Source organism: Pocillopora verrucosa, chromosome 13 (assembly GCF_036669915.1).
Source record: "Pocillopora verrucosa isolate sample1 chromosome 13, ASM3666991v2, whole genome shotgun sequence".
Classification (NCBI taxonomy): Eukaryota; Metazoa; Cnidaria; class Anthozoa; order Scleractinia; family Pocilloporidae; genus Pocillopora; species Pocillopora verrucosa.
The window spans coordinates 16,105,662-16,247,691 of record NC_089324.1 but is presented as its reverse complement, the minus strand read 5'-3'; the positions used below and the strand labels follow the sequence as shown (position 1 = coordinate 16,247,691).

Sequence of the window (142,030 nt, the reverse complement as noted above, 5' to 3'; positions counted from 1 at the left end):
TTGTGTTTTTTTTCCTCTTGCAGAATCAAAAAGGAAACTCCGAAATCAGTACGTATCTAGTTATGATTTCACAATGATTCAGAGTTGTTCGTGTGTACGTGCGTTCATTGTTCATGTGTTTTACACGCGTGCTCTAAGCTTATCAGAGATTTTACCTGCTTCGTTCACGACTCACTTAAAGAGTTCTTTTTGTTTTCATTTTTATTTTAGTTGAGCAAGATCTGCACGAATCACAAACCACATTGCATGCCCAAGATAATCTCTAACAACAGTTAACCTTAAGCACTTTTCGTCACTTGATCCCTGTCAACTCTTTGTCTTTATCGTAAGAAAATTTAAGACTAAAAGCTACAGTTTAAATTAAAGTTTAATTGGGAGAAGATTTAAGGTCTTAAACTTAAGTCACCAAAACTTAACTTACAAGGGGAAAAAAGCACATAGTTGCACGTTTTTATAAGTAAGGTTGAGGCGAGTAAAAAGCACTGATAAAATATTGCAGTGCGTGCATTGCGCCATGGTCAGCTGTACATATTTGTTTACAATTTCGTCCTTCCGTTGGTATGTTAACTACGAAGGCGATATCATTAAATTATTTTTCTGAAAAAGAGAGATGTCACTAAACCCACTTAGGTGACTTCGTAATCGTCGCAAAGAATATATTTTTTAAATTCATGTTTAAGACTTAAATTATGTTGAATTAATCAGAAACTTGATCGAAGTCAAAATCAAGGCTTGTGAAAGTGATCTCTTGTCAAGAAATGGAACATACCTTTGAGGTTTTGATGAAAACTTTGGGAAAGCGATCGGCGGCTAAATCCCTCCTTCGAAGCATTGTTGTAATTTTTCCTATGTAGTTGTCGGAGGGGTTATTGCTTGTAGAAAGAACGCAAAAATAATAATGGATTGATTGTAAGCGCTCGACAACAGCAGGCACATTGCATTGTACTCCGCCTTAGTCGTCGTTGAATGAGATAAAGCAAAGAGCTGGCAACGGTAATGTAATGCTTATTTAGTAAAACTAATTCCTAACGTTTTATTTTATATAATTTTTTTCCGTTGCTAACCCAATTAACAATGCACAACGTACTTACTTTCACGCCGTCAGCTTTCATCGAAGTTCTTCGTGACGTCACTGTTAAAAGCGGCCACCATTTACGGCTTCAGTGCAAATTATCATCGCTCCCCACCCACCCCCTCACGGTGACCTGGACTAAGAACCAGCATGCCATAGAAAATTACGACAATATCAGGCTAGTTAAAGACGGAGTCACATATGCGTTGGACATCACGCAAACGGAGACTGCTGATACAGGTCACTACAGGTGTTCTGTCACGTGCGGGTCACGCCGCATCACTTGCTCCGCTAACGTTGCCGTGTTAGGTAAAAGCAAAAGCTGTCAAATCAGGTACCCCTTGCTGCTGAATGTCAAGTGGCATAAATTGCTCCAAAATGTTTGGGATAGGACTACCAGCGAGATGCGGAAAGAACATTCTTCATTTTTATGTCCTCGGCGATTGAATTTCGATCTCCGACGGGTGAATCTCGAACACTCACGAGTACATTTCGATCTCTCTTCAGTGAATTTCGGTCTCCCACGATTGTGTCACGGTCACGCCTTATATTTTACTTCCAACTAATTAAAAGGCTGTTGTGGGTTGATCACAGAAACGTCGAACCCAAGTTGGGACCAAATAGTTTTGGTGTGAAGTATGTCCTACGACTTACAGTAGCAAAGGGGAAGAGGGGTCCCTAAAACAATCAGCAATTAAATGTCAGAGTTATCTCCAGGGTAAATCACTGTTGTCTATTTTTCAAACTTGCGGTATTTTTAAATATTAAACACTAAATTATGGCAAACTTTGGGAAATCTTTCGTCGTGTCAGGTTTCCGTCAAGTGACATAACTTCTCAAGCGACCTCACTGAATTTTCGGTGACGGAAATGTGCCGACCGAGGTCGAGTTTTTCCGTCCCGAGAATCCTAAACACTATCATTGTTATGTCATTCCTCAGTTGATTTCATTTTCATGTGTTACAATTGTCGTTCATATCCTAACTTTGCTTGTTACATCATTAAGGTGTTCCTGAACCTCCTTCGAAACCTTGCGTCAGAGAAATGACCTCATCATCGCTCGTGTTGCACTGGGAACCACCTAAGTTGGACGGGGGTAAAGAAATCACCGCGTACACTGTGGAGTATAAGGAGACTGGGGTGAGTGTGTGGCAGGCGGCGGTGCCATTTGTGGCGGGAAACAGCACGCTAATTGATGATCTTACGCCGGGCGCCACGTACCAGTTCCGAGTCAGTGCTAATAACGAGATTGGTATCAGTCGACCCAGTCCTATCTCGGATTCTATAACACTGGACGTCGAAAGCGGTGAGTGTTTCAGTAGGCGCAAGTCATATGCGAGCGTGACGTTTGTTTTAAAGGTGGTCACGCACAAAAAAGCGTAACTTTTTCATCAAATTAGTTGTCGCGCACTTTTGATGGTTTCTACAAAGAGCGCAGAAACATGACAATTGGACTTGTATGCACAGAGATTTAGAAGCTGTATTAAAACCTATTTTTCTATTAAACCTAAAGAGACTCAAAGAAGTTTGCGTTAGTATACTTTTGTGGTAATTTCTACTCATTAAAGGATCCCTTTACCATATAATTTAAAACTTCTACTCAATTAAATCTCTAATCTGAACTGTGTTGCTTTTTTCAGAAGAATCGTCTTAAACATCGAGCTAAATGAACATCAGTTATCTTCGTACTTCAAAGAATTAAACTATTCAAGCCACTTTAGAGATCTTCTAATTATTCTAGTCCAACCGTAAAACAAATGACAAGCGTTGTAAAATAAAACTAATTTGTACTCTTAATTGGTATATTGTTGTATAAACTTGTAAAACTTCCCTAGGACGTACGCTTTACTAGAAATAAATGATTAATTGTTAGGTAGTAGAAAATTTAACTGATCATCCTAACCGTCGGTTGTAGTATTTGAAGAATTGCTTTGTGGATAGCTGCCAAAATGAAACTATTGCCTCCCGGGAATAACAATAAAACGTATGTTCTTTACGTGATCTGCTGGTCAGCTGATAATCACGTGTTGTCACTGAGTAATCGGGCCAATTACTATCCTTGTTGAATGACAGGTCGTGCGGGCACAACTTGTCATTCAGATATAAGATCAATCACTCAAACTTTTTTGCGGGAGAGTTACTTGAAATAAACAGCGTTTTAATCAAAGCAGCCAAGAATAGTTACAGGAATACTGTTAGCTTTCAGATCAGATGGATTGATACCGCAAAGCTTGCAGAAACTTATAAATTTACGACTTGATTATTCTGACATCTACCTAAAATCTTCTGGACGCGTTTTTGTCGGCTTACCTATTGCTAAGCCAATCAGTGAATCAGTTTTTTTTTTTAGCCACTTGACAGAAGCTTGCATCGCGATTTTTAGGTATTTTTATTACTTTTTAAGTGTTAAAACCAGGTTAAGATGCGTAAATGGTCGTAGTTGTATTAAACTATCAAATCTCTTTAAGGTATTCTAACCTCGGATTATTTCATCAAATCAACTTTGCTTTACTTATCTCTGTTTTACTGTAGTAATTTCCCTCGTAATTCAATAACTTTAATCAACCTTTAAATTGTAAAACGGTTTGTTCAGAAACAACTCGTATGGTTCATGAAACAGAGAGGATAAATTTCCCTCGGTACGATGAATAAACAGTTAAGGATAACAAATAAAATAGAAATAAAATTGAGCTCCGTTACAGAGCAATCTGTGTTCTGCTTGGCGAGGATTTTATTTTAATAATTATTTATTTTAATTTATTGACTAAATTGCAATGTACTTGTCAAGCAGACATGGATTTGCTCTTTTGGGCAGGGTCTGTAGTGATTTATAACATCATTTTTAACCTTAGTCTATGAGAAGACCCTCATTACAAACGCTGCAGGACGCGCGTTTCCCGCCCGGGGGAAGACTTGAGCCCAGATCCCATGCAGGGTTCTTGCTGGCTCGCGTTGCCCAAGGCCTCACACGTTCCGCGGGCGAAAAAACGCTGGGGCGAAAAACTCAGGTGCCAAAGCGTTATTAATGAGGAGCTGTTCATAGTCTATTTTAACTTATGAGTTATGGGGACAACACGGTTACATTGAATGATGCTTAAATCAATTTAGTTGTGCTTAATTATCTGAGTAGCTGCTAATTAGAAATAAAAACCGACTGAAATGTTTGACGATGAATTAGTTGTCCTTTTCCAACCTTCGCTTTGCCTTACCTTGTTGCGAAGAACGTTGTGAAACCGTTAACAGAATTTTGAATGAGACTGAAGTTAACGAAGCAATGATTTATTTGAAAGTGAGTGACTAGTGGTAAAAATTTTAAGAATGGATTTTCCTTTTCACACCTAAATATCGTTCCTAGCCCAACTGTTGTGAGAGCGGACTAAACATGCTTCATCTTAGAGCGTCGTTGCGCGAGGCAAATTGCGACGGAGGAGGCGCGCGTGGGTGTAGATGCTGTTAGGAAGAACCGCGCGAGGAATAAATGCCCTGTGATAGAAGATAGGCGAGGATGAGGGTAAGTGAAGAAAGTGAAGGTGGAGATTCGTGAGAAAAGAACCGCACGAAAGTCGAGAAGCTTTGAGGAGAAGTAATGTGAAAGATGAGTTTGATGCGCGAGGAAAGAAACGCTCGAGGAAGGAGATGCGCAGGGATGTATGCGCGTGAGAGAGGAAGAGCACGAGGAAGAAGACAGAGTGCTGAATATTTAGCGTCCTTTTTCCGTTCTTTGCAATTGTCTTCACCTCCCTACCTTTTGCTTACGGCACATAAAACATTATTTGTTTCTTCCTCTCAGACGATGAAAAAAAGAAAAAAAACAAGAGGAAAGTGCGCTCCAACTCGCGAAGTGATCCTATTGTTTGGAAAAAAGATATCGAAGATTATTATAACATTTACGCCGAGCTTGGAAGGTGAGTTGCAGATTTCTCCGATGAATAATGAGTCAGTGGCTCTCTTGTTTTTCTTTTCTGTACTAATGTGTCAGTCAGTCAACCGCATTCCACTTTTCGGTTGTTAAACCCTCTTAACTCCCAAACCAAATTTGTAATTCTCCTTACTGTCAACCATACAGTTCTTACAATGTTAGTTCAGAGAATTTTGTATTGGATCAACAAATTGTCCTCAAATTGATATATTTCTTTATTCTCGTCACTTATCTGGTTGATATTGTATTGATATTGTAAGGAGAAACTCTATCTTGGTCACTCATGGGAGTTAAAGGGTTAACGCTCTGATCAGCCGCAGAGGTTGCAGTTATATTCTTGCCACTTCATAGAGTGGTCATCCTAGCTTCATGTAACGAGGAAATTTCGAATGCCATGCAGTGAGCATTGTGCACTTAAAAGTCCTACAATGTTGCTCTCCACAAGTAACTTCCGCAAGGGAACAATCGTTATCTATCGTATCGCTATCTATCGTATCGTTATCTATCTTTGCGTCGCAAAACTTAACCGATTTCCTTACCCGCCTCACCCCCGCCTCATTGGCAGTCAAATTTCTGTATTCCCCCCCCCCCCCCCGACGACTGAGCCCCTTTCCGTTCTTCCTTAAAGCCACGTGATTCCTCTAAAATCCACCGACTCCTCCCCTCCCTCCCTGAGTGGTCGCAACGATCTACGTTTCCTTTTACGTCCAACTCTGATGAATGGATTGCACCTTTTTCAGGGGCCGTTTTTCTGTTGTCAAGAAGAGCGTAGAAAAAGTAACAGGGCAGGAATACGCCGCTAAACTGGTCAAGAAACGAATGGTCGGAAAAGAGGAAGTAGAAGACGAGATTTATCTCCTTCGAAGGCTCAAACATCCTAATTTGAGTGGATTTATCGACGCTTTCGATACAACGAAGAACTTTGTAGTAATTGTTGAACTTCTTGCCGGTGGTCGGTTGTTCGATCATCTGGTCGTTATGGACAATTTAACGGAGAAAGTTGCTATAGGTCATGTGAGGGAAATACTCGAAGGAGTTCAGCATCTTCGAGATCTTTCTATCGTGCACCTCGACCTAAAGGTGAGGCTATGAACGTAAACAAGTGTGACGCAAGTCGTGGTCATTGCGTGTCCAACAAAGTATTGTTTGTAAAAAGAGGGGTCAAATGTAATCTCTCCAAATTCTTATCTTCTTTTTTTTCCCTTTAGCCGCAAAACCTTCTCCTGGATGGTGGGCCGTTACCAAAAGTGAAAATAATCGATTTTGGTTGTGCAACGGAGATTTCCGACTCAGAATCTGTAGTTAAGCAAGTGTTTGGAAATCCTGAGTGTGCTGGTATGTTTCCATTTACTTCTGCACGTATAATAAACAGTTCCACATGAATGTTCCTCTCTGTAGCTTTAACTCAAAGGGATTCATCCACAGACTTGAAAGTTAGAACCAACTTTTGCAGTTTGATCAACAGAACCACTTGATAGTATTTCTCAGTAGCTTTTATTTGAATGACCACAACACGAGACTTGTAATGTACAGCCCTTTTAACTCGCAAAATACCGATCATCTTTTCTTTCTTCAGCTCCAGAATTAGTGAACAGACAACCTGTAGACTTCACAACAGATACATGGTATGTGTCAAGCTAAAGACTTTCTTAGTTAACTTTCTGTTCTGAACTTCTCTGGGTTGTTTATGTTATTAACGAAAATATTTCTCTCCTTTGACTGCAGGAGTATAGGCGTTATTACATACATCATGTAAGTATCACCAATTCATTTCTATGTACGAGTAGATAACTGAGCTCTAGGGTAATTTTTGGGGGAGTAGGGATGGGTTAGTCACGAGAGCGCTCTTGTCCTATTTTTGTGGCCTGGGTTCGATTGTTTGTAGTTAGTTCTCTTCCTTGCTCCGAGATTTTAATTCAAGGTAACTGGTCGCTGTGATTGGTCAAGAAAACTCCCGCCAGTCTCTCAACCAATTAGCTTCTCAACCTCTTGACTAGTCAACTTCCATCAATCGTGATTTGGTCACCCGCGTTTTCCCGCACCTCAGACAGTTTACTTGTCCATATTTTTAGTTCTCGTTGGCGCCTTGTGATATTTACCTTCTCACTGACTGGCTGTTTTACGACAATAGAGCGAGAAACGCCTTTTGACGCTCCACCCCGCAGAATATTCACTGATAGCTTGTTTGGTTTAAATGACTCTCTCCAACTTGACTTTTATCCCCCTGCTTTGCAGATTGAGCGGAGTTTCACCGTTTCATGGGGAATCAATCGAAGAAACTTGTCGAAATATCACAGAAGTGAAATACGAATTCAATCCGAAGCATTTTGAACCAATTTCACAGCAAGGAAAGGATTTCATCTCCTCGTTACTTGTTAAAAATCCGAAGTAAGTGAAGAAGCAGCATTTAGAACTCTTCTTTGGAAAGATTTCCTATTTGCAAAGTGCGTTTTGCGCAACTTACTCTCTTCCGTAGCATTTTACTGATTAGTTCTTATTAAAATTGTACAGTAGTAAACTGAACTGATGGTGCATGTCTGAAACCTCATCGGAAGGGGTCGGAAGCCGTCGGAGAGACCGAAGTCTTCCGACACTGTCACCGTTGACTTCCTTTCTTACATCTAACTAAAAAAGTCTCGAAAATGGCTCGAATTCTCAATATAATTTCGATTTTATATCAACTTTTATTTTGTTCCCATCCTAATTCTGAACTTTTTTTTACTTCAATTACGTTTAGAAAAAGAGCCGACTGTCAAAATTGTCTAAATTCTCAATGGATTAAGGTAAGACAAAGTTTTCCTTACAACAATTGGTGATATTATTTCGCACTCTTCGTACCTCCTTTTGCCAAATTTCCCACGTTTATTACGAGAGGTAAATTTTCGTGCGCATGGCGCTGATTCCAGACTGGTTGTTGAGCGCTACTCGAGTTCACTTATTACGCCCCGCCCTTCCCCTGTGAGTTTTCCCGCGTTTACTGCTGCCGCCACTGTCACCTGATTTTCATAAGCTCAGGTAACAGTCATAAATGTACCCAGCTCTTTTCACCATTAGCAAATAGTTTCCCAGTTTTGCCATGCTTCAAAGTTTTTGCCTACCTGTCTTGAGCCTCGTGTTTTTACCGTTTGTAAACCCGATTTGCCTTATTTTTTATCCACAAAACTTATGTAAGAACTTTTTTTTAACCGTCGCCATTAATCGTTTTTCGTTGCGTTTCACAGATGATTAGTCCCAGGCCCCCTAGTCCAGTTAGACAAGTTAAACTCAACATATCACGGTTAGCGGCCTTCAACGCAAGGAGAAGAAATCAGGTAAGAGAAGTCAGTGTTAGACGAAAGATTGATTCGCTTCTCATTTCTCTTTACCTTTTTGGTTGAGAATGCATCACAGTTGTAAGGAGAAGACAGAGATTAATTGCTAATTGAAATAACCGAGTGGTGGAGTATTTTGGAATTAGTTAATGTCGCATTTGGTTGTAAGACTGTTTTTTTCACATTTAAGCTTTAAACTTCTAAGAGTGACCAGCATCTAATTTCTCTTTACAATATCATCCGGAAATCAAACATAAAGGTCAGGAGAATGAAGGAAATGATCACCAACTAAAGAAGCCCTTGATTGTGAAACAAATTCTCCTTGGTAGCTCCTTATGAAATGTATAGAGAACAGTATGGAGAATATGCATACTTATGTTAGGTTATGAATGGTTAACCCTCCGCGGTGGAGAAACGCGTGTCCTGCAGCGTTGCTAATGATGGCCTGCACACGGGCGAGTACTCCTCGCCAGGTCGCTAAAGTTCTAAGGAGCAGTTGTTGAGTAAGGAAAATTGTCAGCCAGTGGGTGTTGGATTTTTATAATACTACAAACGAATATGTCGTAGCTAGTGTGGAGAATTGCCTACTACATCTTCCTTGATTTTCTTTCCACCTCAGCACGACCTTACGCCATTACCAATGAATAAGAACGTCAAGAACACCACGACTGTATAGCATTAAGGTGAGGGAAAAAAATAAAAAATAAATAAATAAATAAATAGAACACTTAACCATCTATAAAGAAATGACACTTACAGTAGCTTTTTCAAATTTTGAAATTTTTTTTTTTTGATTTTCAGAAAGGATTTATGCTGGTCTATTCCAGAGAAAAACTTAAATGTTGTTTTTCCTCTTTTTTTTGCAGTTTCAAGAATTTTACTTACGGATAGAAAGTTAGCCCTCTGTTTCGTCACTTTTGTAAAAAACTATTCATGTAATGAGGAAATTGTGCACATTTTCAAGTTGTACAGCTGTAATATATTTTGAGCGGTCTTGTATGTAAAAGAATAGGTTATTTTTTAATGAAAATTTATGAAACCTTTTCAAAACAATATGTAAATTGTAGATTCGCATCCAGTCGACCAGTGAGAGGTCGCTGGGACTAGAAATGTTTAAAAGAGAAGAGAAATTTATTGCTTTGTTTTTAGTTATCTGCAGAATGGTGTAGGTTTCCACCATTTTCCTTAATAGCTTTTTAAGGGAAATAATTTTTGTTTTCGTGGACAACCAATTCTTTGCGAACGTTTTAGTTCGATTTGCTAGTTCGATTTGCTTGTTTGATTTCGTGCGACGGTTGTCGTTCAGTTGCAGCGGCGTCGCTTCTGATGGATCGGTGCGTTGTGTAACATTGAATATTGTGTATTGGACGGTTGAGTATGTAAAGATGTCGTGGATTTATTTTCTGTTATTCAACGCAAGTCCAAAGATGCAAGTTTGTTTTCAGTGGTTTTTTAGTTTTTGTAGTACTTCTCTTTTCCCCTCTGTCAGTTTCCTTCACAAACCAAATAAAAAGAAGCATTCGTTGGATTATTTTTGCGCTAAATTCCCCTTTATTACCAGCAAAGATACTATTTTCCAGCATTTGCCAAATTGCTGGCTTATTTATTAACTTAATGACGAAGTTAATGACAGAAATTATGCATAGCATTCAGAAATTGTTTGAGAAATAAAACGTGAAGAATTTATTGAATTTGTGTAGTAACTTCACAATCCTTACATGAATTTCTACTTATCTCCATTTTACCTGTGGAAACTTTTGCAGTTTTTCTCTTCTTTCAATCCACTGTTTTTTAAAACTGAACCGAGCTCGTTTGCTGTATTTAGGAGTGACTTAGAGAACTTACAATAAATTAACATGCATGTTAATCTACAAGACTTTTACATCAACATTGAACTTGCAAAGCAAGCCGCGAAGTGCTTGGATCTTTCGTGACAATTGTAACCCTTGAAAAATGATAGCTTTCTCTTAAAAGGTAAAACTTAAAATGTTTTGTTTCGTTGACATATTCATCAGTCAACTTTGAAGAACTCATTACGCAAGAGGAAAACCTATCTTGAATAACTGTTAAAAACACGTAACTTTTAACTTCTTGATTCGGCGAAACGCTTTCATTTTGTTGAGTTCGCTGTTATTAGGGTTCTTCTGTATGATTGTGCACCGTTAAGTTTTGCAAACGGATACACAACCGGTGTAACTCACGTATTTCTTGTGTTCTCCGATTTCCGGGTCATGTTTCTGGTGACGTGAACCACTGTTAATCTCTGTTTTGTTCCATTTTTTGCACGTACACCTAATCAACGGATCTTCTCTTGAATGAAATCTTCTTTGCGAAGTTTTGATGTTTTCCGACATTCGAGTCGTGGTTGCAATCACGCGAACGAATCGTTCCTCTCTTGTTTCCTTTCAATTTTTGCACATCATACTGCGTCTATTCCGTCAGCCGTTTTTGCCACGTTCTTGTTCACACGCATCGTATGACTGTCCACTCCGTAAGAGGCGGAATGTTTTTGCGTTTTCTCAATTTGAGTGGAAGGGAAAATAACGTAGGCTATTACTAAACATAGAAAAAAATCTAAAATTCGACTCACTGTCTGATAACCCCACCATGGCCAGTGATCCACAACATTCTCTCCTTCGAAATCATACAGTTTGTACAACGAGAACAGTGAATAAAGTTCTGCTCCGAAGTTTAGCAATGCAAGAAGCGAGACAAAGCCAGAAATTCGAGCAATTTTTTGCGCTCCTTTTGAAGGTTTGTTTTGATCACCGCTCAAAGTTTTTGCCTGCTCGACCGTGACACTGTAGCTCTGCGGGTCGAGCGAGGCAGAAGAAAGCGTTGAAGCGGTTCGATCCTTCACCACTGTAGAGCTGAAGAACTTGGCTGTGATTTGCGATTCCCAGTTTACTTTCCAACCACTGTACAAGAAGCACGCTGCCAGAATGAACCACCAGGAAATTAACACCGTTTGGCATAAAATAAGCAAACGAGCGAGCTTCGGTGCCAGTGTTATGACCAAATACACAACTAACACGATCACAAAATGCGACGCTATCACCGACACCAGAAACTTGACATTTTGAAGACGCCGTGAGATCAGTCGAAGTTTGTTTACTTCGAGGAAGGCGAAGTGAATCAGTGATAAGGCTGATGTTAAGCAAGGATATCCAATGGCAAAGATGATTCTGCTCAACAACACTGGAAGATCCAAGACCGTGTGCGATTCGTAAGGATCGAGGAACAGGTACAGTGTTCTTGAGACACTAAACGTCATTAACATCAGACAGACAGCAAGAAAGTAATTCGCCAACGTCATGCCTCTGGCTCTGTGTTTGATTTTCACGACACAAACACAAGAGAACACTGCCACGCCGAAGAACAGGACTCCAAAACCGATGTAGTGAAGTTCCCAAAGATATTTCCAATCTCTCAGCGCAAGATCCCAGTCGGGAAGAGGTTCGGGGTTTGGAGGAGCAGACATCTCTGGCCAAGGTTCTGCTCCAGCTTTTGCTCTCGTCACTGTTTCAGGCTCTGTGGATGGCATAGTATGATCTTGACCTCGTGAAATTCTATGCAAATTCTCAAATCGTTCCAGAACCCAGCGACCCTCTCCAAGTAACAAGCACAGTTCAATTATTGAACGATGACCGATTAAATCGAGTTTCTGTTAATTCGATGATATTGTAACGCAAGACTGATCTCTGAATGTTTTTTTAGCCTTGAACAAGTCGTTTGTGAATATCTTCTCCTTCCAACTTATCTGTCTTTGTATGCATTAGTTATTCCCTTATTGTCACGATTAGTTTCGTATCCTTTGTGATGCAAAACAGCTCAATTTGATTCAGCTGATTAGAACAGTGACGAAGCGCCGTTTACAAACAACCTCTCCTTATCACATCCGACAATGACCTCAGCATTATTCAAATTCGCGAGGCAATATAATTCCTATTTTGGTGTTGAGTGTCTCTCTAAGAAGTGGTTTGTCGTTTACGTATCTCCGTTTCTTATATTAACAAACTTAGAATATTCAACTTCAGGAAAAAGGCGTATATTTTTTGACGTATTCACTCAAAGCTTTTTTGTTCCCGTGACAAGCGCACGCGCCCCAACACATGGAAATCAATGTAAAATTTCCTGAGCGTAAACAGTATTAGAAAAAGTGGGGGAGTATTACGGTATTAACAGATTATTCACCTGACATAAGCAAATATGTAAGCAAATATTGATATTTTCAGATGATTACGTCTATTTCCTTAAAGCAAAGACGAATTTTCAATTTCTTTAAAACGGAAATAGACGTGACTCATTCCGTTGTTATGGCGTTCTAGAGAGTGCAACTAATGGCTTATTCCCCCTACAGAGAAGACAAACTTCCGGCAAACCTTTTTACGAGAAAAACTTACCATGAAAATTCAAGCTAGCATTATACGCTGGGTAAATATTGAAAGTGGTTTGAAAATATTCAGCTGTGGTTCACCTGGCTCTATTATGACGCGTGAGTTTCACGACAGAATTGCGTGTTTTTTGCCACAAGCATGGAGTCGATTGGTGACCATAGATATAAAATTTTAATTCCTAACAGTATCTTCTAGAATCCCAATGGAAGCTTACGATACAATGGACGAACAAAGAAAGTATGACGAGTACGGAACGCGTTAGTGAAAAACAATTTCGATAGGGAAATCACTTAGGATATTTTGGTCAAGTTGTTAAAAAAATCCATCTGAGTCGTTCCGACCGTTTCTGTTTTCATTTCAATTCAGTTCCTGGTTACAGCGCTTAGGGTTGGCTAATATTAAAGGGTGTATTTTCAGCCAGTTTCTCTTTCTTGATGATCATCGTCATGCTTACTGCATACATCAGAAAAGAGCTTTTTGTTCTTGGTAAAGATGATAATTCAATTAAGGCTTCTTTTCAGAAGAAACACAATGACTCCACCTTAGGCTCTGATTAGTTTTGAAATCAGCCCTTCCTCTTTAAACCTTTTTACATCCTAGCATCAGTATGCAAACTCTATAAGATAGTAACAATTTTCACGCATATGTGAAGTGTGTTATAGAATTTGATTGCCTCTCAAGGGAGTTGATATTCATTGAACTCAACCAAAACTGTTCGTACAAACAGACTCTATGCCCTAAATCTTTTACACGCCAACATCAGTATGTATATTCTCCATACTGTTCTCTATACATTTCCTAAGGTGCTGACGAAGAGAATTTGTTTAACAATCAAGAGTCTCTTCAATTGTTGACCATTTCCTTTATTCTCATAACCTTGATGTTTGATTCAAGTCTGATATCGCAGGGAGAAATTAGATGCTCATCACTCTAAAGGGAAAACGCATTAAAGAATTACTTCAGCTACCATTTAGAAGGAAGAAGAGTCGTCAGCTCCACCCAAGTCGAAAAGTCGCTTCGTTGTTATGCAGTTATCTTCGATAATAGCTTCGGGATAAAACTAAAATACGTAAAGGAATAAATTTTAGTTTTTGAAATAATACTTACAAGTGTTTGTTGTAGCAAACCTCTACTGCTTTACTCCTGAAACCCTAGGAGTGATTGATGTCTTAACTCTCCTTACAATATCACTTCTACATCACACAGAATGATTGTTGAATCAAACATTATGGTCGTGAGAATAAGGGAAATGATCACTCATCAGACAAGCTCTTGATTGTTGTACAAATTTTCTCTGTCAGTATCATTGGAAATGTATGGAAAACAGTTTGGAAAATAAGCATTATCGATCTTCGGGGTTGAAGGGATAAACTGATATAAACCAAAACGTCATAAATGATTATTTGCAAATCCGGAATGAACCAGAGCACTTTACGATCTAGATTGGTGCTTTGATTTCAACATACAGCCCTGATATCGAACAACCATTTTAGGTAAAATACAAATATCTGTTAATACTGCAAGTTACAATATTTAAAATAAGCGAAATCATCTTGGATTGATATTAATTACGAAACACGATTTTCTAAAAATAAAGACAAACTTAAACTTTAATTTCTTTGAGACTAAAGTATTTTTGTTACACAGCAACCGTTCAAAATGTTTTATTTCGCTTTCCAGAACTCCGACGTTGTTTTCCGATGCTTTCGAAACATCGTTTCGATTCCAAATACTAATCAACTACCGAAGGGTTTGTCCAAGGTAAACGAACATTTTTGAAAACATTTCCTTGAGATTGTGTTTTGTTTCTATGTTTTTTACGTCTCCAGGACAATGCATTTTCAAGATATTTTTCACGGATGAGATGTTAGGAGATATTTTTGTGGTCTTAAAACTTATATGTCTTGAGAACGAGGATCCGGTACAAATTGTAAATTTGTTTACTTTTTAAAGCTGCTTTCATGTCAGTGCAAATAGGCCTGGTGTAAAAGAAAGTATAAATTTGGATTATTCTATCAAAATACGGTATAAATGCAAACTTAATATACAGTTACGAGTGTTTATTAAATTAACACGCCTTCAAAACTCATTTACCCAATTTGATGGTTGTGGTATAAGTACTGTCGTAGTAAACGACCTTGAATTCATTAAGCACTTGCAGATAGAGACATTATCCGTATTAGTCCTTGAATTCAGAGGAATATTTTTATGTATAATGAGGTTTTCTTCAGGGGTTTTAGAGCGAAAAATTCTCATAGTCAACCGCATATTAACAACAATGTACGGCCAATCTAGTTTCTAGAGTTGTCGTTACCCTATTTCAGCGGAATACCCAAGAAAATGAGGATTCTAGTAACGAGATAATAACTTGGCCTACCTGAGAACTAGTTATTGATCAATAACTTCAATTTATTTTTATCTGTAAAGAGAAAGCTAAGACTGTATCATGAGAAGGTCTCGCGTACGAGTTATCACTGTTCAGAATTTGGATAAAAATTATATCAACATCTAAACTTTGCTATGGGCGACAGTGACGAACCTGGGACGTGTGTTTTAAAGAGACCTGTAAGGAGCGTGGGAAGGGACGAAAATGGACGATGAAGGAATATCTCTATTTATATTTTCTGTCTTAAGACTTTTGTTTCATGTACGTCAACCATTGCAGAACGTGCTCTTCTGTCAATCACCTCATGAGTAAAAGAAGCGAATTTTCCAACAAACTGTCTGTTGTTAGTGATCTTATATAAACATTAGTGCTCGCCGTCTGAGAGTTCATCAGTTAAAAGTAAAATGAAACTCATCCTCCTCTTCATCAATGTCGTTGATCCGAGCCTTTACACTCCTTTTTATTGGGCTTTGTTAGCAAGTTGTAAAAAAAAAAATGACCAAGGCCACCCTTGGATTTTGAATAGGGTCTCATGCGATTTGCAGATTACAAGTAGTCCCTCCTTCGCGTGAAAGTCCGTTACAAGATTCAAAAAACTTAGCGTAAAACAAAACTGGTCTCAGCGCGCTGCGCAAGACTCTGAGAGGGTAGCGCACGAAAAGTTCCGCGTGGCGCGCTAACATCAATTTTTTTTGGCTAATTTGTTTTTGACTGGCACGAAGGAGATGAGAATCTGCTCTTAGTCTATGCGATTTGAAATTTCCGTAGTATTTGTAGCTTGCTTAGCTGGCGGTTTTGACGTGCGCTTTTGGCTGCGTGCGTTTATTGTTGCTGTTATGCGTCCTAAACCTCTCGTAGCTTCTCCGCTTGTATCAACTGCTCCATTACTTGACGCTTCTAAGAGCGCATGAAACAGTCAATTATTTTTCTGACCAAGGTAATCAACTGTCTGAATTTCGTAAAATTTCATTTTCGACTCGTGGATACTGCGATTATTCGAGAGGATGCCAATTTACAAAAGGTGTATATTCCAATTTTTTTATATGTTGAAAAAAAAGGCATCGTGCCATTCAGTAATATTTCTGGGTTTTTTTTCGTTTTGTTGTAAGACGACATCAAGAAGATACGTCTTTGAACATAGTAACAGACGCGAGATCAAAATCACAATGACAACGAACCCAGTCTCTTAAAAGTGAAAACAGAAATCTAGTACTCGTCTAGATTGTCTGCTAATGTTCTCTCCACGACCGTATTAAATCTGCAAGCAGGCTTTCATTGGGGCTGCTACAAGAGCGGAAAAGCCTACGCGTTTCTCCTCCTGGAGAGATACGAGTGCGCGAGAAGTCCGAGAAGGTCCAGGCACAAAACGCCAGACCTCGCACGCTCGATTCTCGCGTGCTTCAACTTCACTGCCACGTCGCAGCACTAATTATAGCCTGTGCGCAATCTAGTCTGAGGAAGACACAATTCTTCGTTTACTTGGATAACTAAGCCAAAATACATTGAAAGCCATTTCTTTTGCGCATTCGAGAAACTTAGAGAAAAATATTTGCTTCGGTTCTTGTAAAATACCATATGAGACCACTTCTAAACTATTGCGCATAAGTTCCCTGAATAAAAATATTCAGATAGATAGTGAAATCACGAGTCCGATAATAGAAATAATCTCTGTGTTTTTTTAGATCTTTAAATAAGTTCCATCAAAATCAGTTTGTATTTTGATCTCTTTATCACAGCTGCGGTAAAAATAGCTTTACTCAGTCAAATATCGTTCCATTTAATTCAAGACAAGAGGGAAACTTGTATTGAACAAATAATTTAATTCAATCTCAAAAACATGATTATTTACGTATGTCGATATATTTTGTCAATTGACGGGTCATTTGCTGAACAATACTATTTATATTTTTTGTGTAAAACCTTGACGCGTTCAAAGTATACTTAACGTAATATATTTTTCTTTGAATTAAGTATTGATATGTATTGATTATCTGAGCCAAAGTTACCAAGACGATCACTAAAAACAAAAGATTATAACAGTAGTGATCCAATTTAACTTGAAAAAATTTGACCAAATTGTGCGCCATTTTTTACCGCGCGAAAACGTGAGCTACCCAATTCCTATTGAATTAAGTTTTGGTTAACAAGATGGCGCAAGTTTTCTGGACCAATCACAGAGCAAAGTAAAGCAAAACCAGAGCAATTCTGAATTATTTTGACACTCAACTAAAAAATTGCTCCGTGACTCGTATGTACAAATCTGCCTTACAATACTAATGTATTACTTGTATTGAATGACTTTAAGCTCTACATTTTATAAATAGTTAATTGGCACCCTGATATAAACTAAGCGGTCGAACAAGGTAAGTATTCTTTTGCTCAATTATTGAACTTTATGGAGATGGTGAGAAACGTGAGAGATGGTGAGTGTCATTAATTTAAAAGAGAGGTGTCCCATACGTCCTCCCTCTTCCAAATGGCTAATACCTTGAGCTATTTTTTGGGGGGAGGGGAGGGGCATTTGTAGGGGAGAATGTCGAGGGATGTGAATAGTTTCGTACCCATACCTTGCATGGCCAAGCGAATGTAATTTATAATTACACTGTAGGATCTGGGTACGAGATTAGGATGTGAGAAGATAATCCCTTAAAAAGGATCTCAAAACAAACCCAAGTTTACAACGTCGACTTTTCTTGACTCTAACATCTTTTTCTTCAGTCTTTTTCTCCGTTCATCGTCAGGGGTTTCTGTACTGAACACAGAGCTTATGACCGTTTCGTCTGTAGGCGAATTTGGTAACGAGCTTCTTATTTTCCTCGCGTCGATCCCCGAAGCTGCATTAGTGCTTTTTTCAAACTGTTCCTGAATCTGCGCCGCTGCCTCCTCGCTGGTCAATCTTATGTACCGTCGCGGGAATCGTTTCAAATCAAACACCGGTCTTCTAAGAGGGGATTCCTGTGACTTATAGCTACCCCTGGTAAAGCTTGGTGACCTTGTGGCCCCAACTGCCTTTCCTGTGTCACTGTCCGGACTTTTGAATGGTCTATGAAGAAGTCTGTTTCGTTGCCTGGCAGCGGCCTTCTTAGGAAATTCTTCGTCCAAAACTTCCGGATATATCTCGGCGGCAGATTTCACCAGTAGCTGGAACTGTTTGTTGAGTGAAAGAAGCTGAGCTTTTAGGGAGCTTTCCTCGTCTTTGAGATAATTCTAATTGGAACAAAAACAAAAAAGCTTTTCAAACCAGGTGCGAACTTACGTAGTATTGTGTTACTACCTAATAAAAAATCTTTCTCTTTACCCACTCTATATCATTTCCTCTGTTTCTGATCCGTGATTCTTTTTTTAACATTTTTCCAAATTCCCTGCTTTTAATTTGGCAGCGCCATTCGAATTTCAACGGTAATTGAGGCAAGGAATTTAAAAACAAATAAATCATTTCCTTGGACAAAGTTATTCCAAGGACATAAATTTTGGTCCCAGTATTAAAAGCTTCCCATGACCCTGGTACATATTCTTTTACTGAAGCAACGCCTTCATTAAGAGGACACTTTTTCCCATCTCTTATCGTACCCAACGATTGAAATGTCCTATAGTTAAAACATCAAGTTTTAAAATTTATTTCGGTACCACATTATCGGCCAAAGTCAAACGGAAGTTATCTACAAATTTCCTTCATAGACTACAATTTTGCAAGACAACTCAGCTCTAATCAAAAACAGACTGCAAGTGAACAATAATAAATGTTTAGATTTTTAGGTAAAGATAAATCTTAGAGAAACAGAAAACACTTCCAACTCTTGGCTAATGAGTCAATGGGGCAACCTTGTAAAATGTATTCAATTCATTGTGAATCCTTGAACCGTGTTAATGTTGTTTTTATTTTTTAGTTGGATAATTTATTACAGTTTCTTCTAAGCTTCAGAACAAGCTGTTACGTCGACAGATTTTTTGCTCCTGACTGATCAAAATTTGATCAATATATAATTTCCCAACTATTTAAACGACTTCCTCTTTCCTTCGAGGAGGTAAAAAACTGATTCGCTGGTTCAGTCCTCTTAATGTTCTTTCTATGACAGACTTCACTTGCGGTCAAGAAAGGTTTTGTTCCCGAAAAAAACCATTTAGCATAATGAGGTAAATTTCGTAAGAGTAAAATTTTTGTCACGAATGTCCATAGACAGTTTATAGATTTCATAACACCTCGTGGATCTTACGAAATTTAGGCTCCAAATTTTCCTTTAGAACTCGAAAGTTCTCTATATAGAGCGTGTTTCAGTATTGTGTGTGCGCATTAATGCAAATCTCGTTTGCTTTCAAAAAAAATAACATCAGTTCGATAAGAGAGAACAGAGAATTTCCGCCATAACACTATGACCTTAAAATGAACGCTTAAAAAAGATTTTTGTCGAAATAACACAATTTTCCCTCTGAATTTTCTTGTTAGGGATATTTAGCCAGGGACTTACCGAATTTACAGTCAGTCAATTTAACGCTGCGTAATTAACATTACTGAATTTGATTTCGTTAGATTTATTTTTTCCTCAACCTAATTATCCTACATTTTAATTACTTTCAAACGATCACAGCAAAGCTATTGTAACTATTAAAGAGTAATTTGATACTTTTGTAGTGGGGAAAGTTCAAGAAAGGCCAGAAAAACTGTTTCACTTTGGCTCGGTAACGTTAAAATTGTAGTCTCGATTCATTCAACTCAAAATAACGTATATCACGTACCATTTCTTTCTTCAAGGTCAATAATATCTCTTGCGGAGTTTCGTCTCTTTCCTCTGCTTGTGCTGTCATCTTAATCAGCGTGAATAATCTTTTAGTCCCAATAGTACGTCGACCTGAAAGCTTCGTTGGCGAGATTTCACTCAGCTTTTTGTTCCCAATCTACATTTTAAGTCGTGATTCAACACATTCTCGTAGAACAACCGAATCTCGAGGGTAATGTCAAGAGTGCTAAGTATTGAGCGGCCAGTATCCGACGGTAAATTAAAAGAAAAAGACCAGAGATTAAATAGGTTTTGTCCTGTCTTTGGACTCGACGTTACAAGCTTTATGCGGCCCAGTAGGAAATTATATACACAACCGTTGGATTAACAAAAGATTTGAATGAAGCTAAGACGATGAATCCACAAAAAATATTGTAAACAGATTCAAGACAGAGGCAAGCCATTCAAAGTCAATGATGCTTTCAAAGACTGTCACTTGTTTTGATTGACAACTCACAGTTGCGCAGGTAAACTTGTGAGCGCTGATTCCCAAATATGTTCAATGTTTTGTTTAACTCGTGACTACAAGATTTATTTATGCAAAACAGTTTCTAATTTAACACTTCTCAATACAAAATGAAGTCAGCCCTAAAATTACCGAGAGACTGCGTCAAACATCATGAATTTTTTTGTGTCGAAATTAGTAAGTGCCAAAGAGGTGCAAAATAACTCGAAGTCAGAAACTGAAAATGTACATCCAGGACGATCACTGTGATGAAGGCGCGACTCATCGATAATTAACTTTAAAACAATTATAAGACCAGAGCTTGTTGCAGGCATTGTTGCCGTAAGTTCCCCTCCCCTCCCCCATTGGGAGTTTTCAGTTCTCAGGCCTCCACACGAGCCAATCATTGGAGAAGAAGGCTTCTCATGATAAGATACGATAAAAGATAAAAGATACGATGGAGAGAGGTGTGTTAAAAAATGAGGTAAGCAGTATGCATTTCTTTGGTTGACAATCTACAATAACCGAGACAGAAACTTGCACAAGCTTACCAAAACAAGAATATTTTGAAATGGAAGGTTACTTTACCCATATGATTACACAGGATTAACAACATGATTTATGTTTTTATTTTGGAATTGTTGTTTGGGGGAAAAAGGAGTTTGAACGGAACAGACGCAAGTACTTGTGCTTATCTCGGGTCAGTTCTATTTTTTCCTGTTTATTTCCCTCTTAACTGATAGTGCAAATTGGCCGTAAGGAGTTTCTAAAGCTAACTTTTCAAGCGTTAGCCCTTCGTCAAAGCGAATCGAGGAATTGTGGGTTGGGTGTGTTTTATATAAAGAAAGGTGGAGCTACGCTTTTGATCGGGGCACGGTAACGAGAAAAACAAACGGAAAAAAAAAACCAATAATAAGTCAGTTGACTGAGAAGCATCCGTTGATGCCGCGAGCAATAGGAAGTTGATTTGAAAGATAAATTTTTGTTTTAGAGTTTTACAGCTCTAAAAACTAAATTATCTTGTGATAACCCAAGTGACGCAGCATCACAGTTTCTTTAGAAACTTACCTCCTTTATTCATGTGACCTGGTAGATCAACTAAATAAAACGTGTGTTATTATGTCTATGATATTATAATCATATATCTTTTAATCAATCTACAGCCGGTTGTAACGGATCAAATCCCGCAGATTATGTTATTGAGAATATCATTAGAGAGAGTGGGCGTTTGATTAAATGAATGAGAATTTTCCGTGGGGAAATAAGTTCCTCTTAATTTTTTGAGCATGTTTTATCAGTGGCTGTACTGATAAGATAATTTGCTCACCATACTTAGTGATATTACACGGTGTATTTTGTTTATTGTTTATGTCGCCAACATGAAGCTTTAGAACGAGAACCGCTGCTGATTCATCTGAACACCGCTGGCTCTCGGTTACCCATTCGAAGAGGAAAATCATTTTTTTGCGGTTTTCCTCCTTTAATCTCATTCTGAACGGCAAGGAAAAACTGTCTTTCACGACGAAATCCTTAATGTTTGGTTTCTTGAAAACTCTCAGCCGTAATCCATCATTCTGTCGAGATTTATTTTTATAACTCCGCTGAGGAAAACAACAATATGGCTTCCGTTAGTAATCACGGAAACTCCATAGTCATTGAAGACGACAGCCAATTTCAGCAACAACTCAATCAAGCTGGGAACAGACTGGTCGTGGTAGATTTTAATGCATCTTGGTAAGATTATGGATCGCTGATTTACTACATCAGTTGTCACAATAGACTCAAATTACTTTATTTAAATACGTAAAGTTGTAGTTTGTACTTGTCTGATTCCTGGATCGAAGGTTCTGTCTTGCACAGGAAGTTTTTATTTTCATGGAAGATTCTCGATCGTCTTTCACCTATGCGCGATTAAAATTTTAAGCGCATTGTTTAGTTTTGCTTCAGTTTTTTTGTAATCAGTTTTCTGGTTTTCCGCTGTAACACTGAAATATGAAACAGACGAGCTAGTGGCTACGCACGAGTAACCTAAATTGATTTGTTTATGAGAACTGAATCACTAATGATTAGAATTCTAGTGATCGTGTTTGAAAGTACACCTTAGACAAAGAAATTTGTCATCTTTACTGAAATTGTTTCTCTTTAAGTGTGTTTAAAAACTTGAGATTTGAGTTTCTGAGACCCACCAGATCATTCACAGTTCAAGTTATCTATAAATTTCTAAGTTACTTTGGGTTGAAAACCACAAGTACAGGGCTCTCGATACAAGGCGGGGCCGGGTGATCGATCACTGCCAATAGCCGCCCATGTCTTGTTATTTGTGCTTTTGAAACTGTTCATTTCTTTTTCATTATTTTAAGCCTTTACTTTTGTTTGGGAGACGCCTTCCTCAGATCATAATGAGAAAACTAGTGACAAAAAATCCTAATGTATGATATGATCTCTTTTTGAAATTAATACTTATAAATTGTAAACAATGTATGGATATGCTTTGATATCTGTAGACATGCTCTGAGCAAATAAACCTGAAGGCAAACTTCCCTATCAAATTTTATCTGTCCATATTCAAAAGATTCAGAATATCATAAATGAAACAGCACATGGTTAGACTTGAACTATTGTTGAGTGTCTATTGGCTGTTTGTGCAATTATTTGAAAATATGTGTATGTGTTTTCTTTTATTGAAGCCTTCTTTTCCATTTTTTTGCTTGATCTTTTCAAGAAACCAAAGAAAAGCAACAAAGATGAAAAATGAATTTTTCAGTTTCCATCTTTATCTAAGGATGTTCCTGATTCATTAAATCTTGATGAAATTAGAAGATCCTCGCAGCTAAGAACACTACTGAAACTAGTAGTTGTAAGTAGGACCTGAAAAAAATTTCAGGCCCGTACGGGATTTGAACCCATGACCTCTGCGATACCGGTGCAGCGCTCTACCAATTGAGCTAACAAGCCAACTGGGAGCTGGTCAATGAACTGGGTACAAATAAACATCCGAGTGAATGAAGATTTAGATATATGAAAATTCACATATTTGCACTGCGGTGGAAAGATGAAATTAGAAGATCCTCGCAGCTAAGAACACTACTGAAACTAGTAGTTGTAAGTAGGACCTGAAAAAAATTTTTCAGGCCCGTACGGGATTTGAACCCATGACCTCTGCGATACCGGTGCAGCACTCTACCAATTGAGCTAACAAGCCAACTGGGAGCTGGTCAATGAACTGGGTACAAATAAACATCCGAGTGAATGAAGATTTAGATATATGAAAATTCACATATTTGCACTGCGGTGGAAAGATGAAATTAGAAGATCCTCGCAGCTAAGAACACTACTGAAACTAGTAGTTGTAAGTAGGACCTGAAAAAAATTTCAGGCCCGTACGGGATTTGAACCCATGACCTCTGCGATACCGGTGCAGCGCTCTACCAATTGAGCTAACAAGCCAACTGGGAGCTGGTCAATGAACTGGGTACAAATAAACATCCGAGTGAATGAAGATTTAGATATATGAAAATTCACATATTTGCACTGCGGTGGAAAGATGAAATTAGAAGATCCTCGCAGCTAAGAACACTACTGAAACTAGTAGTTGTAAGTAGGACCTGAAAAAAATTTCAGGCCCGTACGGGATTTGAACCCATGACCTCTGCGATACCGGTGCAGCGCTCTACCAATTGAGCTAACAAGCCAACTGGGAGCTGGTCACCTCTTGTTATATTTATTAGATCTTAGACTCTGGCAAGTTCTGTGATGATTAATTTTGTGATCTGTTCTGATTTGTTCATGTAGGTGTGGCCCATGCCGTATGATGGCCCCTGTGTTTTCAAATTTGAGTGTGAAATATTCAGCAGCTGTTTTTCTGACTGTTGATGTTGAGAAATGTCAGGTGAGCAATAAATGGAGTGTCATTCACTGTCTGATAATTTTTTTGCAGCATGCAAAGAGAAACAGATAATGAAGAAGGTTTGTCTATACAATCTCTGTACAGGCTTGCTAGTCACACATGCAGAAACCTTGTATATGGTTTACCTCTGCTGTGGATCTATTGACAGAGGATCAGACAGTAAAGTTACAATGTGTGTGATCATCATGCACAGGAGACTGAGTCCATTTCACACATTTTTCTTCAGGCAAAATACAAATTCCATTTGTGCCCCTTGAGTGATATGCTTTGGACTGTAAATGTCAACTTAAACCTTTTTACAGCCAAGACCTTATAGTTAATTCTCCCCTCTAGCTGCTACATATTTCCTCATAAATTAGTTACAAGAATTTGTTGTTAGATCAAGATAACAACCACCTGATAAGTTTGAGTATTCTCATTACCTGTTTGCTGAATAATCTATGGATATGATTGGGAGAAGTTACCTGTTAACCCTTTAACTACCCTGAGTGACCAAAACAGAATTTCTCCTTACAATGTCAATACAAAATCAAGAAGACAAGTGATGAGAACCAAGAAAAGTATCAATTAGGGGATTATAAGTTGATCCAATACCAAATTCTCAGAAGTAACTTCAGAATAATTGTATAGGAGACAGTAAGAAGAATTACTAATGAGATCTTGGGAGTTAAAGGTTTAGTCATGTCTAGGAGTTAAACAGGTCAAGCAAATGTCTTCTCCCTTGAGTTAAGAGGTACTGAAAGTAGGTATTACCTTTTTATTGGTGTTAATTGTCTTTTTGTTTATTTATTTTTTCTCTAGCGGACTGTTGTACAGCAGGGAATCAGTGCCATGCCAACATTCTTCTTCTTCAAGAACAGAAAGAAAGTGGATGAAATGCAGGGAGCGAACCCCAAAGGCCTGGAAGACAAAATCAATCAGTGGATTGGAGGCGCTGTGGAGACAATGGTACTTATGTCTTTATTAATTGTTTATTGCCAATTTTATTTGAAAGTCAGCAGGTAAAACACTAGTTTGTTTCTCAGCTGATACACAGGGCTGGGACAAGTCCAGGAGTGAGACAGGAGGGGGGGGGGGGGGTGGGGGGGGGTGAAGTAACCTTCTTTTGAACACAACAGGCTGGAACAAGTTGAAGGGAACAAGGGGGAGTAATAGTCTTGTATGCTGTGCTTTCCATCTTTCCTCAATTTTGATGCCAGCTGCTTACTCTTAAATTGAAAAACACTGCAAATTAATTCTGAAGCATTCTTGCAATTGTACATTTATTTTCCCTTTCTGCACTCTCCTCACCAGTCACCTTAACCCAACCTGCCCCCCCCCCCAACTTTTCTCCTGGGCTCTTGTTCCCTGCCCTCTCCTCTGTCCTCTAACTAGTTTTTACAGGTTTTTACATCAGAGACTGAGCTTCCGAAGATTTGTTGCAATCTGAAGTAAAACCTTCTTCTGATAGATTTGCAGGAACACATCTGGAGATCGCTAGGGTCCCACCTTATACTATTAACCCTGAACTTTTGGACTAGAAAAACTTGATGAATTCTGGAGAAGGGTAGTCACCCCCACCTAGAAGCTGTGATACCAACTTTCACATCATGCCATAGAGACTGGGATGAGCTACAGCACTGTAGCCTGCTTTGAATTTGTGTAATATTTGTCAGTGGTCTTCATCATTTTTTTGCTTGTACTTTATGTTATTAATGTGACTTTCCATGTTTTATTTCAGTCTGTGGATCCTAAGAGAGTTGCAACAGGTCGTAGCTGGGACTGTTTTGAACAGCTCCTGGACAACCCGCGGGAAGTCTTCATGGATGTGTCACAGCTTCTGCTTAGGTTTGCATCCAACATCATCAACAATCCTGATAATCCAAAGTACCGAGCCATTAAAGTCAGCAACAAGATTTTCCAGTCACGGCTTCTTCCAGTAAATGGAGCTGTGGAATGCCTCTTCACCATGGGATTCAAAGAGGTAGTACTGATCAAAACACTTGAGTTTCATCAGGGCTGTTGATATGTTTAAAGTAGGTGGCCATGTTATTGTGAGGCCATGTTGTTTCATAAGGTTATACCTTCTAGTTTCAAAGGCTACAATAAGTTTGGAAGGAGACCACAAAACCCAAAATCCTTGTTGTTTGGAAACTACTCAGTTAAAATTTCCCAGGCATTCCATAAAGTTTGGACCTGCCTTTGAAGAAATTCTAAATATTGAATTAAAAAAAAAGAGGTTACTGGTGAATTATGCATTCAGTTCCACTAAAAACTGGAAATTGGTTGTTGTGCTGATTTTGTGTATGGTATTTTGATAATTGTATGATTATTTTTAATAGCAATAATGGTAAGATTAGGCAAAAATAACTTGCTTAAGATGGCAATTAACAATTTGTATCTAATTTTGCAGAGAGGTGATCAACTAGTGTGCCCACAAGGTGAATCCTTAGAAAAGATGTTGATTCTTCAGGATGCGTTGAATGAAGAGAGAAGTCGTCATAGCAATGCACAGGAACTTGATCCTACTCCAACTCCAGCACCAGTCAACCAACCTCAAAGCAATGGTCCTTCCTGCGCACAACCAACTATTGTTTCCAGTCCAGCTGCTAATCCGTCGGTAATGATTTTGTCTTCTCTTCAAATAACCCCTTGTTAACAATAAGAAGAGGAAGGAGGCATGATGCCCCAGTTGTCCTTAAGATCAGGGGCACAGAACCAATCCCTGAATGATCATTTTGTTAGTGTTCCTTGATAAGATGCTTAATTCTTGCAGTGCTTTGTTAGCCTAGGATTATAAACAAGTTGCGTTGTCAAATGAATTGTCAAAGAAACCTGAATTCCATCCAGGAGAATCAGAAGTAGTCCAGAGTGCTCCATAATTAAAAGAATGTGATTCTAAGCAGTGGTAGATTCAGATAGTGGGTAGAGGTCATTCAGAGCACACCAACCCCCCACTCCTGTCATATCTTTGGGTTTTTACACTACTTTTCTGACACCAAAATTCTTGCAATAGAAAGAAGGCTTCTTACTTCTCAATTGGCTGATTTTATAGTAAAATTGAGACTAAAAATGGGGGACTGGGAGGGGAGTGTTGGTCGAGTAGTCTTGGACCCCTCCCCCATCAAAATTTCCCGTCCCTATTATGGTCCTGATTTCACTCTGTTTGAGTGAAGAGGGTTTAACATCAGCATGGTGTCCTAGGGTTCTTTACTTTCAAGAACAATCCTAATGAATAACTCTTTTCATTTTTTGTTATTATAGGACAAGGAAAGGGACTTTCTTTTGAGACTACATAGCTCGTTACAACATGTGCTTCTTTACGAAGATAAAGATTTGCAACGAAGAGCGCGGGAAATGATTCCCCTGGCTGAGTTAGAGAGGAGAGCTAAAGAAGCCAGCGAGAGAACTAAGCAGGGAGGGGATGGTGGGGTAGATGAAAGAGATTGCCTTGTGTTAGAACTTCTAAATTGGTTTAAAGGTAAATGTACAGAAATAACAAATTGTCAGCGGTCTAGCGTGGTCTGTACTCTTATCGACAGCTATATTCGTGATCACAGTGGTCAAAATGATGTGGAATTACGAGGCACAATCACAATCTTAACATCAAATGAAACGATTCTTTCAGTGCGTGACCATTGCGTGACACGTTGACGCGAGAAGCGTTGTTTGTACTCTTATTGACAACGCAAAATTGGCCAGTCAGATTGCGACTAATTTGCCAATCAGATTACAACCAATTGTGGTAGAATATGAATTTGCTTCATGTTCTATGTATCCGAGGTGGCATAGATCAGCTACAATGTAAATTGACAGCGTTTTCTTTCTTATGTTCCAGGTACTTTTTTCAAGTGGGTGGACAAACCTTCCTGCCCGTCATGTGGTTCTCTGACGTTCGCTATTGGTGTGGTTCCCCCGACACCTGAGGAAATGGCCTGGGGGGCTGGGAACGTGGAGAGTTATAAATGTGTTTACTGTGGAAAGGTTACAAGATTCCCGAGATACAATCACCCTGCAAAACTTTTAGGTGAGAATGTGCGACAACATCTTTCAGTCAACAATTCATTTTTATTGAACAAATAGATTCCCTGTTGTCGTATGTCTGTACAGCAATAGATCACAGATGGCGTCAAAATGCGGTACGAAAAAAAAAAAAGGCTTGCAAGGCGCAGCCGAGTGTGTCACTGAAATTCTTGTCATTGACTTTATGTTTTTATTCATTCATTTGTAGAAACACGCAGAGGCCGATGCGGTGAATGGGCCAATTGTTTCACATTATGCTGTCGAGCTATAGGATTTGAGGCGCGACACATTTTGGATTGGACAGATCACGTATGGACAGAAGTGTATTCTGAAGCTCAGCAGAGATGGCTGCATTGTGACTCCTGTGAAAACGCCTGCGATAAACCGCTGCTTTATGAGGCTGGCTGGGGAAAGAGACTCAGTTATATCATAGCGTTCTCTCATGAGCAGGTTAGTATGATAGCTGCAGTTGTAGATCATTCAACAATAGGAGTACTCGACATTTATTTTTCATGCTGTGCGTGTTTTAATTTGGATATAGGTTTTGGATGTGACATGGCGATACTCTGCCAAGCATGAGGAGGTGAAAAAGGCGAGAAATTTAGTGTCAGAAGCCTGGTTAGTGGAGACGTTAAACAGAATGACTGAAGAGGTGAGATTCAGCGTGGGTAAACATGCGACTGTGAAAGGAAGGAAAACGAGAGAAAATAAGTCATTCGCAAAAAGCGCGGGGAAAGGATCAGCGGTGAGAAACAGAGAAACCAATAGCTGGTCAAAAGCGCGGGAAAGTGAAGAACTGATGGTGATTGGTGAACTAAAAGCCTGTCGAAAACGCCAGAGATTGTGGGTAACGAATAACGGGCGAGAAAGGCGGGAAAACGAGTGACGGGTGAAAATGGCGGGAAAACGAATATTTGGCGTCGAAGACAGGAAAGCGAGTGACGGGCGAAAAAGGCGGGAAAATGTATAAAAGGAGAGAAAAGTCGGAATACGAATAACTGGCGTAAATGGCACGAAAACATGCAATATTCGAGTTAGTGGCTGGAATTAATTCGTTAAAAGAACTGTTGAAAATAAATGACAAAAAGCGCTCACTCCCTAGTTTCTGGGATTAATAAGTAACTTTAAAAGCAGGAAAAACAGCTGACCGTGACAGTCAAATTAGTGTACATAATTTGGCTTTTGGAAAAGACGAGGGGATGTACTGTAAGTGTCAATTTTAGAGCAGGCGCGGACATCTGCATCTGCTGAAATTTATGGGTTATCCTTCACCACCTCCTTGCCACCTTCACCAGCTTACTAAAATATATCGTTAATTTTTAGCATCAAAGAAACCTTAGTGAAGCTAGGCGAAAAGTTTTGGCGGAGCGTCAGGTGAAGGAATTGGTTGAGTTCTTTACCATAAAGTCTGTGCGTCATGATGAACTGCAGGGCCGAGTGTCAGGTTCTTTGGCCTGGAGGCTACTTCGAGGCGAAACAAAACAACAAGCAGATGAAGAGAAGGTGAATCATAAACTGCCTGCTTTCAGCCCTTTTCTGTTAGTGCAAAATTACACCCACCTCGAGAAGGAGACTGTAAAACGTAAGTTTGTTAGGATAGAAAATTACAGCTGAGGCAGGAATAGACAAAGAAGGAAGATGGATGGTCAAGGATGACGAAAAATAACTCAGATTGCAAATGATGATTGAAAAAAATTCGCAAGCGGAAATGTAGCTTCATCCACAGCCTTGTTTCCAGCTCCCCTGTCTTTCCTTCCCCAAGTTATCATGTATGTGTATTTTGAATAAGTTCTTCTGCTCAGTTGCTTGAAAGATGTTTCCTGTCTTTTCTTCTTCCCTTTTAGCACGAGCCTTATATTTATAAACCTACTGACGAGGAAATCAAGGAAAAAAGGTAGGAACAGAAATATCAACGTAATCGAAACGAGTCGTTTGGTGACAAAGTCCAACGGCTTTATCGCACGAGCCCGGGTTGAATTACCGCAAAGAGTGCTGACAATGTTCAATCGTGAAACGAGCCTGAGTTGGCCAACTGGACAATAATCTTCACTCCCCCCACCCCCACCCCTCTCCTTATTTTTGACTGTCGACCGCCAAATTACAAATTTCTTTCTCTCCACAGCCTTCCCCTGCCATTAAAATCAAAGATGGCGGTCATAATTTTTGTTTGGAAATTACTGAGCACTCTCTCGCCAAAATTACGTTTGCTCTACAAGCTAGACTAACAAAGGGGTCTGGTTCTTTAACCCTTTGTCGCCTAAGAGTGATTAGAATCGAATTTCTCTTTACAATATCACCCCTTAATCACACAATAAGGTCACGAGAATGAAGGAAATGATTACCAACTAAAGAGGCTCTTGATTGTTAAACAAATTCTTCTCGTCGGCACCGTAGGAAATGTATAGAGAACAGTATAGAGAATATGTATACTGATGTCAGGGTGTGGAGAGTAAATTTAAACCCTGGTTGGTTTCAGTTTCGCTGTATGGCTGAGGAGAAAGTGTGCGTCTTCAAGATCAGTCAGGGAGTGTATCGAAGCGAAGTAATTGTAACCCTCTTTCCTATCAACACTCAACTGAAAATTGACCCTATTCGCTTTTTTTCTCTCCTTGTAGACTACGCCTGTGCTTTAATTGCGTGATGAATAAATATTTCCGAGGTTATGATAGAGAGTTAGATCTTTCTGGTTGGCAGTCGAGAGTGGCTTCATTCAGTTCTATCACACGTAAAGTCGAGAGGGACTGGAAAATGGTAAGAGTGTGCGTTAACAAATCTTCGGTTATTGAAAAACTACTTTATTAACACAGGTTATTGCGAACATTTGACATCTAAAATCTAAGTTCTTTCACTACCCTTTCAGGTTTACCTGGCGCGAACAGAAACTGCTTCAACTGGCCACATAACCTGGCAAATAGATTTAAATTCCTGTGATCTTGTGATCGACAGTGTTACAATAATAGCTAGGAGCGACACTTTTCAGACTGGACGGGTGGACTGGAAACTAAGTGGGGATGAGGAGAATCAAGTAGAAATGCTATCAGGAGGTGTGTGTTCTCCTTACGTTATCTCTGAATCTACTCAATAGATGAGTAATGAGGTGGATTAAGGAAATCGTCACTGAAAGGAATTCTTCATTTGCAATTTAATATTTGTACTTTTGTGCGTTATTTATACAGTAAATCGTGAAATGTTCGACGCGCTCTCCAGTGGCGGGAAAATCAATAACTGCAGACGCGTCCTGCCATGAGTGGGGGATTTGCAACGTGTTCTGCAATGGCGGAAAAATTCAGGCGGAACGCTCCTTGCATAGGCGGGAAATTTATGACGGTTTTCATTTTCTTGCACTGAGTTACATTTTGGATAAAAAAAAAAGAAAAAGATGAAGAAAGACAAACTGCTAAAGCGCTATAAGTTCGTGAATTATGGTTTGTTTAAAATCAACAGTATGGTTTTTATTCAACATTCATCCTCTACCTTTCAATAGGCCAGGAATCCACCATAACGTCCGTACTCAGTGGCTCCAAAACTCTCAAATTGACGGCCACGATCAGTGGCGGGAAAGGAGACGTTGCTTGGCAACACGCTCAGATTTTCCGTCAGTCATTCAGCAGTCAAAGTGAATATCCCTTGGATATCTTAGTCTCTATGAAAGAACCTTCGCGTAATACTCATCTTTAAGGCTTGTGACCCTAGAGTTTGTTGCTACAGTAAAATCCTACTGAAATGAGCTTGTCGCACGAGCAAATTGTTAACAACACAGTTGTCAAACTCGAGCATGCGAAAGGGCATTAATCCAGGCCGTCCGTGTGTCAATTTCCCGCGCAAAATTTTAAAGGAAAACCTAAGAAACAACCGTGGTCTTGCAAAATAAGGAAAAGAAAATTTAAACGTTCATCGATATCTGTAATTGGGAAAAAAAGTAAGTGACTTATCGAACACAAAACCTTTTCAAATACGGATATCCCGTTGATTTTAGCTTTACCAAAATTACTCTGTCAACTCTAAGATATCAGTTGGCTGAAGTAAATCAGTTTTTTTTTTATAACGAACCCCGATATAACCAAGAAACTTCTTAAGACCAGCCATTCGTAAAAGCAATGTTTGAATGTCATAGAATGCTTTCGTTACTTGTCAAACCGAACGAGTTTTTTACAGTAGGGTTTTACTGTAGTTTACATTTACTGTAGCTTATATTTAACAGATAGCGGAAAACTTAGTTCATTACATTTTATAGGAGTCAAAATATTTAGTTGTCTAGTCGAATTTACTCGTTTTAAGAATTCATTCTCGATTTGTTCTTTGCATTTTCTGTCTGCATTTATTCGTAACTTCTGTGGCAGTTTCCAGACTCATTAATAGTAAGTAGATATGATGCAAGTACAGTAAGATTTAAATTCACCAGAGTGTAGAGCATAGTGAAGAAAAGAAATTAAATTCTTAACGTGAGGAACTTGTGATATGCATATGGTAGGTTAATTAAAATGAAGTTTAGAATAAAGTATGTGATTTAAAAAAATTTGCGTGGGGCTTATTTATCTTCGGCCATCCTCCTCGGTTTCCTTTTGGTAAAGGTAAATCGTTACCTTTTTCTTGTTTTATGTCTTACCGCACTGTAATTTTGTTGTATTCTTCAAGCTGTAGTTTTGCACGACACAAATTCGAATTGGCCTCGTTAGCGGTACGTCTTTTATCTCATCGAGCTAAGGTTTTGTCGGCAAAGGCTTGATAGGTGATGAACTAAACACTGGTCCCCAGTCCTTGAGCTACCTGGTTTGGCTACCCAAATGGACTATACCCTCTGAATCTTCGGTATTTCACTAGCCATGGGAAAACGTCAATAAAATGAGGCGATTATTTTAAACTGTTTAAAAAGTTCTTCCTACAAAAAATAGCTCGAAGTCATGTAAACTCCCTCAGTATTGGTCATGAAGTAAGGCGTGATATCGATGATATTCACTGTTTTGTGCTTCAGTGTGTAGATTGACGCAGATATCTGCCATGCACATCGGAGATTTTTCACAGGTAGCCATCTCACGTCTCTAGATTTAGTGATACATGTAGTCTACAGCAGCAAGGTGATCTAAAGCGAAACAAACAGACACGGCATGTTGTATGACCCGACACGTTGCTATTGCACTAAAAAAGAGTGAACGTGTTTACAAGCGACTTTTGAGGTGAAGCTCGAAGCAGAAACAATACGGTATTGTTTCCTTACTCGGAACTGGTTAGATCAAATGACCACCACAAACCGTATAATATCAAGCCAAGCTTTATTAATTATTCGATCTACAAGAAAAACATTTAGAATTCGCAATCAGAACAAAGGAAATCAAGTCGTAATCTCGTAGCTAAATTCAAAAACTTGAAACATTATAATCTAACACTTTTAAATCAATCTATAGAATTAATGTCAATCACGATTATTGTCATTGAGTAAATCTATAAACAAGAGGCAACGCCTATTTAATAGACGAAACAGGTAATAGCATTGAAGACCATTGAAGTGGACAAAAGTATTAAGTGAAATAAGGGGTACTGAAACTAAGTAGACAGCGGAAACGATTTATTGCCATTCCCCGCGCTGACTCGAAGTTGACATTTGACTTTAAACTAAAAAATATTGTATGTAAATAACGAGGCACGTGCAGTTTAAGTATAAGTATATAGATAGCAGTGCTTTCAATAGAACTCATTCGAAATAGGATTTTGTGAAGTTAGTCCATTTTAGGGTAGTCCATCTGAATAGTTCTTGGACCGGAGGTCAGTGTTTACTCCATCACCAGGCTTTGTAAGCCTTGGCTTTCATCTTACATTAACTTTACTACACCTTTAACAAAACAAAAGAAGCCGGTAGAAGACCGGTTGATGTTTAATCGAAATGTCACTGCATTGGGAGAGGCATATGCTGCCAGGGGTAAATGCTCAGCATTATTTCCCAGACTTACCTTGAGAGTACATCAAAAGTAGTAAATTCACTTATTTTACGACAGAAAACGTTAGAAATTATGACTTTAACTGCCTACCAAGCATGCTTCGTTAAGTAAGCGAGTCCACGCCCACGATTATCTGGGCCAGCAGTTTTGTGAAAGTTTCTAATGATATAAGTATGTCATGTATGAAGACTTATGTTGTACCGAATACACAGGTGCATTGTTGACGAAGATGATAAGGAATTTAATTTTTTGGCTGTTTAGATGGTAAAGTGTGAAGTTTTTTATGTCTTATTTGGTGAAGTAATTTTCTTATTGTAATGATAAGCTTTTTGTTGTTCCATTTCCATTTCCTTGAAATTCAATTAGCTTTTTTCTTGGTAGTTTCTCAGCCTTTGAAGTTTGACTATCTTTGGGTCTAGAGCGCAAATATACAGTAGTTTTACTTTGTTATCGTAGCTGGAAATGGAAATGTTTTCTTTGTACCCGTCATACCTTGTGATCTTTTTCTGAATGTTACAGGTTTTCCTATATTTCGTGATGATTTAGCATTCACATTGCGTAAACATTTGATATACGTGCAAATTATTTCACTTTCGAAGATTTTAGATTCGGATAATTTGTCATAATTCCAAATTTTCCTAAAAGAGGTCTACGTCATGTTTGGTGTTTATGTCAAATATATTTGCACGTTAAAATAAAGTATGATACAGATTTTAACCGTCACTGCTTAACAAAAAATTTTGTCACGGATAATTTTAAGTGTCTTCTATAAATTGCAAACATTCGTCGAATACAAGGTTAATTTGAAATATTAAGGTAAGGTAAAGGTCAAGCTTGAGCCATCCGATTCATCATGAGTAGTAACTTCTAACCAGACTTTGTTTTCTTTACACGATCTGATCGTAGGTAAAACAAGATGGACGTTGTAACTTTAGACCGTCTTCAAGCAGAGGTATGGTCCCTTAAATAATTTTTTGTTCTTGTTACTTCAAGAGTTATAACTTTGTGTTAAAATGGTTTAGTTGTGTTGTGGTAAAGTTTCCGCACAGCCACATACCGCATTATGCATTTAGTTCTTGGATAGAGAAAACAATGACAAAAACAATACATTGCCGCTGGGAAAACAGATTTGTTTAACAATAGTATGGGGCTGTGCGGAAATTTTACCAAACCAAATTTAACCAGAATTAAACCAGGGAAGTTCAAAAGTGGGACAATTGTATAGAGGATATAAATGAAGACTGAAATTACTGGTTATTACTTACATACAGTCAAACCTGTATCAAGAGGCATGGTTTTAAGCAATCACTCTGTACTAAGCAATTGGTTTTCAAAGTCCTGAAAGTTTTACCCAATAATTACAGCAATTTTCACCTTTGTTGACCCTTTAATACCTAAGAGTGACAATGTTAAAATTTCTTCTTCCAATATCACCCCTGAATAAAAGGTTTAAGGCACAGGAATAAAGTTCTCCCTGTTAACATCTTAGGAAATGTATAGAGAGCAGTATAGAGAATATGCATACTGATCTTAGGGTGTAAAGGGTGAAGCAGTCATAGTCTACTAAGTCCCAACGACCTGTTTCTATTGTCCTTCACTAGTATTCAATAATCTTTTTGATAAAACTTAATCAATATTTATCTCCGGAAATCGATGTTGGTGGTATTTTTTAGTGTTTTTTTTGCATATTGAGTGTTCAATTATGGTATAAAATGATTATCATTTCTTGGTAATACCCTATTCTGTGGAACTCATATGAAGCCATTACCCAGCCATTGCCAGTGGATGATTGCATCATACTCAATTTCTGTAAATGTTGCATTTGTGATACTCTGACATATGTACATTAAAAAAATTTTATGTTCTTTAAAAACAGAATGAAAGATACTTTTTAGCAAGGCTTTGGAGCCAGGATGAAGTGGTTCAACTCTATGAACAACCAAGCTTACAGCAGCAAGCTCTTGACTTGATGCCAGTATCTGCAATGAGAAAAGAGGCAAGAAAGGAAAGCGAACAAACGGGAAAGGATGAAAGGGATTGTTTAATGGGTCAAGTCAACAAATGGTTTTATGGTATGTACACATAGCCTTTGGAATATGATTAGTATTCATATTTTACACACTGTTTTCGAAACATTTCTTATGGTACTAACAGGGTGAATTTGTTTGACTATCAGGAGCTTCTTAAATTCAGGTGATCATTCCCTTGATTGACATGAGACCCAAAGTTTATATCTGATTCAAGTGTGAGGAGATATTAGAACTCAGTCACTATGAAAGGTTAAAGGAAATATTCTTCAAGACTGAGTTGGTAAATAGCTCAGGCACTCAAAATGCCTCTAGAGTTTCTTGTAATATCTGAAGAGTTCTCCAATCTGATGCCTCACGAGTGTCCAACAACAGGCATTCTCTTTGTTTTGTAAAAATCCATATTAAGGCTGTCTTTAGATCAGATAATTTGCTTAGTCAACAGATTCACATCCATCCCAAAGATGCAAAAATCCTTGAACATGATGTGACAGAACATCACAAGAGGCTTTTTAGAGTTAGGGTTGTGTTTCTCTTCTTTAAACAAGGATGCCACTAAGTAAAGGAAACTGCTTCATTGCTCTTAGATAAATTTGACTCATACATCATGTTTGAATTTAGGTTCATTTTTTAGCTGGCTGGATAAACCAAAGTGCTCACGGTGTGGCACAGTAACAAAAAACATAGGAACACTTCCCCCCACAATAGAAGAACAAAAGTGGTTAGTTGGACCTGTAGAGGGATACAAATGCCCTTACTGTGGGACAGATGAAAGATTCCCAAGATACAATCATCCAGCAAAGTTGTTAGGTATGTAAGTATAAAAATGTGTGGGTTAAAGAGTGAATCGCACCTCTTATGAAAAATTGGGATCACACGTGTGTCATACCACTTTGAATCACACATGTGATCAAATGTGAGATTACACATCTTTGTTTTTGCATGGGACTTAACCATCAAGCATTAATCCACGAGTGAAAAATTTTAAAATGATTAGATTTTATATTTTAGTGGTGTTATTCTTTAATATTTTAAGCAAGGCAGGTGAAAGGAATTTTCAAACTGACAGAGTAATCCTTTTATGTGTTATGTCAGTATCTGAGAAACTGCATCCCTACCCCTCCCCAAGCTCAACATTAACCCTTTAACTCCCAGAGGTGATTCACATAAAACTTCTCCCTACAATATCCATACAATCTTCAGCAAACAGGTAATGAGAATATTCAAACTTATCCGGTAGAAGCTGCTATCTTGATCTAGCACCAAGTTCTCATAACTAATTTACAAGGAAATGTGTAGCAGCTACAGGGGAGAATTAACAATCAGATCTTGGGAGTTAAAGGGTTAACCCTTCCTTGTTATCAGGTGATTGTTGTCAGATTGGGTGAGGGGTAAGTGTGCAGTTGCTCAGATACTGACATTGATCCTTTAAAAAATATAGTTCCTTAACCCTTTACACCTAAACATCAGTAAGTAAATTCTCCATACTGTTCTCTATACATTTCCTAAGGTACTGGTAAGGAGAATTTGTTTAATGATCAAGAGGTTCTTCAGTTGATTATCATTTCCTTTATTCTCCTGACCTTAATGTTTGATTCAGGAGTGACTTTGAAAGGAGAAATTAGATGCTAATAACCCTCAGGGATTAAAGTGTTAGTAGTGACATGCTTCCAAGATTTTTGGCCTAACTGGATAAACATGCATGAACTCAGTACCAATGCAGTGCTAAAGAAATATAAACTTGAAAATTGGATAAGTCATGGACTAAGAATTATACATTTTTGAAAGGCCTGCATGTTGTAATATACAATTAACTTCCCTCAGAAACCCGTCGTGGCAGATGTGGTGAACATGCAAACTGTCAGGCCTTGCTGCTTCGCTCCATGGGTTTTGATGTTCGTCATGTCACTGATTGGACAGATCATGTATGGGTGGAAGTTTATTCTTATAAGGAGCAGAAATGGGTTACTTGTGATAGAGATTACTTTAGCCGTGAGAGGGAAGGAAAGAAATTGAGTTATATGGTGGCAGTATCTAATGAAGAGGTATACCGATATATGTTGCATGTATTGCAATGAAAAGAAATTAGTAATGTTGCACTTTTTGTAATAGTAACTTTCCCTCCCGAGATTTCTCTCCTCACTGTCTGTTACACAATTCTTATGATGTTAGTTCAGAGAATTAGCATTGGACTAAGTTTTAACCCCCTAACTGATATTTTTCTTTGTTCTCATCACTTGTCTGCTTGATTTTGTATCGGCATTGTTAGGAGAAATTCTGTCTTGATCACCAATGAGAGTTAAAAGGTGAATTAAACTGATGAACAGAATGTTCAACTTAGAATCAGCAGTTTTTACTGTTACATGTTTTGAATTTAATTTTGCTGCAGGAGTGTCATCATTTTCATTATTTTAAGCTTTTAGTTTTCTTTTCTACACATTGTTGTTACTTTTCAGTGTACAATAAATTGCAAATTCTGATTCTTTTCCCCCCTTCAGACTGTGGATGTGACATGGAGATATTCAACCAAACAGAATGAAGTCATGCAGCGAAGATTACATGTCAGCGAGGAATGGCTGGCAAGAGCATTAGCATTTCTAAATTACCAGGTCGGTTGCTCCTTTCAACCATCTTGCTGGGAATAATCACTACAAGGCTGTGACTAGCACAAAATTTTCCATGTCTTACCAAATTTGGACCATCAGGGCCTGTGCCTTGTCAGTCAACTCAGAGTGAAGCTTCAATTAAACTAAGGGAATTTTTCATCAACTGTGTACTTACCCCTTCCCTAATCCAACATTAAAACTACTCGTTATCAGTTGACTATGGTGGGGTTAGGGGAGGGGTTGGTGCCTAGTGCTCAGAAACAGACATGGATGTCCTTTTGACAGGTTAAATGTGAACTGACCAATCACAATAAAGCTTAGCACGCACACACACACACAAAAAAATATTTCTCAATTTCATAAATGTTTCTGATGTTCATAGTTATCTTACAAAAAGTATATCTGTTAACCTAATAACTAGTTACTTTTCTGACTCATGGATATTAAACATGGCTATAATCACTGTTTTAATATTGTCTGTTTATAATTTTTATAGAAGCAACAAAAACTCTCCCCTGCAAGGCGTGAAACACTCAGGGAACGTTCAGCTCTGGAATTGGCTGAGTTCCTTTCAAACTATCAGAAACAACTTGAACCCAAGGTAAATTAAACTATTCTTTCTGTGTGACATATTTCTTTATCAAAGATAGGGCTCCATTCCACAAACACAAGTTTTGGTCTCACCAGAACAATGTTTTCCCAGTTTGTAGCTGTTGCTTCTGTTCAAGCCTTCACGTCCCAACATCAGTATGCATATTCTCCATACTGTTCTCTATACATTTCCCAATGGGCTGACAAGGAGAATTTGTTTTACTATCAAGAGCTACTTTAGTTGCTGATCATTTCCCTTATTCTCACAACATGAGCTAATGGATATGGCGCTATAGAAATCCTTCATTGTTGTTATTGTTATTATTTTGCCTGTAAATGGGATTATAACCTTTTTGGTCAGAGTGAGATCCTTTGCTTTTTTGTCTTTGATTTTTTTTAACTCTTATGAACAGCTTTAGAGTTCTTTTTTAACTGCCTTTTGTTTTACTTTACATTACAGCACACGCCTTATACATTTACACCCACTGATGAAGAAATCAACAGCAAAAGGTAGTTTTTAACCTTATATAAACATGATTTACATTTTAAGGAATTTTTCTTGAACTCTTTGATCTGATTATTTAAACAAAATTTGCCTTTTTTTTTTTAAAAAAAACTGCATCCTATTCAATCCTTGATTTAGCTGGACCTTTTATCTGTACATTTATTTTTGTGAACAGTGTCAAGAAGACTGAAAGCTTACAGTAGAAGGACATTTATTTAACCCTTTGACTCCCATGAGTGACCAAGACAGAATTTCTCCTTACAATATCAATACAATATCAACCAGATAAATGATGAGAATAAAAAAAATTTCAATTTGGGGATAATTAGTTGGTCCAATACAAAATTCTCTGAACTAAAATTAAAAGAACTGTATGGTTGACAGTAAGGAGAATTACTAATTTGATCTGGGAGTTAAAGGGTTAATTAAATTAACCCTCCTATGGAGAAAGCCTGAAGTTCACTGATTGTGTAAAACTGTGGTTTGGGTTAGAACTTCTGTGAATAACTGGCCCTTTGTATTTAATTTAGTTACCTCTGAAAAAAAGATTTTGTAATTCTTCCTGCTTCCTTCTGTGAAATCTCTTCTACATTAGTACATACATAGAATTTGGTGTTTTATCAAAATAACACCCTTAAGCTAATAACTTAGTATTTCTTTGCATTTTCTTTTTTCCCAAAAATTTGTTTCTCTGCATACATGAACCAACTTTTACTCTCAATTTTTCCCCCAAGTCCTCAATTACTGAAAAATTTATCGACACATTCATAAGTGTCAGCTGGATGATGTACCCATCATCTTCTTTCCTGATGTGAACAATGTCACCTAGGATTGTTTATCTCCAGGCATGCTTTGGTAAAACCCTTAGAAAACATGAAACTGGCTGAGAATCTAAATTATGAATTTTCCTTTTTAAGGTTACAGGTGCAGTATTGTTGTGCAAGTGACAAATACCGCAGGGGACCCAAAATGGAGACATTCTTGCAAGGTTGGAAGTCTGGGGCAGCAGCTGTGAAGTCAGTCTTCAGGAAATATGAACATGATTGGACAACAGTGAGTTTAATATCATATTTGTTGCATGAGAAATGCAGGTGTTATAGTCCACTTACAAGCAGAGTGACAGAATCTAACTTGAAGAATCTCCCCTTTTACTCTTTTTACTCCTAATTATCTTCCTGTCAATCATCACCCTTCCTTCTTCCCCTGTCTTCTTTGCGTTTCTTTTTTATTTTCTTTCCTCCCTTTCTTCATGTTGTTACTTTATGCACTCCTCCTTCCCCTATTGCTCTTCTGGCTACTTTACCACCTCTTTCTGCATTTGTTTCTGCTCCAAAAGCTTTTCTTCTTTTTCTTCTCCTCCTCCTCTTCCCCCTGCCCTTACTTCTCCATGTTTTCATCTCCATCTGTACCCCTTCTGTACCCCTTCTGTACCCCTTCTGTACCCCTTCTGTACCCCATCTTTACCCCTTCTGTGCCCCATCTTTACCCCTTCTGTGCCCCATCTTTACCCCTTCTGTACCCCATCTTTACCCCTTCTGTACCCCATCTTTACCCCCTCTGTACCCCTTCTACTGTTTTTCTTGCTTTATACTATCCCTTTCGTCTTCCTCTATCTTCTCTTTTCAGCATTATCATTATCTTAAAGCAATTATCATAAAAACCCATGCAGGTACTCAACTATCTTCGTTCTCGTGGAGTGAAAGAAGCTGATCTAACAACATTAAGGAAAGGAAATGTAAGTAGACTGATGTAAGTGATTAGTATCTTATTTCTCGTTGCAATGTTACCCCTGAATCAAATGTCTAAGAACCAAGAATAAAGGAAGTGATCACCAACTTAAGAAGCTCTTGTTTGTTAAACAAAGTCTCCTTGTTAGGAATAAGCTTTAGAACCTTTTCAGTCAGATCCATATGACAAAACTTTGATCAAGATCTTACTCAACATTTGTTAATGTGGATATGAGACATTGTACCCAAGATCTCATTTTTTTGATATTATTGTATGATCTGTGAAAAAAATCTTTACCAGGATAAAAGTAATTTATTTCTCATAATTACCACATGAGAGCAAGAGCATGAAGAGAGTGAGGGAAATGTTTTTGTAATTTTTTTTTACAGGCCTTCCTCTCTCGTCTTCCTTCTTCGCCAACTGGTTTGGTTTCATGGGCAATGGATTTCTCTACCTCTGGTTTGGTGATCGACACTATCACCATAATAACTCATTGTGTGACCATGGAAAGTGGAAAGGTAGACTGGAAACTAGAGGGAGATGATGAGGTCGTAGAGAATCTGAGCTTCAGCAGTCAGCGTGGTATGTGTTATTTACTGTCAAACTCAGAAAACCATGAGCACCTGAGATACATGTATGGTTGGAATGTTTATTTTGTCTTGTATGTCACGGCTGTTTCTTACTATATTCTTGAGCTATGTCAAAGCAGAATTCTGTGAACTTACACCTTGTGGAAATGTTAATCATTAAGTTTGTTGAAATTAATAATTATTTATTGACTCACTGCTAAATTATTAATGCAAAATATTCAATTGGAGTTGTCTTTTGAGAACACCAAATGTTTCCATCATTTCCTTGGAAATGGTATCTAAAAGTATGCAATAATGATTCAACAGTTTGTGATCTTTTTTGACGTGGAAAGTTACCATGCCAATGAAATAGCTTCTTATGAACATCCATAATTTTAGCGTAAGGTTCCCATACCTCAAGAGTGAGTTTAGTTTCCCCCTGTAAATTGCAATCAGCTCATCAAATTTTACTGATCTGAAAAGTCTAATAAACGATACCTTAGTTGCAGAGCTCCCGAAATTTTTTTTATGTTCTTGAGCTAATTGAAAAATATTCAAATGCCTTTTTAGCGACTTAGTATGTTCCATTAAGTTTGCTTTTGTTTGTTTATTATGATTTCTAGATCACAAATCACACACGACTTCATCCCTCAGAGGCTGCAAGACTCTCAAACTGACAGCTGCCCTCAGCGGAGGAAGAGGCAAGTTGGCTTGGAAACATGCTCAGCTTTGCAGCCAGCCAATTGACAGCGAAGGAGACTCTTCCTTAGATATTGCTGTTACACTAAAGGAGTCAACAGCTTAGGATGTGTGTAACAAGTTTTAAAACGAGTAGTCTTAAGGCCACTGAACCTCTGTAATTTTTACCATAAATTATACAGTACCATCTAGGTGCGATTTTGAAGGTATGAAGCATAATTTTCATGGCTATACTGCCATTTTACTACTTTCAGGGTCGGCCTTAATAAGCTAGAGGAAAGAAATATTTATTGTGGTTTTCACATTTCAACGGGGTAAATAAGTTAAATAGCTCTAATTTATATTTAATAGTATAGTTTGATCGTCCGGGTGAGTGTAGTCCTGAGAAGGACTGTTGTCGGTAATGGTGACTGACGTTTCGACAACCTGAGCGGAAGTCGTCGTCAGAGTCAAGTGAAAGGTTGTTGTCAGTCGAATGTACTTAGTCCGGCTTGTGTAAATTGATAAGTCAGTTTTGCCGTGATATTATTGGCTGTAAGACCCAAGTGGCGTAGGTCAGTCGTGATTGGTCGGTTTGGATCCGTTAATGAAGTTAGGTCGTTCTGTTCGGTTCGTTTGTAATGTTAATTACATTACAACGTTAATTACATTACGTTAATTACACCCGGACGATCAAACTACACTATTACATGTTACCACCGGGTTCAAACCATTTACAGCTATAATTTAATAAGCTGATTTAAATAGAAAAATTGTTGATATTGACAAAATGATGTTGTGGATACATTTGGGATTGTTAGCAGGCTAACTTACAGAATGAACAAATTTTTATAAGCAGATTTATTTTTCGGGATTTTATCAGTTATATAGGTATTGGCGGATATTCATTCAAATGTTTGTTATGAATTTTTTTCTCGGTCTGAGAAAGCGGAATTGCTTTGTTTATTGTACAAAGCGGCATTCTTTAGATAAGGTAATAACTTATTTGTAAATGGAAAAGGATCGCGGTATGTGAATTCAAAAGTGAACGAATTTTGAGGGAGTTAAAACGGATTTAGTTATCAACTGCAAATTGTAATGTTTTTTAAGGAGATCAATGATTGTAGAAATTTTCTATAAATATTCTCCCGAAATGTTTTAATTCTTATCAGCTTTGCATTGTAATAAGCAAGTACGAGGTATAAATAAAGGTATAATAAACGTTGATTTTGTTCTGTGGTTTCATCTTGCAAGCATGTTCATGGTATTGATACGCATGTTCTTTATACAGCCAGCCGCTGCCTCCTGGACTCTTTCATCTTCAGAGCCCGTCAATGCCAGTAAAGTCTGATGGGATCAGATAAGGAAAAAGGATTATTTTAGAATTAAGCACGTGTACAATGATGTTCCACATAAAGAACTATGAAACACACAAGTCTGAAGAACGTTCCTGAGTTGAATACGAGGAATTGTTAATTAACCGTGAAAATTCCTGATCGGGCATTTACCAATGAGATAAAGGGAGTACGTTTCTAAAGAAACTGTGGTGCTGCGTCGGTGGGAGAGTATAACAGGGTAATTTAGTGTTATCAATTGAGTTGAAAACGTAAACCTTTCGAGCGTTAGCCCTTCGTCAGAGCGATACATGACAAAGGACTAACTCTCGAAACGTCAGCCTCTAAACTCTTAACAGTGGCCAATATACGTTTTCAACTTAATTGATAACACTAAATTGAACAATGAGAGACTTGTATGCTGTAACGTGGTCTAAAGTGCTTTTTTTTACGTCGCATGAAATGCGAAATTAGACTGCAACGTTAATTAAGGTGTTAGAGACGTGCAAATGCCATACTATTGGTTGAACAGTGACAAACCCTGAAAAATACAAAAATTTGCTTTACCTGCAGTGCGTCATGTTGATGAATAATAAAACAGTTATATGGGTCACGTGACAGTCTTTCCAGCGCGCAAGCGATCGCTCGCTTTACCGCTACGTCAGAGGATCGTTTGAGGCTGTCAGCGAGAGGAACGACCGCTGATGAGAAGGACTTCACATTCTTGTCCAATCCACTGCAACTGAAAGAGTGCCAAACAAGACTACTTATCAACTCTACTTTTACCAATGATGCCTTTCGGTTGGTGACTGTTTGAAAATGTCGCAGTCTCATCGTTTGTCACGTTTGTCACGCTTGTCACACTTTCCGTCTCGGTGTTGTGTGACCAAGAATGTCACTCTGTGCCTTGTTTGTTACTACTTACGTTGCTATCGCCTCTGCCACCCATTGCTTTAACTCTTCGTCTTTCTGAAAGGTAAGGATCCTAAAAATTATTCCAGCGATAATTTAGGGTCAGGGTCATGATCGATTGCTATACTGCAGTCTTCGTCAAGTAATTCGGTCGAAGTATATGCGCCGCTATTTAAATGGCTAATTTTCATTGACACCTTTCTCCTTAGCGCAGAGTAAGAAAACGGCTAAGGAGGGTAGACCCTCTCTTCCTAGACCAAGCCCTCTTTGCTTTGTCAAAGGGGCAGCTCTCGTGCGATTTTTATGCAGAATTTATTGTCAAACCTTTATATACTGACCGTGTACACCAGTGATACGAGAAGAGGTACCACTTCGTAATCGGTCAGGATGGACAAGTTCTCTCGATCTCTGCCAATGCTGATTATTGCTTTGTTTACACTTATTAGCACCTGAGGGAGGAAAAATACTTTTACTTTTCCAAAAAAGACTGATTAAAAATATCTTAGGTTAGGGTGAATTTTTAACAAGATTTAGCCCGGGTTGGGACTATCTTAGCCAGTTCCTGGCAGAAAAATTAATCCTAGGGTCCGAGTGTATTTTAAAATGAATACCGATCAATTACCTCCTTATCGTCGGATCTCAGTAGACTGGTAATGAGTTCTAGACCTCCGACGAATGAGCGCACCATTTCTGCTGACTCCTAGAGGACAGATAAGGACATGTTAACCACTGAGGAGACATATTGTTTCCTAATTCATGCGTTGGGCCATGAAAAAAATGCCGCTGACTCCAAAAAACAATTTTCCTACAATTCTGTTTCCACCCTTTGAAACATGGGTTTTAGAGGTAGCTGCAGTGTTTGGGAGTGAAATTTCAGCAGTATTGAATTTTATCAAATTTCAATTCTCAATCGCGGGTGAAAAGTAAAGAACTTTGAGCCCATCGAATCGAGGGAAATTATTGAACAAGCTCTCGCGAGAAAAACCTGGTATGAACAATTCATATTGAATTCAGGTTGCATTTGATTGGTTGAGTATGGACAAAACAAACCAATTACAGAACGTGGAATATCAGAGAAAAATTCTTCATCACGATGGACACTCAAGCTAACTATTAATAAACGACTCTGTCTAACCTCTTTTTTCACAACACACTCACTGATGGCCTCTGCCGCAGCTGCTACAACCTGGGAAAACAAATTCTCTTTGTCAGTATTATAGGAATGTCTAGAGAAGAGAATACGGATATTGATGTTGCATGCAAACATCGTATAGATACTGTTATTGTCGGTTACTGTGTGAAATTAAAAGAAGATACGTTGTGCGAGAAAGCTCTGGGAGTAAATCGATTGATTTGCAAAGATAAAAAAGATGGCAATCGGCAGGTAGGTCCGTAGCTTATTAACGGTCTTTATTTTTAGATTCTAAACAGTAAAACTCAACCAATTACGTCTGAGTCGGGAAACTTCAATAAGGACCAAAGAAGCCGTAATCCGTCTGTTTGAAGAATTGTACTGCAACAAAGTTACAAAATATATTAGTCAAGAGAAACCAAAAATGACTACATGAAACTGGAATGAAAATTGAGGTAACACGGCTTTTAACAACAGCAACAATAACTTACAAACCTTCTACAGGATTCCTCTTTAGCACAAATCGCGAGGAGCCTGGTAGCGTTAATTTGTACGGCACGTTCCGTGATGCTCAGCGCTCGCACAACAACTGGGATGACTTTATCCTCCTTGAGTGTCAGAACTGTCCGTTTACTGTACGCAAACTCGTGCATAGCACCCATAGTATTAGCCAAGACCTGGTGAGTTAAAAAGAGGTGTCAGAGTTCTTTACAAGTGAACGAAAAAAGGAATCCTACAAAGCATTGGTGCACTGTTTATATGAGTTACTCCGCTCCATGATTGGTCACTAAAATTTCGCGTCATTCTCTCAACCAATCAGTAGCTGTATGATATTTTCCTCTGTTGTGATTGGCTCTTGTAAAAATAAATACAACACAATTTTGATGCAGTTATATTCAATAATATGACTTTTCAACTATCACAATATTTTGTACCTCGTTAGTTTGCTCTGGAGTCTTCAACAATAGGATCAAAGCTTTGACTGCACCAAATTGCTCAAGCCTGAGATCGAAAAAAATTAATAGTATCAAAAGAAAACACCTCTTACTGAGGGGAATTTGATGTCAGTTCTTTTAATAAAAGCGTAACGTGACCTTTAACTGTTTTTTATTTAGGAATTTTTTTTCAGTTATTCTGGTTATGCGCTCCGAGTAAAATAAAAGCTTAAGAGGGCTCAATAATTGATACTTTGAAAAATAAACTTGGAAATACACAGTAAAAAAAATTCCACATGCAACGATCGGATGCTTATGGCAGCTCAAATGGCAGAGCAGCCTGCTACGAAATTGGAATTGACTGGAGTTCGATTCCTCACATAAGAGGACTGAGATTTTTTGTTTGCACTTCGGTTCGTTTCCTGTCCATTGCAAAAATTGAATTCCTCTTTCTGTGTCTTCCTTTACCTTCTGACGTTGTTTTTGTTCAATGCGCACTTCCAAAGGGCGCCGACCGTGGCCGCAAGGAGTTGCGTGTTCTCAGAGGACCTGGATCCCATCGTTATTTGGACGAGCAGTTCCAGGCCACCAAAGCGGAAAATCAGTTCGCGAGTGGAATCATCTTCGGCGCACTATAAAATGGGAAAGTTAAAGGAAAATCATGTTTTGACATTAGACTGAGTCCAAAAGTTTCAGCAGCTTGTGTAGTATAATCGTCTTGCTTTAAGGTGTAGAGAAAAAACTATTGGTGACTCAAGTTTTGACAACCTAAGCAGAAGTCATTTGTCGGAGTCGGAAGGCAATGGCTGGTTAGTTCATGATGGTTTGACGAGGCTGATTGATCATTAATTGGCTAACTTTCGTATCCTTATCCGTCTCTAGAACACTAGATTTATCAAAGAAAAATGCTGATTTGACAAACCTTGAACAAAGCATTGGCACATAGAGTCTGCAAAGCTGTGTCGCCCTTTTTCAGGTGCTTAACAATCGCCTCCACCATCCCCTCCCTGCGGATATCATCACGAAAAGTGGGCTGAAGAAGATCAAAGAAAATCCTTAACGCTGCAGTAACTCTGTGATGATATCAAAAGGGTCATAAATAAGTCATTTATCAGCGGCAGGAAAGTCGTCATGCTTGCCACGTTTATTTCGACGCATGGTATGTCATTGCGGCCCCTTTAAACCGACGCTAAACTGTTTAAAAATCCTTTCAACGATATGCATAACTACAGATTAGTTGCTTGCACACATGCTGAATTGAACGCTAGTTCGTCGTATTTAACTCCCAGAATTTTCACTGGAGAAAATTTGTAGTTTTCACGAATACTCCCAAGAGAGTAAAGTGCTTCGTTAAAGAACAAAGTATAACGACTCCAGTCGGTTTCGAACCCAGACCTCTACTCTGAAGGCCAAAACACTCACTGACAGGTCACCAGGTCTCCTGCAAATGTCCTTACTTGTCTCAATAGCTGGAAGCTCGAGACATTTTCCCCATGCCAAGTAACTGAACCAATTGCAACATTACATTGTTACCCATCTTGCATTTCGTACCTCGCTAGCACATTCCATAAGAATTCCCATGGTGGGTAAAATGACATCATCCGTCCCGCTGACCAATAGGGAGGCGAGGATGGGCACGGCACCGGCCAAACGGATGGCTTGAATATTTTTAGGGCTTCTGCTGCAGCTCCACAAAGCCATACATGCATTGTGGGTAAGCCCGAAGTTGCTGTCTACTTTCGATGGGAGCCTAGTGCGTTTCCTGTTTTCTGGTTGAATCATGTTCACCTGAAACAGGCATGACCACAGAAAAGCTTTTAAATAAACTTTTCATGACTATTTTTTTTATTAAATTTTCGTCAAATGAAAGATGACGACAGAGATTTTAACAATCAGAACACTTAATAGCCGCGTTCGTTGTCGCCCGCGAGGCAGTTTGTTGGGGTATACTTCGAGTTCTCGTTGTCTCTTAGTGGTATTTTCCCTTCTTCTGATTGGCCGTTGTGGAGGGGAACAGGGGGCGGGAGCCCGGGAGAACAGGGAGCGGGAATTTTAAGTTTTGGCACAATTCAAAAGAGGCGGGAGAACGTGGTGCGGGAAGCGGGAGACTCTGACCCCCCTGTCCCCCCCCCCCACTGATTACTTCAGTTTTGGTTTTGCTATGGTTTTACTTAATTCAATCAGAAAGAACTCAACTTCGAATGTCGTTGATTTAAGGTCCCTCCTCTAGGAGAGGTTCCAATCTCTAACACTTTTAAACATATGCTGGATCCTTTGATGTTGAAATTGTACAGAAAAACATCTCTCACCAAATGTTTTATCCCTCTGCCACGCCGAATAGCTCTGTAAGCCAATCGGAATGTAACCACGTGACTAAGAGTTTCAGCAGCGAGGGACTGGATCTCTTTCGAGTCTTGTCGAAGGCAATCAATAAGCTGCTGAATGCCTGAAAAGAACAGAAAAGAAATGCTATGAAACGCATATCATAAAAAAAATCCTTCTATTGAGATAATTCCTCCGCTTGGGGTTTACACCTCGCTACATGTTAAGAAAAACTATCTAATCATTTTATCCACGCCATTAAAGAAATAAAAGACAAAGCCAGGTCTTTTTGGCGGGAAAACAGGGTAACTAACCTATGAGAACTCAAAGCCCGGGTACGCATCTGAAGATTTCAGAGCGCGGGAAATCATGCGACCGGTACGAAGCGCGGGAAATCAAGCCACCCACCAGCTGGAAACGCGGGAAAACTGTATTTAACCAGTTGTGAACCGAGTTGAGCGCGGGAAAGTGAAGAGACCAATGTAAGAAACTGGTATAAAGTGTTGATTTGCAATTATCCCAGGCGTCATTGATATATCAACGATGACTTCAAAAAGAACGTTCCGACGAGAAAAACCTTAATTAGTAAAACAAAAGCTCAGCACGTGAATTTGAAAGTTTATACATTTCGTGACCGTCTTGTACAAAATAAGTATTTGAAATTACCATATCTTGTGCAGCATGAGAATGGGAACCCCCTACGAAAAATCGGTAGTTCGAGTTTTCGTTGGAACAAACGCAAAGCTACCTTCGCTAGTTTAGCTGAAGGGAAAGTCTGGGGAGTAATTGACGGGAAACTCTTCGAGTAACTGTGAATTTCTCAAGGAAAAAGTAAGTTGTTGTAAACGCTTAAGCTCTGTTGTGAGTTCAACCTTGTTTCTAGCGCTTCGCAGGGGTTTTTTGATCTTTAAGTCGTGTTGGTATTTAATCACATCTAGTACTAATTAGTATTAACTAAGAAAAGACATAAGCATTGCTTTTCAAAGTAAACTAACTCATAAGCAGTCTTCGTAGCAGACCCGATTAAGAGCGGAATGGGTCGATTTTTTGTCAAATTTTCCATCCTTACTCTCGTTATTATGATAATAACAGCTCAGTCACACCTTCATTCGATTAAAAACATTTTCACCACTTAACAAAATAACCGAGATAGTACGCACCCTCTCATTGGTCAAAAGCCTTTCGGGTACCCACAGCATAGCTATTTTAGGAAAGCAAGATATCGCATACCCAATGCCGATTATTAATGAACGGTCCCTTAAATAGCCTTTTCTTACGTCTACACTAAAGTATCGTATAATAATTAATCTTTTCTAAATATTTCTTATATTTTATGCGCATAGTTTTGGGCCGATAGCCACAATATTTTACCTCCCAGACGACAAATCTCAGTATTTATCCTCTTAGTATTCGTTATCACTCTTAGTATTTTGAGAGAACCAACCTAAAAGACAAAATCACCGACATACTTGTATTATTGACACTACAGCACCGACGTGATTTTTTGTTAGGATTGGATCCGTCCTCCAAATTAAATTATTTCAATTATTTTTCCTTCTATGCATATTTTTCCTATGTATTCAGCTCAAGTTGACGCCTTTTTGCTGCACAAAGTCAGTGTCGGTTAACTAGCTACTTCGTGATACAAGTTATTCTGTCTGAATACTGCGAGGAAGAAGCACCAAATTTTTATTACGTATGTGAAACTATGAAGTGTCTGAGCACCCACATATCTAACGTTTCTCCTCCAGCTTTCTCTAACCGTTCAAAATGGTTAGGAACTTTTGCAGTTCTACTAACTTTTGGGGCGTATGGAACTGCTAAAGCAAGGCTTTCCCCTTTTCCTTTAAATTAATGTGTTAATAAATCCAAAATGAAAGAAACAATTCCCAGTGCCCATTTCAAGAATTCATCACCCTTGATCTAATTTTCGATTTACCCCTTAAGGATACAAGTTAGGTAGTACACAAAATGTACAAATCATACCACACAGCGCCAATAATCTGTTTTTAGAATGTTAAGGAGGATAGTGATTCCACCGAGATCCAGAATGGCCAGCTGACTTGATTCCTGTTCCAGGCTAAGATCACGAAGGGCGCATAGCGCTATCACTGTAGCTGTTGGGTTCCCCAGCTTAAAATGACACATATGTTTTATTTGAGTTTAAACCAAAAATGATTCTATTTTGTAGGATTAAATACTCTTAAACGACACGAATCTATCTGAAGTTAGGATGAGTGATTATGAACTGAATGGAAGCTGATTGTGATGGGAATTAGATGAAAAATTTATGACATTTCCTTCAGGCGTGAAATCTTAAACCAAAGCTCTTTGATGGAACTAAAATAATCACGTCATCCCCTTAACCAATCAAAGCGGACTAAAACTAATTCAAACTTGATCGCGCGCATTTTCCCGCGCTTTCTTTGAGTTATCATTGGCTCTCTATAATGTTTTTTCTTCGCTCTAATTGGCCATCGTTGTCACTTTGTTCTCGACTTAATGACACTCATTTGATCAGTGTTCTGATAGTTCTTGTTCCTTCAGCTCTTACTTAAGGATGTCTTCAATATCAAAATATTTACGAGGCATTTGCACTTACCTTCAAAAATTTGATTAGTTTGTGAATGTCCCAATACTCCGTAGTTAGTTCAGGTTTTACCTTTCAAATCCAAACACATAAAATTTGTCAGTTAAAACAGATCATAAGCCTTGGACACTGCTGCAGTAAAATGTAAAAATCCTTAGCTGCTCTCCTATTTTTCAAACCCCTATTATATAGTCGTGGTTTTTTCACCAACTTCTCAAAACTAACCTTATAGTAAATTTATAGTGATCAGTAACGAGAATTTATGATTTCATGATTTACCTTTCTTGACAACTCCTCATCTTCTTCACTGTCGCAACTACTTGACGACGATTCACTCTGGTACTTGTCAGCGGCATTCCTGAATGAGCTTCTGTGCTGTATACTTCTTGTTTTACCACTGGAATTGGATACAGAAAATAGCTTCATATATAAAAGGTTTTTAGAGTTTGGTAACTAAATTTCTGATTATCTGATGATAACGATGAAAACGCACCCGACAGAAATCTTGTCCTTTGTTCTGTTCTTGGCATTGTTCTTTCGTTCTTGAGCACTATAGACAACAAAGATACCATTACGTTTTTAAAGCCATTTAAGTCTGTTAAAAGTTGGAACATATTAAAAAGGAAAACATCGCAGGAAAATGTTGTTATAGTTGAAAAAGAAGAAAAAAATGGGGGGGGAGGGGGGAGCGAAGAAAAAACCTCATTCTTCTGCATGACACTTTCCAGGAGCAATATTTGCTTCTTGGGCCGTCACTTAGCCATCTAACCCCTAAGAGTGACCAGCATCTTATTTTTCATTCAATGTCACCCCAGAATCAAACATTGAGGTCAGAAGAATAAAGGAGATGATCACCAACTTAAGAAGCTCTTGATTGTTTAACAAATTCTCCTTGTGAGCGTCTAGGGAAATGTGTAGAGAAGAATATGGAGAATTTGCATATTAATCTCGTACCCAGATCCTATCATGTTACTGTAACTTGCATGCACAACCGCTTGGCCGTAAAAGGTCTGGGTACGAGATCAGGTTAACACATCTAGAGTAGGGATTGTGTGACTACATACAGATAACAGCTATAATTTACCTTCGGCTCTCATCAAAAAGATTCATGTGATTGGTTTTCCATAGTGTCTTGTAAGTCTTCTCTCGTGATGGTTTAAAATCAAGTTTTTCTCCTCCGTTTTTCCTAGGAGACTGTTCACGTCTTTTAGAGTCTCTCTTCCGTTCTTGCTTCTTAGAACTTGCTACTTCTGGTCGGCCTGACCTCTTAGAGGTCTGGGGAGAAGTCATTTGATTGGCATTTTTCTCTTGTGATTTGCTAAAGATGGAAGTAGTAAAACGATAATTTTGAGAATAATAAGGAAAAATAATTGAAATACTTTAATTTGGAGGACGGATCCAATCCTAACAAAAAATCACGTAGGTGCTGATCATTATATCAAATATTTGGTACTTGTGATCTAGAGCCAGGCCTTACTGAATCAGCTGTGAAAATATCTATTAATCATTGTTTAAAAGTGTATATTACAGAGCTAATTTAAGAACAATAACTCAGAGAGAGAGAGAGAGAGAGAGGTTGAGACCTAAATAACAGGACAATAGATAACCCTTTACGTATGGGTACGTACGGGAGGTCCTCGAGCCTTAGAACACACTTCAAGAGCACTTTTTTTATCGAGGCTAACATTTAAATTCCTTAATCGGAAAATCTTCTTAAATTGTGGTTCTTATCAGAAACAATGAAACCTTTCCCACGCGAATATTTGTTTAAATGGATATATGTGCGATATGAGTTTGATGTAATAGAACGCTTCAGGGTGTAAGAGCGCATCCCCCCCCCCCACGTTCCTTCCCATCAGACGCGCAGCTTCAAGCCCTTTACCGGATCGTGTTTCCTTATAACGTGTTCAACTGATTAAGCAAGTGTATCGCAAGGGTGGGAAAAAAAAATCTACCGTTGGTCAGCGGTTTTCCTGTCGTTCTCCTTTGTTTCCAGTTCTTCTTCATTTTTATTTAATTCTGCGTCATTGTCTCCTTTTACTTGCGGTGGGTGTTCCTCTCCATCTAGACCTGTCCTTTCGTCCTCAGAATACTCTTGTCCCTCCACTTCACGTGAAAGTTTTTCCTTCAACAACAACAAATCGCTTGATAAATAAGATACTACGTGCGCACCGGTCGGTCACAAACCTATCGCTTATTGGGCCGTGTTAGCACACTGTAAAATACATTTCTTACAATTAAAGGGGTACACCCTACTTTGAATCGATTATCTGCTATATTATTTAGTAGAAAAAGTGAGTAAATCCTTTCGCATCAGCCTGATATTTGTAGGCTTTTCTCTTATACTTCACACTGAGATTATTCCATTATTAAACTGTTCAGTTTATGCCTTATCCCATTGTTCATCAAATTTTTTTAACAAACTTTTCAATACTTACCACATGATCTTCAATATTGTCACTGTTTTTTTCTTCTTGCACCTGATTGGTCAGACCTTCACGGGATTCTGCCGGTGACGTCATATTTGAGTGGTCTGAGAACACAATTGGACTTGTAGACCGATTACAGGTGGCTGTAGATGTCCTTTCTGGCCAGTCATAAAGTGGGTCCGTGTCACTCGCTCCCTCAGGGGTCAGTGAGCCTCGTCCTGATGTTGAGGAGGTATTGGCTGAGCCTGTTTGCTGCCGAAGTTCGGTAAGTTCTGCCTGTTGCTTTTCTACTAAATCTTCCAGGCTATAAAACCACAGAGAGAGAAAACGACCATTATGCAGAGGGTCTTATTGGGATGATGGCTTTTACAGCTAACGGTTAAAATGTTGGCCAATTTACGGCTAACTATTAATACCTTTTCATTGTCGTCAACAGATTTGTTTCTTAAAGTTATTTCAATTTTACAACTAACGGTTAAAATTTGCCAAATTTTACGCCATACGGCTAAACTTTTGGTTGTTTTACGGATAACGGTTAACCCCATTGAGACCCTCCATGAATTTAGAATTTTATTTTGTGATAAAGAATATGAAGGAAAACTCCCTAACTACCTTATATTCCCCACCCCCAGGGGATACCCAGTCAACTTCCGTAGTTTATATCAAGAGTATGCTCCGGGGGGGGGTCAGGGGAAAGGGACAATGATGACTTTAGAACACACTGACGAATTACAAGAAATATGGTACCCTTGCATGTACGTTTTACCTCAAAACTACAAATTGTAGTTTAAGAACATTCACCCCTACTATAAGTCATTAATTTTGCTTTTACAAGAAATTGAGAGCATGAATTCAATTCATTTTCGTAAAACGATGCAGATGCCTTATCAATGAATCAATTCTCGATCCCAAAGCTTCTCTCTGCTGCGCATGCGTAAACATTACACTCGAGGCTCCTGAGTTAAAAATGCATAAGACTGGGGAAGAGATTGTCTTGAAAACGATCGCACATGCTACAAGACGTTCACACGGCACGAGTCTTGTATGATCCTTTTCTTTCATGGGCAACCAAAATTTGCACACACTCCCTAAATAAACATTAGGTGCTAATGTCCTTTCCGCTGAAATGGATTTTCTTCAGTGAACACCTCGCAGCGATGAGCTCAATTAAAAATATTCTCGTTAGGTTTAGTCACCCTCATGTTCCTCCTTATCAATTTTTTTAAAAAAAATTGATTCGCACGATCATTTTTATGCCTCGAAAATTTTCGCAAAATTTTTTTCCTCATTTGCTAATGAGCGTAATGTCGCCTTTGTTTTTCATCTCACCACAAAAAGATGGAAACAATGAATTCATAATGACATGGTTATGTCTTCTTTATGGTCCTCCCATCACTCATCATGAAACTCATTTAATGTAACAAAAAAAAAGCTCGGGGAAAAAGGTGAAACTTCCTTCTTAAAACCTTGAGAATGATTTTCTTCCAAACTAACCTTCAAACGAATTTATAATTTAAATACATGCGAAGTTAACGACCTAAGCAATCCAATACTTGTCTAATTTTTATGACAAATGACAAAATAAGTTTCCTTAATGGTATCAAAATGATTTCGCTTTTCCCAACGCGATGTTTGCCAAGCAAGTCGTACATTTCAATTTTACTACTTATGCATAAAATAAGATCTAGTTGGAGCGGTAATTGCAGAATATTTCAAGTAAGAGAGCATGTTATCAGCATGTGATTAGATGACATCACGACAGTCTTACGAAAGAGAACTCACCAAAATATATAGTCTTTAAAAAACGTGCGAAGGATTTGCGAAATAAGAATCAGATTCGAGAAGATCTACGTCTGTATGTAACTCACCAAAGAATCCTTCAAGGCAAAAGATCACTTAGATATTAAAAATTGAACGCATTTATACGCTCTCAATATTATGGCTTGAAAAACTACTTAATTTTCGATTAGTCTAGCTTACCGTATCTTCCTTTTTCCTTTCTTCGTCGCTCTGTTCTTAAAAAATCAGCTTAAAGGCTTGTACCGAATGCTTTAGTAATTATAGATCTCTTTAACGATCGAATACCGAGCTAAAAATTTCCTCGCCAAACGGATGTTCAAACTTCATAAATAAAGCTTGAGTTCTCTATGGCAACCTTGTAGCAACTCAGCTGTGTACATATTCAAGTTTGATGTCATGCAGCTTTCCCTCATTTGAATAAAAGTGTTTTTTATTTGCAGTTGTTGATAGTCTGGCCGACCATTGAGAAAACAGCCTGTGTGCGCATGTGCATTTCAATGTCACCTGTTGGCTTAACGGGTAACACGAGGTGATAAGCTATTGAGCATGGTTCTACTTTTTTTTCTTTTTTTTTTTTTCTTAGCCTTGTAAAAATTTCTACACCGGGCTCTCCTAGTTTCTATCGTCTTTACACTTTTAACAGTGAATAAGAGAGATCACGAGTTCAAACTATGGATAAACATGTGTTTCTGGCGCTCACAAGGAGCAGTTTTTTTTCTCGGTCCGTTCAAAAACAAGAGAAATTCTGATCCCTCAGGCGGTAATTTCAACAGAAAAATATATTATCTCATAGTATTACTATGGCGTTTTTCCTTTTTACTTCGAAAAACAGAAAAAAAGAACTTAAAACGAAGCCCCATAAAGACACCAAAGGCGACGAGATAATTTCTAACAAAATTCCATAATAGATTTTTCTAGGTAAGTTCAACCGCTGCAAGAACGTCACGAGCGCAGCTACAATCCCCTACTGAAGCGGCGACCACTGTCAAGTTTCTTACAAATGGCTAAGTGCCTTACAAAAACAATTCGTCGGAACGCTCACTTATCAGTTTTATGATTAAGAGATGGCCTGAAAAAACTCCAGCTAAGATAATTGTCCTAAGTTAAGTAGTCACATAAAATAAAATGAAATTTCTGGGGGAATGTACTTATATGAGTTTTGCATATTTAATTTGAACATCCTTGGGAAAAGTAGAAAGGAAAAGTATAATCTTGATCCCCGAGAAAAATAACAGTTGCTATGTCTTAAACACTCAAAAAATCCATTATTTTGTCTAACAGATATCACCAATAGTGACTTTTTCTATTCAAGTGTTAATGCAATTACGACAGTTCGGTTTCATGTGCAAATTAAAACAATGTTCTTGAGAATTTGCATTTAAATGAGCAGTAGCTATCAATAATATTTACTGGCTACAAAAGCTATTCAAAGGGTCAAGTTATTCTTACGAAACATTAAAAGAAAAAGCTAAGCAAGCAAATGAATTAAATAACCAGGCATAATCACCTAAGAAAAAGCCGTCGCATTGGTTTATCAACATTAAAAATGACAATTTTTCTTGTTTCACGTCTGCGTCAACGACTGAAGTGCATCTTTCCTTGATAATCAGCCAAATGCTTCCTTTTCCCGCCTCTTTTTGCGTACGCGCGCTATTTCTGTGAACAATCTTGTTTCTACTTTCGTTTTTAAGACAGGAAAGCTTTTTTCTTGAATTGATTTTCAGACTTATATAAGTTTGCATGCGCACGAATTTCTGTTAAGTGACTACCAGTTTTTAAATAAACAATCTTGAAGAACATCATCCCTGTTTGAGTAGATCCGTGTTTTATCTTCCGACTTGAAGGATGCTGATCATGAACTGAACCCTAGCATATGTTTTGCAATTTAAATTTGTAAGAACAAAATCTTCTCTTACTAGTCGAAGATAAACTAACTCCTTGCGGAGTGCAGAGCTACAACATAACATGTTTGTAGATAACAAATGTTGTTACCACAGGGTTTACACTTTATCGTTTAAAGAGCAAAGTGGCCGAAATGAAACACGACTAACATGTTTAGTTCATCTTCTATGTCAACAAAACATTTACTAGCTTGTGTGAAATGAATGTACCGTCGTTTTGCGTCGAGAATGTCTGCGATGTCTGTGCATAACTCAATTATTTTCTTCTGCCGGTCTTCCTTGTCCTTCCCCAACGTATTGAATCTTCTAACGATCCGCACAGCTTCTTCGGCTACCTGTAAGCGGCCGAGGTCATTCACTTCTTTCTCAGTTGCCATCTTTAACTTTTAATCCTGTGTATAAGAGCATTTTGTTTTAGCAATTCGTGCAGTCGAAGACAAACATCTATCTACAGTATTCTTAAACCTCCTTCCAGCCAAAAATAAAACATCAATTAAAGCAGATGGTTCTATCTCATTCGTGCATCTTAACTACAGGATAAATTCAAATCATTTCGCACCCTTTTTTCTGCTTGGAAAATGTATCAATTTTCCATGAAGGACGCGTCATAAATTAAAACAACTCACGTTTGTTTCCTATTCGTCAGAAACAACCAGAAAAAACAGGGAGCCGTGAATCGTTTATGGACCAGATGCTTAGTATTGTTTTCGTAAACGAGACATCACTAAGGGGCTGTTTCAATATGATGCTGAGGGCACTTGGCTAATATTTGGCGTCTCTGGACTTCGCCATTGTAATGAGTTTAATTTCACTCGCCTATATGAATTTCATTGTATGCAGTGCGTTTAATATGATACCATTCTATCTGTTCTGATGGAAAATCACTAAAATCTTACCAAAGTATTCTATGATTCTGGTTCCTGAATTAGAAGAGTCGTGTTTACAATAACACACCGCAGAGATTTTAAAACATATTGTTAATTGCTTGAGGCCAATGCTAATTTAAGAATGTAATTTTCAACAAATGTTACGAGTTTCACAAAACATTTAAGCATACATTACCTCCATATATACATATATATATATATATATATTTTTCCTTTTTTTCAGGGAACTGAGATGTGCACGAAAAATTAAAACATTTTCAACAGGTTGATATATTCACCTACATTTTCATGGCACCTGCAAAATGAGCCTTAAATTGCAACGCGACCCTTCGAAATTTGTCTATTTACTTTTAACACCTTTTTACTGCAAAGATAATTGCTTCTAATAGCGCATCATTCCAAGAATGAATTAATAATGTGACATGCATTTGTCCATTAAATCGTTGCGTGTTCATAACGCGTTTCCACGTGAATTCGATATTTTCATTCATGACATTTCACTCTTTCAAATAAATTGTTTACAGCTTGTTAACAAAGATCTTCTCGACTATGAGTCACATGACCAAAACCAGAGTCATCAAAACAGCCAATGAGAAGCAAACTGAGTCGGACGCGGGGAAACGGAAGTAACCAACGGGTGGTTCGTTTTAGTTGAAAATTTGGCACGAGTTTTCTGAATTAATCACAAAGCGTAGAGAGGTGAAACTTAAGCAATCCTAATAAATTTTGAGACTCAATCGAAAATTACTCTGAAAATTCACTCTGAAGAGGGCATGAAGGTAAAACTCCCCTGTTGAACTACTGGGTAGTTTTGAAAATTTTTGGTTTTCACTAGCTGATTATCAGGATGTATTTCCATAGTAAAATATCCTACAATTATTCAACGAAAGCGAGATAAACATTGTCCAATATTTATAGATATAAATTTTTTTTTCGAATTTCAGGGCTGCACTTCCTAGTCTCCTAGTAACCGATCAAATATTGAAAATGAAGCTTTGCAAAGCACTTCTATCTCAGTTTTGTTTTTCACGTGCGATACAATTTGACTTTATTCCGCTTTGTCCTGTATATAAATAACACACTCAAAAATGAGCTAACGTCTGGTAAATTTGAAACAGATCACGTCTTGTAAATGACATGAGGTGTTGGTCTCCGTGTGTTGTCACTCAGGTACGATATACTATAATTATGTATTCAAGGCTGGCTGTTCCTATCAGTCATAATCAATTGTTTATAAAATGTATTGTCCTTAGTCGCTGCTATTATTAGTGCACGTAATCAGATTAACCTTCACATTTAATACACACAGTCATTAGAAAAATAAGACATAAACAGGCTGCGGTGAAAGGCCTGAAAAATAACCCACTTAGAATTATAATCATTTTCGCTAAGCTTCTCTTCAATGCGATTGCAAAATGAGTTCTGACAGTTTTAGAATATTATTCTTTATAAGGGCGCACAATTATACAACCGGTATAAACAAGTTTCGGTTCCTATGGACACAACTTCTTCGGCAAGTACGAGAAAAATCGACATGCTTTTTCTGTTCATCCGGTTGAAATCGCGTGAGCAGAAAAGTGGTAATATCCAATTTCAAATTTTATTTATCTTCGGCATTGCTTTTTGATAAAAATGGAATTTCAAGAAGCGCAGGAAGCGTTTTAAAACCGAAATCAAAGTCTTCAAATTAACTTCTTCTCTGCATATCTTCCTACTGAAAAATTTAGCCCTTAAAGTGAGGAAAATCAAGCAAAATGCATACCACGAACGAATATGAAAACTGATTTAAAACAGCTTTGATTACTCTTTTGTAACGATTTACTGTTCGTATCAAGACGGAACTGCCCGTGAAAAATATATACATGCTGCTATAATATACATTCTACGCGTTGCAATACATAAAATATTATGGTTAACCATAAAGGTAAGATTCGCTGAAATTACCTTGGAAAGAAAGGGAAATCGATGAATTTTCAGATGTTACATCCGAGAAGATATTGAAAGCGAACCGTCAGTTTTTTGTGACTGGAAGACGCCAGCTGCAAATACGTTTTATAACTTTAAATATGCGTTGCGTTTAATTTAATATTTCTATCCAATTATCTTAATACAAACACGACCACAGATAGTTAAATCACACCTCTTTGTTCCAGACAAAGGATCTTAGAGAACTGCTAAAAGATGTGGCGGTAAAATAAATGAAACGCCGTAATGAAAATTCAGATGGAAATTACAATTCTAAAATTCCTGTTTACTTCAGAAGATTTCAAACAAAAAAAAATATATCAGGCATAAATCTGTCTGGTTGATATTAATGATCGACAAAAACAGTTTTTATGTGTAATGTAGTCATTTTAACGACTAAAACATCACGAATAAAAACGGGGAGATTTTCCATTCCCTAAAACGACTTATTAGCAACATCATTGATGTATTTATGATCTTAGATCTTTGCGGGCTTTTTTCAAGAGGTAATTTTTTTAGGCACAAATGGAATTAATGGTTTAAAGCCGTTTATCACTAAGTGTGGTGTCGATGTTTGTATGGGGCCATGGAAAGAAAATGAAATCCTTTAAGGAGTGAATAATGTCCAATTAAAAGCTTTGTTTCCAACTCAGTTTCTCCAGGTAGTTTTAAGAATTTGCCACTATCAGGAGGCAGAGAGACGTGGCTGACAAAAACGTTCATAGCTACAACTATATGAGAAGACCAGATAAAGTCAACTATCTTTACCTCGATATTTGAAGTTTTCCTGTGTTAGTATGACTCACGGTATCTCGGGATTCAGAAAATTTCGTCATATGATGCTTATTAAATTCACTGCTAAGCTTCTGAAACCTTCATTTGCTCTTGAATCTGCTGTTACCCTGCGACCCCTCTACGATAGCGTATATTTCATGATAAAACGCTCATTTTCAAGATAAATAAACTGATAGCGGATATGTTAAAACAAGAAAGCCCTGATCCGCAAAGTAAAAAACATGACAGAAAACCATGAACAAAATGCAGTCTAAGACAGCCGAAAGACAAATACTTCCTTTACGAAATGTTTTGACAGGTAGATCATTCATTCATTGAAGAACCCTGACTGTTATGAATGCTTTTCCTCCTTTTTGAATCGTTCATACGCGAAATTCAAACGATGTCATGACAACAGTCATGTTTAATAATCAGAAACGTAGGATACCCGGCAAACTGAGTATGATTTGGCCAAATATTAGAATATAACTTGTTTCAGTATTGTTTTTTGGTATTTTTTTTATAATATAAACAACCGTTTTGAAAATAACAAAAAAATAAGATTGAAACCTTGTTTTCCAACACCAGACACGCACGACGGGCGATCAAATCCATAGCCCACAAATCAGTGCGGTCATTCTCAGCTGGTCACAGTAATTACATCTTTAGATTTTTTTTTGTAAACAAAATAATTGTTTGCCATTAAAATCCGCCTAAATCTAGATGAACTTCATACTATGATATTGCCAAAATAAATAAGTAGTTCAGGTTGTGTGTACAGCTTAACTACAACCGAAAACGATTTATACGTTTAGGGCAATTTAGGTGTCAAAACTTTGTCATCCGAATTACTTTTACAATTCTGATTCAAATGGAGATTTCTCGGTTTCAATTTCACGTTTTTGTGCAGTGCTGAGCCGCAAATATCGGCAATTCTTAATGGCTTCTGTATCAACCGGTTCTTTCTTGGCTATTTTAACTTTTTCTTGCATGGTTTGTTTTTGTTTTAAATCTTTTTCGACGTTCTGGTACAAAGGTGGGAAATAATATGGCGATCTCTCCAATGGCGGCGGCTTATCTTCGTCAACAGCCACCACATGTTTTTCTTGGGCTTTTTCGGGGGACCTTGATTCTTTGAAGTTCATTTTATGTTCTCTGCCCCTACTCCCAGAACTTCGTCTCGAAGACAGTTCACTTCGTTCCCTAAAAAGCAAATTACTCCGTAGAAAGCCTTTTCTTTCCAACGACAGCCGTTGAGACATTTCGTGTTTCTCCATTTGGATTTGTCTCTCCAGATTTTCGAATCGTCTTTGCTCCGCACAAAATGAACTGTTAAACTTTTTCTTTGTTGAATTTTCAAGGGATGGCAAAACAACGTCTATATCACTCCTCGTGAAAGTCATCTCTTCGCCCTGTAAATACTGTTTATCCATATTTACTGTAATTCCAAGGAAAAATCTTCACTTTAAACATTCAACACAACTACTGAAATCAACCCATCCGAAGCCGGCAAAAAGCTATTGGCACAGTTACGAACTGTTTATAAATACTGACACTAATTGTGCTCCTTATTTGCAAATGTTTTTGCGTTTCGACGAGAGATAAATAATCTCAGTAGTATTCTTAAAGTGGTTCTGTATTTGCATATTGAAGAAGAATATTTTCATTCAGATCACCCAGGTGTTATGTTGCTAAAAGCGTCCTTAGGACCAAAGATAGCAGGCGTGAATCCTCACAGAAAACCTTTGTATTCCGTCAACCTTGCAGATAACTTCTGTTTATTTTCATATTCCATGTTTTACAGTATTGATAATTACCTTTACCCAAAAAGCTAATTTCTATGAATTTTTGGCAAATTATTAATGAAGTACGTTTCCTATCTTGTTTTTTTCTTAAGCTCACCAGCTGATTTTTCGAATGTTTTTGAGGTGAAAGTTATCACAACGTTTTATCATTAATCATTGAACGACGACACAATTTCCAATTTTAATAAAATTTCTGATAAAGAGCGATTTCCTCAAACATTTGGGTTTAAAATCAATTACTCAAAATCGTTTTTGAAATAGTTAAAAACCTTTGAAAAACAACGACGATTCGATGTGCTACAAAACGTAATTGCGGAGCCAATAAATATTGGTTCATATCTATTGACATGACAATCACTTAATTTGTACGTCAAAACATCGTCTTGTTGACGAGCTTTTAACACTTTTAGAATTATTTGACGCAGTATTTCATCATAATATTTTAAAGCCAAATAAAGATATTATACGCAAAAAAAAAATTGTCGAGCCATAATAAATGAAGTCAGGTAAAAGTTATTGTCCTTCAAATATTTTCTCGACCAATGCAGCCGCCAGGAAAACTCCTTAGTTTGATAATGAAAAAATGTTTCGTTAAGAAACCTTTAGCTTCAAAAAATTTAATAGATTGAGATAAGATTGGATTCCATCTGAATTTGAGTCATTATTTCATCAACACAAATGACATTTGCACCTCTCTATTGACTAAATTTTAATGAAAATTTTAAATTGGCCTTTAGCCAGATCTCCTTTCTCGTTTTACTGCTGAATGAAACTGAGTTGACTGAACAGCTCGTCGATCCCCGGCTTTACTTTTCAAAGTCGGTAAACTTATTTGAATTACAAATAATTTTGTACATCAATATTCATAACTTCGATCAGTCTTGCACGTGGAAAGAGTTTACGAATTGTGGAAAGTTTGTGTCTTATTTTAGCTACTTTGGGGCCAAGAAACACGTCATTTGCACTTAATTACTATGGGTTTCTTCCATTTGGCTTTAAAAACTGGCGAATGTTCTCCGAGATTGGACCGAGCTGTTTGAATTAGTTGTCGAGGAGTGGTGGATGTAATTTTGTCACGAATTTTCTCAAGGTAAATAAACTTAGTAAAAAAATAATTTTGAATAGTTGTACAGACTTCTCGATACTTTTTGTTGGATTGAAAATTGCCGAGATAAAAGTAGCAACGAAATGGCATGTTGCACGCAGTACAGTCTAAGACAAATCTTTATTAGCAGCCGCCATGACAGTTCCTCTTATACCGCGTGGCTGTTCGAGCAAAAGCGAGAATTTCCTACTTTATCGTTGGTTTATGGATCGCTTATTGACTTATCTCTTTCCGTTACTATACACCATTTTCAAGCTTTGCTTATTCATAAATACCAATATCACTTTGATATTAAATATGTCTTTCTGTCTTTCCAAATTGCCATGTCAATGGCTTGCTTAGCGTGACAAATAACATTGCACGTGGATTCCCTTTTTTTAGTGTGTGTGTTTGTTTGTTTAAGATTCTTTAAATCATTGAGTCAAAATTTCTGGTTGCCTTCGTCTTGGTAATCAAAAACACTGAAACTTTTCAAATGCAACGTAGTGGCTCTGATTGAGTCGAATTGCCTCGCGTAAATCTTTATCACTCAAGATAAAAGTACTTTAAGACCTGACGTTATTCATTACCGGAGGGGGGTGGGGTGGAGGGAATCGGAGAATTTTGGGGGGACCATGTGGTTTTCAGATGGAAAGGAGGGGATTAGTCGTTGCTAACAGAGTATAAAGGGAGAAATAAAGAGAATTGAATGCCAATTTCTTGCCAGCGTGGGGGAGCTCATAGGAATGTTACATAGCCTTATTGGGGGATCGGGTAAATTTTATCGTACGTGACACAACAAAAATGCTTCGACTTCCTCCTTCCCAGACGATACATAGTGACCTTTGTATTACCAACAGATGGGTAAAAATTTTTTCACACTGTATTTCTCATTTTTATCTTTCTAGAGACAGCTTCAAGCATAAGGTTATAACAACAGAAAAGCAGTGAATTCAAGAAAAAAAAAAAAGAAGGATTTCATCCTTTTTCACTTATACATGACACATTGATATGATGAAGCAAAAACAGGTTGATGACTCCAACTAAGGTTAGTCATTCGACGTTTTTAGTAATAGTTTTACTGTCTGCGCTTGTAAGTCTGGTCTGCACTGAACTCTTAACCGTTTAACCGTTAGGAGTGATTAACATCTCATTTCTGCTTACAATAACACACCTGAATCACACATTAATCACACGTATGAAATAATCACCAACTGAAGAAGCACTTGATTGTGATACAAATTCACCTTACATGGAGAACCACAATTGAAAGCCAGCCAGCGGAAGAAACGAAGGAAAACCACAGACACGATGAATCCAATTTGTTCCAATTTGTTCCAATATTTCATTTCTTGGATCTCCACTCGAGGTGGTTTTCAGTATTGTACAGCACTCTTGATTCGACAAATCAGTTCTATCATTTTATCTGTTTTTTTTTTCTAGTACTGACCTACCGACCAAGTTATCATAGCGACGATTGAGAATTCCCCAAAGAAATAGATCAAATGGTTCTAGTGAGGGACAGTTTAAATGATTTAAATTTACCCGCCTGTAAGTCTGAGCTGAACTTTTTAAAGGAACACATTTCTGACATTTTACCGGAGTCGCTTTCGAAAAATTAATTTGAAAAGAATAATTTTTGTTATACTAAGATTTTGTAGCTTTTATAGTGAAAACGTGGCTCACGAATTTAGGGATTGTTATTTTACAAGAAAATTGTTAGAAACTCTTTGACTCAGTTGTATCTAATACCGCCCATGAACTCCATCATCTGCTACTAACCAAGAACATTAGCAGATACAATTTTCGCAACTAGCGCATTCTATTTTGCCCGAAATGCGCACTAATCGTTACACGAACACATTTATTCCATCCATGTCTAATCGGTAGAACTTTTATACGTAGCTTTTTTTCTAATCATTTCATTATGTATGTTACTTTAACTTATGGCGAATTCATGCAATTCAGCCTTAGGAGTCTGCGAATTTGATTACTCAAATGAACTATATATCTATCTGTGTCAAATATTATTCACACCTTGGGCAACGGGTTATATCCGTTCGGTGCGACTAGACGTTTTCCAACATATATAAATATTTGCGGCTTTGTTATGTTAATTTTCAATATCATTTTTCAAAACGATGAAGAAGAAGAAAACGGTTTCTGGTTGCTCATAGAATTAAATGTCTTTTCCAAACTAAGAAAAAAAATTGTAACTCACACTTTTCGTCTTTGAATTCCGTCGTGGACCTAGAAGAATATTGCTGACGAACATTGAGTTGTTTAAATGCAAAAATAAAACCTGGCGCCTCAAATTTGAATAATGGAAACCCCACAGACTAGTGCAGGTAATGATGGAACCTGCTAAATAATACAAAGTTTATACGGAAAACAACGATAGCAACAAGAACAATTAATGAATTCGTTGAAATATTTATCATCCATCGTATTTCTTTTATCGGCAAATCCAAGCTACCTAAGCTACACCCGACCCTATGTAAACAATCATCTCTTAGTATTTAGGCAATGGATTTATTCTCGTCCAACATTACTCAGTAAGTTCGATGTTGTTTTTTTTTGTAACGACCATCCATATTATAATCGCTTTAAGAAGCGACTTTTAAGATCCACTGTATGTGTTGAGTTGACGTTTGTTTTTATTATTTCATTATTTTGCAGACTGACAGGTGACGAATCAAACAAGCAAGTCTACGATTCAAAAGGAAGATGATTTACTTAGTGGTACCAGACAGATTTAGCACATCTCACTCAAGAGAGAACTGCCACTGGTTTTACCAAAATTGCTGACAGTTGATTCGCTTTGGTGTCGGACTGTAAAAAAAATTTAAGTCAAGGGCTGTTTAAAAGTTTTGAATTTTCCCGCCAAAAAACTAAAAAAAAAAAATACGGTGCTCACAATACGCGTGCGCCTTTTTTAAAAAAATTGGTTCTGTAAGTAACATCTGTTCAAATGCGGAAAATTTTCCCGCCAAAAGACTTGGTACGGTGCTCTAAAATACGCATGCGCCGGCTTTTTTTTTTGAAATATCATTTATATTGTTAAATAAACTTGACATTTAATTTTATGATAAACAAGTCAATGAAGTGATCAGTCTTTTATTGTCTTCACACAATAAACCACAAGTGTTAATTAAATAAGTAATTTTCAATTGAATTAATCAAAAAGGTGTACAAGACAATTTTTTGTACATATACTAAGACTTTTGGCGGGAAAATTTGGGTCAATTTGCACAGCGTTTCCCCTGGCAACATTCTCGGCAAAAATTTAAACAGGTGTCGTTTCAAATTTCCCGCCAAAACTTATTTAAACAATATCTCGTGCGAAAAAATTTTCTCCCGCATTACATCGAAATACAGTTTTCCGCACGAAATGATGTTAAATACAGAAAAGCACCTTGGCAAGGTATCGGTAACTCATTCAGAATTTATTGCCGAAATTGAATTGTTTTAATTAATTGTATTTTCAATTTACCCAAATACTTTTCTTCAAAACCCGAACACTTGCCATGATGCTTCTTTTTCTAGATAAAATATCTTTAAAGCAACCAAACTTCGAATGTAACACAGGAAAAAGATTGGACGCAATGAAGAAGTTATCCTATGTTTTGATCTGAAATTCTTGAACCATTTACAGGCAGCGAAAAGAATTCTCGATTTTAGGAAAAAATTGCTTTCTTTTGTTTTTTAAGTCGCAAGAGCCAAAATATATACACCTCGCGTTCTATGCTCAATCAAGTCCTTGAAATAAGACCTTGTCTGAATTTAAAAACTTTCTTGAAAGGCAATTTGAGAAATAATGCAAGTCAATGGAGTTAATTGTTTTAGCTGGAAGAGCTAAGAAATTTCATAATGCGTTAAGTGAAAAATAGCAGATAATTTACAGAATTCCCGGAGCAAATTGTTTAACTTGAAAGCTTGTTTTGCCACAAGAGCAATTGGACTATTGATTTAACTTCAGTTTTCACCAGTTGATGAAAAAAAAATTATATTTGTGTAATTGCGTGAGAAATTTGAAATCAAAACCAATAAATTTTGTGACTTGTACGGATTCCTGTGTTACTCCGACATGGCAGCATTAAAGATCCTCCTTCTTCTAGTCTAAGAGTACTGTAAACTAAGTTACATTGTTAACCCAAATACCTGGTCTACAGAATGACTTGGGATTGGTTATGTCAAGTCCAATGATTCGAAAATTTTGGCTAATAACACGAAGGTTCAAATTTAGGAAAGTGTCACATAAACCAGCTAGGAGATAATCGATGCAAAGTCATAATTTAGACTCGCCGAGCTTTAACAAGAGAAGAAAAAACTCATATGAATCTAAGAGGTAGTTTGGTCGAAGAAAATTTAGAATCACCAAGAGCAGTGATGGTCATTAAACGTTTCGTCATAAATAGGTAAATTTCTCGCCAAAATTGTTAAGAAAAAGATCTTGTTTTTATGGTACCTACGAGTACAAATTTAGTACATTTGTCTGGATCCGAAAAAATGTCCTCAGGAAGTAAAAATCGATATTTCTTTGGGCCGAAGTGACAACGATTACCTTTGGTCAGTGGTGTCTATTAACAAATAAGCTTTCATGTTAAAATCGTTCTTTTTCCAATGCAATCTAAAAGCTATTAGGAACAATTAAGGTAACACCACGAAAAAATTTGATTACTTGAGATCAAAAAAATATTTCTTCATCCGAAACGAAAACGAAAACAAAAACGTAATTTTAAAGCTGGTTTATGCAACGACAAGTCTCGTAGAAATCGAATTTTGTTTAAAATCACTTGTAACCAGGCATTTGAGTTTTAATGATAAAACCTTAGTGACAAGAGAACACTGGTGCATACGAAACAACAACAAAAAAAAAACTATCTAGACCTTATTGCAGGGTACAGTTCTTGGTTTGGGATCCTGTCGCAAATTTACAGCCAATGTTCTCTTGATTCCAACTTAGTTAATGCAACAAAACAGGAAATACAGGTATTAAGATGGCACTAAACTGGATTCGGTTTCAAAATTGACCGAAAAGAGGCCACTTTTTAAAAAAATTTGACTCGTAATTGAAAAAATTCCAGCTATGAAACATCATATATCAAATTTGTCCTTAATTCTTCAATTTATCGTGGAGTTTTTTTTTTTTTTTTTTTTTTCTTTTACAGCCTTTCCTATGGATTAAATGACAAAAACAAAGCAATAAAATTTGTCGATTATTTAGATAGTGGATCGTGTATATTGATCGTCGACTGTAGTCCCATTTCAGTGAACTTTTGTCGTCAACAGCGACTGCCTTTTGTCAACCCGGCATACGAGTCAGTTTCCATCCTTCAGTTGAGTCAGGTCGTTATGTTTGGTTTGTTTATGTCGTGAAGAAGTCGTTTGAAGGGTTCTGTTTTTCTGATGTTTCAAAATCAGTCGTTAAAAGAAGTTCGTACTTTAAGGTGCATCCTGAGTAGAGTCTCAGCCGCTAGTGTTGTTCAAGTCAAGATAAATTCAAGTTTGATCACGAACTTTAGAATTTTGTTTAATATTTTCCCGACTTCATTTATTGCAGTGCCATCTTAACAAATATCACCATTTTGCGACACCAAGGAAGGTGTTTCTAAGATACTAATTGTTATGCACACAAAAATGAGCGATCAGTCCTTTGGTATCATTTTTATCTTCAATACCTTCAGTCAAATTGATATCCATGTCCAATTGTTAGTAGTTCAGTTATGGTGATAAACAAGAAAATTTCCGAGATAAATTACACCAAGTTAGGCCTACTTTTAGAAATAAATGAATGAGTCGTGTGATCGCGCGAGGTTTGCATAACAATCGGTACCATTACAATTAGTTCAAAAATGATGGCTCGACGCACGTAATCTATTGAACACTCACCAAATAATCCTGTTCCATTTTCCCCAGTGAAAGATGAACAAAATCAAACAACTGATGAAGAGTGAAGTCATCTTGCAAACATGATAGAGCCATAGAGCATACTTAAGGAGCCACCATTTTTGCTACAGTCATTCAATAATTTAAAAGTTCTTATCTTTGCTTTATCCTCTTTAATCTCGATGATATCATCGTCTTCTCTTGGCCAAATTCTTTATTCTTCCGATAGTTCGACAACGTTCCTCTTCCTGAAATATAAATTAACAGAGCCATCAGTAACTGTTTACTTTCTGAATCTTTCTTAAAGAGTAAAAAATATTGCTTGTAATGAATATTTTGTTTTTATCTCTTTTACATAACGCTATAAAAATATTATAAGGAGAAACTTAGTAGACAAGTCTTCGCTGAAAAACGTCGTGTCTCTTATAAATCTGACATATATCCTGGCTTTTGCGTTCCACCCGAGGAGACCATTGAATTTATATTGCACTTTACTTCAACGAGGCAAGGATTCTACTTCAGCAAATGCCGATACCCTTTTTCAAATAAACTTCGAGTTGACGCTCGCTCATCCAAGCAACTGACACGTGTTAACTGTTTCAACAAATAAGCTGTGATTTACTCAGCTTCCTGAAAGAGTTTAAGGCAATATTTTCTGAAGGATTGCTCACCTTCTGTTGTAGAATTACAAGAATGGTTTCCATTGTTCCTCCTAGAAGACCAAGAGCCTTGTTCCTTCAGAGTTTAACTTTATCTTCAGCACTAGAACACGCACGTCTTTACTCTTCGCTGGTCAGAGTGGTTTCATCAAATTTGATAATTTCTGATGAATATGGATGAACGACTCCAACCAATGAGTGGGCATTACGGCATAAGTTTACCACGAAGTTTTACAATTGCACGCTCAGCCAGCTAATCAAGAAAAAACAAAACATTCTGTATGATGAATTCGTGTGTCAAGAGAGGAAAAAAATCAGAAGGTATGGCACTGTAGAAACTATTCTTTTACTCAGAAAAAATACTCCAAAACTATTAAAGGACGAAACATATTCTGCAAGATTTCCGCACAGCCCCATTCTTCATTATGCATACAGCTCTTTAATAAAGGAAACAATGGCGAAAACAACAGATTGTCTTTGGGACAAGAGTTTGTTTTAGAAATGTGTGGACTATTGTTGGCTTCAGGGAGGGGTAGGTGCGCAGTTGCCCAGATACTGACTTGATCCAAGTTTTTAGGAAGAAAGATTTACGGAGAAGTTTAAGTTCACGTGGTAATCTTTGAGAAAATACAGCCTTAGTCAGACGAGATCCACGACACTTATCGTCGAGAAAGATTGAGAAAAGTCATGTATCCAAAAATATTAATCGGTAGCGAAAGAAAGGGTCTTAGAGTGGGAGAGGGGGAGGGGGGAGGGGGAAGGGGGAGAGGAGAGGAAAGAGAAGGGAGGGGGAAGAGACGGGAGGGGAGGCCAGGAGGGGAGAGGAGATGAGGTCTGCCTTACTCAACAACAAAGAATTATATCATAGACCCAAAAAGCAAATTCGATATATTTTATTGCAAAAATCAACGTCTTTTATAGCTGTAAATGACCTACTATAAATTAACTGATTTATTACAAAATATCAACCTGACATTTTCAAGACTATGGTTTCGTCTGAGCATGCGTCTTAATTTATTCACCAACTTATTTTCGTCTGCGTCTACAAGCTAGAACTAAAATAATGGTTAAACAGACACGAGTGACTTACGAAGAAGTACGAGTCTTGACGATCATCTCCGGAAATTCCAACTCTTGGTTGGGATGTTCCTTGGATGTTCGTCGGTGTTCGGGTTTCTACTAAGAAAAACTATTTAAATGAAAGGTAACATTCTTTCTACAGAGTAATATTGAAAATGAACAGTTATTTTGCAAATATGAAATCGCAAGCTTCTTAGTCCAGTTGTTCAGGAGTTCAGAAATCACTAACCTGAGGGAAGAGCTGTAGATCTAATTTTGAACAACCTAAAACTGGAATCGAGTTGCCCTCACTATCATAGCGAATGTTTGATGGTCAAAGCAACGGGAGAAAAATTTCAACGAGAGCTTACGCGATGGAAAAGAGTGTCACTCTGTAGCGCACTCTCCGTAACGCAACGCCTTTACCAAGATTTCAAACATTTACAAAAAAGCATCTCTCAATTGATATAAATACAAGTTATTGTCCATCACTCAACACTCACACACACACACACTGATGCACGTGTCTGCCCGTTTAACGAGAAGGTCAAATTTACCTACCACAAAGAAATCATGTCTTTATAAATAATTGCTTTCAAAGACTTCAAGCTTTAGCAGCGTGAATATAATTTAGGTAACTACTTTCTGTAGTGTTAACCGATAATATACCACTTCCACTGTTTAACACATCCCTATACCACCTTCCGTTTCAAGTAGTCAACCCTTTAACTCCCATGAGTGACCATAACAGAATTTCTCCTTACAATATCAATACAATATCAACCAGATAAGTGATGAGAATAAAGACAAATATCAATTTGGGGATAATTAGTTGATACAATACTAAATTCTCTGAACTAATTGTATGAGAATTGTACGATTGACAGTGAGGAGAATTACAATTTGATCTGGGAGTTAAAGGGTTAAGAAGTCGTCCTAACCTCACCTTACCTTGTCACGCTGTAACGTCATCTCACAGACTCCTATGAGTGTACAGCACCAGGATCAAGCAGCGCTCGAGTCATCTTCACCCTCCAAATAACATTTAAAATATTCCCTGATCCTGACAACTTCTCCAAAATATGTTTTGGTATGATGTCTCCTCCCGCTGTCATAAATTCATTTAAACCTATCTATAATTTATACGTGGCAATTTTTTTTCCAGATCCATAAAATTAATGTATACAGGTTCTCAAGTACACAGTACTCAGTATTACTATAAATGGAGTCGAAACACGATTTATCTGGGAAAGAAACGTGAAAATTACGGCAAATGGTTATGAAAAAGCTTGCTAAAACTATTAAGCGATGTTGAAACTCTTCACCACTGAAATGGCACAAGGTTTTTGATCTACAGTGCTGTACTTCACTTATACATGATAACGTCGAGAACTCGTTTTAACGGAAAGTCCACGATGACTTCCGATGTCTTTCAAAAATACCCAGAGGGGAATTCTCATCGCGATTTTTTATAAGTTCTATTTGAGATGAATTTAAAAATGAGACAAATAAAGACATCCTACAAACCTAACACACATACATCAAAGTAAAAAGAATAGGGAATTTCACTTTTTTCACGTTTCTAATCCAATGATATTGATAGTTACTGTTCCCTTACGATCGACATGGTCATTTTTAGTTACTATCACTGTTATTGATATTACTATTTATATCCTATATACAAATTCATACACAGGAGATGAGGATTCTATGAGTTCTCCCTAGTTCTCATCTTCCTCACGGATACTAAATACCCAGGAGGCCTGGAAGACAACACACAGACGAGTCAAGTGTGTTGGTTCCATACCTTTTCTCGGCATACCCCCATACTAACCCCTTCCCTTCAAACTAACATTTTCCTTGCGAACTCTCGCCGTTTCTCTTTTTCTTCTCATACTTCAGCAGTTGCCCCATGAAGTTGAGGTTTGGTGAGATCACCGGCCTAAGCTCTTTGACAAATTTATATGCGTCTCCCAAGCATAGACCTTGCTGCTTCATGATGTAAGCCACTGTCACGGTGGCCGAGCGTGACACACCGGCATGACAGTGCACAAGAACACCACTGCCGCGTTCTCGGGCTTCGTCTGTGAAGGAAACAAAAAAATGAAAAGAAGTTAGATTGGCTGATGTCATACTTGACTTGGCAGGCAGTTGGCCTTTTAGGGATGTTTTGCCTCATTGTGCCCCTTTCACTTGGTGCGGCATAGTCATATTTTAACGTTGTGACATTTTTGACTTTTTGACTTATCGTAACATGTGAATTCGGCGTGTCTTCGTTTACCCATCATGATATCCTGACTCCAAGTGACATTTTGACTTACGGTAAATTTTGGCTTTTGGTGACATTTTGTCTTCAGGCGAAAGTTCGACTTATCGTGACATATACCTTGATGTATCATTGTCGCCCTACCAACACCAGCTAATGAAGATGAAACAAACAGCCTTCTTTTTAAAGAGCTCTTCCGGCTAATGATACCAAAGGTTTGAACACTTCTGCTATCTGAAAACTTGCCCACTTTCAGCGCACGAGAGGCATTTCTCTGGTGCAATGGCCGGAAAATTGAGAACTTGCAATTGTGTCTTCAGCTGGTCAAGGCACAGAACTATCTAACTCAACAGTGGTCGTTTCCAGGACTTCGCACTCGTCAAAGACCTTGACCGGGCGTGATTGACTACGACCAGCACGCAAAAGCGAGAGATCAGCGCGAATGACCTCCCTCTCACTTACGCGCGCCACATGGGATCTCCCGTGGGCGTGTTACTTGCGCTCCCACCTGGAGGCTTTCAGAAGAACTTTTTTCCGAGCAACTTACCAATAAACTGAATAGCTTCGTCGAAATGCTGTGCTATATCCTCCTGGTTCGAGTCGTTTACTTTAATCTGCCTATAATTAAGATCCGATCTGTGACTGAAAAAATTAGGACATCGAGGAGTCAGATTAAGGATGTACTTAATTGACAACCTATCAATTAGGGCTTCATCAGCCGCGCCTTCTTCGTTGCCAAGATACAGGTAAGGTAAGATGGCCGTCACAGGAGTTCCTTGGGGGCGACCTGGGCACGAACCGCATGTCGTCGGCGAAGGCGGGAAGTCGGCGACGTCACAATGGTTGACAGGGGCGTTTTCGCACAAGTTTTGATAATCTCTACAGAATTCTTTAAGCCCACCTGAAGAAAAAGGAAAGGAAAAAGGTCACCATCAGAGGAAATTAACTGCCACGACTCCACAAAGATTTTTGAGTAAAACTCAAAGGTCGAACATAATCGACGATACCTAACAATTACTTCATTAAAAAACGTTAAAAAACATGGTCAGTGTTGTCAAATGTAGCATCAACATTCTCATGACTAAATTGCCATAATAGTGAGTAATCCGTGCATCTTGAAAATGTGTCCATCAGAACGATCTTTACAAAAAAACAAATGGATTGGAAATACTTCTGGAACATATAAAGGTGTCCTTTTTTTTTGGTATGAAAAGCACGCCACAGTCATAGAGCAGAGCAGAACATGACCCTGTCCTGAAACTTCCCACTCAGCGGGTACCAAACAAATGTGACCGGATGTCGATTTGACAAATTGACGCAAGGGTGAACCGGAAGAGAGTTTGTTCAGTCCACGGCTAGTCTTCCAAATGTGACCATTCAAAGACAGCAGTAGAGAATAGAACGCAATAAAAATCCAACGCAAAATTTAACCCACGCAGAAAAATTTCACGAAATACGTCCTGCGATTTAAGGCTTTCGCATTCCGTTGATCAAGACGGAAGTGGAACTGTCAAGTCGGAAAGCAGTTTGCCAAGTTGAATAGTTAGCGCGAGCGAAGCTGTATAGCACACCAAAACGAGCCATATCTGCCTGCTTTGCGAAGTTTTTCCCCACAAAAAGCGATTGTGTTGTGGAAATCTTGCAGTCAAGTGGTCGCTGCCGAAATGGAACCACGGCTCGAAGCTATTGACTTTGATCACGCCACCCGTAATTTCAAAAACGAATGCAGTGTTATAAAGACAAGCTTTGTGTTTACCCGTTAGGTGCGAGCGGCGTCGTTGCAAAAGGCTTCGTGTTTCACAACAGCGCGCGGTCATATTTCGCTTCTTGGCTTTCAATGCAGCTCTGATGCTAGCCGGATTCGTCCAAAGACGGATAAAATTTCCAAAACCAAACATACGTAAGGAAGAAAAGCGCCATTAGGTCATTGAGAAGACGAAAAGTGCAGGTATTACTTAATTATGACTTAACAATTACAGACTTTGTTGCTTGGTTTATTATTTTCCAGGGTTACGCACTGGTGGTCCATTGCCATAAACACCTGTGGTTAGCTTTTTCAATTATCACTGCACAAACGACAAGACGGAAGCCCGCTTCAAGTTGAACCATTCGTGTTTGTAAAACATTCTAGCGATGGATGACCAAAGAGAAAATAACAAAAAGGGGAAAAATTACAGAAAAACTCTAGTAAAGACGAGTGGTTATTGACAGTGACTGGCAAGCGACGAGAGCAAAGCCATCCAAATGTTCGCCTAACGTCTTGATTTGACGTCTTGAAACCATGCTGGTTCTGTGGACCAGGCAGAATTTCCTCTGAAAAGCATTTTCATTCCCTTAACAGCAAACTCAAAGCAAAAGATACCGAATTTTGACGACACCAGCAAAACTTAGCAAATATTCAATCAACTTCACCTCGCGACCCTGCGGCGAAAACTTGCGGACAAAAAAACAGGAAACATAAAAAATAACCGTTTCTATTGTCACATAGTAGCTGCCGCAAAACAGCAAAACATGGCAAAGATTAACAAAAAAAATAATATTACATAATTTATGTTAAAAGAAAATCGACACAACTCTTAAATCCTATCGGTAGCATCTTAGCTACGAAATCACTTGTTTTGCGATCAGGAAAACTTCCTGAAATACTGAACGCATGTACTGAATATAGCAGGAGACGAAACACCAAGATCCTCATCACATCAACTCCAATAACTAGAAAAATTGTGATAGCTATCATTTACAAACAAAACAAGTAAATCATAACCTGACGAATTAAATAGTTTTATAAAAAATATCGCGTTTTTTAAACAAAAAAAAATGAACACAAGTACCCGGTAATTTTCAACAATTACAATCAAAACAATTTTATCATAACATTTAGATTTACCCTAGAAGTAGTTTTCCACTCGGTAAACTTCTTGCTAAAAAACTATCTCTTGCATTTCCGTCTCGACCCCGCCGTCTTAAGATCTCAGACGTTAGAAAGCTTGGCACTTTTACTTGGTTACAAAACCCGAGCATTCTTTTTGAAAACAAACTGCGTATGACCCTCAGTTGGAGAGCGCGTCAATCTTTGATCCTTAAACCGACCCTCTCGACAAACCATGTACAGGCCGGCTGACCTTTCATTTACTGTCTGTTTAGCAACATGAACAAATCGAAAGTCCAGAAAGGATAGTCAAATATAGGTCACAAAACATTAATTCTAGAAAATTTTTATAACATGACTCCAATTGAAGTTACCACACCAATTTACACAACCAATGCACGGCTGTTGACAATTAAAACTTTTTTTTTTTTTTTAAACAATTGCTTTTAATTAAATTATCTCTTGGAAAGAGAATTTTCTTTGAAAACAAGTAATTACTTTTCTAACAATTTTTCCACCTATTAGAGGTTTCTTAGCACAAAACCTGTAGAGATTGATAGCCCCTTAGGAAAATTTCATTTGGAATAGAAAATGTCAAAAACTTCTTGCACTGAAAAGTAAAAGCAGTTACTTATTCCTAAAGACAGATTTGACACAAGTTTCAATTATACAATGTATCATAAACCTTATTTATAAAATAACTAGTAATCAGGTTATACATGGAAAACTTTACATTGGATTAAAAAAATATTTGGTCTTTTTTGGCTCAATTGATTTGAATTATGCAACAAAGATACTCTTTTTGGTACAAACACTCACCAAAAGATTTCTTTAGTGGTAAATTCAAAGGTGCTAAGGAAAGAATCCTACAAGGCATCTCAAACACCAATGGCTCCTTGCTCAAATTCTGGGCTCTCAGTTGACTTAATGAACCCAGCAAACTTAGACTACTGACACAAATGAACCACATAAGTCCACTTTGTTGATGGTGAAATATCAAAAAGGTGAAGTCAGTGCTGATGTGATAAACTGCCCTTCAGTGGTCCGCATCGACCAGGACAATATGGGGGCATGATAAGAGAATTATCGCCCTCTTGCATCATATCGAGGTCTATGCTAACCCTGACACAAGTTCCAAATAGGAAACTCCTGAAGAGTCTCAATACACTTTGCCTAATGCTTGTTTTACTTCTGTAAAACTCTTTATGACTTTAAATTTGCCTGATTAGAAAGCAGTTTATAACAAGTGTGACTCAACAACACACTAACTTCATTACCACAGAACCTGCAGATTTTATGGGTCAGTTGAAATAAGGGGAGACAATGAAAGAAATTAAGTGACCCTTCAACCAATTACAAGAGTCAACCGTAATCCGTTAAGGAAACATCAGTTAATAATAAATGAAACCTCAATCTAAGACAAAAGTAGTTTTGACTTTGAAACATTTTAGTACATTTTTGAAAAAGAAATTTAGATTTCAAATTATATAAACAAAGCTAAAAAATTGGTTACTCAAAAATTTCTGAATCTAACAACAGCAATTACCTTTTTTTTCTACATAGGTTTAGTGACCTCTTAAGTCACTTAAATTCAATATTGTTTCCAGTTCAATGACCATGGTACTACCACAGATGCAAATATTTTTGGGTGAATCCTCGCAAAGCGTAGAAAACAGAAGACCTTGAAGACCTTTTTAAGCTCAAGATATTATCAATCTGGTCAACAATCTCACTGGAAAAAAGGAAGTTTAGTACATTGAGAGCTAGATACCTTCTCAGTTCCACAACAGGGTTTAAAAGCAAAGCATAAATACCAGAGGTCACTAACTGTTGTTATGAAGCAACTTATAAAACTTGGTAACTCAGAATTCTGAGACAAGAGCTTTCAGACACCTAATGATTTTTCTGTGAGATCAACCTTAACATCTCTGGGAATAAATTGAAATTTAAAGAAAAGCATTTGTATAAATCAAAATGAGAGATTTAGAAGTCTAAAAGAGAGAAAAATGTCAAAATATCATCTTTCTAATTAAATTCATGCTTGACTTAGACTTGTGCTATAATGAAACTGAAATCAGTTAAAGTTTGTGTATGAAACAATTAACTGATCACACTAAGTAATCATTTCCTTCCAATTGTGATATAATGGCAGAAAAGTCAAATCAGCAGCTTAGAGGGTAAACATTCAAAAGAAAAAAAGAAAGACTTAATATTTTGTACAGTATTTACAATACAAGAGCTTTCTGAGTAATTAATCATCAGAAAATTTCCTAACGCAATATTGACTCTTAATGAAGCATAAAGCTCAGTTTTAAATTTTTCTTAAGATATAAATTCTTCCAAATTCTATCAAAAAAGTTCATGAATCACAGTAACAAGAATTGTATCTTGAAAATATAAAATTGATTACATAACATGCATTTGCTGAACTAAGCATGATTCAGCATAAAAACTGTAAGGAACAAGGAAATTTGAAGACAGGAAATAGAAAGAAACTAATAAATTTGGATCTATAAGCAACATGACAAGGCAGAAATGAGTTATTTTACAAAGGTCTCTTTCTGTTAGGAACCTCTCTTGACCAAAACAGAAAATATCTTATATAATAAGAAACACCAGTCAATAAATAGTTTTTTGCTGAATATTGCGCAACTAATTAGGAACACAATATCAGTATTAGGTCCATAATGTAAATGCCAACGATGGACATTTCAACATATTTACCAACCCTTCATTTGATCATTTCTATTTTTGAAGTAGTCAAAGTTAATTTGCAAACACTTGAATTCTTTGTGAGAAAACAAAACACAGATCATCAGAAATAAAAGTAGTTGAGTATAGTTGCCTAAAATACAAACTGACAAGGAGTAAAACGAAATTAACTTTTTCATAATCCATTACTCTTTCGGAGTATATTAAGAATGCTATGCATTTACTAACTTCAAAAAATCTTGATTTCATGTCCATACAAGATTTTTAAAACTGCAGCAATTAAAATATTTGAGAAGTTTTGAATGCCATAATGCGTATTCCAGTGACTCAATGAAGGCGAAAATTGTCAAAACTCACTGCAGCATAATCTTTGATGCCCATGCTAATTCTTTTCATAGCTTATACGCTAGGTCATCAGCACCTAGCTTTATAACACGCAAGGCATACCACGAATTCGGGATTAGATTGCAATCAGAGTTCTTTCGTAAGTAGCGTTGCATGACAAAACAAAAGCATCTTTCAGACGAACTGAGGTGTTTTCCCCTTGTTTTCTTAGTCTTAGATTAGATTTCGCCGATCGCCATAAATAAGATCAAACAGGATATGCTGAGATATATTTCTCTTAATGAATCAAAGGAAAATCGCACCGAACAATATTGCCGTACTAAGCAACTTTCCATTCGGAATATTTAAGCTTTTGCGTTCCCCTATCATCTGGTATTTTGATCCAAAATAAAAAAGTTTTCGTTTTCTTTTTAAACAAAGAAATTGTTTCGTGTCTCCCCGAGAGTACATGCCGAGAAAATGCCAACGTCAGTGGCCTTATTTCCTGTTCAGATAAACAAAGAAAGGCCACAGAATACGAGCGCTGAAGAGAAAAGCTGTTTCGGTATTTGACCACTCACAGAAGCCCAAATCTGCGTCACAAGAGTTCTTGCCGTGACCACTCATCCACCGCGGTTGAATGATCGCATGCACACAAATTTCAACAGCGGAGATGACATAGCTCGCTACCAATATCATAAAAATAACGAAGGTCGCGTCTCTTGAAACCAAAACAGTGACTCCAGACAAAATCGGAAACTGCGTCAGGGTTGAAAAAAATCGTCTTAGCGCGAGCCTATTTCTGTTGACTGCCATTGACATAAAAGCGCGGAGAACTAAAACTCTAAGCACTACGGTTAAACACCAATCACACTAAGTAAATATTAAAACAACAGAAAGTGTCATGAGCAGGACTTACCTTTTAGCACCGAAATATTTCTTCCTTCTTTTAAAAGATTTTGTAAAACTAAGCAAATCGGACGACACGGATTGCAATCTTCGGGATCACTTGACAACTCATCGTAGATAACAAAGGTTGTTCCCACTCCACCACGGATAAACTTCTCTTTGCCCTCAGCTGAAGAAATCAAGTCTTTTAGTTTAGCCTTGCCTTGTGAAAGTCGCTTACGCCCTATTCCAGTGCAATTCACATGGATAGCTCCTCTTATGTGTAGTCCGTTAAAAGCTACTAGCGATCTACAGTCAACAATAAGAATTTCTGCCGAATTACCCGCTCCACCATTATCAATGCTTTGAGCAAGTTCAGTTGACGAGACACTCTTCCATTTTCCACTGCTCATATCTGAGGATCGATTCACACATCCAACTTTCGACTGAGTCGGTCTTGGTCCCAAAAGAAGAGGAGGCATTAAGACAAAATTTAGATTACAAAAAACAAGGAAACCAAATTCAAACGCACGCTTCGCTCAGACAGCTGCCCGCGTACAAATTTGGCTTAAAGCAGTCTCTGTACACGTGTAGTAGAAAATATCCGAAACAAATTGTGTCCAAAATAAAACAACGTTTTCTCTGCCTTGAATATTTTCAGCCTTCAGGCCGAGTGAGGAACAGTCCTTTTCGCTTTCGAGAGATTTAGGGATTGTACTACACCTTTTTGCATAGCTTGATGTGAAACATAGACTGCAAAAATAGAACATTCAAAAGATAATAATGATGTCATCCACAGCCAATGAAATCATGATTTTGAATAGCAACAAAATAATTCCTACGAGTCATCCCATATATGGTTCGTGCACTATTACGTAATCAGCGAAGGTCTCCGAACACCTACGAGTCACTCCTCACGAGAACTAACGAAGGTCCATGCGGAAAAGAACGTTTGATTACTCTAAAAATAATTATTATCCGTGGGTTGAGCGTACTTCCGCGGGTTGTAAACTAGGATCACGTCTTCCAAACATTGCATCAAAAAATCATCAGAAGACCGGGAAATCTAGGGACTGTTCAATCGACGGAAAGATTTGTTACTACAGCGGCAAAAAATCGGGCACAGAAAATTATAAATCATTTTTTTTTTGTCCGCAAATGCCAATATCGTTAGTTTTTGCTAGCATTTTCTCGAGTAAAAAAGCGTAGGTCGGTTTGTAAGCAAAAGCTGGTTTCCACTCCTTAAGGCGAATTCTTAATGTTCTCTTACAGGGCGTAAAGAATCAGAAAATAGACTTTGGCGCATAATTTCTTTCATTCGTCATTTATGGAGGTATATTGATTAGATGTGTCAATAAGCGATTTTAACACGTACAGGTCAAGGAAGCAACAAGCTTGTTGGAGTTTGTATACAAACAGAGACATGTCAAAGCCGATGTTAGGTGAAGTAATTCCTAAAATTAACCTAATTGCATTATAAACAGCAACAAAGTATCGAAATTTTTCAATTCATCCGAGAATTTGTTAACACAATTTAGATTGGGGAATATCTCTATTGTTATAAATAACTGTGCAGGCAAAGTGACTCTAATCCCCTAGCGTTGAAGAGGATTTAGTTCACGCACAATTTTTGATTTTTTTTTTTAGTTAATTACCTTTTTTCGTCATTGTGTCACATTCAGAAGCTGTTAAATTGGTACAAACTTGCCGTGCTCACGATCTACTATTTCCGGTGAACATGTCTTTGTCAACAGAAAACAACTCGCTTACTTTGTAAAAGATTAAAAACCAAATGTGTATGCGAACCGAATGTGTTTTCGAAAAACCACTTTAATTAGAGAACGCTTTTAAGAAAGAAATAAAAGTTGTATCATAGCCATAAATAAAAAGACCCTGGCTTGACTTTGACCTCGCTGCAGAAATACGAGAACTGTTAAAACCATAAAAAAAATGTTTCCATGGATACTGTATTAATCCTGGAGATCAATTTTCTGACAAGGAATAAAACTTAAAATTGAAAGTATAAACAGGGAAAAAGGAAATCTTTGACGCTTAGCCCTTTCATTTTTAAAATCACGCTCGCTTTCCTCGTTGGCCATACGCGCACGTGGTCGGCACGTGGGATGTCAAGTCGGGTAACCGGGAAATCACTTTGGAAGTGGAAAGCAAATTAGTGATGCGATGAAGCAAAGATCATTTGGAAAGTCAACGAACCTGAACTGTATAAGGTCCAGGAGAGAATACATGCATAGCTCCTGTTTATTCAAATGTTCTATTTTTAGCGGTGAAACTGCCGAGTTGTCAAATCAGTAATGCTGACCCCCACTTTTAATTTCTTGCTGCTTTTTATGTAATAACAGGAATTTAGTCTTTGTCGGAGAGCTTGTAATTAAGAAAACGTTCATTAAAATGTTTAAGTAATCCCAGATTACGCTGAAATCTAGATCTTGGTCTTTTAGGAATTGCGAATTATTGTGGCGCTTTACCAATGCTCGCGCTCGGTTGCTCGTGGAAGCGCAGACATTGGGATTGAGAGTCATCGTTTCCATAGAAACATTTTGGACAGAAAGACAAAATGGCGACTTTCGTGAGACTGATGGAATCAAGGGGAAAAGTTGTCGATCAGTTATTCGAAAATAAGAGGTTAGATTAGTTATTTGAAGCTATAAGTGTGTCGTTTATTTATTATTTTATTCTTAGCTTCTTTTCAATATAACCACTCACGTTCAGTTTTGAATTTTTTCAACAACATTTTGCACTGTAGTATTTTTGCTCTCTAGTGTTGTGTTATTTATTTATACAATAAGGTTTATTGGCGAAAGATTTCGGCGATCTGTCACCGATTAATATACTATTTTACCGTAAATGGTCTTGCTCTGTCGGGAAGAACTTAAGCGGTTGAATTGTTTCGATGTTGTAGTACAGTTTTCGCGCAAGCAACAGGTATTCAAAACATGTTTCTCTCGCTAAATATTTGACATGAAAAACACTACACTGTTTAAATAGCATTGCGGTAATTCACTCATAGTGTTTCGCTACAGCCATCCATTGACGTTAATCACTTATCAACGCATACAAGGATCATTATAAAAGATAACAATATGTCAACTTTATCATTTTCATACCAATTTGTTGTTGAATTTGCAGAGATGCCGAGGATCACAGAAATAAAGAATTCCTGGCTGCGCTTAAAATCCAAAGTTGGTTTAGAGGAACTAAAGTTCGAGCTTACTTGAGGTAGGACCTGTGCATGTTACAGAACTGCACATTCCTTTGTATATATGTTCTAGTAAAATGCTTCTCCAATGATTATTTTAGGAATTTGCTACGTTGCTTAAGCCCCTTTTCCCATGGAAAATAATTGGGCATCTATATTTGTCCCAATAAAATGTATCTCCTTTTCCAACTAGTTATGAACCAGCAAGGAAGACTTCCACACTGCTTGTAAATATCTCAAATTCCCAAAAGTGATTAACATTTAACTTCTCCCTATTATATTCATTACATTTGCCAGCAAACAGGTAATGAGAATTCCTAAGCAAATCAGGTAAATGTTGTTATCTTGACTTAACACCAAATTCTTGTAGCTAAATTACAGAGAAATGTGTAGCAGCTAGAAGGGAGAATTTTCAATCAGATCTTGGAGTTAAAGGGTTAACCTTGTTGTCTTAAGGGTGCAAGGACTAACCTAATTGTCTCAAGCTATGTCTTATCGAGAAATCAAAATGAGGAAAAGTATTGTACACTAGATCATTCATCACTTCCTTCTTTAACCCATTTAACTCCCAAGATCTGATTTTCAATTCTCCTCTCTAGTTAATAAACATTTCCTTATAAATTAGGAACAAGAATTTGGTGTTAGATCAAAATAACAACTTCTACTTGATATGTTTGAGTATTATCATCACCTGTTTGCTGGGTAATGTATAGATAAGATAGAGAGATGTTGCAGGTTAATCACCTCTAGGACTTAAAGGGTTTATTCGAGTATGGCATTGGAAATTATATTATTTGTCATTGTTTAATCATGCCAATCTGAAAAGTACACATTGCACATATGTTTTTTGCTGCAGATTTCTCCATTATTGTGCCACCACAGTGCAAAGACATTTCCGGGGACACAAAGGTAGAGAAATATACAGACAGATTGTACAGGTAAGAAGATTTATAATAAAGCTCTTTTCTCATCATTGTTGTTTATGAAGTAAGACATTGGCTAAGATAATATGTATCTATTGACTGAGTGGAGGGAATGTATAGATAAAAATTTGGCCCAAGAGCAAGCACAGCAAGGTCTTTGCATTGTAACCTCTAAATTTTCATTCCATGGTGGTGTCAATCATACAAAGTTTAGAACATCAAGGGGGTATTGTATCAAATCTGGTCAAAGCAACATATAAATTTTGGAACCAGAAACTGACTAGGCTGAATTATGCGAGACTTGAATATTGGTCTTTGAGGTATAATTCTCTTTAAAAAATTAGAACTTTAATACTTAAGGAAATTTGTAGACATCTTTGATTTAAGAATTTGACAAAAAACTTACTCTTTTGTTAGGAAAAAGTAGCCATGATGCGCACTGATTTCTTTAACAAGCAAGCAACACTGGTAAGTGAAAGACAAAGCTACAGATGTTATTTTTTGGTAACCCTCCATTTATTTCTAGTGAGGGCTTTTTATTTAATGTTATAACTGAGAACTTGTACACTTTTTTCTTTCAGATTCAGAAATTATGGAGAGGTAATTTATGCTCTGATGTGAATCATGAATAATTTAATGATGTGTAATAAAAAGTTTTGCGTGATTTATATCACCCTTCCCTCTGAAGCACAACTTACACCAACTTACTTTGAAACTTTTTTTTTATTTAATGTAGGTTATTATGTGCGTAAATATATCTACAATTACTACAGTCGTAAGAGGTACTTGGAAGGAGTTGTGATCAAGAATGAAGTAGTTCGGTGAGAGAGTTTACCTTGTAACTGTTTCCTCCTAGTTTTGGTAATTTTAGTGTTTAACCCTTTAACCTGTAAGAGTGACTAGCATATAAATTCTCCTTACAATATCACCCCCAAATCACACATTAAGGTAATGAGAATAAAGGAAATGGTCACCAACTAAAGAAGCTCTTGATTATGAAACAAATTCTCCACATCAACTCCTTAGGAAATATATATAGAACTGTATGGAGAATATGCATACTGATGTTAGGGTGGGAAGAGTTTGCTCCTATAAGTGAGTGACCAAGACACAATTTCTCTTTACAATATCAATACAATGTCAACCAGATAAGTGACGAGAATAAAGAAAAGAAGGTTATTAATTGATCCAATACTAAATTCTCCAAACTAACATCATAAGAATTGACAGTAAGGAGAATTATTAATGAGATCTTGGGAGTGAAAGGGTTAAGTGATTGGGAATATTAAGTTACTCCTGGAAAGTCAGTGCTATAACTGTGCAAATCATTGAATTTTGAAATGGACCTTTAGTTTTTCTTGGCATCATGCTCACTCTCGCATGCTGACCTCTCGGCACATTCTCTTATGTTGATGTGAGCTTTTTGTCATTTCTCTGTGCAAGCACAGAAATTCAAGATTGTACTGTTATGCACAGTAGTTTAAGTTAGCCTTGCGATATTATGTGTACATGTTACAAATTAAAGAAATTTTTAAGAAAATATTGATGATCTCTAATGTTTTATCCATGGTTTCAGGAAAGAGTTGGAGGAGTTTGCTCTTAAATCAAAACAAGAAAAGGAACAAAAAAGGGAAATGGAAGAAAAGGTAAAATGATGTGAAGTTTTTATCATAAAGAAACTGGGATAAGCTTATAACTCACTTGCAGGCATCTGCAGCAGGAGGTTGCAAGTTGTAGAAAACAGGCCATTTTACAGTTACGTACTTAGTTGTCAAGCCTGTGATTTAGAGTGAGGCTGACAGTGACCTTTTTATGATAGAGACCAATATCTAGTTAGCAATTGACTATCACTCCAATGAAGCCTTTAAACTCTTTATGGTGGCCAATTTATGTTATAAACTCAGTTGATAACTCTAAATAGCCCTGTTATGCTCTCCCACCGATGTAGCACCACAGTTTCTTCAGAAACTTACCCCCTTCAAATGAAGAGCTACTTTAGTTAATGATCCTAGCCTTAACCCTTTAACTCCCATAAGTGACCAAGAAAGAATTTCTCCTTACAATATCAAAACAATATCAAGCAGACAAGTTATGAGAATAAAGAAATATATCAGTTAGGGGATTATAAGATGATCCAATACTAAATCCTCCACACTAACATCACAAGAACTGTATAGGAGATAGTAAGGAGAATTACTCATGAGATCTTGGAAGTTAAAGGGTTAATTCTCCTAGGGGCCTCGATGTTTGATTCAGTGGTGATATTGTAAGGAGAGATTATGTACCGTTCTTCCTAAGGGTCGAAGTGTCAACTAGCTACTTCTTCAAAGAATATGTGATGTTTATGATTGAACAATGTCTGCCTCTGACACATGAACAAGTTTTATTTTTCCTCTTGAGAATGATAAAACACTGAGTAAAACATACTATTTGTTAATTTCTTATTTTAGCTTGCAAAAGAGGAAAAAGCAAGAAAAACACATTATTACATCAGCACTCATCAAATCCCTGGAGTATACAACTCACCCTTTTTCCCACCACAACCATCAGCAAAAGAGATTGAGTTGAGGAATGCAAGACCTTTAAGCCGCAGAAGCCGGCAGAAGTTGAAATCAGATGCAGCACAGATTCTTGATCAATCTCGAAGTGTTAAAATTGTTACAAGGGAGTCCAAAACTGTGCCTCTTCCTCCAATATCTATGAAGTCAACCGCAAAAGTACAAGTAAGGATTGATTTTAAAATATTACCCTTGAGATTAGATGAAAAGAACAGTTCAGAAATATTCAATTGAATGGTGACACACTGGGTTGAATGTGATGAAGGGTTTAAATGTAATGTGAAGGTCAAAGAAAGACCTATGAGCATGATTTGAGAATTTACTAACCAGTGTGAGGTGTAGTTTGTTTCCTGAAATATAACTGACTTGTGATTTTTTTTTCTTTTATTTCCTGAAATTCTCAAGATTTCCCCTGAAATCTAGCACATACGAGGAAGGATTTGAAGTTTTCCCTTTTAAATTAATGTTGTGATGTGAGAAATTGTCTGAAACAGGACTTTCCTTCCCCTGCCTCATGCTACCCTCTATGGTTTCACTCACAGACTCTAATGTTAGGATTCATTCTTGTACAGTATGATAAACAGTACCATGTGAAAGTACTACTTAGGAGCTGTCATTTGATTGCATTTACATGCTAGGGTCTCATCCACAAACTTAAAAGTTATTTCCACTTTGCTAAGCTTTGTTAACGCAGTACCACATGGAATTACCAATTAGAAGCTTTTGCTTGAATAACTCCAATTTTGCTGTCTTTGAAAAATTTACTTGTGGTTACTAACACCAAATTGCACTTGAAATCATGTTATTACCTATAATTACAGTCCCAACATTGGAACCTTATACAGCTCAGCTTCTATATTGCCCACATACATGTAGTGAACAGTACCTGGGATTGGTAACCAACAGTTCTTTTTTAACTTAAGGGTCCATTCCGTACTCCAAATGAGGTGTGGCAGCAGAGACACAAACCTCTAAATCCAACATTAAGGGTGGCCACTTCTTACCTCTCAGCAGAGGATGCAAGGTAAACGCTGAATGATTTCTAAGCTGTAAAGTAATCAGCTGGTGTTATTAACTCAGTTGATAATACCAAATTACCTTGTTATACTCCCCTACCGACTCAGCACCACAGTTTCTTTAGAAACTTACCCTCTTATTCATTAAGTATTAGTATTAACAACAGTCCAACTCGGGACTATACTTTTATCTTGATGATAGATCAGACCACATGACTTTGAACTCCCATAAGTGACCAAGATATACTTTCCCCTTTTAATATTAATACAATATCAAGTAGACAGGTTAATGAGAATAAAGAAAAATATCAATAAGGGGATTATTTAACTTGATCCAATACCAAATTCTCCAAACTATCATCATAAGAATTGTATTGCAGACAGCAAGTAGAATTACTACTGAGATGTTGGGAGGGAAAGGGTCAAATGATACTATTCGGTTCAAACCATTTACTGTGTTATATTTTCATTTCTCTCTCCTAGAGCTGACATGAAAGCTGATGAATGGGTAACAAGACTGATAGATGATAAGTGAGTTGTCAACTTATCTTGTCCTAACGATTAGATGTTGATGAAAGTGCAAGCGTCTTTCAACTGAGACACTGAGCCATATCTTAGAATGTCTTACGCGACTATGAAAGTGGACCGAGCGCGTTTGATAATCACCTCCTTGTCATTTCTCTTCATCAGCCATATATCCAGTTAGAACGATATATGGGTTCGTAATCTTGTTCTCAGAGCCCGCTCAGCGAACTCTGGCCAGCCAGGTGTCCCGATTACTACGTGCATGACAAACAGGACCACTGGGATGAGGTTGATGGTACTTTCATCAATCATTGCTTGGATCTTTCCTGCATTCTTTCACATACTTTACCATGCCTGTTTCCTGTTTCTTTTGTCTCGCCGTAGCTACAAAGTGTAACACAGTGGTTTAATGTCTGCGCATGTGTTAACGTTGCTGTAGCCAGGGATCGTGGTTAGGTGGCGTGCTTTCAGGCTCTTACATCCAAGTTCTCTCACCGGAGTTAGAAAAGCCACACGAGCGAGTACGTTACGGTCTTTGAAAACCGTAAACTTTTCCTGATAACGCTCGAAACAAAGCGCTAAATCAACGTGAAACCCGAAATTAAATAAGCTTTGTGTTCGAAAAGTTTTGAGTTTTCCTTTCATGTGCTATTTCTCCCTCTTACAAATTTCTATGAACGTCTCAACTTTCTTTGCATATTTTGCGTGACAGCGGTGGTTTCTCCTATGAATCTAGTGGATGACCGAACCGTGCAAGAAAAACTGCTTTGCAATATGATGTATACTCCTCAACGTGCTCCATGTTGATAAAGTCTCAGTCTTTCATGCTTTTTCCACTGAGTTCTTTTGTTATCTTTGACGAACGCTTGGACTCACTCGTGTATCTCACTCGTGTATCTTGGAATCACCAGTGTATCGTATTTCACCAGTTGATGGATACATTACTTTTTTGGCAATTTTTACCTTGAGATGTTCTATTATCTTTCATCCTTTCCTCTGTTGGCAGATGCTATAAAAGTGCTTGTGCTTTTGCCTGTGGCACTCTTCCGCTTAAAACTGAGGTAGTACAGCGCTTTTCGATCGATTGTCAGAAAACCAAAACCACAACGATCCCAACAACCAATGAGAGAGTAGAAAATAACACATTCAGCCAATGAAAAAAAAAAGCAAACTGTCCAAAGCGCTGGAAAACGCGGGTGACCAAGTCACGATTGCTTTAGTCACTTGCATTTGATTGGTCGAAGGGGTGACCTCATTTTTTTTGGGACCAATTGTTGAGTAAAGCAAAACCGAAGTATTTTTCTTTGCAGTTATGGGTTACAGGAGTGATCAAATTGCTCTAACAAGAGGTCCTTTTATATGCTCATAAATTAGCTGCCCTTTTTTTCTGACAAGGTGTAATTAGGCGTTAGGTAGTACGCCGCCATCGTCACGATTTAAAGGATCGTGGGCGGAGTTGATATGCCAGGCTTCTAAACGAAGGCAGTGGTGGTAACGCCGTTTAGCGGTGATAATTTTAGAATTATCCCATCCAGTTGTATTGTTAGTTGGGCATGTATGCTCCGAAAAAGCTGAATTTTCTTATTTGCAAAAGAAGACCGCTTTTTTATGCTCTTTCAAACGTGTACCAAACTGACGTGAGGTTTGTTCGATATACTCGTGATCACAGTCATTGCACGGAATAGAATAAATAGCGTCGTTGTTCGTTGTTCTTTCGTGACAGGATCCTTAGCTTTGGCAAAAATCTGCCCTAATGTCTGAAAAGGTTTTTTTCACAACCGTTACGTTAAAGTTGCTCAAAAACCTTTTCGGACTTTAGGGAAGCCTTTAACCTCTACATATCACACTACAAGACCGAAATAACACTTGCGAGTAGAATCTTGTCTGGCAAAGAAGCTTCCCATTTCCTTGAAATGTGAACATCATCGGCAATTTCTTTCCTCTGAACAATCTCTCCACAGCTAACAGTTTCCTCTGCAATCATACAATGAAGGAGATTCAATCCATCACCTTCTCGAACCTTCTCTTTAACATATTTCTTACCTGGACTAATGCCACAGGAAGCCCAGGAACTATCCTTCTCCTTACTCTTCGTTGGACTCATCTTATTCTACTGATCATGTTGGGTGTACTATTCATCATCTACTCAAGGTTTGGTGAATCCATCACGAGGTGACCTTTGAGATCTGCGTGTAATTCTCCTCACTGAATTTCATACATTTCCTAGTTTTCAGTTTAGAGAATTTTATGTTGTATCATAAGATTTTGTATCACGTTGTCCAGGACTGTTATCCAATTTTTACTATCGGTCACCTAAATGGTGTTTTGATTTAGAAGAAGTTACATGCTGTTACCTCTGATTGTTTCAGGTTTGTTCCATGTACTCATCGAGAGCGCCCTTATGAACCTCTACTACACACAACGTCACAGTATGGAAGGTGAGTTCGGTTTCAAAACAGCCAGTCAGAGCAAAGGAAAATATCTTAAGGAGCCAATGAGAGCTTGTAAATAACTGCGTGTGATAAAAGCGCGGGAAAACGTGTATCACCAACATGCGACTGGCTCCAGTTTACCTCTGATTGGTGGAAAAAGTGGCGCGAGTTTTTTTTAGACCAATCAGAGCGCGAAGGAAAGGAAAGCAAGCATTATCCCGGATTACTTTAAATACATAGAAAATATTCATTACATGGTTTTTCTTATTTTTTTCATATGAAAATTTTAACGTTCTTTTTCTTTAGTCTTCCTTATGGAACAAAGCATTTCAGAGAAGAAAACGTAGACAGACATATCACGCCTTCGGTAAGAACTACACAGTTTCTCCTCTAATTTGTTACCATGTCTTGTGATTTTCATTTGTGGCCTCTCGGTTATTGCGACGCATTATTCGTGCCTTCTAGATTGGTGTATGATATAACTTTCTCTCATACGGAACTGGATAAAGACACGTCAGGGGAGGGCCTAGTAACATAGTGATCAAACGTCAAGCATGCGCAGGTGGTTCAATTTTGACCAGCCGCGCGTCAATTACCCGCGCAAAGCTTTAGAGTAAAGCATAAGAAACAACGCTGTCACGCAAAATATGTGCAAAAAATGTAAATGAATTATTAAAAACAAGAAAGAAAAGAAGGAAAAAGGAAAACTCGAGACTTCAAACACAACGCTTAATTTAGGACGGATATCTCGGTGCTTTATCATTTTTGTTTTGAACTTCACCAGAAAAGTTTCACGGTTTTAAAAGACCGTGAATCACTGACTTATATGGTTGTTTGCAACTCCTGTTAAACAAATTTGTTGACGGACTGAAAACATGTCTCTAAGCTTTTACAAAGTTCGCACATGCGCAGACGTTTGACCGCTGTGTTGGGTTTAGTTGGCTTTTTAGGGAAGGGGGTAGCGATTTACATGATATTGACGGAAATGATGGTCGTAACTTCCGGAAGTCTAATTAGAAATATCTTGAGGTGAGAGTGTCTCGACTTTAATGCTAACCTTTAAAGGTACTATTTCGATGATTGGGCTAAATTAGCAGAAGTTACCGGCCTTGGGAAAAATATTGATTAGTATATGTACATTTTTTTTTCTTGGCAGAGATTTCAAACAGTGACATCGCCGATTCCAATCTTCGAGCAGTTTGGGAAAACGTACTGATGTTGAACATAATACTACAATATTTAAATAGCAGGTTACCACTTAAAATGCAGATGATGGTTACTATTTCGGCTTCAAAGTGCTTCGTGTAAAATATAGAAATCGAAGTAGGTTCTATTTTTCAAAAAATCTCTCCATTAATTTTTTTGTTTTATTTTTTAATTTTATCATTCTAGTCTACGTTTTCTTCCATATTTGTGTTAAGTAGTTGTGCTTCTGCATCTTTTTTTAATCTGTTATTAGTCAAAGCGAAAATTGAACTTAAAACTTGTCGTGGCGAATTCTCCTTTGTAAATATTCACTGTGATGGGTCGCGTTTTTACAGTTAAATTGTAAAATACGCGATGCGAAACTGATAACGAAAATAAAATCATGATTAATTATTTGAATATGGAATTTTCTTCTGGATTTTTCCGTGCTCTGTGAGTATACTTTCGGCACTTCTTGTGTTCAAGAGAGCACCAGCTGGTCAGTTCGTGAAACCTTTTGTAAGAAACGAAGGGTTTTCTATTAAACCTCGGCGTTTGTAAAATTTTTAGTTGAATTCATTGCCCTTCAAAACGTTGTCCTCTGTCCAAATTCTCATTTTTATGCAGATTGCTCATTGAACACAAAATTTGACTCTGAAAAACCGTAGTTCGTCGGAAAGATGATATTGGATTGAACGTTTCATGAGTTTAACATTCGTGAGAGGATGTTCTCTGATGTAATCAATAGTTTAGATTTAAAATTGATATTACGTTGATTTCCTTATTACGAAATCTGTTTGGGCGTCCATGGATCTTCCCTATTTAATATAACTCTCTAATAAATTCTTTTTGTAATCGCAGATTTGCCGGGTCATGGTTTTGATAATTTTATTTTATAGCTACTGTTACCAAATTTTGATTTTGAACGTAAAGATATTTCAAATCTATATGAATCTGATATATAATATGATTTTCCTAAAAGACAACGCGAAAATCGAAGGACTCTTTTTTCAATATCAAAGGTATTCTTTGTTAGATTTATTAAGCTACTTTATGGTAGCAACTGTGGTGTATGTTCAATGAATCGTTTTGCCGTTTGCATTTGTATTTAGTCGATTTTGCCGGAATTTTCATTGGGCGAGAAGATTTCACAAATGATTTTTAAGTTTTCAGTGACGCATAGACGGAACAAACACAAAATATGTACTTAAATCTCCTTTCAAATCTGTCTTTTTGTGATATACAGCAATATCACAACAAGCACACCATCTCAATAACGTATATACGTCAGAGATAATTGTTACTGCAGAAGAAAAGGCTTCCGCCGAACTCAAAAGATTTGTATAAAGGATTTTGCTTCAGTTGATAGATGCAAATTCAGTTCGATCCTCACTTAAGATCGCTATTACTTACGGTCAATACTTTGTATTTGCAACAAATTTCGACGCAAAACACCTGCATTCATCATCAGTTAAATTACTTGATGTTATGGTTTTCTCCCTGCCGAGCGAAAAGGTTACACCGTTGTTGTCCTAGTTGAAAATTTCCAAGTGGTCATAATGTTCTTCCACCGCGCGCCTTTGGCATTCATCATCTTTTTCTTGGTCGCTGCAGTGTTGTTTTTCTGTTTTCTGGCGTATTTCTATGTGTGGATGTGTTGCCGAAAGAGATATCGCCTCAAGGAGCAAAAGAAAGCTACCGCAGCGGAAAGAAAAACGAACGAAGAACGATTCCATGACCTTACCAAACCTGAAAGCAGCGAGCAATCGAAAGGAAACAGGTTTTATCCAATTGTTTTCCACAACAAGAAACAAGAAACTTCTGAGCTAAGGCTTCTGTAAGAGGAAAGTAACCTTCTCTTATTTTCGCATCAGAATACTGTTTTGACAATCTTCGTCCCCCTTTGTAACTTTCGTAATCACAGAGGAATTATTTATTGAACTCGTCAAGGGTACTCTCTCAACTGACTGGCTTTTGTTGCAACAAATTGTAAACGCAAAGGAAAACTATTTTCATATTACCTCTTCAAGATACTTCTTTGCTCACTTAAATGTTTTTTTTTCTGTCATGGTTAGCTGACAAGAAAATAAGCAGTTGTCATGTCATCATTTCGGTTTTAGAGAGACCATTAAATTAGACTACACCGTAACTTTTACAGACCATTCTGAATAGCGTGTCGATGCCTTCGAAATCATTGTGTGGTGTCTGCGTTTATATTTTTTGGAAATTTCTCAGAAATAAACAAAATAATTTTACGTAAATAGAAACGTCGAAATAGAGCAGATTTAATCAGAAATATGTACATTTTACGTTTCGTGTGTGTGTTTTGTACTGATCATGAGTTCTGTTCTCTCGTTAAATTAAAAAAAAAGCAGCTATGGAAAATAATAGAAGTTACATTTTTCAAAGAGAAAAAGAAGTTGCCATCTTGAAAAAAAAATTGTTGAGAGATTAGCAAACGTTTATAGAAAACACCTGATGCCCTTTGATAAAATTCGCTTTAAAAATCTTAGTTGCTTGTCATTTACTGAATTGTTAGTAATTATGCAGTCTGAGATTCTTCCTTTGAAGGATTCGATTGCTTTTCAATTAGAGCGGCGAAGTTAACCAATCGCAGCGCTTTTCCAGCCAAGGGAAGATGTAATATAAAAAATAACTGTCTTTTCTCCTCTCTGCTGTTAAATACATATTCTTCTTTGAAGTTTTCTCATCTTTTCCTTTTTATTTTCGTTTTGCGTCTTGTTAATTACAAGAAAAGCCTAATCAGTGAAACATGTCAATCAACTGCTGTCGGATACAAAGCGCGGGGAACGCGGTAAAAGATCGAAGCGAATGCGTCTTTTAATCCCGCGCGCCAGTGTAATAGCGTATTTATTCAATTATACGCCGCCCTTGAATAAGTGCCGTACTTTAGAGCAGAAATATTAATAAACGCCGCATCATCATGCAACGTTTAGTGATTAATAGACTCAAAACACACACAGCGATCATTACTTCGATCGCAGTTGGAAATTTTGAGTGAACCAGACACAAATCCTTTAAAATGTACCAGTTCTGATGTCGAGAAAGCATATCCGACATACGAACTTTATTTACTTTATGTATTGCAGTAGCATTAACATGCAAATTGTAAAATTGAGAAAAATTTAAAAAATAACTGTTTAGACAATCACTACAACATGTTTGTTTTTTAACAATTAAAATGGTCAATTACCATACCACTTTTTTGGATTTTAAATAAACGTCGCCCTCGTATAAATGCCGCACTCGAATAAACGCCACACTCCAATCACGAAAAATTTAATAAACGCCGCGGCGTTTAATCGAATAAATACGATATTTTTTCTTCAGCGGAGTGGCTTTCAGGTAGAAGGTGGTATGAGCTATGTGAGAGGGAAGAGAGGGGGCGTTGGGAAACGACTTCAACGAGGGGGGGAGGGGGTGATTTCACAAGTTGAGATCTAAAAAGATGAGGACAACTGAATGAACTATTTAGTATATCTTTTCATTTTACACATTCTATAAAATATCCAAGAGAAAACACTCTAGCATAGAAAAGGCATCCGTTTGTCCTGTTTTTTCCTTTGTTTTATGTTTAAGGGTAGAATTATATTCTGGAGAAATAAAAGAAGTACTTTTTTCCGGCTAAAAATGGGTCAATATTGTGGCAGATCACTCCCTAACAAAAGTTGCAAATTCTATCTCTCCTACACGATCAAGATTTCTACTCGCCTTTGAGTCTGCCATCCTTTTCCAATAATTGAACCTCTGAGAACTTGTGTTAAATCGAAAAAAAATTCCTTTGTTTATATTTTTCATTCTTCTGGTCTCCTTTATGCATGACGAATTGCTGGAAGTGTAAGGGGAAATATCTTAGAAGTCAATTCCGGAGAAAAAAAGGGGATCAACATCAGTATCTGGGCAACTACCCACCTACCCCTCCCCTAACCCAACAACAATCATTGATAACAAGTTGGGATACACTGACATTGATCCAGTGGATCAATATCAGTATCTGGGCAACTGCCCACCTACCCCTCCCCTAACTCAACAACAGTCAATTGACAACAAGTCAGGGTTAATGTTGGGTTAGGGGAGGGGTAGGTGGGCAGTTGCCCGGATACTGATATTGATCCGATCCGGCAACGGTAACAAATCCCCTGACCCATCCTTCTCCAATCTTGTTGTCTAACCATCTGAGCTCTAAGAGTGATTGTGACCTGATTTCTCTTAACAAAATATCACCCTTGAATCACACTTAAAGGTCAGGAGAATAAAGAAAATGATCACCACAAGAATAAGCTCTTGACTGTTAAACAAATTCTCCTTGTCAGCACGTCAGGAAATGTATATGGAACAGTATGGAGAATATGCATACTGATGTTCGGGTGTAAAAGACAAACACAAATGACAGATCTGCAATTTTAACTTTATTTACATTAATCTAATCAACAGTAACTACAACTTGGTAATGATTTTTTTTCTCTTGATGCCTATTGACTAAAGGATCACCCACTCTACCAATTTACGTCCATTTGAATACCTCTTTGGTTTAAATTCCTCCTTCCTGGTAATAAACTTTGTTCTTATATAAAATACGAATGATTGTTGATTCCTACATGTGGTTCTCGAAACTCACCGATACGTATGCGAAAACGACATCTAATGATTCTAAAGATATTTTTTTTTGACGTAATTACCAAAATAGAGCTCCAAAAATAATTCTTCAACTAAGAACTACGAATATGAGCGGTCGAAGGTTTACTAACAAAAAGAGAAAATTATTAACTGCTTCTTGAGATGACGCACTGCATCTTGGGATAACGCACTGCATCTTGGGATGACACGACGCACCGAAAAGGCCACCGGTCAGGAACTAAATCGTCCTACGACGGTACAAATTGTAACTAATGAAATTTACGGATCGGAAATTTCCAAAAATTGGCGAAAGATACCGAGGAGTCTTCGAAAGATCATGATGTGATTGCGAATTGGGCTGCAAGACGAATGGATCGAATCTGCAACTAGATTTTCCGAAGTTGTCTGACATCGGGTACATTTTTTGAAATAACTTTACTTTACATCTGTGCGCTTAAAACGAAAAAAGTATTCGTTGAAATTTTAAAACAGTTGTATTCAGAGAAATGACCTCTTGCTATGATTGTCATTCAAAGGAAATGCAATCTAACTTCGGCCTAAAATATCTGGAAAGAGAGAAATTCACCAAAGTTTCATTAGTCGTGTTTCCAGCCACGCAGAGGACAGACTTGAAACATAGAAATGATTGGTCCAAGCCAAAGGACATGCACCATAATTGTAACATTCTACGGACCCCTTCTTTAAAGGGACACATGACCTTAGTCAACAAAAGATGCTAAGATTCTTCTCCTCTGAACTTTGACCCGGCTGAGATGGCATAACATTCAATGAATACAACTGTCTTTAGTACTTCTCGTAAAAGCATAATAAAAAAATTGTTTGAATTCATGACAAGCTCACCTTACCATCTTTGCTTGAATATCATTTCAGACATTCCCTATCTTTAAATTAGCACAGAAAGTAGGAAATAATAATAATCTAAAAGATTGTTCCATAACGAATCACTTAATTTTATCCATCATTAAATATGTCCACAGGGCACCCTGAAATATTTACATGACCGAAGTAATTCTCTATTAGGGATATGACCCATCGTTTTCCTGATAGTCGAAAATTACAAAATTGGTAATTTAAATTCTAAAAAAAAAAGTATTGACTTTGTTATTTCCAAAACCGCTTTATATACTTTGTTTATAAAATTAACCCTTGCTACATATTTTTCTTTTTTTTTCAGTTTTCTCCCAGCTGGAATATGTTTTGTCGTTCACCTCAATCTAATCAAGAATACGTAACAAAAACTTACAATAAAAAGTATGACTGTTGCAAAATCTCCCTTAACCCTTTAACTCCCATGAGTGACCAAGACAGAATTTCTCCTTACAATATCAATACAATATCAACCAGATAAGAGATGGGAATAAAGAAAAATATCAATTTGGGGATAATTAGTTGATCAAATACTAAATTCTCTGAACTAGCATTGTAAGAATTGCATGGTTGACAGTAAGGAGAATTACAAATTTGATCTAAGAGTTAAAGGGTTAAAAACTACTCCCATAACCATTAAATTCAACATAACATTTTTTATGGACATATCAAATTTTTTCCATGTAAACTTACAGCTGCAACAGCCTCTAATTTCAAATATCATTGCCATGAGCATGTTATTTTTAGATAAAATATAAAAAAAAAATCAATAAACCCTTGACAAATTTTGTATCCAAGTTTTCATTGTGATGAAAATTTTTTTACTCAGCCCCAAATCAATGTTTCCATCCTACAAATCCTGAAAGACTCCGTGTCCACAAAACTTCTTCCATCCACTAATGTGTTACAATCTAGATTGACCTTTTTGAATATTAAAGTTACCTTTGCACTATTCAACATGCTGCAAAAGATGTTTTTAACCTTTAAGTTCTCTCAATGAAACCCTTGCCTGTAACCATTCAATGGAAAACTACCAAGCAATTATAAAATTTGATTTAGAGACCTTTTGGAAGGAACAACTTTCACATTAATGAGTTGTTAAGTTTTGGCCAAGTACTGCACTGCTAGCAAATCAAGCAAACCCTTCCATTTGCATTATTTCTGGTATATTAACCATGCTGCCCCATTTGCTACTCAGGCAAATAAAAATTCATAACAACTCTCTGATTTGTGATCAACTGACTCGTGGCACTGACGAGAAATCGGTTTTATCTCACCAGTCCAGAGTTGTTCCGCAACATACAGTCTATGGCGAATGTACAGCTGAAGTGTACACCGTTATATCTCTGATAGAGTTCATCAAAGCAGAAAACCAAAATGCCAGTAATTTGACCAGTAAATTGATTGTAATATTCTCTCACTGTACAAGTACTAGCTGACAGCTGTAGGGGAACCTTCTGGAACAGGACTGGGTGTGGCTGACGTGACACGAGGTGATGGCACAAAAGCCGAGTTGGCCAGTTCCAGCAGTGCATCTGCACCAGCAATATCATTCAGTTTTTCCATAGTGCTGTCTCTGCGGCCCCGTTTATTCCGTGATGCAGGCCTATCCTTGCTAGCCGCCCTCTTGCCTTCTATCTCATCTTCCAGTCCTTGGCCGTAACCGCTGTCACTCAGCCTGTCATTCAATTCATCCTTGACAACCTTCTCCATGGTCTCCTCAATTTCGCTGTCATCATCATCATCTGAATCATCATGGTGATCAAATTCAAACTCACCATCCAGGGATGAATCCGGTGAAATGTCGTTCCTCAGCTTCACAGAATCAATCTTACTGAGAGATGCAGACAGACCAGCTTTGACACTATTTCTTTAAAAGAAAAAAATACATCAACTTCTTAAAAGTTTTGTTAAAAGAATGATACCTTTTCATAAGTAAACAAAAGTATGCAGCTGAACAGTCAGAAGAGTGCACAAGATACTGAGCTGTATGTGACTTTTGATGAAACTACAAATTCTCCCTGTGTTTCACAACAAAATACACAATATCAGTGGCTTATACATGGAATACTGTTCACTTGCAGAAATTCTGTACATATGGATTTTTAAAAACCTGACATCCTCACCTTCTGTGGGTATCTATGAGCAAGGATGAGGTCCTATCCTTTGCCATAGAAACTGACCCAGAAAATGAACCTCTGTGTCTGAAGAGGAATTCCTTGGCTTGTTTAACAAGCAACTCCTCTCTGTCCGTCTCTGAAGGGGGACATGATTGGCATCGTACCACTGGGAAATAAGGAAACACACTTTGTAAATACCTTAGCCCTTTTACACCTGAGAGTCACTAGCATCTATTTTCTCCCAACAGTATAACCTCTGCATCACACAGTAAGGTCACGAGAACAAAGGAAATGACACCAACTTAATATTCTCTTGATTGATAAACAAATTCTCCTTGTCAGCACCTTAGGAAATGTAAAGAGAACAGTATGGAGAATATGCATGTTGATGTTAGGGTGTAAAGGGTTAACACATAGTCATCAGGTGTGGCATTTTTTGTTTTTTCATTGTTCCTTTCCTAACTAACTAATGACTACATGGTCAACAAAAAAAGAAAAAAAAATCGGCAAAATGGAATCAAAGTGACATTATAGTGAATTTATGGATATCCTGTGCCACACATGATTACGAAAGAAAGTAACTGATTGATAACTCATAACTCAAATGATCCTGTGATTCCAAGAAAAAGAATTGAGCCATCATCCCCACAAAAGTCTTTTTCCTTCCCCTAAACATAATAATGGATTTGTCATCTTAATCAAGATGCCTGCCCTCCCCCAGACTCCTAAGGATGCCAAATAATTTGCAAATGGAATCCTCACATTACATGTTGTTATGCTTCTCATATTCACAAGTCAAACTGTTAATGGTTTCAGGAGGTAACTCAGGGCATACTTTTCAGTATTTTGGAAGGAGCACTAAACCTCACCCTAATCTTTTTCTGAACACCCAACATACTGTGGAAGAAGAAATGCAGTTTAACCCCAGGGCCAGTTTTTACAAAACATGGTTAATCTAACCTGGGATTAGTGTACATTTTTAAGTTTGTTTTTGGCTCTGCAAAGGGATTTTTCTTTTGTCATTTTTTTCCTGTTAGTTTTGAGTCTTAATGAGATAAGGCCTAACAAAGCCTTAGCTCTTAAACCTGCTTTTCTACATAAGGAATTAAAGCTTAAGATAAATTTTAATCCTAGATTAATGCTGATCCCTTTTCAAACAACCTGTCCCAGGACTCCAGATCAAGTTGTTTGTGTTTTATTCTTACAAATGGGTACCAGTGAACTGCCGAGAAACCCTGACCAAATGTTGTTTGATTCCCTGTAACAAATGAGCATCTCATCCCAGTCATTTTATGCTGAAAAGCTGCAGATAGGCTCCTGCAGACATGGGTTACTTAGCCTCTGGGACTTACCCATACACTAACATTTCACTATTTCATAATTTTCAACCCCTTACACCCTAACATCAATATCTACATTCGCCATACTGTTCTCTATACATTTCCTATGACACTGATAAGGAGAAGATGTACTTACTCTCTGCGACACGTATTTCAGGAGGTGTGCTTATCATGCAAATTGTTGCCACTGCTTCTGCTTCAGCATCTGGGTCAACTTCAATTTTACCTGCAAGCGTAAAATCATTGTTTCTAAGGCTTTGATTACAGTAAATGTTAGGGTGACTCTTACAACTTCTTTGGAGATATGTAGTAACATCACCTCTCGTTTTGTTTTTTGGCATTGGGCAGATAACCATTCCAGCTGGCCTTTTTCTGTTTATTTTTTAGGTTTTAAACTAAAAAGAAATGTAGAAGTTGCTTACTTACCACTATTTTTTCCAAGTGAACTGTTGTAAAGGAAAAAATCAAACAAACAAAAAAAAAAGATTTAGAACAAACAATTCTTTGAATAGCAATTTACATCAAGACAAACAAAGCTACATTCAAGTCTTAACTACAGGAACTTGAGGAAAAGTTTTAATTACATGTAAGAAAGACAAAGGACCTGATATTACAACACCCTATCATTGACATCTTATAATATCACACATTCGTGGTTGTTTAAAATTAATGGGAGCACAAACTGGGAAGTGGATAAAGAGTGCTGCACCCACAACATACAATTGGTTTGAATGCTGGAACCCACATCAAATTTGGGTTGAGTTTTTTCATGCTGGTTCAAATTCCTACTCAAGGGTGATTTGTTCCCTTCAATAGTAACCATCCTCACATACAAGTCAATTATCATATGACCTGAGCAGCCCAGCTGAGAAAATAAGAAAAAAACTCTCTGTACAAGGGCCAAATGGGATGGTGAGAACTAGGCCTGAAAAAGCACTATGCCCAAACCTAGTTGCAAGCTAAAAATAGAAGGGAAGAAAAAAGAGAGAGCTGTGATCACATGACGAATGCTTATAGTTAGGTTGGGTTGGACTGGAAAATATTGGACTCTAGATATGACCTCAAACTAAGTATTACCCATCCAGCACTCCCACTCAGTCAGTATGTAAACAGCTTGCCTTAAATGCCTAACAAATCAACCAACAATTTTACCTTCCTGACCCATTCTGCGGTGAAGGTGGAGGCGTGGTGAGAAGATGATGATACGGGTGAAAAGCAGGTGTTTTCCTCAAAGCTTGAAGAAGGTTTGGCCGATACTCAGGATCAACAGTCCACAGTGAACCTTTGCCAACATTCTGTGGATAAAACTACTCTAGTCAGTCAGAACAGCCTGAAGCTTAGATAGATAGATAAGATAGATAGATAGATAGTTTATTAAAACTGCACTGCAGCCAAAGGCTGAATTATGCAATTATTTAAAAAAAACTTTACAATACTTGAAAATTACAAATGAATCCTAGAAAATAAATCGGAAACTGATTTTTATGATAATATTAAAAAATTCTAACATATTCATATTGAAATATGTTAAAATATAATGCATGAATTTAAGTGGGATGAAACTACAGCCTGGACTGTTTCGACAGTCTGACATGACTTCATGACATGACTTCACAGTGGGGGTCATTACTGATATTCTTTAACCCTTCCACTCCCAAGATCTCATTAGTAATTCTCCTCAGTGTCTACCTTAAAATTCTTATAATGTTAGTGTGGAGAATTTTGGCATTGGATCAATTGATAATCCCTCAAGGGGTTAGAGCAACTTGTAAGAATTTGATAACTGTTACATCAGATAGAAAATTTGGATCTAATTAATCCTTTAACTCCCAGATCAAATTTGTTACTCTCCTCACTGTCAACCATACAATCCTTATAATGTTAGTCCAGAGAATTTAGTATTGGATCAACTAATTATCCCCAAATTGATATTTTTCTCTATTCTCATCACTTATCTGGTTGATATTTTATCAGTATAAAGGGTTAAAAATGGTATCACATTGTAAGGAGACGAATGTCACACCCAATGGTGACCTGATCTTGTTCAGGATTAAATGAAATTTTGTAATGATTCAAATCAAATATTAGTAAGATTCCATCTTCTATGACTCCCCCCCCCCTCCCCTGCTAAAAATCTGCCCTTGATTGGTTCTGCCCACACCGGTTGTCAACTAGTAATGTCACAGATTGAAATAATTGAAATATCTGTTTTAAACTCACTTGGCCTTTATCCTTATCAACCTTCTTAAAACACTTGTTTAGTGAAAGGTTGTGCCGCACTGAGTTTTTCCAACCAAGTCTGGCGTCCCGAAAGTATGGAAAATGATCCATAATCCAGTTATAAATATCCTTTACAGGCAACTTTTTTGAAGGTGCTTCCTCGATGGCCATGAAAATAAGTGAAGAAAATGAATATGGAGGCTTTGACGGACTCTTCCGTTTATTGGCCAAAGTGTCTGGAGAGAGAGGTCCTTTTGCCTGACCCCCTCTGGGAGGGGTTTCAAGAATGTCACCATTACTGTCCCTGGGTGGGGACATAGGCGGCACGGTCGCTGAGACTTCAAAGCCTTTCAAAATGTCATTGTTTTGCAGCCAGTTAAGGCTTGTTAAGTCATCATCAGGGTCTCCCTTTTCTGTTCTGATTGCACTAAAACAACTGCTACTCAAGTTGATTCTGCTACTTTCATCAAATGATGTTCTGAAGCTTGATCCTCCTGCAGATTTACTCAGATATGGACGCGATTGACTCTCGTGCTTATCCAGCTCTGATTTACGTATTGGTGGCATTTTAAATCTGTAAACAGCAACCATCCCAAGGAAAAAGATAGAATAATTAGAAGCAAGTTAAACCAAAATTATTGTTAACTTTTTCTATGAGCCAGGCATTATGAGAATTAACCCTTCAAACTCTACGAGTAACCACCATCGAATTTCTTCTCACAGAAATGCTACTGAATTGTTCTGTATTTTTTTTGCAGTTTTTCCTTCCACCAGAGATATTTTCTAACCAGTAGCACAAGTGACCTTGTACCTGATGAATTTCCAAAAATTCCATGAAATTTTAGATACTAGAAGCAGTAAATTATAAGTTACTGTCTAAAAAAATAGAACACTGTTTACTGTTAGGTACTGTATGATTCTCTTCCTAAATTATACTGTGGGCACAATTTATTAATAACTAATTTGCACTCTCTACCTCTTATTAGAAAATTGTTATAATTTCAATGTTTCTTGACATTGCTGTATCAATATTACTGCATAAGATTGGCCTAGAATATGCTTCACTTCTGAAAATTCACAATAAGGCAGCCAACTGATTCTTAAAACAAACCTGTTAAAGACAAATTAAGCAAAACATCATTGTGAACAAATAACAAGACCTCTTCTGTTTGTGAGAAAGTGTTTTGTAGATAAAGCAGAATCTACTACGTTTTTCAATTATCTTTACAAATTCAAACAACTAACCACTAAAACAAGATGAGGGTAGTTTGCGTCAAAAAACAGCAGCAGCTCTCATTTTATGATAGAAATTATCTGATATTTATTCATCTACTTGTTCAAAACATGTAAATTCATCCAGTTAGAGTAATTTGAGACAAAGGGAGTTGGAGAAACAGACAGGATTTAGTAAGTGCAATGCAAACAAACCTTACTGTCACTTGGCAACCACAAAATAACTTCCTACTTTATGAATAGAGGGCAAAAAAAGTTATCAGCCACAGCTGATGCAAAACTGTTCTTTTTTAAAAACAACAATATTTTATTTCCCTGATTGATCTTGAGGGCATGTTGAAGGGAATTTAGCCCCAAAGTTCTCTCTGATAGCAAAACTAAAAGCAATTACTATGATGCAAATAAAGATGAGGTTTGAATTGCAAATTTGAGGAAAGAAACATCTGGCAAATTCTGAAAATGAACAGGCTAGAATTTGCATTTTAATTGTCAAAAAGCTAATCAAAAACTGTTCATGATACCTACAACTAGATCATAAAATATTTTTCCCAGAAAATAGGCCAGAGAAATTAAAGGAAGAATTAATTGAAAAAAAAACATTTGAAGAACCTTGTCTAGCAACATTTTTCTCACAAAAAAAATTATAAAACAGAAAAAAAAAACAACAACAATTGTGTATCTAGATATTAAATTTATGTTCTGATGAATGTGAAAATAACTCAGTAGGAGACCACACTTTGAGGAGTTATTAAAACCTTATTTTGACCAATCCTAGCTGGTAAAAAAAATAGAAAAGGTGAACCAGAAGGTCAAAAAATAGCTTTTTCAGAAAACTGTGTGTGTGGTCTTGTTGTATTCATCGCACAGTTTAATGAATAAATCTCCAGGAAAAGATGGAGATTCTGCCAACCTATGATGGATTATAGGTGGTCTGTGTATCATGTTCCTTGTACACAAACTGGTTTTAAAATTCATCTTCTGGGATTGAAAGGGATCAACAACAGAGTGCTGTTATCATCAAAATGAAACTGTTCTTTTTTCTCAGTTTTATCTCATAGGTGACACATTGTAGGTCTTTTGCTCATTGCATGATATATCATAGCCTATTGTTGCATACATTTGAATAATTCAGTTAAGTGCTGTAATCTAAAAAACAGCCTCCCTTGACAATCATAGTGTCCAGGAAATGTGTTTGCTTGTATATAAAGTCTGAATTAAAGCAAAGGTAAGAAGTTTAATAAAGGAAATATACTAAAAATTGGCCATGACTGATAACAACTTGACTTCTTGTGTAAAAAGAACAGACAACTGACAGACATCTGCAAACACAATTTAGCTCGTAAGACAGTATTGAAATTGATATGGGCTTCAAAAGCCAATTCTTAGCTGATTTGGTCTTGCTAATAAGATAAGATAGAATTTCACATCCAAAATATCATGCAATTTCCAAACAGACGCAGCTTAAAAAATTAAATTAAATTCACATCAAAAAATGCAACACATTTAGTAATACAAAATTCAATGTTATGAGGAAAATGCATTTGCATGTCTGCAATATTAGTCCTTTTTGCATTAATTAATTTTCAAATGGCATAGCATGTTCTAGAACTGCTGTTAGTGAAGGTCAAATAATTCATCATGGCTAGATTCCAAAGAAAATTTGATATTTAGCTAAACAAACATTTCTCAACAATTTGTCAAGTCTTCCAATTCACCTCTAGTGCCATAAGCAGATGACTCTGCTGCTTAAAATGTTTGTTTGCTTACTGATGCCTCTTTGGATCTACTCTGAAACGCTCTCTCTCTCTCTCTCTCTCTATGTAATAAGCTTCTTTATCTGGGCGTTGACTGTGCATTCAAGCATTTTGTTTATCATTAAACAACTATTTTCATTATCATACCATCTATTTCATAAAAGAATATTTCACAAAAATTTCCATGTTCTTGTTTTGAACTCATTGGAATTCTTCTAGAAGAATCTTGACAAATTTTTCTTTTAATTTGACTAAACAGAGATACGACTGATGCATACCAGATTTAGACAAAACAGACCACTCCAGTTAATCTCTAAATCCTTTTGGCAACTTCTGTTGAGAATTTAATCCAAGCAAATTAATTTGTGGAAGCAGCCCAAGTAGATCAAATGGTTAGATCTTTTGGTTTGTTTCAACAAATAATTTCTTCTTATGTCTTACACAATGGAAGCCAAAAGTTCCAAAAAAATAAACATTTTTTCATAGCATCTCTGATGTTTTTATAATCCCCAACTCCGTAAATGGTTCAAACCAAGAAGCAACATTTGATCCATGTGATCACAGAATATTATGATCTTCCAGGTGAGAATAGCCCTGAGAAGAACTATTGTCATAAGCAGTGTCTGACATTTTGATAACATTAGTAGAAGTCATCATCAGAGTCATGTGAAGAGTTATTGTCAGCCAAGTGTTTGGAGTCTCTCACTACATGAGCTCAGAAAACAAACCTTTGTTACTGTGTAAATGCTTGTTTAAAAAAAAAAAAGCACTTTCACGTTACAAAGTGTGACTTAAATGAGGATTTCTAAGTGAAATTATTTTACAAGAATCCATATGCATCACTGTGCAATGTTAGGAGTGAAATTCTGTAAAGGACTGTCATGCAGCCCTTAGATACAGTTCAGTGTAGCTCTGAGTGTCACAAGTGCTTGTCACGTGATGAAAGCCTTCTATCACAAGATATCATATACCTTGAAATAGAAACAGGCAATCATTTTAGAACCATCAGAAGGTTCTGTCAGGGCAAAAGCTGCATCTAATCACAACATAGATTCCCTGTCAGAAGCAATTTTTCCTAGCTCAATTTTGTGATATTTGTTTTGCTGTGATACATAAATTCAAATATCACTCCCACTTTTTTTGCCCACCTTGGCAAGGTTATTTTTAAAGTAAATTCACATGACTATTACCATGTTTGGTAATTAAGACGTGAACTCATGATGATTGACAGTTTTGTAGAGTCTTCTTTGAAAACACTATGACTACGGTACTAATTCTAACTCTTTCAATAACAGATTTCAAAAAAATTTCTACAATGGTTTTTTCATTAACAAGAATATGTAATTTAGCTTTACAAATAAAAGACTTCTCATTAATAATTCCTGAGGCTTATGTTTATGTTATTCCATTTTAAAACATTAGTGGCAACTTTATTGCACAAACTGACCTTTGATTGCCCAAGGTCTAACCAATTTTTCAACAATTTTGTGGGGTTCCGACATAACACTTCTTATCGCAAATTCAGATTCTTTATACTGGAGCAACTCAAATTGTCACATCCATTTTTAAATTATTTGCCCTCCTTAGTGAGCAGCACCATGTCTACACTCACCCAATACATACAATGCATGACTGTCCTTGTTTTTATTCAGTTTCTGCTTTAGATGTTATTAGTATGAATAATCACATAATTTTGAATGCAATTTGGAATAAATAAGCACAAGTACATTTTTTCAAAGACTGACAAAATTGCATGAGCCCGTAAGGCGTGTGCAATTTGTGGTCTTTGAAAAAATTTACAAGTGCTTGTTTACTCTAAATTGGATGAGAAAAATAGATAGATGGCTTAATTATCATAATTATACAGGAGCAAAGCGCGCGCATTTAGTGTGATAATTTATTCAAACCTGCAAGTGACATTGTGCATTTGGTCAAAACAACCATGTACAGTCAAAACAATAATATACAATAATATTTTCACACATTAAAGGAGCAAAAAGGTTCAAAGTCTGGCTAAACAGTTCACGGAATTGTTCAGTCTGGTTTATTTCTTTGCACTGAACTAACCACCTTCTGCATGGAATTGCCTGAAAACTGCATTTATCTTGACCAATCAGAACTGGGTATTTTTTTCATGTACCTTATGAATTGATCAACAGAAACAGAATATTGCATATCAGTCTGCAGAGGTACTGGCTGAGGTGTCAAAGGGAGGGGAGAAGGGTTAGGGATAAATGTTCGTGGGATAAAGTTGTGTTCAGTGCAGAAAGAGAAGGAGTCAGATAGGATTCATTGTAAGGGGGGGGGGGAGTTTAAGAGAGATTTTGATGCTTCAGGTGTTGTAAGAAGAAAGGAAATCTAGAAAAAAAAACAGAACCCCTTTCTTAAATATGTTTGTGCAAACCAGAACGGACTGAGTCTAAATGAAAGTTAAGACATGTCAGGAATAGGTTGAGGAATATGGAGACTATCTAGCGAGGTAGTTAAACCCTAACTTAACGTCAGTGTGCATATTCTCCATACTGTTCTCTATACATTTCCTAGGGTACTGACAAGGAGAATTCGTTTCACAATCAGAGCTCATTAGTGTGCCAATCATTTCCTTTATTCTAATGATCTTAAAAAATGATTCAGCTGCATTACTGTAAGGAGAAATCAGATGCTAGTCGCTCTTAGGATTTAAAGGGGCAAGCAATGCGTCACTCCACTGACAATGCCAAATTATCATTGGAAACTTGCAAAGGATTAGAAGTCTTTGCAAAGAGAGAATTCTGACCCCTAGTTGGCTCATGCTTCTGAGGCTAGAATAAGCTCTGTCCTTAGAACTTTTAGTGCAAGCAGACTGAAATTGATTTAATCCCATGAAATCATTCCCATGAGTCTTGAGAAGGTAACACAAGGTGTTTACCTAAGTTTGTTCTGACGTTCAGCCATTTCCAACTGATTTATTAAGTAAAACTTGATTTACCATGATTTCTGTCAATTCTGTTCTCACGCAAAGCATGTGATAATTTCCATAGTAAAAAACAAGTCTGGAAAATTTAATCTGGAGAAACCCACAGTGTATTCCACATCAGCAGGAGATAAAATGATGACAGTGGAGATATCCTTGATTTTTTCATCTGATTCATGGCCCATGTGATTCACTGATAAAAGCTATCGTCATCTGAGAGGTAGATCGAAATCTATGCTTAAAAGAGTCCTACTTTTTCCCATCACACAACTAGTGTGCAAGGATTAAAAAAAATACTGTTACCTCGCACCTATCCCCCTTCTGTTTATGGACAGTGGTTTATCACTATGGCAACAATGTGGTGAAAACTACACTACAATGTCACCTGAGGTTTTCATGTGATAAAATGGTACAAATTAGCATGAAACACAGGCTGTTGACTATTAATTGAAAGCATTTTCTACTTAAGCTGGAGTTCAGCATGTTGGAAATGAAAAATAATCGAAAAAAATCAGAACCATTATTCGCATTATTTTTGTTTCAAAATAGTGTTCATGTAAAGTGTGCTCTAAGAATGAAAATGATCTCAGAGATTTTTACTTCATACAGAAAGTCACTCTGTCATATTCAAACATTTCAGCAGGCAAAGTAATTACTAAGCTATTTTTCATTCGTGAATGTAAACAAATGAAAACGAAGCAATGTGGTCAAAACATAATTTAATCTCACAACTACCATTTATCAACAAAAAATAATTAGAACCAGGTACACTTCAGGCTAATTTTGCAGCTCTGATTGGATTGGCCAGGTCATTTCACAATGATAAATTGGCTTGATTTATTTCATGTTTCAAGGCAGTATGTTTCATTTATGTGCCACAGCAGATTCTTTACTTCAAAAACCTGTGTTTGCTCTGTCAACAACTTCGAAAGCCAAGTTTGCACAATGTTTCAACAGATTTTATTTTTAAGGTCGCACGAAAATACTGAACTTTATTTGTAAATGCAAAACGCGTTTCGGCATTATGGTGTCCATTAATTTTTATCTCTGACCATATGGAAAGAAAGTAACATGCTGACGCAAAAAAATTACCATAATTTAAGTGATTAAAAAATAAAATAAAATTCCAACACGCATAAAATTTAGCAAAAAGTTGTCTCTTGTGGTAAAGATGTTTTTTTCCAAAAACAAACTTTGTGCGTCCTCCGTTACCAAGACACTTAATCTCTGTTTTTTTAAGTTGCAGGAAAATTATTATGAATTGAAAAAATAGATGGCTGGCAAGGGGGGCAAAAAGGATTTCCTCACGGCTGGGTTTAATAGCCGAGTGCAAACCTCCTTGTGCACGAACGTACTGCTCACTGAAAAACGGCAACGTTCATCGTTTAACAATTACACAAAACTGTTGTGCCACTGCATGCTTTTGAGGGAAATTAATTGGTCGATATTGTTCTAGTGCTTTTTAAAATCTATTCAAAACAATGGCCAGATCCACAAGCTACATGTATCGAGAAATTAAAAAACACACCATGCGAGATTGAATTACAAAAACATCATTCACTGTGGTGTTTAGGCAGCTTTTCCGCCACAGATGTGGAACAGAATGCAATCATGGATTTCTTTCGAGGAATTTTTCACAACATTTCAGACAGTAACACTTTGGAAGCTAGTCAACTTCCTTCACACAGGAAAAACATGGTTCATAATTTATTTATCCGTACTTTCATTTTCTAAGGAGAAGGTAACGCTCAGGGCAAAACTCCAGAAATTACATTGACAACAGTCGCCTAGTATGAAATCGTTCCGCAACAGAAGAGACCATATAAACCTCAAATCAAAGTCTCGTAAGTCGATGAAACATCGAGAAAGAGTACCTGTAACTACCCATCAACAAAACAGCGCAGTGCCATGCGGCCGATTTAATAATATATTGAAATTTTACGATGCGAAACACAAAGGCCTAACAAAGAAACGATGCTTGAAAAGCACTTGCGTAAGCCTTCTGAAACCACTGCAGATAACTAGACTTACTCGCCAACATCAACAGCAGAATTGTGGTCTAACTTAACTTGCGAATAAATCCGGTCGAGTGACTCCTTTTATGATTTCATATATTACAATCACCTCTAATAGAATGCACACAATTTACTATTTCCGAGAAGAATAAAACTTAAGTCCCAAAGGACATCGTGGCTAATTCTGGAAAAGACACCACGAGACGAGCAGCCTATAATCAGAATCTCTGCTGTTTAAAGGCTCGAAACATGTGAGGGTATTTCAGCAACGAAACCGAAAGAGTCATTATTCGAGTCAGAGAAATATTTCATATTGTAATTTGCTTTCAACGATCGAGCAATGTGCTCGAAAAAAAACACGTGTCGTAAAGCATATTTATTACAAATAAAATTCGAATGTTGACATGACTTTGTAGTTAATCGGAATATATCAGAGTATGGTGTTTGACTTTCGCAAAGTCCTGATTCACTGCACTGATAACTTTTCACTGCTTCATACTATGACATCGAAACATGAAGGGCCTAGATAAAAACTTCTTCATTCAAGGCTATCGTACCGGTACTTTCGCGAAAGTCTCTCACTGAATTGATCGACAACATGAAAGATGCTTCTAGTGAAAAAGGTAACGAGCAGGCAAATGATGTGAATCGGAATTCATAAGGCCGGGGTTTGTGAGAAAGAACTACCCAGGCGCTCTACGCAACGTGGCTTTTGAGATAGTGCGAAACTAAAAAGATCATATGACAATAATATGGAAATACTCACCTTAAATTTGCTAGTTAAGCTCTTCAGTTCATCGTCATAGATTTCTTCTAATTCTTGACCACGATGGTGCTGCAGAAAGACGCTGAAACAAATCAGGGAAAGTACAATTTGTTAACAAATGGCTCAACACATGAGCAATAACCAACAATTCGTTCGTTCGAAGAATGACGACATCGCGAATGCGAGAGAAAATTTCGAACGCCTACTCTGAAAATCATAAAACAACAAAGCGATTAAAACCCAACCTTTGACGCAGAGACAAGGCAGCTTTGGTAGAAGTACCCTTGGGCAGGAGTCGATCGCAGTAAGACTCTCACATTGGTAGTAAAAGGAAATGAAATGATGAAGAGCCACAGAAGGGACCTCGAACAGGAGGGCTGGTAACCCAGGTAACGTCAAGCCATAAGACTAGTTTCTATAGTAACAAGCGTCTGAATCTCCTTACCGCCAAATGCAAAGTTTCAGTTTAGCCGATATACTCCTCTTGAAAACCACTAATTTATACCGGCCAATGTTTTGTCGAGAGCTAATATTCTATTTTCATTCCCAATAATGAAAATACGTATAATAAATGCCCTGAGTGCTCTTCCTGTGCTTGTAAAGCAAAAGCAGACGGTTATGTTTTTTGAGCCGTCCTTGATTTCTTGAAAGATTTTTGAAATGATAATAGCTTGCGCGCCGTTTGAGCCGAAAAACAAAACAAATCATTCAAAGTTGAAAGTACCACCTCTGGCTTTTGACAGCTAAAGACAATAACACGCACCGCAAAGGCTGTTTTACAATATCGTTTAAGATTTTAGTTCTTATGCATAAGGTGTTACGAGTAATTTTATTGCGCTCATCGGCGACAGTAGACTGTAGGAGCTAAACTCGAGCCACGCCGCTGAAATTTCTCAGAAGTTTGTGCCTCTGGTGTGATTTTATAAATACTGAGCGCCAATGAGCCAATATAGGTTGAGTATTGTCAATTATTCTGCACGCACCCGAAGAAGTTTTGCATTTTTCATGAGATCTACCCAAATTATGCTAACGAGCTATACATCCATTGAACATCAGTCAACTTCTTTACGCGGTTAAATAATTTTTCCACATGACAGAGACGCCATTTTCTTCCCTTGTAAAACAAAACGGAGATACAAAATATTATTTGAATTATTTTACACTCGTAAAGTGATTTTGGTTGGATCAAGGTATAACTTAAAGTTGTTTTGAAAACCTAGAAGTAGATAGCTATCGTCATCGAAGTTTCCATGGCGGCGGTAAATTGGAAACAAAATTTAACTTCTGTTTCCAGGCAGTGCTTTTTCGCCGTTAGAATCAATGTTTGTTCTCAGTTTTCGCTTTTTGAAGCTGTTTGCCGAAGGACCCAACTTTGTATTCCAGTCTTGACAAACTGGATTAATAATTTAAGAGACGTGAAGTTGGGGATTTGTTGAAAGCTGTCAACTACTAATCTTTTCAGCAGAAAATGTGATTTTAATTTTTAAGAGCGTGCTAAAATAAAACAAAATTTGATCCTTGCTCCAATTTCCACAAGATTTTAACACACCATAATAGGCACTGTTTTGAACGGAAGAGAAAGAAGATATTTTATTTCCAGTACGTATATCGCGATAGGAATAGAGCGAAAATTCATTCCGTAAATAAAACAGTATTTGACCGACATGGTTAGTTTAGCGCAACTAGGGACGGTAAACTCAAAAAACGAATCAAACGCGGCTTAATAGCTTTTGTATAAAAATTTATGATATTCAGACTAAGGGGGAAGCCGCAGAGATAAAATCATTTGTATAAAAGATTTAAAACTAACATATATTTTCCGTTTAAGTTTGCGTGATTTATTTCACTGGCTTTTTATATCTCGTGAGGTTTTTTTTTTCTTGAAAGGGTTTTCTTTTCGTGTTCCATTAGGAATTCACGTCAGCACTCGACCCGCCACTACAAGAGCTGACTGAATCTTTTTCAATCAACCAAATAACACAGTTGGAAATAGCCCTAAGGGTATCTGAAGGAAACCAGAAATTATGCTTTCTATAAATTAAAAACTTCTCACACATTTAGGAGAATTAATATTCTTTTGCGCGCGATTGGAGAGACGAAAAATACATTAGGAATATTCGCTTCAGAAGATGGCCACGCTATATTTAAGTGCTGCGATATTATTACCGTTTGGTAGTGACGCCATCAAACGACGCCACAGAAAGTGCTAGAATTACGAAATGAAATTGCTACAAAGCTTAATAATAATTTTACTGATGAAGCCACGTATTTGAGATGTCCCTTGAATTGTGAATCAAACTGACATATAGAAGAGTTTTGCCACAAATCTGCGAGTCTTCACTTGGGTTCGCTCGTGTCATTTCACTTATTCCTGACTCGAGCAAAAACCGTTCCAGAGTTTCAGAAACATTTCTTGCTAATTGATGCACTGTGCTTAAGCTTAATCAAATCATGGATTTTGCTATCATTAGTATGTAATCTAGTGCAGGCGACGCGCGGAGTTGCTAAGGGTAAACAATTCAATCATGTGTAATTGAATCGCACCTAAAAAATGTAGACGCAAAATATTAAACAAAATGAATACTTTTCCTTCACAATGGACTTATTACATGAGCTTTTAAACCGTGGTCTGAGCTTTCCGTCATGCCGGAAGCGTTGATGATAACTGAAACTATAGAAGAAAAATGCAACCACGTTATTTGAAGAAGTAAACAATGCAGCAACACCTGCTTTAAGGGGAACGGGTGACACCAAATTGTCAAAGGTCTTTCATTCATTAAAAGCACATTCGGGTCTTCTGTTTTCTTCTCAGCTGGAAATGCAAGCAACATAACATGGACTAAATTCTTCAATTGTGTGTTCACGGGAAGTTTGGTTTTAATCTGATCTCACAGCTGCCGAAAATCATGCGTTACCAAAAAAATATTGCGAATGGTTTATGTTTGTCGCATAGCAATTCGTTTCTCTCATATATTTTTGGTTGGACTAACAGAATTTGAAACACTAAATATAAAAATTTGGCTACATGTAGCGGTGAAATTTCAATGGATTCCTTTGGAAATTTACTGGAGTAGAACGAACAGCGTACCGTGCACCTATAGCGCTTAAATTAAGCGTTTCGTACAAATTTCGTGAGAGTATCTTAAACATGCAAAAGCCTTTTTCGAAAAATTTGGGTAATATTAGAAAAGCATAAATTTTCTAGTGTATCCTTTCAATATTTTGTGTTTCCTTAGCAACGAAAGCAAGCATCTTGCGGCAAATTAACAGAGTAAAAACTGAATCAAACGACAACAAAAATTAAAGTGGATATTATTAACTACTGTTTTCCTAATGTACATGTGTTCCATCTTTCATTTGAATTGAATTGCATTTAAAAGATTGAAATAGCTCTGAAAAACTCATGAGTTTACAAATTCGATTCTAACAACCATAAATATTGCCTAATATTAATCTGAGAACTGAAAGTTGTGATGTTGGTATAGCTTTCAACAATGAAGCGGTTTGGTGCGGTTTTACGTCTAATTTTTCTGATTCCGCCCATTTAGTCCGTATTTTAAGACTTACGGCATATTTCTTTATGTCAAGGCCTTATTACATAAAGTTCTGATTAATATCGCCCTTATGGCCTGACCGCAAAGTTTATGTTAATTTACAAAAACATTTCCGTAAAAACCAAATTCGACTCGGGAAACTTCAAACAGGCCCAATTGCCAGTCAATGCTTAGTCGTGACTTAGTGCAAGGTTTTGAGCAGTAAATTTATCGCAGTGAGAACGGTATTTAACTACTTTTTCTCACAGAGAGGTTGTTAATTCATGCAAATGTAAGCCTGTCGTTTCAGTTATTTTTACACTGAGGCCAATATAAGTGGTCGGTTTGAAAGGCTCTCGCGGGATCTAGTTCCTACTTTATTCAAAACCAGGAAAATTCCTTCCGTGTAAATAGGATAATTGGTCTACCCATTACAAGTCGCTTTTAACCTCGGGTTACAAATTTGAAAACGCGTTTTTTTTTTGTTTTTTTTTTATCCCAAGGCAATCTTAGCGAAATACAAAATCATTGTATATATCTTTCATGAATTTACTTGTATCGCAAAGCACAACTTTATTTGTATTGTTTCTATATTCATGTTAAGTGAAAACAGATAAAAAATAAAAAAATAAAAAAATCAATTATGGGAAGCTTAGCGTTTGTTTTGTTTTTCGGTTTGCCTTTTCCTCTTAACCAATGGAAAACGAGCCATAGTCTTGGAAGGCGGAGAAATCGAAGTATGCCTCGTGGTGTCAAGTTACACGTGCGTCCATCTTGTCTAGTCCTTTGACTGGCTAATAAATGAATGACAGGTGATGCTTGTGTTACGTGGGGCAATAAACTTTTTAGTGTACATGTTACTTAAGAGCAGATAAACGATTTACGAGGAAAAATATTTCCGTTGCACTTCGAGGTGATAAACATCACCACTTAGACGGCGTCCTAAATAGAGAGCTCTCAACAGGCGCAGTCTGAATTTCTCAGCTTGCGGAGAAACTGAAAAAAATTCCAAAAAAATAATAACGGATATTTCTATTAGTAAATGATACTTTTGGCACAAACCAAAGCTAAATGACTCAATGCTTGCATAATTTCAGTGGATGTTTCTCTAATTTCAATTTCTCTGGCGTCCAAGCATTTCCTTATCAAATGAAATATCTGCAGAGATTTATGCATTCAACATCTCAACCAAATATGGAAAGCTTCAATGATCGCGCTCAGGAAATGGTCACTGAAGAGTCGGAGTTCCAAATCTGAAAGTATTGTCAGTCACAAGGGTTTTTTTCCGGTATTTTGGAAACTTAACACAGGAAGTCGTGATGCAGTGGGTAATAAGCTATTTAAAGCCGTTAGACGTGAAAGCTAAATAACGTAGTAAATAACAGTTTTAATGCAATTTCCCCGCCTGAATCATCAAAAGAATATCTTATTTCAATAGTAGACGGAATACGTGCTTCGAGGTGCCAAGAAATGAAGATAACGCTAGGATCTTACCACAAAACATTCCACACTTAGTTCGCCATTTTCACCGCCGTCTAAATTCGCATAATTTCCATTGTGATCTATCATCCAAGTGCATCCAAGTGATTTAAATACTTTGAGGTCTTAAATGATTGTCGTTGCAGCCTTCTGAAATTGTCCGCTGTTTCCTTCTGGGTAGCTGTTTAAATGGTTTCTTGAAATTTTCATGAAACATTTTTTTTTGCATCTGGCACCGTAGAAGGCAATAGAGGAACTGTTTAAAGGTCACGCCCCAAAAAAATTTCTTGCTTAAAGGATGGAAAAGTATCGTAGATGAAGAGTGGCCAAGACGGGCAGGTTTTTTTGTTTTTGACACAGCTCACGTTTCTAAATCAGTTCTTTAATATAAATTATACGGACATGCAGTATTTACAGAATGAAGTTCCACAATTTTAGGCAAATGTAGCACTGACCATACAACAATTGAGACTATGACTGAGGAATGTGCAAAGCACACTCTTGTATGGAGCAGAATTCGGGAAGATGGCGAAGACCATTAGCCTGAAGCTAGAAGTCATCTAGAACAGATTTCTGCGAAGAACTTTACCTTTTCTGGCCTAACACAATCTCCAAAGATGAGCTGCACAGAAGGACGGGTACAGAACCCACCACTGACCCAGCTGGTCCAGAGAAGAAGAGGGAGGTGGATCGGCCATATGCTCCGAACGCCACCATCAGCCTGCCCAGTTTCGCCTGCCGATGGACCCCCGACGGCCGAAGAAAGAGAGGCCCTCCTAAGGTAACTTAAAGGAGAACGGAAAAGAGGAAAACGAGGAACAGAGACTGGAATTGGGGGCAGCTTAAACAACTGACAACTGAAAAAAAAAACAGTAGTATTCTCTGACTGAGACCTTACTTGCATAGATGCATAAAGAGGACTTACTAACTGAAGATAAAAGAGGAAATAAAAAGGGGCACAAAAAAGCCCAAGAGATGGAAAACTCTTATATAGATGCTACTATAGACTAGTATCTGATAATAGGCACGTGCGTCCGATTTTAGACACAAGTGTCCGATTTTAAACACTTGTGTTCGAATTTAGACACTAGTGTTCGATTTTAGACACTTGACACTGATTTTGGTCCGATTTTAGACACTTGCGCCTGATTTTGGACACTAGTGTCCGATTTTAGAGCCTAGTATCTGATTTCAGACACTGTTGTTCGATTTCATACATCGGTGTTGTTGATTTTTGACGCTAGCCATGCATCGAGGTTTTGTGATGTCTCCACTATATGGCCTGCCATTTTATAATGTGGTAGATTCTACAGTCACCCGGAAGTAATCGTGCAAGTACTATCTACGACGTTATTCCATTCGCACATACCACACAGGCAAATAATGCTACTTGCGCGCGCTGATTGGTTAGTTTGGAAATGAAGAGGAGGTACTAATCATCTCGCGCAGCCCAAGACAAAATTGCGCTTCGAGATTTTAACTTCCGATCATTTTTTGGTATATTGACAAGTATAAACTAATTTGTTGGTTTCCTTATGGTTTATACTAAAGCAATTACTCACCTCGTTTTCGGGGAAAATGGGAAATATCCACCATTATTCACCTGGTGAATAATTTTTGAAAAGAGGCTGTTGTCTTTGATCTACAGTTAGGTTACAAAACGTTTAGTTACACGTGAACATAAAACTGAGCCTTCTATAGAAATGTCATGTAATTGGAGCGGCTTACTTCAAAGCTTGAGATCAGGCCTAAAAACATCCTGAAATTAAAGTTGTGACGCAGTATGTTAGCACGAAGGACTAAAGTTCGCTGTCAAAATATATATTTTTTTTTTTTTTGCAAGTACGATTGTGGACGAGAATAGTTCGAAGCTCTGGTATTATTGAGTAAGATCGTGTAGAATTTGCCCGTAGAGGTGAGTGGAGCTGGTCTCAAAAATCTGAAATATCTCAACATAGACTAAAATCCCAAGCCATCGTCATCGATTCTCCCTGGGCGCACACTAAATCCTTCGTCACCTTTCCAAATCAATTATCTTCGTTTCCAGGACATGTTCGTTGTTTTCTCATCATTTTACATTAGAGAGTTAGTACTTCGCTAAATCACCGCACCACTGGTATAACATAGGAATAACAGTTGTATAGGAGTAATAATAACAGAATAACAGTACTGCCAATTGGAACAAGTCATGTTAGTCGTATAGTATTAAATGAGTGCCTAATGTTTCGGCAGCCTGTTCAAAAATGATTGTCATTCTGAAGGATGTACCTGTGTATCAATTTTTTTCTCTCTACCCAGAACAATAATTTAGGTCTCATGGCTTTAAAACAATCCACGTGTTGTTGGAAACAACGGTACAAAGCACCGGAGCCAAAATTTTCGTTTTCACGTTTTCATGCATGAGATTCTCAATAGGGCGATGGCTTTGATAGCTAACGGTTGGGGTTTTGACCATTTTACGGCTAACAATAACCAAAAAATGAAGCAGAATGATTAAGAAAAAATTTTTCCGGTTAACTTTTTGTACGACTTACGGCCAAGATGGGTCAATTTTTACGCCAAACAGCTATTTTTTGGGCCTTTTTACGGTTAACAGTTAACGCCACTGAGACCCTCATACATGCTTATCAGTTACCTTCGATTTTTCTGTAATCTCTGCAAAGAGGAAATGGATTTTCTGACTCGATGGAAAGAGTTTCATACACTGCCACACTTTCGCGATTACCGCAAAAGAAAGGAAAACTAACTAAACAAACGAAAAAAAAAAAAACAAGGTAATTTGGTATTATCAGCTGAGTTGATAACGTAAATTTGCCATCGTAAAGAGTTTCAAAGCTGACGTTTCGAGCATTAGCCATTTGTCAGAGCGAACGGAAGAATTGTAGGTTGTGTGCGTGTTTATGGGCAGAAAATGGAGCTACGCTATTGATGGGAGCATGAAAAAACAAGAATAAATTTGAAATGAAACGTTCGTTGATACCGTGGGGATTACAAGGGCCGATTTGGAAGATAAATTATTTTTTAGAGTTTTACGGTTTTCCGAACTTCCTAGATACGGAGAAAGGCCGCAAACTTTCATACGCTGCTTAGAATAATTAGGGAGATCATAGTATCTCGCGACTGCTTTGGATGCGTCCTTGACATTTCTTTTTACGTCGCAAAGGTGTTCTCGGAATCAGTAACCTAGTCGTCTTTATGTTTCACTACTGTATAACTTTTTCAATAACTGCAAGTTATGCAATAGATGACATTGGCGTAAGTACACGTGAAGTGATCAGTGATCATAATGAATCTCTTAGGTGCCGACATTTCCCCTACGTTCTTAATGAAAGACCGGTTTTTAAGAATAAGTTGTGCAATAAATGACATTGGCGAAGGTACACGTGAAGTGATCGGTGATCTTAATGGATCTTTTAGGTCCCGACATTTTTCTCTACGTTATGAATGAAAGACAGGTTTTTAAGAGCAAGTTATGCAATAGATGACATTGGCGAATGTACACGTGAAGTGATCAGTGATCTTAATGGATCTCTTAGGTCCTGAAATACGTAATAATACGTTATGAATGAAGGACAGGTTTTTTACTTCCACGATGCTAAATACCCTCTATTTCTCTTGTCTCGTCGCAACTTTCTAGAAATTTCTCGAAAATCTTAATATTACACAGCATTATATTTTTGGTGTTCTCGTTTTCTTGTTGTTTGGAAGATGCATTTACGTCTTGGTCGCTTACCACCACAAATCTTACAACGGCTATTATTTCAAACAGCAAAAAAATTGAGTTCATTCAGCAAAAGTTGAAGAGGTGGAAATAGTGATGTCATTGCTCAATACGCCTCTTGGTTCTCGAATGTAGTAGCGTATTGATTCCATGAGTGCTTTGGTTGCCTATAAAACACTCCCTTCCATATAATAAAGGTTGATGCCTCAGCAGATAACGTTTATTAATTCAGAGAATTTGTATCATCTTTAGAATGGAGTTGAACAACAGCGTCAGCCTGGGAACCAATTTCCAAGAAAACTACAAAACTTCCACAGAAGGAGGGCCGACCACCGGGTGTAAAGTTGCCAGTGGCATTTTTATTCCGCTCTTCTTTTTGGTGGGTGTACCAGGAAATTTTCACGTCCTTCAAGTTCTACGACGCAGTGAACACATTTTAAACCAAGTGACAAAGTGGACTCTTGCTCACTTGGCTATATTTGATCTGATGTCTTGTTTGATGAATTTCCCGATGCTCCTTGCAATAGCAACTGGAGGGATATCTAACGATGAAGCAGTCCATATTTTACAAATCACAACAGTTTGTTTTACAAATGCCACTGTGTGGAAGAACTGTACTTGTTTGATTCTTCTTGCTTTAATACGTCGCGATGTAACAATTCGAGCGTTCCTTTCCCAAGTGATTACTATTCAGCGGCTTCAAAAGTGCCTATGTGTGACATGGTTTGTATATTTTTGCATTATCTGCAGCGCTTTCTACGTTCACATCAAAGTACCTTACACATTTGGACCTCCACGGACGACCACAAGAATCATTGCTAACCAAATGACTCTCAGTACGCCTTTAATGCTGATATTAATCAGTTTGACATTAATATACGTCATTAAATCCTATTTCGATATCAAAAGTTTTTTGAGGACACAAGCCGACAATATGGAGACGTACATAACAATTTATCAGACCAATGCGCGACGAGAAAATGAAAGGAGAATCTGTAGAGCCATGTTGCAGGTTGCAGTTGTGTTAGCAGTCACAGCGGTACCTCCTGCCATCTTGCCAATATTTCATGAAACAATAAGCATCGATGTTTGCGTTATTGCAAGATGTTTTACACTACTCAGTCAAGTCACTAATCCATTTATATATTCTAGTATCAGCGAGGACTTCCTGAGATTTCTGCCCTTTCTTACGTGTTCATGCCTGGAGAGAAATCACTCTGTCAACACCACGCAAGACAAACTGGCTGAACAAGTTTCACCGCTCAGAATCACCTCCAGCGGGCAAGAATTCTCAAAGAGACTTGATATTAAGGCTCTGGAAGAGGACCTGGGAGAATCCGACAGAGATAACGGGAAGCAATTTAGGAAAAATTTATTGAAGTCTCAAATAATCTTTGTAAAGGAAAGAGCAGATAGCCAGGACACCGGTGCTCCAGACATAAGTCCTGCACGTTTTTTTATTTCTACAGGACAGATGCGTCATAAGAAAGCTTGTATTTGACTACTGTTGATACGTGATTCAATATACTTTATAGCTGTCCACCAGCTAAACAGCGAGCACTTGCACAGCGTCTTCATTTCGGTATGAAACGTGGTTTATCATGTATATAGATACTTAGTGCTCAAAAAAATAGATAGTAAATCGATAATCGCTCAAAAATCGCTCAAAAAATAGACAGTAAATAGATTAGAAAAATAGAAAGCGTCGTCATTTCGGTACCAAACGTGGTTTATCATCTACATAGATACTTATCAACTAAAAAAAATCCCCATCTTCGAGGTAGATAAAAAGCAGAGGTTGTACGGGTAAGGCACGTAATCGGAGATCCATAGTTAAGAAAATATGATAGCCAGCCCGTCCAGCAAAATTAAACTTCACTTGCCTTAGAAACCTTTGTGAAATATAAGAACAAAACGAGAGAAAAGGAAAAGTGACTGATTGGAACTCCAGTCTTGCGTCTGCTTAAATCTATATGTTACTACGAATTCGGTTGTACATCATGTTTTCCAGTTGGTCTCCAGTCCCCATCAGGTTTTTTATACCCGGTGTTTTTGCTTTATACAAGTGCCGTTCTTATGAATTCTTCTATGCTTTCTTTGCGTGAACGATTTAACACACTGACCTAAGGATTATTCCTTTAAATGAGATGTATTTAGATTTGTTGGCAAGCATGTTCTCAACCTTTCACCTTTTTGAATACTGCACAATTTTATTAATTAGTTGCTTGGTTCAAAATTTACAATTTAAAGTTTAAAAGACTCCTTTAATGTACTTAGTATGATAATCATAATGTTGTGTAAAATGCTTATATTAAGGATCAGTACTTATAAGAATGCTGATTTTGTGTTGTCTATAGACATCCTGAACGATTAATACTCAGTACTCAAAGCGGGGTGGTTTTTGCACTCGGCGTGCGTTGCGTATGGCAAGGAAAGAGACGCAAAGAGGAGAAAAATCGGATAGAGGATAAAGAAAGAGATAAAAAAAAGAGCGAAAATATCCGCACTAAGGCAAACGAAATAGATAGATAAAAGGGAAGAATAAAGGGTAAGGAAAAAAGGAAAAGGAGAGGAAATGTGTGATGTGTGTAAGAAATAAAAGTATTACAGGTCATTTTTGTATTGTAAGTAACGCAGTATTATAAGTAACACGTGGTATTCAAATAATTAAAAACAGAAAAAGAGAACCATCGTTCTTTTCTTTAATACAAACCAGAGGGATAAGCTGATAGTAAAGTGAAGCGAGGTTTCCAGAAGGTCTCTCGTATTAGATCCATTTGGTCAGTTGGTGCCGGGAAAGAGAGAGGAAATAAGTGAACAAAACCTGATTAATCTTGCTCCCTGTTTTCATCCGGAGGGAAACGAGCAGGCGACAGCTGGTTACGGAATTCAATGCTAATTAAAAGGTTGCACTAGGCTCGTTGCACCTCGAATTCGAATTGCAAGAACCTCGTGAAGAAGTAGGCTTTCGTATTCATTAGAAGTGAAAATTGATGGGTGTACACACTGCATTTCTCAATTAATATCATTAACGTTGAAATAATCTTGTTTTTTTCTTTTATCTTGATTGCGACTTTCTTACTAGTGTTTACAATTTTTTTGTAATTAAGCGACCAACTGTATAGGGTATTAGAAAGACAGTGAATCTTGAGCTCGGTAAAGAAATAGAAAAAGATCTTTTCTCCTCTAATCCAGCGCCTGGGAGAAAGAAAGAATTCTGTTGAAAACTTTATTCTTACGACATTGCTGATCCTTGCATAATTCTAGACTGAGCAGGCGTAATTTTGGCGGGCGAGTGCTCAGTATTATCTTCGTAAAAATTATAGCTTCCATCGTTAATTTTACGGAAACAGAGGGCTGGGAAGAGAGAGGAATTGGTACGGAGGGGGGTGAGCGCCAGTCAGAAAGAAGAAGAGGGGAGGGGGTGGGGCAAGAAATGTTACACCTGCCGGAGGTCATGGTTGTTTTGGGAACGAACGGAGTTCATAGTTGGTGCGGTTTAGCTCTACCTGTCGTTAACAAGCCGAACTGCTTCATTTCGCTCTTGCGGGACAAAAGATGATAAACTCAGTTGATGGGGAAATAGTTTATTTTGGTTTCGCTCTTGACGAAGCTTAGCCTGTGTACATCTGAAAAAATCGTGTATAGTCCTACATTTGTCTAATTGTAATTATGTACAAAAGTCTAGATAGGACTTTTTCATGTGGGTGCGCATAGAAGAAAGTATAGCTGAGGGTGGATCGTGCGTTGGAAAACAGCGCTATTCCGCCTCGGACGAAGTTAAACGAACTCGTGATGAACAACACGCCGTGACGAGCACGGGTGCTAATTAAAAATCAACCCTTGGTCTCATACCCAAATTTCATTTGCCAAAACGAACCTCGTGCACGTTCCTATGCACGAGCCTAACACTTACGAATAACCTTAACGTCGGTAACATGTAAGCTTGTTATGTAACGAAGGGGGTAAATTTCAAAGCCTCGAACCGTGAGATAAACAACAAGCTGTGCGGAGAGAGGATCGCAGGCTCACATCAGCGATCAAACCTACTACAATGGATTCCGGGCACGTTCTTGAGCACGAACCTACACGTAACCATAACAATTGACACGCACGTACTTGTTATGTAACGAAAGCGGTACATTTCAAAGCCTCGAGAGGGAGTAATGAAGAATTTCATTCTGACTAGAGACGAATATGTATTTCTTTTCAGTTCCTTTCGATTATAAAGCGCAAACGATCTCTGACAAAAAGAATCTCCTCGAACAACGAAGCAGTAGCATTTAAAAGCGAACTGCCGTAGATTTTAACCCTTAAAGGTAAGTGGCGTCAGTTGTTACTGTGAATAGTTAAAAAATCGTACATGTGAACTTCGAATAAAAAAGTGATTATGAGAGCGATCTTCGCCGTGATGAACACTACTTATGCAGTAGCGAAGATAACGCCTGAAAATTATTTTCACTACTGCTAAAGTTATGTTCAATACAGCGAAGATCGCTCTCATATTCACTGGTGTCAGTTATGTTCACGCATCTAAAATGGTTGAAAATCGTCTCCTTTCTCGATACAGGATCGTCATATTTTTATGAATGTAAATTTTATTTTTATTTGTATTTTACAAATTAACTTAATAACTTAATACAAGGTTAGCCATGAAACTTATGGCGAACGGAAAATTTACACGCCTCAGCCTTCTGCCTTTAATTTTTTCCAGTTCATTTTGGTAATTTCTGTTTTCTGTATGCATCATGGTTTTACTCTCTAACAACGAACATCAATATTTCCTCTAATGAATTGACCAAAAAACCGGTAATGGTTAAAAATGAGTAAAATGAACACCAATTAATAATTTGGGTTAACTCGACCAAAACAAATACATGATGCCAAAACTGGCGAAAAATAGATACCAATGTTTCCTGTGTTGACTTGACCAAAATCAATTCGCTATGCTAAAACTCATTTAAAACGGACACCAAAACAAGGCCATGCTAAAGCGCACTCATTGTGAAAACCAGTGATACATATATAAGTACACTTGACCAAATCAAATCATGTTGGGACTCACTAGATTTATGAATATTGACATTTTCTGTACTGACTTGACCAAAACGCTGTCCAGCTCAAACTCTCTGTGAATTATAAACGGCAACATTTCTTCCTTTGGCTTGACCAAAACACGGTTATGTTGATTGAATAGAGTAGTATGGCAGATGAAAATGAAGAAATACGTCCATTGGACGATCTGCAAGGCATTATTTTCTAGACCACTGAAATTTTTTTGGCAGACTATTTATCGAAAGTGATTCACGCTTTTTGGAAATGATCATGCTCTCTAGAGTCTAATGAATGCAAACGCCTATCTGACGAGTAACCGTTTGCTTTTCGTGAAATAAGTCTTCGCATAACGAACGGTGATCTTCTCTTGGAAGTTATATGGAAAGTAAGGAAGATTTCGGCACAGCTAATTAATCAGAATTTTTATAGATGGTTTCCTTTAAAATCTTGTAAGTATTTAGGAGAGTGTATCCGTAGATTTCGGGTCAATTCCAGAATATCATGGCCCTTCCTTGTTCAAAACATTTGACGTGAGTGATTTAACGACTCTTAAAGAAAAAGGAATTTTAATTTCGTATCGAATTCATTCAGAACTGAGGTATCCTGACTTGAATCGTAGTGGAGAGCGTCAAAATCAAAAGACTAATGATGAATTGATTGCCATAGTACAAAAATTATGTTGTTATTTTAAGGAACTGATTATTTATGGTAATAGGACTGAATGGAGTCCTACCCAGGCTGTACTCCTACGAGTGATTATTATCAAAATCGAACGACCGCGCAGCGCGAGCATGATTTGTTAACGAAGAGAATAATCATTTACAGAGTTAAACGACACAATGTTCTGTTATCAATTAATCAAAATTATGAAAAAATTTGAGAAACCTACTAGACGTCGGTTATACGTTTTTATAAAAGTTTTTCCTACACAGTTTTTAAAAAGTTATAAAAAAAGTTAACGAAGTGAGAAGGGAGAGTCACAGGACAAATTAACGCAGAACAAAAAGAAATTTGGGATTACTTTTGCCGACAATTTTCAATTACGGCGACACAATTCCTCCATTCTCTCTGACGAAGGGCTAACACTCGAGACGTCAGCTTTGAAACTCTAACGATGGCAAATTTAAGTTATCATCTCAGTTGCTAATACCAAATTAGCACACTTTCTATCGGTATACCAGCGTAATAACCCACGCGGAATGCTGGGAGAATACGAGAAATGTTTATAAATCGCGGGCCAGAGGAAAGTGATATATATAATAACAAAATTTTCGAGTATTCCTCCAACTTTCTGCGTGGGTTTCCACGCTGGTAAACCGATAGAAGTGTGATCTATTGCGTTTATGAAATAAACTTCAATCTCCTTTAGGTTCACTGGTGAAATAAGCGAGAGGCTTTAGCCCAATCAGGGCACTCGTAGTATCCTAATTATATTTTTGCTAAAATGTGTTTATATCTTTAGAATGGAGTTGAATATCAAGAACATTACAATTTTGACTGGGTTCCAAGAAAATTACAAGACCTCTTCATTTGACAAGCCTAGCATTGCATGTAAGGTTGCAAGCAGCATTTTCATTCCACTCTTCTTTGTGGTGGGAGTTCCAGGAAATATTAATGTCCTGAAAGTTTTAAGACGCCATCAACACATTTTCAACCAAGTAACAAAGTGTACTCTTCTTCACTTGACCATTTTTGATTTGATATCTTGTTTGGTGAACTTTCCAATGCTGCTTGTGGTGGCATCGGGTGAAACACCGAACGACAAAGCTGTTCATGTTTTACAAATCGTCTCCATTTGCTTGACAAATGCAACGATGTGGAAGAACTGTGCGTGTTTGATTCTTCTTGCTTTGATACGCCGCGATGCAACGATTCGAGCGTTTCATTCACAGGTCATTACCATCCGGCGACTGAAAAGATGCCTTTGTGCAACATGGTTTATATACTTGTGTATTATCTTTAGTGCGTTCTACATCTTCCTTGAAATACCTTACACGTTTGGGCCTCCTCGAACTATCACAAGAGTCATTGCTAACCAGGTGTCTCTGGCCACGCCCACTATGCTGGTGTTACTGAGTTTAACATTTATTTACGTTCTAAAATCTTATTGTAACATCAGAAGCTTTTTAAGGACGCAGGCCGATAATATGGAAACTTATATTACAATTCACCAGGCAAATGCACGACGCGAGAATGAAAGAAAACTTTGTAGGGCCATGTTACAGGTCACAATTGTGTTAGCTGTGACAGCAATACCTCCCACCATCATGCCAATTTTCCATAAAACGATCAGCGTAGATGTTTGCATCATAACAAGAGTTCTCACGTTACTGAATCAAGTAACAAACCCTTTCATTTACTCAAATATCAGCGAGGACTTCCTGAGATTTCTTCCTTGCTTTAAATCTTCATGCCTGGAGAGAAATCACTCTGTCGACACCGCGCAAAATTTACCGCTTGAGGACGTTACGCCTTACGTGACTGCTTCAAGCGCGCAAGAATTCCCTGTTAGCCTTGATACAAACGCTTTAGAAGGGGAGACAGCAAACCCTGAATTAATCAGCAGTAATAATACTACTGCCATGCGTGAACATCAAGCTAGGACACAGTCTCAAAATTCGCGAGTCCACTCTAATAAGCCAGTTAGAAGTAGGGACAGCGATGCTCCATCCACAAGTCATGCGCGGTTTCTTGTTTCGTCGGGACGTTTCCTAAGAGGACAAGATTTGCCAACTGTTGATATCTAATTTGATACAGGACAGAAGAAATTCTCCCATATTTCATGTACTCAAACAAGAGTGAGCGAGCACTGGGTACCAAATTAAACATAGTCGCTGATTAGTAAAGACATGAGAAAATAAGGCATATAATCTCTTGGTGATGAGAAGTGGATTCATGGTGTAAATAACATGATCAGGGATTTTTCATTCAGTCAACCATAACGTACGTGGATTGTTATAAAATCAACGTTAACTATAGAGATCTTACGAAGAATTTTTATTCACGTTATTAGCCGCATTTCAACACAGCGGTCAAACATCGGGCATGCGCGAGGGGACCAATTGTGGCCGGCCGCGCGCCAATTTCCCGCGCAAAATCTAAAAGGGAAAACATCAGAGACAACAGCTGTCTCGCAAAATTGAAACTCTCAAAGAAATCTGTAAAAGGAAACAAAATTAGGAAAAGGAAAACTCGAGACTTTTCTCCTCAAGTCACCCCATACTTATCGCCAACTTAACGCGTCACGGTTGAGTCCAGTTGAAATGGCCACTTACATAACGAAGGGAAGGCAGATCCTTTCTTGTTCAGCGAGGTCGTTCAGCGATAAACTAGTGGTGATTTAGTCATCCGCTGACTAGCTCCGCTGACTAAGCTCATTTAGTCAGTTTAGGCGGACGACCAGAGACTGGAGCCATTCCTGTATTTCACTGATGACAGGAATGGTTCCGATTCATGCATTTATGAATTTTTTTTTCGTTTTGGCTAAATAATTTACCGTATTTACCCGTGTATAATACGCGCCCATATATAATACGCACCCCGATTTTTGACCAAATTTTTCATAAAAAAAAGTTTTCACAGCAAAAAAAACGTTAATTCTCCCTACAACTGACGTTTCGCAGTGGTAAGTTTACCATTTTTTACCATTTAGAAATAATTTACCGTATTTACCCGTGTATAATACGCGCCCATATATAATACGCACCCCGATTTTTGACCAAATTTTTCATAAAAAATAGTTTTCACAGCAAAAAAAACCTTAATTCTCCCTACAACTGACGTTTCGCAGTGGTAAGTTTACCATTTTTTACCATTTAGAATTTCTTATCGCTTGTGATTACAGTAATACGGTACGATCGTAATGTTTATCTCGTCAGCTGTTTCTTAAATACTCTACTAAATTTATTTATGGATCGAAACTGAAAATGTTTCATTGGTATATTATTTAACTCAAGCCAATAAAGACCAATTACTACGAGGCTTTCTTTAATTTCTTTGTTGTGTTTGCGGATCGAAATTGAAAATGTTTCATCGGTAGATTATTTAACTCAAGCTAATAAAGACTAGTTACTACTAGGCTTTTGTTACTTTCTTTGTTGTGTTTTTAACGTATGCAAATTAGGACGTGCTTGAAAAACAATCAAAACCGTGAATAATACGCACTGCAATTTTGACGGTTATTTTTATAGAAAAAAAGTGCATATTATACATGGGTAAATAAATGAGATAAAAACTGAAAGAGCATTTTGAACTCTACAATGCTTGTAAATGATTCCCTCTTATATTTATAGAGGGCCATGTAGTTTTTAACTGCACGTCACATTTGGAAAATCACGCCATGTTGCGTGACGCTGCGATCTAAGTTACAGTATGAATAAAGGGGTAAGTTTCTAAAGAAACTGTGGTGCTGCGTCGGTGGGAGAGTATAGTAGGTAATTTAGTGTCAACAACTGAGTTGAAAACGTAAATTGGCCACCTTAAAGAGTAAGAAAGCTGACGTTAGAAAGATCCCCAAGATGAATTTCCATTGTCTTGTACCTATAGCCGGTAGGATCTCAGGACGCTTAGGAAATACTACCCGGCTAGAGGTACAGCTTGCATACTTAGTCAACTTTGCTCAACTATTACCACGATTTACTTGACATTTTACTCTTTCTGCACTCCAAATTAGTCTTACATTCCTCTGAATCGCTTTTTTTCCAAGAACACGTACACATTTATTTATTTTTATTTGGTCTTGTATCTCTAGCGGGTAGGATGTGAGGGGGCTTATAAAATACTACTGGCTGGAGGTTCAGCTTGCATACTTAGTCGACTTTGTCCAATTTTTATGATAGTTTGCTCCACATTTTCTGTTTCTGCACTCCAAATTTATCTTGCACTCTTGGAATCACTTTTTACAAAAGAACAATTACATTTATTTTTTTCATTTGGTCTTGTACCTTTAGCTGGTAAGATCTTAACCCTTTAACTCCCATGAGTGACCAAAACAGAACTTCTCCTTACAATATCAGTACAATATCAACCAGATAAGTGATGAGAATAGAGAAAAATATCAATTAGGGGATGATTAGTTGATCCAATACTAAATTCTCTGAACTAGCATTTTAAGAATTGTATGTTTGACAGTAAGGAGAATTACAAATTTGATCTGGGAGTTAAACGTTTAAGAGGCATAGAAAATACTACTGGCTAGAGGTACAGCTTGCGTATTTAATTGACTTTGGCCAATTTTTATTACAGTTTGCGTTGAATTTTACTCTTTGGCACTCCATTTTCACCACATTAGAGGCACTTTTTTTGTGAATATCTTCTTGTTTCTTGGTCGTGTATTTCTAGTTGGTAGGATCTTAGCTGGCTCAGAAAATACCACAGGCTAGAGGTACTTCATGCATTTAAGATGAATTTAGCTCATTTCATTTACTTCTCGATTTATGGTAAAATCTTTCTACATTCCATGTTAGTCTTGTACTGTTGTGAATTCACTCCATAGGTATATTCTCATGCTTTGCACTCTTGTTCATCTGGCTAGTAGGAGCTTGGATTACTCAGAAAACATTACCAGCTAGAGGGGCAGCTTATGTATGTGAAGTAAGCTTGAAATCATTAATGTTGTTATGTTTTAAATGAATTTCAAGGTAATAAATTTTAAACTAGCCTGATTTGTATTTTCTTCAGTTGTGGATTTATTACAAATAAATATAGCCAGTTTTAGATGAATTTGACTTTAAATTCATTACAGACTTGAACATGTCAACTAGATTTACTGAAGTTTGTCATGTTATACTCTGCCTAAGTATGAGTAGAATTTCTTAGAAAGGAACAGTCTCTATCTTTATGATATTTGTGTTTGATTAGAATTATTGTTGACAAGGCCAACCATTGTCTGAAATGCTAAAATCAAGTCATCTTTAGGTAGTCATAGGATAATATGATTTTAATTCACAAAATTGACATTTTCCTTTTGTATTTTTAATGATATTTATCAGCGTGTAGGACTGTGTGAAAACCTTCAGGCAAGTTATTCTTGAAAATATAAAATGGCCATCTGCTTTATTATACAGAATTTATACAATCATATAAATGAAATTAACCTGTGCCGGTGTTATTTATTGTATTTTTAAATAAAAATTGCTATTATTAAAAAGAAATTACACCTTTCTTATTTGAACACCAACCAGAAACCCTTTGGTTATTGCCTAATAATGCCTTCTTTAGTTTCAGCTGATTACCCATATTTTATAAAGAGTCATTTGATGCTCAAAGCTTGTGGGCTGTGCTATCAAATAAGCAGTGGTAGGTACACCACCAAGGAACAAGAAGATGTTCTTGAAAAAAAATGATCCCAATGTAGTTTAAGACTAAAATGGAATGCTAAAAAAGTAAAATGCAAAGCAGACTGTTATAAAAATTGGGTAAAGTCAATTAAATAAGCAAGTTGTACTTCAAGTATTTTTCTCTGCTTCTTAACACTTTAACTCCCATGAGTAACTAAGACAGAATTTCTCCTTAAAATATCAGTACAATATCAAGCAGACATGTGATGAGGATAAAGAAAAATGTTAGTTAGTGGATTATAGGTTGATCCAATGCCAAATTCTCCAAACTAACATCACAAGAACTGGTTGGCAGACAGTAAGGAGAATTACTAATGAGATCTTGGGGGTGAAAGGGTTAGGATCTGACTAGCTAGAGGTTATAGACTAAATAAGGGAGAACAAAAGAAAGTGACTCCAAGGAGTGTTAGACTAATTTGGAGTTTTGTCAACTATATATGCAAGCTGTACCTCCAGCCTCCTCAGGCATACCTCTAGGCTGTTGGATTTAGGCACAACCCTGAGAGACCGCTCAGATGCCCTACTCTACGCATGCGCTTAATTAGTCCATTCTTTGAAGGTTAGCAATGACATGTCCAGAAATGACAGTTTGATACCTTACCATTCTTGCCCTTATGTTATCTTTTGGTTGGGCTTTCCCATGACACTTTGCGAACCTATTCACTTCCGCTTTTCACTGGTGTGGAAACGAATGTGCATGTCTGACGACGCTTAAGAACCACAGACCGTAGTTCGATGTAGTTCGAAGGAAAAAACTCTAAAGGTAAGACGCTTAATTGGACATTTCCACCAACTCCTCATTTAAAGTTTTACTGAAGATCTGTTGAAGTCATGATAGCTTTTGTGGTTGAGAAATCTGTCTAATGAGCGCAATTTAAGTGAGTGACGTGTGTGAACCGGCTCGCAAATGGGAATCGGAGAGATTTTCATTAGTTTCGACTCTCTAAGAAATGTCGTTTGCGATACTTGAAGGATGACTGACTAGCAAACCAGCTCAATCAGAATATTACTAGTATTTTGAGCCTCGTTCGGTTCCTGTTCGCTTAAGATTGAGGTTGAAGTTGATCAATTAATTCTTCCATACAGAATAATCAGAGCGGTCAGCGTGTGGTTATTTTATTATCATTACCCCGCTCCAGCAAATAGATAATATTCTTTGTTTTTTTTTTAGTGATACATCATATATTGTTACCTCGGGAGAGAATGATGATAGGAAATTTGTGTATCTACTCCCGTAAATCATAGGAAGTAAAAGAAAAGTGGGTGACTATCAACTATGTCGATCGTGACTGCTAAGTGTTTTCTTTCTTGTGTCACGCAATGTACTACACATTCTAGCGCGCCTTGTTTCCCTTCTTTGAGGAAACATACTTCAATTCTCTTGTAACTGAATAATGTATTCAAGTCCTTAAATAGAGTCTTTTGATAACCATGTAAACCGAGAACCTATATAGCTGTATTCATGCTAAACTTACCAAATTTTTGTTTATTTACTTTTGTTAAAAAATGAATAAAAAGTAAATGGAAATCAAGCTTCACAGTCATTTTCGTATTTAAGTTTTTCTAAGCGCTGTCAGAAACTGAAAAGCTTGAAAAATAAAAGGATTATAAACTTTTTGCGTGAACAATCCTTAAATATGATTTAGAAATCACATTTAAGGATTGTTCACGCAAAATAGGGATGCAGGTCTTGAGATTTCAAGTCACTCGTTCGACCCACTATATATGTCGCTTTTGCTAAAGGGGCTAAGATCAGATTATTTCAGGTATTTCTGTAGAATTTCTCTTCTTATAAAGGCTTGAGAAAAACGCATCTAAGTTGTTGAACACCAATTCCTTGCCAGCATAATCATATCCACATAACGTGGAATTAAAATTTCTAAGTATTGTTGATAGCAATCCGTTTTGATCCTCTCCTCTAAAATCATCCATCCATCCTGTATATAAGCATAGACGTTTTATATTAGCCATATATGGCTTTTGTGAGATTAACCGTTCACTCCGTTGATCTATTTCACAGTTTGGGTTGCAGTAACTGATCCTGAATTAGTTTTTCCTTATTTAAAAATGGCTGCCGCTCTAGACCCAGATGAGGTGCTTCGTTCTTCGAAAGGGAGAGATAATTTTCAATATCTTGCTCGGCTTTTGATAAGTGGAGGTACTGTGCTATTGAGGGAGGTTTTTGACGTCAAATTTCCACCAAGTAATCTTCCCACAACACTTCAGAATCAAGCCACGAAGAAGCTACTTAAGGCAGCAAAGCTCACCAAACCACAATTTGACTGCCTGTACCCTTCGCCAGGGATGTACGGAAAGTCAACAGACTTTGATATAACTCTCCTTTTCCGGTTGCTGAGGACAATATGCGGCCTCACCCCTCCTGTCACGGGCTGGGATGCGCTACCGGGAAGTACAGATGACAGTTTAGAAGCAGATTTAGCTAGAATCAAATATTATCGCAATTCGCTATATGGTCATGTGAACGAGAACATGGAAATCTCAGATTATGAGTTTTCAGTTCATTGGAGAGAAATCAGCGAGGCTCTGATGAGAATTTCGGGTCAAATCAGCCCAGCAAAAGCGAAACAATGGCAGAATGCTATTGATAAATTTTTAAAAGATCCCCTCACAGAGGAAGCCAAGAGACATGAGCAGGAATTGCAGCGCTGGTACCAGAATGATACAGAAGTAAAGGAATACTTGGAAAAGGTAAAATCTTCAGTGAAGAATTTGGAGAAAGAGGTTCGAGAACAAACCCAGGATATTAAAGATGAGCTCGGAGGGAAAGTAGAATCTACAGCCCAAGAAGTGCAGCGCATGAGGCAAGAGTTTCGAGATAAAGCTCAAGACATCAAAGATCAATTAAACCAGAGTGGCCGACCCAGTTCCTCAGCCGGAGGTCAGCTTGTTGATTTTTTTCTGTATCTCTTTTACCAGTAAAGTATTTTTTCTCTAACATATGCACTTAGGCATTGTATCAGGGTTACCTGTACGGTGAACATTGGGCACGTATTTTGACATAAATAGCATCATATATTTTTTGAGCGGAGAAATGGCAATTATTAATCGTTACTCGGCTACAGCCGGTCGACCACACATAGTAATTGCCTGTTTTTGCCTCTGTTGCAATTCATGACACTTTTTCCCCTTACAGTTAAAATTCGAATGCGGATTGATTGTGAGACCATCCCAGACTCTCATCCGCGACTTGAGACATCAGAGACGGTGGTTATAGCCAGTCAGGGTACCCAGGCTTGTGGCGACGAGCTGGTAGTTACTGGAACGTCAGAAGGAACGCCTGAAGGTACACAGGATAGCCTGGCAGGAAGGCACAAGATGGTAGTTACTGGAGTTAAGCGTAAGGCAGGGCAACCTGTTGCATCTGCTGGTCAACCACTCGCGGGAAGAACAGTAAGTGTCGAAGAAGCAGGTTTTGGAAGCGAAGTTATACCCAGCGCACAAGACGTTATACCCAGCGCACAAGAAGTTATACCCAGCGCACAAGAAGTTATGAATTCAATCGCACACAAGTACTTCAGGGTATTTGACCCATCTAACCCTGAGGAATTAAATGGCTTTGTACGGTTTTTATCAGATGTGCGCAAAGTTCTGGTTCTGGATGCTGAATCAGGAAGTTTGATAGTAATAGTACTATGTAGTTCATTGAAGGTACTGGATGCCCTGTGGTATGACTACTGCACAGGTCACCTGAATGATATGGCACAGAAATATCTTGTGACAAAGGATGTTCTTAAGGAGTTTGACTTGACTGAGCTGAAACTGACAACAACTATTCAGGGGGAGGCGAGAGATTGGGATCTAAGACGGAGGGAGGCGACGCTGAGACGACCTCACGACCTTTTGACATTTTTAGGAAACTGATCCAACTCCTTTATCTTGAGCCAGCCCAAAGTAGTAAATATCTTGTCAAGCCGATAGTTCAACAGAATGAACACATTTCTTTGAATAGCCGGCTGAGAAATGTATGGTCATCAGTTTGCAGAATTGTTCTCTCTAGAACTCTGTAAAAAGGGTAATTTTTGAGACCCGAGCACTCAATTTGGTTACCTGTCTCTCATACTGATGGACAGATTAGTACTGAGACAGCTTGAATGTATCTGTGATGAAGAAAGCTTACTATAATCAGTCGCTCAGCCAATTTATTAGCGCTTTGGAGGATGTTAGCTGCTATATCATCTCTAATCTTGAACGAAGCTGATGTAATTTCTTTTTATATATGCTTTTAGATCATGGTCCATTTGGTATGACAAGTAGCAGAAGTAACGCAATCGGCCAAGAATCGACATCCCATGAAAAGCTCCACGATATCGCACTAGAAACAATGGAAATAGGTTCAGTTGGCTCACCGGAGAGTCCACTTAAAAAAATTGAAGGAATTTCCCCGGATCAGCAAAGTCTGCTTTGTGCTGGTAAAGAACTAGAAGATGGAAATACTTTGAGTGACGACAATATTCATGGGGAATCGACCTCGCTCTTAGCTTTAAGACGTCGTGATCCCATGAAAATCTTTGTGAAAACAATGACTGAAAAGATTATAACTTTGGATGTGGAACCCTCAGACACCATAGCAAATGTGAAAACAAAAATCCAAGACGAAGAAGGAATCCCACCGGATCAGCAGCGTCTTATCTTTGCTGGTCAAGAACTAGAAGATGGCTGTACTGTGAGTGATTACAATATTACGAGAAGATGTACTTTACACTTAGTTTTACGAAGTAGCAATGGCATGCAAATCTTTGTTAAGACTCTAACAAGCAATATTCTCACTTTAGACGCGAAACCTTCAGATTCGATTAGGAATGTAAAACTGAAAATTCAGGACAAAGTGGGTATTCCACCAAGCCAGCAACATCTGATCTTTAGGAGGCAAGAACTCAAAGACCACCAAACGTTAGATAAATATAGAGTTATAGACAAATCAACTGTGCATTTGCGACTCGAGGACGAACTTGGAAGAATCCTGATCACGGTGGAGACTCCGACTGGAGAGGAGATATCTATAAATGCCTCGCCAAGTGATGATTTTGAGAGCCTGAAAAGAGAAATCTGTGATATAACAGGGATTCCAATTAATCAGCAACGCCTTAGCTTTGTTGGCCAGAAAGTCTTCGACGACCACCTTCCTCTGAGTGAGTACGACAATCAAGTTGAATTATCCTTGCGACTGGATATTAAAATCCTACTTCATGTGAAGACACGATCTGGAAAGATGAAGATCACAACAGAGGCTGTATCGGCAGACACTATCCAGGATGTGAAAACAAAAATAACAGAAGAGATGGGAACACCGGCAAATCAGCTACAACTCATGTTTGACAACCAGAAACTTAAAGATGAACATCGCACTTTGAAAAGCTACAACATCACCAGAGACTCCACGATTGAACTAGTTATCGGAAGAAAGCATTTAGTCGAGATGCACACTCACGTATAGAAGCAGAACGGTATTAAAATCGTAAGAGGTGCATCACCGGAGGATAACATTAGAAATGTGAAAGAGAAAATATGAAAGACATGACAAGAACACCGGCTAACGAGCAAGGAATCATTTTTTATTACAAAAGACTCAAAGGTGACAACACCTGAGCAATTTAGGACCATTAAGGTGTAGAACGTGAATCCACACTGTATCTCTACCACTGTTTCATATACTCTGTTGGTAACGACTGATCCCTCCTCCGTTCATCAGGCGGGAAATAACGACTGACCCCTTATCGCCGGTGTAATGAAGTCAATGAAAGGCTCTGCAAGAATAAATCAAAATGATAACGAACTTTTATCTTTTGCCTTTCTTAGGGTGTCGCTGTGAAAAAGAATTTCCTCAAATTAGGAAGCGTTTGCAAGAGATGTAGGAATATAACTTTCAATAGCCTTTTTCTACAGAGAAATTAATGATAACATTTATTTTCCAATATTCATGCGTGAGTCTCAAGATATCGCGCGCTAACTATGTAACAATCGTTTTGTTAAAACACATTTCTTTCGTGAATTTGAGGCTAGTCTCTTTCGCAACCTTTCCCCGGGATGTCACGCCGTTCTCCCTCGCGTGACATCTGAAGGAGACTTTGAAAGTTTTTAATCATATACAATGAAATTATTCTGTATTTTTAACCACAAACTATACTCAATTTTATCAGCATCTTTTTAAATTTGATGTTAGACGAGATGAAGATGAACATTTTCCTTTATAAACCTTTTTTTATAACCCATAATTTTGAGAAACGCCATTAAAACATGACGTTTTCCCTAGCGTGACAACAAATGTACTACCAATGTAAATAGCTTTAGAAACTTTTAGTGGTGGCAATTTACATTATCAACTCAGCTGGTAAACAAAAGGTGATGAAGGCACTAGACAGGAGTGTCGAAACGTTGTGTCTATGAATTGTAATTTTTCGGTTACATTTATTAAATCTTTAAACCAGACCAGCATCAAACCGTGTCTGATTGTTCACCTGGTTGCCTTGTGAACTTTAATATAGTTTGATACTGTTTCCACTCAAATGGGCGCCGTCTTCTATCCTAGTTTCCTTTTTCCACAAGATCACGACCTTATCCTGTTTTGATTGATTCAAATCGCTTCATTGTCAATGGCTTGTACAAGAATGTCTCTGGAATGATTCTGGTGATTTTCCGTGATCGTCAATCAGAATTAAACCATTAACGATACTACACCGCGCAAGTAACAATAGAATCGAAAAAGGAAATTTTCACCGTTTTTCATATACTTTCAACTTTCACTTACTTCATAACTCGAACTCCAAACTCGGAGCAACTTTTGTGTCCCTTTCACTCAGTCAAATAGTATTTCATCTTATGACCACCTGGTGTTGTTGGAAATTTTCGAAAAAAAAATTCAAAAAAAAGGTTCTACAATCACAACTTTTTCTTTATATTTTCAAGTCAGAACAAGAAATCACAATTATTGAAAAACGTGACTTATTTTCTCATTTCTGTTATCCCTTAAGTTCCACGTGAACAAATCCTTTTATTTTTGTCAGAGTGCAGGGCCAGATGGTTTTATCCAGACTGGCTCTTGTCAATCCATCTTATTTTCTCATTTCTGTTTCCCCCTAAGTTCCACGTAAAAAAATCTCTTTATTTCTGTTAGAGTGCAGGGCTGGATGGTTTTATCCAGACCGGCTCTTGTCAATCTGTCCAGCCCTACACAAGTCAGCTTTGATCATGGTTTTGCTATGGTATTACTTGTCCAAGGTGAGCATATCGTATGACAAATAAGAATCCTACACAGTACAAATGCTAGTTCCACCACTGATACCTGTCTGCCCGTCACTCATATCCAGGCCCCTTAGGCCAGATTACATCCAGGGAATGATGTTATCAATAGTCACTGTATTTGCGTTTAAAATCTTCTGGTGTACAGCCAGATTAAAAGAGAATTGTTTATCTAGCATGTTTGGACCTGGTGTAATTCTCCTTGCCTAACATACCCTTTGTCGTCATACTTAAGGAACTAAAAGGTTAAAAGACTAACCCTCTGAATCCTCGATCTAGGTATTTGTTCTCCACACTGTCTGTCATGTGTTAAACAATTTAAGCTTTAGGAATTTGGTGATAAATCATTTAACACCCCTATGTCGATCATTTTTCCCTCTTCTCCTCACCTTTTTGCCTGAAAATGTAAAAATACTGTAAGGAGAAATCAATTTTTTGGGTCACTTGCGGGAAAAAAAAGGCAAAGCTTCTTACAGCTTGCTAATAATTTGAGGCTTGTCAGCAAAATTTTTTTCTAATTGCCATATATTTTTCAAGTCATTTGAGACAAGAGTTTGCAGAGTATTTTCAATTGTCCCATCCTTTACTGATGAAACTAGTTGATACAGTAAGTCAGCTGGAATGCTAAAGTTCACATGAGGGAAGGTACAGGACATGTTTGCATCTTTCACATGACTTGTTATCATTCCTAACAGTTCCCCAGTCTCAGCAGACACCAGTGCCCCTCCACTTGTACCACAGTGAACTGCTGCAGTTGACTGAAGTAACACTGTCTGTTTCTGAACACAAACAATATTTGATATTACCCCAGAAACAACTGACGCTCCTGTGTTCAAGTGGCTTGCAAACAGAGGAAAACCAATTACAAGGACATCCTTGCCTTTCTTGTAACGATGTTTGGCAAAAGATTTTGGAGATTTTCTCTGCTCAAGATTAGTCTCTAGTCTTGATCTAAGAGGTCTTAACTGTTGATTCAGTTGCATTTTCAACAAAGCAAAATCTAAAGGGCATTCTTCTTGAGTGGCAAAGAGAACTTGTACTTTCTGATGAGCACTGTGGTCATAATTCCCACATAGCTTGACTTTGTCCTTGTCCCTGAAACATTGTACAGTATTACTGCTCCCTGTCACAATAAGGGGATTCTGACAATCTTTAACCACATGACTACAGGTTACGACGAGACCATCTTCACTATCAATTATAACACCTGAGCCCCATCTGTTACCACACTGAACCATTACAACACTTGAAAGAGCTATCTTTATTATGTCCTGAAGGTTAGAACTGTCTCGATCTACATGTATGACAGTTGAGTGGGTGCCTTTGTACACAAGCATGTTATCTTCTGTGATGACATTCTGCTGAGACTGTATTTTGACCTGGAAGTCTAACACATTGGCTAGAATTTCCGTTAACTTGAGTGGAATCAAAGATATGTTCCCCTTCAATAGTTGTGACAAATTATGTATTATATACCA

General features: G+C 37.6%; 12 protein-coding genes and 1 long non-coding RNA gene across 38 annotated transcripts in view; 7 read left to right on the top strand and 6 right to left on the bottom strand.

Annotated features, from left to right (window-relative positions):
- Nucleotides 1-9,987, top strand: part of LOC131794744 (kalirin) — a 99,690-nt gene extending 89,703 nt beyond the window's left edge. For 15 of the 18 annotated variants that reach the window (XM_066160191.1, XM_066160190.1, XM_059112293.2 and 12 more), the window contains 13 exons: nt 24-48; nt 1,106-1,381; nt 2,078-2,377; nt 4,862-4,976; nt 5,731-6,070; nt 6,199-6,325; nt 6,567-6,615; nt 6,716-6,742; nt 7,226-7,378; nt 7,728-7,773; nt 8,212-8,301; nt 8,921-8,984; nt 9,168-9,987. In XM_066160191.1, the coding sequence (XP_066016288.1) occupies nt 24-48; nt 1,106-1,381; nt 2,078-2,377; nt 4,862-4,976; nt 5,731-6,070; nt 6,199-6,325; nt 6,567-6,615; nt 6,716-6,742; nt 7,226-7,378; nt 7,728-7,773; nt 8,212-8,301; nt 8,921-8,977 (1,605 nt within the window). In that variant the 3' untranslated portion in view covers nt 8,978-8,984; nt 9,168-9,987. Of the gene's footprint in view, nt 1-23; nt 49-210; nt 1,076-1,105; nt 1,382-2,077; nt 2,378-2,711; nt 4,246-4,861; nt 4,977-5,730; nt 6,071-6,198; nt 6,326-6,566; nt 6,616-6,715; nt 6,743-7,225; nt 7,379-7,727; nt 7,774-8,211; nt 8,302-8,920; nt 8,985-9,167 lie in introns of those variants that run through there. The other 3 variants (XM_066160189.1, XM_066160195.1, XM_066160196.1) reach the window with 3 other exon arrangements.
- LOC131794733 (proline-rich transmembrane protein 3-like) lies at nt 9,954-12,285 on the bottom strand. The gene has a single exon (XM_059112282.2). It carries the CDS (start codon nt 11,843-11,845, stop codon nt 10,721-10,723), a length of 1,125 nt encoding a protein of 374 aa, XP_058968265.2. The 5' UTR covers nt 11,846-12,285; the 3' UTR covers nt 9,954-10,720.
- Nucleotides 12,286-16,922: 4,637 nt separating this feature from the next.
- Nucleotides 16,923-20,309, bottom strand: LOC131795241 (uncharacterized). Its single transcript, XM_059112807.2, has 2 exons — nt 19,819-20,309; nt 16,923-18,291 (listed from the first exon to the last, which is right to left on the bottom strand). The coding sequence occupies exons 1-2, from the start codon at nt 19,885-19,887 to the stop codon at nt 17,743-17,745; spliced, it is 618 nt and encodes a 205-aa protein (XP_058968790.2). The 5' UTR covers nt 19,888-20,309; the 3' UTR covers nt 16,923-17,742.
- A 1,394-nt stretch (nt 20,310-21,703) lies between these two features.
- On the top strand, nt 21,704-32,719 carry LOC131794826 (peptide-N(4)-(N-acetyl-beta-glucosaminyl)asparagine amidase-like). The gene is made up of 14 exons (XM_059112394.2): nt 21,704-22,038; nt 24,097-24,193; nt 25,013-25,159; nt 25,932-26,174; nt 26,604-26,810; nt 27,455-27,671; nt 28,029-28,217; nt 28,422-28,663; nt 28,755-28,865; nt 29,537-29,716; nt 30,058-30,107; nt 30,829-30,964; nt 31,074-31,257; nt 31,698-32,719. The coding sequence occupies exons 1-14, from the start codon at nt 21,923-21,925 to the stop codon at nt 31,889-31,891; spliced, it is 2,313 nt and encodes a 770-aa protein (XP_058968377.2). The 5' UTR covers nt 21,704-21,922; the 3' UTR covers nt 31,892-32,719.
- Nucleotides 32,720-34,356: 1,637 nt separating this feature from the next.
- On the top strand, nt 34,357-44,077 carry LOC131794893 (peptide-N(4)-(N-acetyl-beta-glucosaminyl)asparagine amidase). Its single transcript, XM_059112466.2, has 12 exons — nt 34,357-34,410; nt 35,053-35,098; nt 36,023-36,218; nt 36,795-36,983; nt 37,998-38,218; nt 38,672-38,782; nt 39,276-39,380; nt 39,831-39,880; nt 40,793-40,928; nt 41,545-41,610; nt 41,993-42,185; nt 42,796-44,077. Exons 2-12 carry the CDS (start codon nt 35,063-35,065, stop codon nt 42,975-42,977), a joined length of 1,485 nt encoding a protein of 494 aa, XP_058968449.2. The 5' UTR covers nt 34,357-34,410; nt 35,053-35,062; the 3' UTR covers nt 42,978-44,077.
- LOC131794858 (outer dynein arm-docking complex subunit 2) lies at nt 44,057-66,956 on the bottom strand. Of its 7 annotated transcripts, none has more exons than XM_066160261.1 (23): nt 66,942-66,956; nt 58,416-58,597; nt 54,514-54,808; nt 54,031-54,200; nt 53,160-53,393; nt 52,569-52,625; nt 52,355-52,472; nt 52,088-52,147; nt 51,472-51,618; nt 50,857-50,929; nt 49,473-49,609; nt 48,715-48,951; nt 48,086-48,196; nt 47,632-47,795; nt 47,164-47,230; nt 46,724-46,905; nt 46,546-46,609; nt 46,232-46,282; nt 45,719-45,796; nt 45,435-45,545; nt 45,110-45,153; nt 44,752-44,926; nt 44,057-44,197 (listed from the first exon to the last, which is right to left on the bottom strand). In XM_066160261.1, exons 2-23 carry the CDS (start codon nt 58,580-58,582, stop codon nt 44,093-44,095), a joined length of 2,847 nt encoding a protein of 948 aa, XP_066016358.1. In that variant the 5' UTR covers nt 58,583-58,597; nt 66,942-66,956; the 3' UTR covers nt 44,057-44,092. The 7 variants fall into 7 exon arrangements, with proteins under 7 accessions (XP_066016358.1, XP_066016357.1, XP_066016359.1 ...); XM_066160260.1 differs by lacking the exon at nt 66,942-66,956 and adding an exon at nt 61,037-61,106; XM_066160262.1 differs by lacking the exon at nt 66,942-66,956 and adding an exon at nt 59,268-59,282.
- Nucleotides 64,542-67,589, top strand: LOC136277714 (uncharacterized). The gene is made up of 3 exons (XR_010715992.1): nt 64,542-64,726; nt 65,629-65,768; nt 67,400-67,589. It is a non-coding gene; the product is annotated as an uncharacterized lncRNA (long non-coding RNA).
- A 4,554-nt stretch (nt 67,590-72,143) lies between these two features.
- LOC131795263 (dual specificity protein phosphatase 10-like) lies at nt 72,144-82,128 on the bottom strand. Its single transcript, XM_059112827.2, has 3 exons — nt 81,418-82,128; nt 75,141-75,494; nt 72,144-74,411 (listed from the first exon to the last, which is right to left on the bottom strand). The coding sequence occupies exons 1-3, from the start codon at nt 81,866-81,868 to the stop codon at nt 74,176-74,178; spliced, it is 1,041 nt and encodes a 346-aa protein (XP_058968810.1). The 5' UTR covers nt 81,869-82,128; the 3' UTR covers nt 72,144-74,175.
- A 1,758-nt stretch (nt 82,129-83,886) lies between these two features.
- Nucleotides 83,887-93,662, top strand: LOC131794945 (spermatogenesis-associated protein 17). The gene is made up of 13 exons (XM_059112509.2): nt 83,887-84,029; nt 84,534-84,623; nt 85,460-85,541; nt 85,944-85,994; nt 86,108-86,126; nt 86,263-86,347; nt 87,103-87,172; nt 87,977-88,249; nt 89,008-89,108; nt 89,584-89,631; nt 91,995-92,063; nt 92,364-92,424; nt 93,214-93,662. Exons 1-13 carry the CDS (start codon nt 83,962-83,964, stop codon nt 93,271-93,273), a joined length of 1,077 nt encoding a protein of 358 aa, XP_058968492.2. The 5' UTR covers nt 83,887-83,961; the 3' UTR covers nt 93,274-93,662.
- Nucleotides 93,663-97,659: 3,997 nt separating this feature from the next.
- On the bottom strand, nt 97,660-113,567 carry LOC131795279 (forkhead box protein N3). Of its 3 annotated transcripts, none has more exons than XM_059112852.2 (8): nt 113,415-113,567; nt 113,170-113,251; nt 104,449-105,022; nt 103,381-103,535; nt 102,655-102,674; nt 102,365-102,454; nt 100,895-101,054; nt 97,660-100,638 (listed from the first exon to the last, which is right to left on the bottom strand). In XM_059112852.2, the coding sequence occupies exons 3-8, from the start codon at nt 105,013-105,015 to the stop codon at nt 100,200-100,202; spliced, it is 1,431 nt and encodes a 476-aa protein (XP_058968835.2). In that variant the 5' UTR covers nt 105,016-105,022; nt 113,170-113,251; nt 113,415-113,567; the 3' UTR covers nt 97,660-100,199. The 3 variants fall into 3 exon arrangements, with proteins under 3 accessions (XP_058968835.2, XP_058968842.2, XP_058968847.2); XM_059112859.2 differs by having other exon boundaries at nt 113,170-113,238; XM_059112864.2 differs by having other exon boundaries at nt 103,381-103,523; nt 113,415-113,563.
- Nucleotides 113,568-122,155: 8,588 nt separating this feature from the next.
- LOC136277656 (pyroglutamylated RF-amide peptide receptor-like) lies at nt 122,156-123,403 on the top strand. Its single transcript, XM_066160041.1, has one exon. It carries the CDS (start codon nt 122,156-122,158, stop codon nt 123,401-123,403), a length of 1,248 nt encoding a protein of 415 aa, XP_066016138.1.
- A 10,575-nt stretch (nt 123,404-133,978) lies between these two features.
- Nucleotides 133,979-139,857, top strand: LOC131795157 (uncharacterized). The gene is made up of 4 exons (XM_066160121.1): nt 133,979-134,058; nt 135,316-136,194; nt 136,450-137,110; nt 137,523-139,857. The coding sequence occupies exons 2-4, from the start codon at nt 135,363-135,365 to the stop codon at nt 138,748-138,750; spliced, it is 2,721 nt and encodes a 906-aa protein (XP_066016218.1). The 5' UTR covers nt 133,979-134,058; nt 135,316-135,362; the 3' UTR covers nt 138,751-139,857.
- Nucleotides 139,858-140,163: 306 nt separating this feature from the next.
- The window catches only part of LOC131795055 (peroxisomal leader peptide-processing protease), a 2,811-nt gene continuing 944 nt past the window's right edge, over nt 140,164-142,030 (bottom strand). The window contains exon 1 of the mRNA XM_059112621.2: nt 140,164-142,030. This exon is cut by the window's right edge and continues 944 nt beyond it. Within this exon, the coding sequence (XP_058968604.2) occupies nt 141,023-142,030 (1,008 nt within the window). The 3' untranslated portion in view covers nt 140,164-141,022.

Coding starts and splice junctions, on each gene's coding strand:
- LOC131794733 (XM_059112282.2), bottom strand. CDS start 11,845: ATGCCATCCACAGAGCCTGAAACAGTGACGAGAGCAAAAGCTGGAGCA.
- LOC131795241 (XM_059112807.2), bottom strand. CDS start 19,887: ATGACAGCACAAGCAGAGGAAAGAGACGAAACTCCGCAAGAGATATTA. Junction 18,292..19,818: donor TGACCTTGAAGAAAGAAATG/GTACGTGATATA, acceptor TGTTCCAATTAG/AATTATCTCAAAGACGAGGA.
- LOC131794826 (XM_059112394.2), top strand. CDS start 21,923: ATGGCTTCCGTTAGTAATCACGGAAACTCCATAGTCATTGAAGACGAC. Junction 29,717..30,057: donor AACAAGCAGATGAAGAGAAG/GTGAATCATAAA, acceptor CTTCCCTTTTAG/CACGAGCCTTATATTTATAA. Junction 30,108..30,828: donor GAGGAAATCAAGGAAAAAAG/GTAGGAACAGAA, acceptor CTCTCCTTGTAG/ACTACGCCTGTGCTTTAATT.
- LOC131794893 (XM_059112466.2), top strand. CDS start 35,063: ATGGACGTTGTAACTTTAGACCGTCTTCAAGCAGAG. Junction 36,219..36,794: donor AGTCAACAAATGGTTTTATG/GTATGTACACAT, acceptor GTTTGAATTTAG/GTTCATTTTTTAGCTGGCTG. Junction 39,881..40,792: donor GAAGAAATCAACAGCAAAAG/GTAGTTTTTAAC, acceptor TTCCTTTTTAAG/GTTACAGGTGCAGTATTGTT.
- LOC131794858 (XM_066160261.1), bottom strand. CDS start 58,582: ATGGCAACTGAGAAAGAAGTGAATGACCTCGGCCGCTTACAGGTAGCC. Junction 49,610..50,856: donor TGAGATTTGTCGTCTGGGAG/GTAAAATATTGT, acceptor TGTTCTTTTCAG/GCATTCAGCAGCTTATTGAT. Junction 48,197..48,714: donor TTATGGAATGTGCTAGCGAG/GTACGAAATGCA, acceptor GATCTTCTTCAG/CCCACTTTTCGTGATGATAT.
- LOC131795263 (XM_059112827.2), bottom strand. CDS start 81,868: ATGCCTCCTCTTCTTTTGGGACCAAGACCGACTCAGTCGAAAGTTGGA. Junction 75,495..81,417: donor AAATATTTCGGTGCTAAAAG/GTAAGTCCTGCT, acceptor CTTTTTCTTCAG/GTGGGCTTAAAGAATTCTGT. Junction 74,412..75,140: donor CGAAGCTATTCAGTTTATTG/GTAAGTTGCTCG, acceptor TTTCCTTCACAG/ACGAAGCCCGAGAACGCGGC.
- LOC131794945 (XM_059112509.2), top strand. CDS start 83,962: ATGGCGACTTTCGTGAGACTGATGGAATCAAGGGGAAAAGTTGTCGAT. Junction 84,030..84,533: donor CAGTTATTCGAAAATAAGAG/GTTAGATTAGTT, acceptor TTGAATTTGCAG/AGATGCCGAGGATCACAGAA. Junction 87,173..87,976: donor AAAGGGAAATGGAAGAAAAG/GTAAAATGATGT, acceptor TTCTTATTTTAG/CTTGCAAAAGAGGAAAAAGC.
- LOC131795279 (XM_059112852.2), bottom strand. CDS start 105,015: ATGCCACCAATACGTAAATCAGAGCTGGATAAGCACGAGAGTCAATCG. Junction 101,055..102,364: donor TGAAATACGTGTCGCAGAGA/GTAAGTACATCT, acceptor CTTATTTCCCAG/TGGTACGATGCCAATCATGT. Junction 100,639..100,894: donor CTCATAGATACCCACAGAAG/GTGAGGATGTCA, acceptor TTTCTTTTAAAG/AAATAGTGTCAAAGCTGGTC.
- LOC136277656 (XM_066160041.1), top strand. CDS start 122,156: ATGGAGTTGAACAACAGCGTCAGCCTGGGAACCAATTTCCAAGAAAAC.
- LOC131795157 (XM_066160121.1), top strand. CDS start 135,363: ATGGCTGCCGCTCTAGACCCAGATGAGGTGCTTCGTTCTTCGAAAGGG. Junction 136,195..136,449: donor ACCCAGTTCCTCAGCCGGAG/GTCAGCTTGTTG, acceptor TTCCCCTTACAG/TTAAAATTCGAATGCGGATT. Junction 137,111..137,522: donor CAGGGGGAGGCGAGAGATTG/GGATCTAAGACG, acceptor CTGATGTAATTT/CTTTTTATATATGCTTTTAG.